The 144,179-nt window shown below is 45.2% G+C and overlaps 4 protein-coding genes and 2 pseudogenes across 13 annotated transcripts in view; 2 read left to right on the plus strand and 4 right to left on the minus strand.

Moving 5' to 3' along the window:
* Nucleotides 1–13,929: 13,929 nt before the first annotated feature.
* On the minus strand, nucleotides 13,930–16,720 carry LOC103652689 (disease resistance protein RGA4-like; annotated as a pseudogene).
* A 25-nt stretch (nucleotides 16,721–16,745) lies between these two features.
* On the plus strand, nucleotides 16,746–60,749 carry LOC103652691 (uncharacterized). Of its 7 annotated transcripts, none has more exons than XM_008679631.3 (9): nucleotides 16,781–16,878; nucleotides 16,976–17,833; nucleotides 27,888–30,205; nucleotides 55,857–56,631; nucleotides 56,721–58,741; nucleotides 58,838–59,048; nucleotides 59,224–59,417; nucleotides 59,519–59,686; nucleotides 59,784–60,749. In XM_008679631.3, the coding sequence occupies exons 2-9, from the start codon at nucleotides 17,001–17,003 to the stop codon at nucleotides 59,963–59,965; spliced, it is 6,702 nt and encodes a 2,233-aa protein (XP_008677853.2). In that variant the 5' UTR covers nucleotides 16,781–16,878; nucleotides 16,976–17,000; the 3' UTR covers nucleotides 59,966–60,749. The 7 variants fall into 7 exon arrangements, with proteins under 7 accessions (XP_008677851.2, XP_008677856.2, XP_008677858.2 ...); XM_008679632.3 differs by having other exon boundaries at nucleotides 56,721–58,645; nucleotides 58,742–59,048; XM_008679633.3 differs by having other exon boundaries at nucleotides 56,721–58,447; nucleotides 58,550–59,048; nucleotides 59,784–60,090.
* Nucleotides 60,750–95,798: 35,049 nt separating this feature from the next.
* LOC109945453 (lipase-like) lies at nucleotides 95,799–96,899 on the minus strand (annotated as a pseudogene).
* Nucleotides 96,900–102,712: 5,813 nt separating this feature from the next.
* LOC103652692 (serine/threonine-protein phosphatase BSL2 homolog) lies at nucleotides 102,713–107,070 on the minus strand. Of its 3 annotated transcripts, none has more exons than XR_002268947.1 (7): nucleotides 106,761–107,070; nucleotides 104,938–105,015; nucleotides 104,767–104,846; nucleotides 104,594–104,682; nucleotides 103,669–104,496; nucleotides 103,322–103,389; nucleotides 102,713–103,182 (listed from the first exon to the last, which is right to left on the minus strand). XR_002268947.1 is itself a non-coding variant. In XM_008679637.2 (7 exons), exons 2-6 carry the CDS (start codon nucleotides 104,950–104,952, stop codon nucleotides 103,377–103,379), a joined length of 297 nt encoding a protein of 98 aa, XP_008677859.1. In that variant the 5' UTR covers nucleotides 104,953–105,015; nucleotides 106,761–107,070; the 3' UTR covers nucleotides 102,713–103,182; nucleotides 103,322–103,376. The 3 variants fall into 3 exon arrangements, 2 of the variants coding, with proteins under 2 accessions (XP_008677859.1, XP_020407995.1); XM_008679637.2 differs by having other exon boundaries at nucleotides 104,397–104,496; XM_020552406.1 differs by lacking the exons at nucleotides 102,713–103,182; nucleotides 103,322–103,389 and having other exon boundaries at nucleotides 103,396–104,224; nucleotides 104,397–104,496.
* A 23,436-nt stretch (nucleotides 107,071–130,506) lies between these two features.
* LOC103652693 (Cyclopropane-fatty-acyl-phospholipid synthase) lies at nucleotides 130,507–137,747 on the plus strand. Of its 2 annotated transcripts, none has more exons than XM_008679638.2 (24): nucleotides 130,507–130,812; nucleotides 131,273–131,499; nucleotides 131,609–131,708; nucleotides 131,797–131,898; nucleotides 132,031–132,090; nucleotides 132,184–132,262; nucleotides 133,235–133,382; nucleotides 133,481–133,604; nucleotides 133,742–133,919; nucleotides 134,020–134,048; nucleotides 134,167–134,315; nucleotides 134,400–134,502; nucleotides 134,633–134,728; nucleotides 135,136–135,185; nucleotides 135,297–135,435; nucleotides 135,522–135,584; nucleotides 135,721–135,780; nucleotides 135,996–136,157; nucleotides 136,271–136,344; nucleotides 136,461–136,554; nucleotides 136,662–136,798; nucleotides 136,901–136,981; nucleotides 137,106–137,211; nucleotides 137,321–137,747. In XM_008679638.2, exons 1-24 carry the CDS (start codon nucleotides 130,567–130,569, stop codon nucleotides 137,375–137,377), a joined length of 2,664 nt encoding a protein of 887 aa, XP_008677860.1. In that variant the 5' UTR covers nucleotides 130,507–130,566; the 3' UTR covers nucleotides 137,378–137,747. The 2 variants fall into 2 exon arrangements, 1 of the variants encoding a protein (XP_008677860.1); XR_004857647.1 differs by having other exon boundaries at nucleotides 130,551–130,812; nucleotides 136,901–137,033.
* A 4,855-nt stretch (nucleotides 137,748–142,602) lies between these two features.
* Nucleotides 142,603–144,179, minus strand: part of LOC103652694 (NEP-interacting protein 1) — a 2,984-nt gene continuing 1,407 nt past the window's right edge. Inside the window, exons 5-6 of the mRNA XM_008679640.2 lie at nucleotides 144,068–144,179; nucleotides 142,603–143,274 (exon numbers count right to left, since the gene is read on the minus strand). The exon at nucleotides 144,068–144,179 is cut by the window's right edge and continues 44 nt beyond it. Of these exons, the coding sequence (XP_008677862.1) occupies nucleotides 142,903–143,274; nucleotides 144,068–144,179 (484 nt within the window). The 3' untranslated portion in view covers nucleotides 142,603–142,902. The remainder of the gene's footprint in view (nucleotides 143,275–144,067) is intronic.

The following is a 144,179-nucleotide window of genomic DNA, read 5'->3' on the forward strand; positions in this document are numbered from 1 at the left end:
GAGTGCAGGGTGAAGAAGGTGTTGGTGGACGGGGGAAGCAGCATCAACGTCACCTTCCCCCGGACACTCCTAGGCTTGGGAATCGCACTCAAGGAACTCCAAGAGTCGGACACTCCTTTCTTCGGCATTGTGCCGACCGAAGGAGAGTACCCAGTCGGACACATCTACATGCCAGTCACCTTCGGAACTCCGGATAATTACAGAACCGAGTACCTAAGGTTCGAGGTGGCGAGCTTCGACTGTGGGTACAATGCTATCATCGGCATGCCGGGATTGGCAAAATTCATGGCCATTCCGCACTACACGTACATGATATTGAAGATGCCGGGATCACAAGGAATCATCACTGTGCGCGCTGACTTCCAAGGCACCGCAGAGTGCTTCCGAGTGGCCATTCAGGCGACCCTCACCACCAAGCCATCGACAACCTCTTCCGCGCAGGCGAATTCAAAGCCTGAGGAGGACCTTGCGATACCTGCAAATGAAGCTCAAGCCATGACCTCTATGCGGCCGAATGAAGAAACAAAAAGAATCAACCTCGGGTTCGCTGACGAACGCAAGACTGCCATCATCAGCTCCAGCCTGGATGACAAATAGGAAGGCACGCTCATCCAGTTTCTGCAAGATAACCGAGATGTATTCGCATGGCAACCTGCAGATATGCCGGGAGTCCCGAGAGAGCTGGTCGAGCACAAACTGAAGGTCTATCCCCAGGCAAGGCCGATACGACAAAAGTTGCATCGTTTCACGCCTGATAAGAGAGAAGCCATTCGTGTCGAGCTAGCTCGCTTAGTCATAGCAGGGTTCATTAGAGAAGTACTGCATCCTGAGTGGTTAGCAAATCCTGTTCTTGTACTCAAAAAGAATAAAGTGGATTGGCGCATGTGCGTCGACTATACGGATCTCAACAAACACTATCCGAAGGATCCCTTCGGGCTCCCCAGGATAGACCAGGTGGTGGACTCGACCGCTAGATGTTCTGTGTTGTCTTTCTTGGATTGCTACTCCGGATACCATCAGATCAGCCTGGCAAAAGAAGACGAGAAAAAAACTGCATTCATCACCCCATTTGGAGCTTTCTGCTATACCACCATGCCATTTGGCCTCAAAAACGTTGGAGCGACTTACCAGAGAGCCATTCAGACATGCTTAGCCGATCACTAGGGCAAGCGTGTGGAAGCTTATGTGGATGATGTGGTAATCAAGACAGAAAATTCAGAAAACTTCATTGAAGATTTACAGCTGGTCTTCAACAGTCTGCGACGATATCGGTGGAAGCTTAATCCAGAAAAATGTGTCTTCGGAGTACCAGCGAGAAAGTTACTCGGATTCATTGTCAACCACCGAGGAATTGAAGCCAACCCGGAGAAAATTGAAGCTATCATGAGAATGGAAGCACCACGATCGTAGAAGAAAGTACAGAGGCTTACTAGATGCATGGCAGCTTTAAGCAGATTCATATCAAGGCTAGGAGAAAAAGGCCTACCATTCTACAAATTGCTCAAGAAGGTAGATAAGTTCCAGTGGACCCCAGAAGCTCAGGAAGCCCTTGATGCACTGAAGAAATTCCTGACAACACTGCCAGTGTTAAAGCCGCCACGCCGAGCCACGCTTAGTCAGCCGGCTGAAGATCTATTGATGTACATCTCTTGCACGACTCATGTGGTGAGCACCGCGTTGGTAGTCGAGCGAGCAGAGGAAGGACATGCATATCCAGTATAGCATCCCGTCTACTTCATCAGTGAAGTTCTGGGACCCTCAAAGAAGAAATATCCTCAAGTTCAAAAACTATTGTATGCAGTACTTCTAACTACACGCAAGCTCCGTCACTACTTCGACGACCACAAAGTCATAGTAGTCACTGGATTTCCAATAGGGGATATTCTCCACAACAAAGAAGCCATCGGAAGAATAGCCAAGTGGGCCTGCGAGCTGGGAGCTCATGATATTGAATTTCGGCCTCGTACCGCAAAAAAGACCCAAGCGCTAGTCGACTTCGTATCAGAGTGGACCGAGCAACAAGTGCTAGAAAACCTGGAGACTGCAAAAGTATGGAGAATGTATTTTGATGGCTCGCTGAAGCTGCAGGGAGCTGGCGCGGGGATACTCTTCATTGCCCCTAAAGGTGAACAACTCAAATATGCTCTTCAGTTGTTATTCTCAGCGTCCAATAATGCAGCAGAATATGAAGCTCTGATTCACGGGTTGAACATTGCCATATCACTGGGTATCAAGAGGTTGAAGGTATATGGAGATTCACTGGTGGTCATAAGTCAGATAAATAAAGAATGGGATTGCTCGAATGATTCCATGGGCAAGTATTGCATAGCCGTCCGAAAACTGGAAGACAAATTTGAAGGGCTGGAGTTTCATCATGTGGAAAGAGATCTCAATGCCGCAGCAGATGCATTGTCAAAGCTAGAATCCAGTCGGGCCCAGGTCCCACCTGGAGTTTTCATCCAAGAAGTACCACGCCCGAGCATTTCCTTAGATCGGGCAGAAGAATGCAATATTTTGAGCCAGCCACAGTCAGACTCTAATGACTGGAGGGAGCCTATTATTAAGTATATAAAGAACGAAGAGGATCCGGATGATAAAGCTACAGCAGAACGCATCGCAAGATAGTCAGCCCACTACACCCTCATTGGGGACACACTGTACAGAAGAGGCGCAGCAGGAATCCTCATGAAGTTCATACCTTCAACCACTGGGAAACAACTGTTAGATGAAATCCATGCCGGACAGTGTAGGATACATGCAGCGTCCAGAACACTGGTTGGGAAGGTCTTCAGGTCTGGTTTCTATTGGCTGACAGCAAAGAGTGATGCAGCTGAGTTAGTTCAGAGATGTGAAGCTTGCCAATTCCTATCAAAGCAGCAGCATTTACCAGCACAGCAACTGCAAACCATACCAGTGACATGGCCATTTGCGTGCTAGGGATTGGATATGATTGGACCCTTCAAGAAATCTGAGGGAGGTTATACTCACGTGTTGGTTGCCATCGACAAATTTACTAAATGGATAGAGTACAAACCCATTGCTTCTCTAACTTCAACCAAGGCAGTGGAATTCATACAAGATATAATATTCAGATTTGGGATACCAAATAGCATCATACCGACCTGGGGTACAATTTCACTAGCTCTGAATTCTTTGATTTCTGCGAACAACGGTGCATCCAGATCAAGTATGCGTCAGTGGCACATCCAAGAGCCAACGGTCAGGTAGAAAGGGCTAATGGAATGATATTGGAAGCACTCAGGAAGAAAGTCTTCGACAAGAATAAAAAGTTCGCAGGAAAGTGGACCAGAGAGTTACCGTATGTGGTTTGGAGCCTAAGAACTCAACCTAGCCGAGCCTTGCATGGAAATAGTCCCTTCTTCATGGTCTATGGTTTGGAGGCAGTGCTACCTGCCGACCTCAGGTTTGGGGCGCCAAGGCTGGTCTTCGAAAACATAGCTGAGGCAGAAGCTACCAGACTAGAGGACATTGATGTATTAGAAGAAGAGCGATTGAATACAGTAATTCAGTCAGCTAGATACCAGCAGACTCTGAGGCGCTATCATGATAAGGCTGTACGACATTGATCCTTTGCAGTGGGAGATTTGGTCCTTCGCCGAATTCTAACGGGGGAAGGACGGCACAAATTGTCGCCACTGTGGGAAGGGCCATTCATAGTAGCAGAAGTCACTCGGCCAGGATCATATCGGCTCACTCAAATGGATGGCACGGAAATAGGGAATTCATGGAATATAGAGCATCTCGAGAAGTTCTACCCCTAGCTAGATTTCAAAAGCTATCGGGGCAACATTGTATTCTGTAATCAGAAAATACATCATCAATAAGAAGATTTCATTCTCAAAGGCACTCAAACTATTTATTATCAATCTGCATGCTTACTCGACTTAGGGTGACCACTATACCCTACTAACGGAGCAATCGGCTTAAGTCGACAGTGACTTAAGATGGTGCAACATGCTCACGCTGACTCGACCCAGGGTGACCACTATACCCTACTAATGGAGCAATCGTCTTAAGTCGGCAGTGACTTAAGACGGTGCAACATGCTCACGCTGACTCGACTTAGGGTGACCACTATACCCTACTAACGGAGCAATCGGCTTAAGTCGGCAGTGACTTAATACGGAGCAACATGCTCACGCTTACTCGACTTAGGGTGACCACTATACCCTACTAACGGAGCAATCGACTTAACTCGATAGTGACTTAAGACGGTGCAACATGCTCACGCTTACTCGACTTAGGGGGACCACATACCCTACTAACTGAGTAATCGGCTTAAGTCGGCAGTGACTTAAGACGGTGCAACATGCTCACGCTTACTCGACTTAGGGTGACCACTATACCCTACTAACGGAGCAACCGGTTTAAGTCGGCAGTGACTTAAGACGGTGCAACATTCTCATGCCTACTCGACCCAGTATAACATGCTTACGATTATTCATCTTAGGGCGATCTATATGCCTCATCAGCTAATCAATTAGCATAAAATAGGAAAAAGCTTCAAAACCAGCACACTGCATTTACTTCTGCAATCATAACAACTGTTGAATTCCAACAACAGAATAAGAATACAGCATTCGGTTCTAACCGAGTATTCGGGCACATTGATCGCACACATATAGTTCATGAATGTATTCGATATTTCTACTTGGCAATGTTGTTCTCAGGAGCAACCGAAGAAGAAGGACGACCCGAGGAGTCAGGAGCAACTTTAACATCGACAACTATATCATCAGGAACGACTACGCCCGGCCTTCTCATCAGGATCCGCCCCGCACGAATGGCTTTATCCATAGCCTTGTCGCGCTGCGCCTTCAGAATGATGGAATTGTCTTCTGCGGCCTTGGTAGCCAGTCGAGTGGCTTCTAGTTCCTGGGCGACTGATTTCTTGGAGGCGCGCAAATCCTTGATGATGGAGTCTTTGCTCGACACCAACTACCTGAGACACAGGATCTCATCTTGGGATACTTGCAGCTCGTGACGGTGATGATCCAAATCTGCCATGGTAAAACGGTGGCTCCTCTCCAAGATGGTCAGAGAATTGCTGGCGTCACGGTACAACCTATCAAGGTTATCACGAGAAGCCACAAGTACCCGTTTCTCCTCCTACAAGCAAGAATCAGCTCTCAAGCATCCAGTAAGCAGTAAAGTCACAACAAAGAAAGCCAAGTTAGATTACCTTGCTAGCCGCCCTTTCAGAGTCAAGCTGAGCACTAAGAGAGGAATTCAAAGAGTTGGCATTGACTAAAGAAGCAGAAACCCGAGCCAGGTCAATCTGACCTTGGGAATACTTTCCCTCGAGTTCAGAGTACTGCCGGGCCATATCTAACAAAAAACAGTCGAAGAAGGTCACACAGTTAAAAACAGGCTAATCAATCAGCAAAGGAAGAAACAAAGACACTAACCAGCATTTGACACTTTCAAATCAGATATCTGCCTCTGAAGCAGCAACAGATTCCATTACGTCAGAGACATAGCTCTTTCTGGGACAGAGGCACCTTGTGATCTCAATTGACCAGCCATCTCGTCGACCAAGGCCTGCTATTAAAAACAAATGAGTACAAAGACAATGATTCGCCAGGAGTATTGCTAGAACAGAAAAAGCCAAGTTACCTGAAGATTAGAGAAGAACGAAGGAAATCCCAAGTCATGAGAAGCTAGGTGGTGGCTCGATGAAGGAATATCAACCGGGACAATCTGAAGATCATCGCCAGGGATTAACCCAACACCACTAGCAGGCATCAGAACTCTAGCATCCGGTGCGTCGACCTCTAAGGCAACTCCCTTATTTGAAGCATGCACTGCTATTATGCCACCAGAATGTGGTGGAGAAGACCCGACATGGACATCCATGGAGGTATGAGAAGGGGAGCTCGCTCGGACACCCTCGGGGGCTGGGTTGCAGCTCGCACTACCCACCTGAGCCGGATCATTACCGGCAACACCCTCGGGGGCTAGGCAACCGCCAGCACCACCCTTGAGGACTGAGTTCTCTGCAACAGCCACCTCTAAGGCTGAAAGATTTTCAGTCACCTCCATGGGAATTGAGCAATCTTGACCAACCTCTTGGCACCGAAGACCGCCTTCCAAAGTCGACGATGCACGAGATGCTGCCCGGGATACCTCTAATCCCACATCTGGAGTGTCAGAACAGACGTCCATCATATCACCGTCAGTTGGCTCTGACAGCATATCTTCAGGAACAACATTCTCGAGAGCCTGATCAAAATCTGTTATAGACAATTCCTGCAGGCTAACAAGAGCAGACAGAGCTGGAGAAGGAATGTCGCTATCCCCCCCACTGACTCTGTAGCGTCGACTGTTCTTCCGAATTAATGGGACTTCCTCTTCTTCTTCTTCGTCCTCGTCAACAATGCAAACAATAGACGGCGCAGGGTCACACCCATTGGGATCAGACTTGGCAGGGTCACACCCATTGTGATCAAACTTGGTAGTGTCACACCCATTGGGTTCAACTTTGGCAAGGTCACACCCATTAGGTTCAGCAGCAGCAGGGTCACACCCATTGGGGTCAGGTTCGGTAGGGTCACACCCATTGGGATCAACTCCAGTAAAGATTTACACCAGTACTTCTTCAGCAGCAGGAACAGAGGGGCCAGCATCCTGGTCCAAACATGACACTCGCCGAAGCCGTCTCTTTTTCTTCTTCTTCCCCTCGGCAGGAGCAGTTGGATGACTGACCTGGCGAAGACGCTTCGGGCGAATACCCTCAGGCTTTTGGGTGTCCACGGTTTTTTCAAGCTCAGGGATAGTTGCGACAGCCATTGTTTCAGCAGGGACTGAGTCAGAAGAATCCCCAGCCAACATATCCGGCATAGCACTTATTTCTACATCACTTGGATTCGTAGGCATCTCAAAGTGAACTTGCCTCTCATCATTGGAGAGGTCACCAAGTGAAGCAACCAGTACCTCAACATCTTCGGGAAAGGGTCACACTCTAAGACCCAAACCACTGTCACCAGCAGGAGGATTGGACACAAAACTGAAAAAGGGCTTAGAAGATGGCAAATTCCAAGCAGAATATGCGACAGGAGCACCAACATTCGATACTTTGCCCCTCAAGATTATTTCCAGTCGGCTCACTAAATCCACAGCAGGAATCCTCTTGTTGGTAACCCGAGTTGAGTCGGTGACACCACTGTATAAATAAGCCGGGTACGCTCTATCCTTCAGGGGCTGAATATTCTTAAAATAAAGTCTGCAACCATAGCTTCAGTGGTCAGACCTCTCTCCTTCAGCAAATGAATTTCAGCAAGCAGAACCTTGGCCTCTGTTATCTCCAAGGCTGTAGGAGACTCAATCCATCTGGGAGTGTGCACGTCCGGCTGTCTCCTTGACCGAGGGGGAGGGACTTGCCATGATTTTCAACAATGAACCACTCTAAGCGCCATCCTTTAATACTGTCCTTGAGCGGGATATCAAGGTACTCCGTCTTCCTCCCACGGCGCATCTCTAGACTTGCACCGCCCACAAGCTGATGCTGCCCCCCAGCCATCCTAGGACGACAGTGATACAAGTGCTTCCACAAACCGAAGTGAGGAAGAATTCCAAGGTAGGCCTCGCACAGATGGACAAAGATAGAAATTTGCAGAATAGAGTTGGGATTCAGATGAGTCAGATTCAGATTATAAAAGTCAAGGAGACCGCGAAAGAAGGGAGAAATTTGAAGAGCAAGGCCGCAGATAAGAAAAGGGATGTAAACGACAGACTCGTGAGTATCCTCCGTCGGGATAGTAACCCCACGACAAATCCGCTAGGAACAAAGCTCCTTCGGAGGAAGAACTCCGACATCGACAAGGTGGAGAAGATCCGACTCAGAAACAACAGACATATGATTACCTGCGAAAGGCAATTGGATGTTGGGATCGATGGGAGGAATGACCGCAGCAGCAGAACTCTGGTTCTTCCACTTGGGCGCCATCGGAATCTCGCCGGCGAATCGAGCGGAAGCGAAATCAAAGGGAAACAGAGGATATTTGGAGGCAAAACGCAAGGTTAGGGCTCAGAACGCAGAGACAAGCAGCGATGAGATATAAATGGGGTTTTCTCGGGTCAGTCACCGTTTCTAAAAAGTGCTTAGTCACCACTCGGCCGTTATTTCTAAAACGCTGACGTGACTCAACATGACTCGGTTGTTACCTCTAAAACGCTGACGTCGCCAAACACCACTCGGTCGTTATTTCTAAAACACTGACGTGGTTCAGCTTGACTCGGCTGTTACCTCTAAAAACGATGACGTCGCCAAATATCACTCGACTGCTATTTCTAAAACGTCAATGTGGCCCAACACAGCTCGGCTGTTGCCTCTAAAACGCTGATGCAATCTAGCATAATTCGGCTTTAACCTCTAAAGATACCAGCAATGACTCAGCCGTTTTTTCTCTACGTAAATGCAGGCAGAATTAAATATGATGCATCACATACAAGTTGTTACTCGAGCGTTATCTCTAAGAACAACGGCTGCGTAGGGCACAAACACAAGATGTCAATCAACTATAAAGAAATGACGCAAAGGCAAAAGATATGCACAAGAGCAAGCCAGATTTTCCTTCATTATATAAGAGGGGAAGTTCTTACACAAACTTAAAAACCGACTCATTATGAGCCGGCCTTCTTCCCATTTTTTCGATACATTACATTACTACATTACAGTACCATCTACACCACACTATACTACTAACTACTACTACATTATTCCACTAATACTACTTCTACTACTATTTATCTATACTAATATTTAAGCCATTGGTGCTTTGCCACTGGCCTTGCTGCTGCCACCGTTGCTCTTGCCGTCGCCACCGTCACCGTCGCCCTTGCCCCCGTCACCGTCACCATCACCATCACCGTCGCCTCCATCGTCGTCGTCGCCCTCGTCGTCGCCGTCACCACCGCTCTCCCCCTCGGACGATGAGGAGTTCTCGTTCGAGGAGACCTCCGACTCATCCGAGCCCTCGAGCCCGGAGCGCTCGACGACCCGGATGTATGTCCACACCTCGGCGGTGATCCCCTGGGAATCGTCCGAATCATCGGACGATGCCGGGGGAGAGGTGTAGACCGGCGACCCCTCGGACTCAGAGTAGAACTCCTCCTCCGAGTACTCAGAATCGCCGAAGTCCTCCGAGGGAGGGCTCGGCTCACGCTTTCGCTTGTCGCCGGAGTGGTGCGACGAACTTCCGCCCTTCTTGCTCTTGCCCATGGTTGAGTAGAAAATAGGAGAATAAGCAAGCAACGGCAGAGAGATGTGTGAAGACACAGTGAAGCAAGTGTTCTATTTATAGAGGAAGAAGGCAACCGCCCATCTCCTACCACGGTCACCAAACAGTCGCAAATATTCAAGAAGTCATTCAAATCGTCTGGAAACAAGTAAGGCGACAGACGCCGTTTCACGTAATACGACACCCATTGGGACTGAAGTCAACTGCTTGGACGATATGATTACACCCCACGGTCATGTCAAGTTACTACTCAGTGGAAGTTCGCTAAACGCTCAGCGCACCAAGCCGTCCCTTGCCTACACCCATTGGGGGGGACGTCCAGGAATTTTCAATAGATTTTCCCAATCAGTCACATTCATACAGTATACGCAATGAATGTATCAAGACAGAAGGAAGATATCGATAGAGATCAGAGGAAAGCCAAAAATAGATGCTAAAGTACAAGTCTAATCAACAGAAGCATTGAAGCACAAAGCGAAATAAAGACCAGCCAAGAGCCATCTACCAGACGTCCAATCTGTCGCCGATCAAATGAATTTCAAACCTAACATGGGCAGACCGTGTTGCTGATCTCAAAGACAAAAACCATATGCTGATCTCTAAAGCATAAACTGGTGATATAATGCTGAATTCTAAAGCATGAAACGAAGATGAGATAATGATTTGTAAGAGCATGAGATGAAGACCTTTGAGTGGATTATTTTTAGTAATCCACTCAAAGCTCGGGGGCTACACCCATTGGGTGCACCTCCGGTGCACCCAATGAATCCTGAGGCCCCGAGAACAGAATGCTGATCTCTAAGGCATGAACCAACGACAAAATGCTGATTTCTAAAGCATGAGTCTAGTCGGAAATGATGACTTCTAAAAAAGCATGGGATGAAGACCTTTGAGTGGACTATTTTCAATAATCCACTCAAAGCTCGGGGGCTACACCCAATGAATCCTGAAACCCCGAGAACCGAATGTTGATCTCTAAAGCATAAGCCAAAGGAAGAGCACTGATTTCTAAAGATTAAAGCAAAGACCATTGAATAATGTCAAGAGAAGATAACAGAAGACCGTTTTTCCGAGTCACTCAGAGTTAGAAGCAACAACCTGACAGACATATTTCAAAACCGCAAGCTAGACCTAGAATCTTTGGGCCGATTATTTCAAAATCAACACAAAGATTGGGGGCTTGTGGGGGACAGATATCCCCCGGGTCCACTAGAAGGCAAGAAGGCCTCGCGAAAGGCCTCGGGCCCATCATTTCGCAAGGCCATCCCTTCGTGGGCCAGGGGAGGAATTTCCAGCAGAATGGATCAACACAAGATCGGATCAACTCGAGCCCATGCGGTTCGCTGAATTCAAACGCTATCCGCAGCAGTGATCTGACTCTCCCGCGCGGCGTCCTCAGACGTCGGAACAGAAGGATAATAAGTCGGCAGAATTATAGGAAGATAAACTTAGTCGGTTCACTATTACTTAGGCACACGTTGTTATCATATCCGCATGTAACGTCCCACGGTCGAATATATAAGGCATAGGGGGCACCCCTTCAAGAACATCTCACTCATTAGCCATCCATTCAACTCTCTAGCATCCCTCACTAGAGAACTCCCTTGTAACCCACCACATAAAAGATCCACACCAGGACATAGGGTGTTATGCATCTCAAAGCGGCCTGAACCTATACAAGATTGTCCACTGTCTCTCGTGCATCTGGCACGAACCATCGAGCTACAGTCAGTAACACCGTCCTACTCCTAAAAAGCACCTTGAGGGGCAACCCCAGGTGTGCGGTCGGACCCAAAACACCGACAACGATAATCTTCTTTGCTAAGAGAATTACTTAAGATGTCATAAGCAAGGTAGTTTAAGCGTATGCATCTTTGATCCTCCTTGGAAGCATTTTTCCCATTATAACTATAGGGTATAATACTCTTGTCTAAAATTTGTTCTAATTGTGAGTCTATGGTTCTAAAAGCATTTATCACACTAGTAGACCATGAAACATAATTAGAACAATTGGAAAGTAATATGTCAAGAGTTACCTCATTGTTTTCCTTTGGAGATGTCTTCTTGTTCTTTTGGAATCTTCTTCGAGCCATCACTTCGAGTTGTTAGACTCAATATGAAGTGCCTAGCTCCGATACCAATTGAAAGTCGCCTAGAGGGGGGTGAATAGGCGAAACCTGAAAATTATAACTTTAAACCCAGACTTGATCCCTTGATTAGTGGTTAGAACAAGATTCACAATTATCGGAGTATAAAACTAAGTCCTTGGCTTGCAAAGAGTATTGCCTTCACAGAATGCGGAATTAATCAAAAGTAATACTACTAAGAATGTTAATAGAGAATATTGCAAGAGGGCTTAGTTGAAAGGAGAAATAACACAAGTTCTTCCTTGCACGATGTTGCTTCTCTAAATGGGATTTTAACTTGAAGCAACACAAAGCAATATCAATAAAGAATATAGCAAGAGAACTTAGAGAGGGAGAAGGCAAACAAATCACAAGCAATAAACACAAGTGACACGGATGATTTGTTTTACCGAGGTTCGGTTCACCAAGAACCTAATCCCCGTTGAGGAGTCCACTAAGGACGGGCCTTTTTCAACCCTTTCCCTCTCTCCACCGATCACCAAGACCGGTGGGTGCTTCTTCTTCTTTGTCAACAAAAGACTGAAGTCTCTGCAAGGCCAACCACAAAGATAAGGGGCTCTTGCTAGCTTTACAATGAATGGGAGTCAAAACTCCAAGCTCAAATGATCACAAGATGTAGCACACACTTTCTCTCAATGATTCTCACAAGGCACTATCGCTAAACTCACACGAGTAGCTCTCTTTTGCTAGATCTCTCTTTTGTAGCACTTGTGTTGATTGTGGTGGTCTAAATCTTGTGTATAAGATGGATCAATGAATGGAGGTGGTTGGGAGGGCTTGGATATGTCAACTATATGACTTGGAATGTTGTTTGGGCTCCCTCACCTTGAAATGGCCGGTTAGAGTGGTATTTATAGCCACCAAACAAATTATAGCCGTTGGGGAAGGCTGCTGGTGATGGGCGCACCGGACACTGTCCGGTGTGCCGCCACGTCAGCCGACCGTTAGGGTTAGGAGCTGGTCGACCGTTGGAGGCTTTGTCCTCATGTGGCACCGGACAGTCCGGTGTCGTACCGGACAGGTACTGTTCACTGTACGGTGCGCCTCTGACTTTGCGCACTGTTCACGCTATCAGCCCCTTTTGCAGTCGACCGTTGCGTGGAGGTAGTCGTTGCCCGCTGACTCACCGGACAGTCCGGTGAATTATAGCGGAGCGTCCTTGAAAAAACCCGAGAGTGGCTGGTTTTATCTGTTCGGTCCTGGCACACCGGACAGTCCGGTGCGCCGTTCCTCCGCACACTCAAGTTTATTTGGCTCCTTTGTATTTGAACCCTATCTTGAATGTTTATTGGTTTGTGTTTAACCTTTATGCACCTGTAGAACATATATTCTAGAGCAAACTAGTTAGTCCAATATTTGTGTTGGGCATTCAATCACCAAAATTAATTATGGGAAAAGGTTTGACCCTATTTCCCTTTCAGAGGGCAAGCCTCTTTCGACGCCCATGTCCACCTCGACGACACTTGACACTGATGAGGATGGCGAACCCATGGACCAGAAGGAGTACAGAAGCATGATTGGCTCTCTCTTGTATTTGACTACGACGAGGCCGGGCATACACTTCGCAGTGTGTTTGTGCGCTCGTTTCCAGGCTTCCCCACGCACATCTCACAGGAAGGCTGTGAAACGGATTATGAGGTACCTACGTTTCACTCCTGAGTTTGGTTTGTGGTACTCCTCATCGTCCGTTCTGTCCTTGTGCGGTTATTCTGATGCTGATTTTGCGGATTGTCTTTTAGAGCGCAAGTCTACTTCTGTGACTTGTCAGTTTTTTGGTACTTCGTTGGTTTCATGGTCTTCTCGAAAACAGTCTAGTGTTGCCCTGTCTACCACAGAGGCCGAGTATGTTGCTGCCGCTAGCTGTTGTTCGCAGTTACTTTGGATGATGGCTACCTTACGAGATTTTGACTTTTCATCATGTGCCTCTGCTTTGTGATAGCACGAGTGCCATAAGTGTTGCCAAGAATCCTGTGCTACATTCGAGGACCAAGCACATTGATGTTCACTTTCACTTTCTTCGTGATCATTATGAGAAAGGCGACATCGAATTGCGCTATATTGATACCACTCGCCAGCTTGCTGACATTTTGACCAAACCCCTTGATCAAAAAACTTTTGTTCATTTGTGAGGGGAATTGGGTGTTTGTTTCCCTTTTTGATTAGAGGTCTCCCTTTTGGTCTTTTCTTCTTATTTTTTTGCTTTCATTTTCTTTTGTATTATATCTGCATGAATGTGATTCTGCTTCTAGTAGTATGTTCTTTGTGTACATGATAATGCTATAGCATACTTAGGCTCTTTTTGCTCATATTGATACAATATTGTTGAGCTAAGTTGTTTTCATAATTGTGAACTTGACTATTACTTGCTTAATCTAAAATTGTTCACCATTAAGATTGGCACCTAGCATGTGTAGGATGTGTTGAAATCCTTTTTGCTATTACTCGTATGCTAGGTGGCTATGTCTCATGCCTTGAGTCATTCACTTGTCTTGATTTATTCATATCGTGCTAAAGATTCAAAATCAAGATAAGTGATAATCAGAAAGATCGAGATGTATTTGTATTTTTCACCACATCACTGTATCAAGACTGCTTCCATTTGCACTTTTGGATGAACTTGAGCAGTGTAGTGGACGATCGAAACCGGTGTTTTTAGCTTCTGATTGCTTGTCTACATAGGCTACACCCGGTTGAAAAGTCAGACCAAGACAATGCTTACAACCTCTCGCACTCACATGCTTTTCAATAAAATTTGGAATCCACTGCAAAATCCGATAAATCTTGTTCATGTCGTCGTCGTCGCTCCGCTTCGTTTAGGAAGTGGACCACCGACTGCTCGTCTTCAAGTGGCCACATCTTGTGACGATGACCCACACATCTATCTGCATCCCTGCCCACTGCGGTCCTCATACCCATGATAATTCTACTGCCCATACTATTATCCGGGAAGGCAGATGCTATGCCATCCACCAGTTCTTCAGACTCCACGCCATCCACCACCACAAAATACCTATATATATATAAAAACAGGAAACGAAGGAGAAAAAAAAAGGTCAATATATATAGAGAGGGAATAATTAATTAATCAGCAAATTGCACACAGAAAAGTGGAAAAGAAATCACCTTTTCCTTTGGAGATACTCGGGTAACCCATGAACTTGGTCAGTACGACGAGTCGACGAGCCCCAGGAAACGTTCGGGCGAATCTAATAAACGCGGTTTCAAAATACAAATTCAGAAGGTAGATTTTAGAACAAATATGCATGCGGCTGAAAATATGACGGATCACCTGTGAAAAAATCCACCACTGCTATCTTGTGGATCCTCTTGCAGTCTAAATTGCTCGATTATCTCTTCCAGAACGATGCTGCAGTCCTTCCCAGCAGCGCTGACAATGACATACGGATGCAGGGAGAACTTTCTGCTCTCCTGTACGTCCGTGTACACTGTGTGGCAAAGCTTGGTCTCCCCTATGCCACAGAAGCCGACAACGGAGATCACCATCACCTTATTGAGGACCATGTCCAGCTCATTGTCGGGTCTCCGGACGAGGAGGTCCAGAAGCTCATCGAGGTCCTCCTTGCCCACAAGATCAGCCAGCGGAAAGCCCCTTCCGGCCGTCTGCGGATTGGAATTAGGCACGACCAGCTGGGCGCTTGAAGTAGTGGAGGAAGAAGCAGCGCCTTGACTAGGAGCCTCATTCGTCGGAACCGCCATAAACTCCGGATAGGACTCTACACATCTGATTAAATCCTGGATGATAGTAATCTTGCCATTAAGCTTCGCACCTGTCATGGTTCCGGCACGGCGGCCTTCTATTAGGTCTTCGATGTCGTACGCCAAGCATCTGAGGTATCCAGCACAGGATTGAAGCCTGTCGGACGGGTCTTGGGAACTCCTGATAGTCTTCCGAGTATCACGGATGATGCCCTGGATGTAGGTAAGTTGGGATTTCAGGGTTTCAACATCACTGTCACGGACTTGCCGTTTCTTCAGTGCACCTTGTATCCCTTTAATGGCTATAGGCAGGACAGGGGCCGCCAACTTAGCGATTGCACCGATAATTGCTGGCTCCACACCTGTCATCTCTCCCCCCCCCCTCTCTGTTGCTTGGCTAGAGTTCGATCCATTCGATCCGCAGGTATGTTGGAAGCTATAGCAGTGTAGGACTTTGAGATCTCAGGAGGACATTCATATACTCGAATATCGAGCTGTGTCTGTGTGGGTTCTCTAGGCCGGGCTGGGTACGATGGGCTTAACACGGGTGATGGTTAGGTCGCAGCCCATCAGAGTACGAGTGACTCGAGGATTGACAAGTAGCCATAAAATTATATTATCTCAGCAAGAACCAAGAAGACAGAAAAAAGTCACTTCCCAAATAATATACATAGAGGAGCTGTCATGGTGCTAGAATATAATGCATCTCATCTCATCTCAGTCACTTCCGAACTCTAGGCCTTCCGCCTGCCATCGCCTGATCAGGGATCCCCTCTAGACATGTGCAAACACAAGGTTGATTTATCCCTTGTGGTTCGGATTGATGATGACTGATTATCAACGGGTAGCACTCTGGGGTAGTCAGTGGACTGACCAGAGTGTGAGATTATGCTTGTGCAACCATGTTGGTCGACTTGTGGTGTGCAGGTGTGGAGCACAGGAACGGTGGTCGATGGCTGAGGTTAAGGTCATGCGGGCTCGTGCTGATGGACCGGAAGCGGTGAAGGGCGAGTGCTGGGTCTTGACTGATGGATCAGAGCAGCCAGGTGACCAACCGCAGTGGCTGATGCGCCTGGGACACGCACTTGTGCAAGGATGTGGTGGAGTGGACCGTGTTGTCGGCGTGGTCGAGGACTGGCGGGACACACGTCTGATCGTGGAGGACGTGCACGAGGTGCGGTGCTCACGGCAGGTTTGGTAGTTTGGGCCTCAAAACCACCCAACACTACAGATGCCTGGTTTTGCTGAGTTTGGGCCTCAAAACTCGGCGGTGGCGGTGGCGATTCGATCCGCAGGTATGGCTGGTTGGGAAGATGTTGGAAGCTATAGCAGCGTAGGACTTTGAGATCTCAGGAGGACATTCATATAATACTCGAATCATCGAGCTGTCTCTGTGTGGGTTCTCTGGGCCGGGCCGGGTACGATGGGCTTAACACGGGTGATGGTTAGGTCGCAGCCCATCAGAGTACGAGTGACTTAAGGATTGACAAGTAGCCATAAAATTATAGTTTCTCAGCAAGAGCCAGAAGGACACAGCTGAGAGAAAAACACGACTAAGGATATAGGTGAACACACTGCACACCACCAAACTAAAAAAAAAAGTCACTTCCCTAATAATATACATAGAGGAGCTGTCATGGTGCTAGAAGATAATGCATCTCATCTCATCTCAGTCACTTCCCCACCCGGCGACCAGAAACTCCCGCACCGGCTGCTGATGGAGTCTTGACAAGTGATTCTTGTCGATCGGCCAGGCAAGTTCTCGTCGTCGATGTGGAGCGAAATATACTCCCTGCCTAGCTAATTAACTGATCATGCATACATACTCTTCCGTTCCATGTGTGTCCGCAGCTACGGCGGCGGTGGCCACGAAACGATGGAATTAGGTGCTTCTGTTTCCATGTCTATCCTGGAAAAGCTCGTCCAGAGCTGTTCCTTTCCAGATTCATGGCGGGGGCCGCCAGACGCTGAGGTCCAGGCTCTCATAGGATATCTCGAAGAGCTACGGTCCTCCGTCCTGGATCTTTCCAAGGAGGATGAGGACGAGGATGACTCTGCTACGTCGTCGTCCACGCTGAAGATGAGCCTGACGAGCCAGTTGCAGGAACTTTGTTATGATGCTGAGGACTATCTGGAGATGGCGCAGCACTCCCGTGGTGGCTGCTCCTGGCAGATCAGTTGGGTCCGGAGCAAGGCGACGAGGCAGCGCCCCGCTCTAATCAGCGCAAAAGATCTCTCCGGCCTCATCTCCCGTGTGAATCCGGCGAAAGAAATAGCCCAAGCGTACATCAAGTCTGCTAGTTCAAGAACCACCACCAAAGAGAATGGCCCTAGGCCACAAGAAGAGCCTGCAAAAAGCAGTAGTCGCCGTGCCGTCTATTCTGATGATACTCTACAGCCTGACAGCCATGACGAGCAGCTAGTCAGGTTGCTGGCTTTGGAAAGTGATCAGCAGCTCAAGACGGTGGCAATCCTTGGCCTGCCTGGCGTTGGGAAGACAACACTTGCCAGAAGACTGTACCACTGCTATGAAGGGAGGTTCCATTGCGGGGCTTTCCTTCGGGCGTCCCGTAACCTGCAGGATACCACCAGGCTTCTCGCCACCATGCTATCCAAGATTAAGGGCCAACAAGGGTGCCGCTACTGGGGGGGCTCCGGTGATGAGCAAGATCTAATCGACAGCATCAGGCAACATCTACAAGGAAAATCGTAAGTGCTACTGCATGCCTCAGTTAGTTCATAAGAAAAACGGCGCAGCTTTATTTCACGCTCTTTGATGCATGTGTGTGCCCGCCCACTAGTCTCTCTACTACTAAAAAGACCCTCTAAAATTTTCAAGAGATTATTAGAATATTCTGAGGTCAGGAATCCAAGAAAGAAATCCGATCCGATGTGCGCAAATTTGAGGTCAGGATCGTTTTCTTTGCAATGCAATTAAGCAGCTATTACACCTTGATCTGTGTTGTTGTCTCCATGCATATGCTAGAGAGTAGAGCAAGCAACTCAACAACAATAATTAAGAGTATCTCCAAGAACTCCCTAATATTTCTACTTCCAATATCTTTGTATTGGACTCCTCCCAAAAGTTTAAAAGCCCCCAAAAAAACATATTCAACTACAACAGTTCCTTAACAATTTCCCAATGCAGCAGATTCCTGGATGGCGCAACGCTTCTCGATACAGGAAACAAAAAAACAAAACACATATACAAACGGGGGCTCACCCCTAAATTTATATTGCGAGGCTCTAGTTTTGGGATGCTGTATAAATTGGGAACACAGATAAAGAGCTGTTAGATTAGGTTTTTTCACCTTTACCCCTAAACTATTGTTTTGGATATTAGAAGATATTGAAGATATTTAAGATGACCAAAAGGCTATGCCCAATCCTATTTTAGGGGAAAGAGGGCAACACAAACAGCTTCCCATAGCACCTCTCTATTCTCCGCACGCGCAAAACAGTCATCGCTGTGGATGTTTGTGCAGAATGGCTAGGCAGGATGGCTCAGTGGTAGGGATGGGCGGATGGCAGCACGTCGGATTTTGTTCGGGTATGATAATATCTGACCCGAAATTTTATCCGAAACTTGTACAAATATTCATACACACCAAACCAATCGGGCGAGAAACTGTACTCGTACCCGTGCCCATCGGTATACACCGGGTATCGGGTATCCAGTGGATATGTTATTGTAAACTAAATAACATCCAGTTAGTGTTATAATAAATACATAAAATATTTTAGTTTCCATCTAAGCACCAGTATAACTCGAGAATGACTATATTTGGCTACATGTCGATACAATATCTCAACTCATAATTATCACATCCAATAGATTTAAATTCGAGTACAGAGAATAAAAGCTTAATGAGTTTATGACTGTTGACAGGCATAACATGTCAATGTCTCATTGGTCTCTAGTACATTAAAGTAGACTGTTAGGACAAATTAATATTCATTAATCAACAACACATGCACCATGATAAATTGATAAATAAAAACAGCATGCAGCAACCAGCTCCAGCAGCCCGTGACATGGTGTATAGTAGCAGCAGCCTGCCGCCAGCAACAGCAGCCTGTGGTCGTGCCTGTGTCCATGGTGAAGTAGTAGCAACCAGCATGCAAAAAAAACCAATATTGCTGTGTATTTTTTTGGCTCCCATTTTATTATGGTCCTTCTTTTTTAGTGGATATAGCACATTTAAAGATGTATATTGATATCTCGGATATCCACTGGATACCCGCGGGTAAAGTATTTTACCCATACCCGACCCGATATATTTTGGGTATCCGACCCGATAGAACCCGCGGATGAGTTTTTCTACCCGTATCCATATCCATCGGGTACGAAACTCGTGGGTATCCATACCCAAGGGTCCCACTGCCATCCCTACTCAGTGGCGCACAAACCGAAAAAAGGCCCACACCAATGGACCCATGTGGACCAATTCAAAAGGTTTTACAAAAAATATTGAGTGGTTGGAGTTGTACCTTTTTGGATTTAATACTTTTAAAAGAATCTTAATTTTTCCATATTTTATAAGCTATATTTTTGGGATTTGTTAGAGTTGCTATCACAATTGTGGTCCAAAAGGGAGAGGCGTGAATCGTGTTAAAATTTTGAAACAGACCGCTCAATCCAAAGTCTATACTAGACAAACAAAAGAAACATCTAAGATAGGCACATATCCGTTTTTTTAGTTTCCCTTGCTGAGCTACACAAGAAAAAAATATACAACATATAGATTAGACTAAGGGTGGAAATAGATGTCTCACAATACTGAATTACCCCAATTCGTATTCCTTCAAGCTTCCGGTATGGATATTCGTATTATCTAAGATACTGTGTTATGTTATGCGTAAACAGAGGTGGGGTCGAGTTGGGATGGACGAAGGTGGGACAGCGTCGTGTTCGTTGGTCGGGTAGTTGGTTCCTAATCGTATTTATGCTAACATATTTAATGGTTCAGACTTGCATAACATGAGAGCGGCAACGAACCTTTCATTGGTTCGTTCATATGGGTCCACACACCACCGTGATTAGCGCCCACGAAGGTGGAAGTTACCGTATATATTGGAACAGAAGATACGAAGTTGATCGTGCATGTGAGCTAAGGCGGATTTCAACGTAAAACATTAACCAAAACAACGTAAATGTGTATGAATTTTAGTGTAAATTATCGATGTATTTCATAAGGAAAACATGTATGGAAACAAAAAAAATCTGATTTAAATGGTTTATTTCCTCCATAAATATAGGATCTCTCCAACATTCATGCATCAAGGCTCGTTAGAACCAGCTTATGATATATACTGATACTAATTATATTGCACAGTGAAGTTATTTATGCATTACGGTAGACTGCGTAAAAAATATGTTTTCTACTGCATGTGCACAAATTTAGGATGACAAGAATGTGAGTTGAAAAAGAAATGGATCAACATACGCGAGAATTATGGAATCGTGGCAAATGACTTCATTTCTTAGAGTGGTTACCTTTTTCTAAATTCCTATTTTGTTGCGTAAATGTGTGAGTCGTAAATATATCTTATACATATGGCATAAATGGTAGGAACCCAATACACACTGGATTAAGTAAACAAGATAATACATAAAATCAATAAATCGTTTGCGTAAAATGTGAATAGAAATATCATAAACAGACAAATAGATGGAAGCGGAGCCATGAACTGAAATATATGTCGTAAAAATCTATTGACATTGGCATAAATATGTATACAAAATAACATAAAAATAGGACCGCCGCCCTGCGGAACCGTCGCCTCGCATCTAGGATGTGCACTACCGGAATAAAACACTCGGCAAAGAAAACTCGGCAAAGATTTCATCGGCAAAGGGTTCTTTGCCGAGTGCTTTTTTCGGACACTCGGAAAAGACTTTGCCGAGTGTCAAAAAGCACTCGGCAAAGAAAAACACTCGGCAAATTAAGAATCGAAAAATAAAAAAAAAACAGCAAAACATTTTTTAAATTCTAGGAACAACTCTCCAACCCTACCCTATTACCTTACCCGTTGCCCTATCATTTTTCACTATTATTTTGAATCAAACTTATATGTTTTGTAAATGGTGAGATTCGAACTCGCAACCTCTCTCTCGCGCATACCCTTCTATACCACTACACTACTACACCAATTATGTTTATATTACGTTTCCATTCCCCATGTACTATAACAAATCGAGAGTAATTTGATTATTTAAGGCAATAAATGAGTTCATTTGAAAATGTGACCAACTATAAAGTTGCATAACTTTTTGAGATCTAAAAGTTTTATTTTAATAGTTTCTACATCCGAGACCGTTTATAAAATTTGAATTTTAAATTTAAAAACTTCACACGAAATTTTCAATGATAAGATGATTTCAAATCAAAAAATTGTTAACTACAAAGTTTCATTACATTTCAAGACCTACAACTTTTATTTTGGTGGTTTTTCCATCCGAGACAGTTTGAAAAATTCAAATTTCAAAATTCAAACATAGTTTTGCATAACAAGATGATTTCAAACTAAAACATTGTCAACTACAAAGTTTCATAACTCTTCAATACCTACAACTTTCATGTTGGTGGTTTTTCCTTTCGAAGTCGTTTTCAAAATTTAAATTTTAAATTTTTTAAATTCACACATAGTTTTCGTTGACAATATGACTTCAAATGAAAAAGTTGTCAACTATAAACTTCTATAACTTCTCAAGATCTACAAAGTTTATTTTGATTGTTTGGTAATTTGTTTATCTCAGATGATGGTTCTAACAATATGCACAAATTCTATACGTCTCTCTCGTAGTTTCATAAACTACGAGAGAGATATAGGTTTTATGAACAAATTTATTTTTATTTTGTCATATGAAGAAATGTTCAATATATAAATTGTACATCATGATGAGTTATACAAATTTGTAGTTGAAAACTTTTTCATTTGAATTAATTTACTACTTTAAAATGTGATTTTTAAATTGTCTTTGCCTAGTGTTGGAGAAAAAACACTCGGCAAAGAGCTCTTTGCCGAGTGTTGTATTTGTGACACTCGGCAAAGAGCCCTTTGCCGAGTGTCAAAAAAAGACACTCGGCAAAGAAACTCTTTGCCGAGTGTCAAAAATAAAACACTCGGCAAAGAGCTTCTTCGCCGAGTGTTTTCTTTTACCGAGGGTTTTTTGCGTGGCACTCGGCAAAGAGCTCTTTGCCGAGTGCCCGAAATAAAACACTCGGCAAAGAATATGGCACTCGGCAAAGAGCCAAATTCCGGTAGTGGTGCCACCACTTCGTGCCTAGGGGAGGCTGTCGTCGTCGCTCGTACCTAGGGAAGTCCGCCATCGCCGCTCCCACTTGGATGGCATCGTAGTCGTACGCAGTCAGGGGTCGACCCTCACGCGCGTGCATTTCGAGATCCACCGCACCAGCCGCTTCAACCTCGCCGTCATGCACGCCTTAGGGGTGCCGTCGTTGCTCATGTGCCCCCGAGATTCGCCGTCGCGCTACCGCAGCCGCTCCCACCTCACCGTCGTGCGCACCTCAAGGGGTCACTGCCGTGTGCACTTCAGGGAGACGCTGTTGCGATCGTGCCCCCCGGGATCCACCGCCACGGCCGCTGCCACCTCACCGTCGCGCGCACCTCATGGGGCCACCGCCGTGTGCGTGCCCTCGGGATCCGATGCCGCAACCGCTCCTACCTCGCCGTCGTGCGCGCCTCATGGGGGCCATCGCCGCGCGCTGGCCTCAGAGATCCGCCGCCGCGAGCGTGTCTCCTAGATCTGCCGTCGCGCGCTTGCTCCCAGGATCCGTCGCCGCGCGCGCCTCTTGGGGGTGGGGGCGTAACTGTCGGCGTTGCTAATACTGAACCCTAGCGATCTGGAGCTTCTTTTATAGACGCTTCGGACCTGGTGCGGCTGAACCGGTTGGCAACATCGGGTCAGGGCTTTCGTCCAGCTATTGGAAGCCAAGGCACCATATACATATACTATATATATAGACACACACAAAGAGAGAGAGAGAGCTAGATTCATGTACAACTTGGTAACCAACTTGAAATCGACTCGGTGCCTTTCATGGAACTGTTGTCTCTCCTTAGGATGTAAAAGGAGGGTTGAGAAACCCCTCAAGATCAAGATACAACAGATCCATTATATATAAGACATAAGGTATTATCTCACATTGATTTAAATCCTCAAGTATTATAAGTCCTAACCTTCATTTTTTGATCATGTGACCAACTCCATAAAATATCCATTGAACAATCTTCGACAGAAGATTAACCAGGAGTTGATGGCATCTATGAAGTTTGCACCAGGAGATGAATTTATGTTTGACAACTTAAACCTTAAGATTCAACACCGACATGGTCGACAACCTCACGATCTATCACATTGGAATCATACGTCCTAGACTCATCTATCATATCGGGATCATACGTCCTAAACCCCCTAGATATGTCGATACCCTACCATTAAGACCACTGTGATTCAACCACCATTATGGTGACACTGGATCATTCAGGTCCATCGACGCTGACTCATACTTGGATTCTACTCCATTCTCGATTTCTACTCTGACTCGAATCCAACTTGGATTGTTATCCCAACCCTAGTATCGACCTCAATTCAAATTAAGATTTGATCGATCTACTAGAGGACCAATTCACATTCATGGCTAACTCAGTCAATGGACATCGAAATGGTTGCCTCACCGAAAATGATGAAGATGGCAATGATGAGGTGGTGCCCAGAGACCAAAGAAATCTAAAAACCCCACCTCCCATAGACGGAATACTTGAGTGGAGGATGAAGCCAACAACCCACATATAATCTCCCTCCAAACCAGTCCAAAGCCTAACTTTTGAGAACCTCAATAAGGAAGGGCCAAGAGACCGAATCAAATGCCTTGGTAATGTCAAGTTTAAGTAGTAATCTAGCCTTTTTTGCTGATGGAAGGCTCTAGTTGTTTGCTGCACACGCATGAAATTTTCCTGGATAAAACAACCTCTAATGAAAGCACTTTGGTTTTGTGAGATCATATCATTTAATCTCTTGACCAACCCTGAAGCCAGCTGATCTCCCGGGTCCTCATTAACACTAAAACATATCACAGGCCGCCTAACGGGCTTCTTACTGAGTCACCCTATGGGATGGGCCAGCTGGACGTAGCCAACTCAGGCGAGCCCGATCCAAGCTGACGAAGACCAAAACCCGAGTTAGCACCACTAAAGCACGGATGTGTCAAGTGATGCAATTGCAAACACCTGAAGAGCTATGCCCTCGGCGATAGCTCGGGCGGTTAGGCGATCAAGACTTTGGATATGCAGGGATACAGTCTGCAACAAAGAAGAAGATAAGCAAGTAGATAATAATCACAACTTGTAATGGGTTAACTCTCTCTGGTCGTGTATATAAGGTCGAGGGGGGGCCTACGATTTCATCTCATCACTAATCACTCCAACTCATCTTCAACCACAAACCCCCAGCTTGTAATCCTTGTACTCCAAAGATCAATATCAAACCACAACATGAAGTAGCATATTACGCAATTCTAAGTGGCCCGATCTTGTATAATTCTATGAGTGATCCTAGCATGCCTCTACACGAACCATCGAGTTGCGATCAACAATGTCGTCCTACCCAAAAGCATCACGTGGGTAACCCCGTGTTGCGCAGTCGGGTCACAAACACCAAAACCAGCAGCTTGGTAAAGAGCTTAGCAAAGTTATGTACAAGACTAATTGGTCTCAAATCTTTAACTTTATTAGCCTCTTCTTTCTTTGGCAAAAGGATAATGTAAGTTGTGTTCAGTTTGCCAAGATTGCTAAACGTGCGACCCCATATGGTTGCAACAGCCGCCATAACATCACCCCTTGATGATACTCCAGCATGTTTTATAAAATCTCCCCATGAAACTGTCTGGACCAGGTGCTTAGGAAGCACTAGATCAACTATCCATGATTTTATTTAATCCAATATGAAGATCATTCTCCAACCATGGTTTATACTTTATACTATTGTTTTTTAGATAACGGAAACCAAGTTCTGGCTTTGTCCCCCAAAAGGAGGGTACAACCAGGCATACAACTGACAATAAACGACTCACACTCTCAACATAGAGTGCAGTCCCACACCACAAACCTAAAATGGACACCCAACAGAAAGGCTGGAAACCTAAAAACGTAATCCTTTTTGTAAAACTCCAACCAAAACAAGAGAAAATTTGCATAGATGTTGCTTCGATCCGTCGACACATCTCCATTATTATCTCCGTGTCCTCACCCCTCTGCAAAAGTCCCCAGAACCTAAGCCGATTGATCGCCCGAAACAAAAACTGCAAAAAAGTAACCATCAGGTAATTATTAAACACTAAGTCATTCCGACTTATTCAGATAGCCCAACATAACGTTGCAACACCTGCGATAATCAAATTTTTATCTTTGGGATGCACCCCAAGCAACCAAGATCCAAAAATATGTTTAACTGATCTCGAGGTATTGAAACCAAAACAACAATATAAAAGTCTCTAAAAGAATCTAGCATAATGACATTTAAAAAATTTGGTCTTGTATAGATTCATTCGAGTCACAAAACACACACTTTTGACTTCCCTGTCAACTACGCTTAGCTAGATTGTCTTTCGAGAACCACCCCTCTAATGAGATACCACATAAATATCTTAATTTTTAGAGGTAATTTTAGCTTCCATAGAGGTTTGAAATTAAAAAACTTTGGTATTATTAATAAGAGCATTGTACATCGATCGGACCGTGAAAAGCCTCAAGGCTGACAAACTCCATTTGAACTCATCTCTCGCACTAGATAGATGAGTATGAATAATACTCAAAACCAATCTATTCCAACTTAATAGATTATCACCCACAAGCGCTCTATGGAAATAAATGTTTAGAGAAATTCTATTAAAAACATTCGCCATCGTATCGCTTTTCTTACGAGCTAAATTATATAAGGATGGAAATTTTAGCATCAGAGGTTGTTTACCCATCCAAGAGTCCTCCCAAAATCTAATCTGCTTCCCATCTTTAAGAGTAAAGAAACCAAGGCTAAGGAATTGGTCTTTAACTTTCATTAGCACAAACCAAAAATAAGAGTAACCTGATTTTCTAATTACCTTTGACAAGGTACTAGATTTTAGGTATTTGTTCCTAAGTAGCTTCTACCATAGGTTGTCCTCATTAATCAATTTAAACAACCATTTACCAAGCAAACACTTATTTTGGACCTCTTGGTCTTTAGGTTGGCAAAGAATGTCCCATCATGCAAGCCTATACTTCTTTTTATGATGATCTCCTTTCCATAAGAATCTTGAACGAAAGTAGTCTATTTTTTCTAGTACACCCTTAGGCACTTCAAAAAAAAGACAACACAAACATATAACTTGTCAGGACAGGATTAATCAAGACTAACCGACCTCCTACCGAGAACTTGAAAGGGAAGCTTTATCTTTATGGTTTTCCAATCATTATTACTTAACTTTCAATAATGCATTGGGATGCCCAAGTACTTTAATGTGAAGATAGTGTTTCTTTATGTTTTTCCAATCATTATGATAATTAATTTCTAAGGGAAGCTTTATCTTTATGGTTTTCCAATCTTTATCTTTATGGTTTTCCAATCATTATTACTTGACACCTAAACAGAGAAAGATAGTATTTCTTCCTCCTCAGATAGACCAAAACAAAAAGCTCACTTTTATGATAATTAATTTTTAACCCTAAAACATGTTCGAAGGTTAACAATAAGGGCTTTAAATTTGCCGCTTTCGCTAAGTCGTGGTCCAAAAAAAGAACTGTGTCATTCGCATATTGCAGAATGGATAGACCCCCATCCACTAAATGCGGGATGAGACCTTCGAATTGATCCTCCTCTTTTGCACTACTCACCAAAATAGCAAGCATGTCTACAACTATATTGAATAATAAAGGAGAAAGAGGGTCCCCTGATGTACACCTTTAGAAGTCTAGAAATTGGCACCAATTTGGTCATTCACTTTTATGCCAACATGACCACCCGTTGTGACTGAATTAATCCAGGAACACCACTTTTCAGAAAAATCTTTCATATGTAATGTTTGTTGTACAAAAAGTCCATTTGATTTTATCATAAGCTTTCTCAAAATCAAGCTTCAAAATCACCCCCACAATCCTTTTTCTATGTAGCTCATGAATAGTCTCGTGTAAAACCACTGCACCTTCAATGATATTTCTACCTGTTACAAAAGCTGTTTGGTAGGGGCCTATTACCTTACTTGCTACCCCCGAGACTCGATTTGTAAATACTTTGGTAAAGATTTTAAAACTTACGTTTAGTAAACAAATCGGTCTGTACTGTTGTATAGACATAGCATCTTTACATTTAGGCAGGAGTATAATGGTGCCAAAATTAAGGCTAAAAAGAGGTAGCTCTCCCTTATTGAAAGCATCAAACGAAGACACAAATCATCTTCCATAACATTCCAAAACACCTGATAAAATTCCGCCAGAAAGTCATTTGGCCCCGGGGCTTTATTGTGTTCTATCTGGAAAATTGCTTTCCTGATTTCGTTTTCAATAAACACCGACATCAGATACAAATTCTCATCCTCTTAATAAACACCGTCTTAAGAGGGATTTTTTTGCACTCGTCCCTGACTTTCCATTTTTTGTCCACCCTCTTAAGTGCTGCCTAAGCTCTTGCCACTAGGTTTCTATGTTTATACATTTATAATCTTAGCCTTACAGTTTTTTTTTGCAAAAAAAAATCATCCTGCAGATATTTCATTGTGATCGATGATTTATGGGCTACATCAGTGTGGGATTTCTTGAGCCGTGCTTTTCCCAAGGATAACTGTGGCAGCCGAATAGTAATAACTACTCAAGTTACAGAAGTTGCATTTGCTTGCTGTAACAACCACACAGTTGATATATTCAATATGAAACCTCTGGACGACGATCAGTCACTGCAATTGTTTTACAGTCGAGTAAAGCATATAAATGGTTATAATGCTGAAGAATGCAAGGCCATATCACATGGAATCGTCAGCAATTGTGGTAATCTTTCACCGCTAGCTATCATAAATATAGCTGGCATGTTAGCAGGCTGGGCGGATTTCAATATGAATGACTGGGAGTACGTAAGCAAGTGTTGTACATCAACAGCAAATCTTACTACCGAGGAGGCGACGGAGAGATTTCTGAACCTTATGTACAACAAGCTTCCAGCCAAATTGAAGACGTGCCTGCTCTATCTCAGTATGTATCCAGAGGGCTGTGTCATCGGAAAGGATGATTTGGTGAGACAATGGGCAGCTGAAGGTATTTTCAGTCAAGTGGTGGAACCAAAAGGTAGAGAACATGAAGTGGGTTTTATTTATTTTGATGAGCTCCTGAAAAGAGGATTGATCCAGCCTGTAGATACAGACTACAATGATCAAGTGTTGTCATGTATAGTTCATCAAGTGGTACTGGAATTTATTACAAAGAAATCAATGCAGGAAAACTTCATCACTGTCGTGGATTATCGTGAAACAGGGACAGTGCTTGATGATAATAAGGTTCATCGACTGTCTGCCAGGTTTGAAGGTGCCAAAAGTGCACAGATACCGCGGAGCTTCAGAGTACGCCAAGTTCGGTCCTTTATGTTTTCTGGATTCATTAAATCTTTACCTTCCCTTCTCAAGTATTGCCTTGTCCGAGTTCTGATTCTTCATGTTTGGAGTGATGATCAAGGCAAGACTGTGGTTCTAGACCTTTCTCCAGTTGGTAATATGCTTCATGTAAGGTACCTGAAGGTGGTAAGCAACATGATAGTCAAACTCCCACTCATTATTCGAGGCCTGCGACACTTAGAGACACTCGAGGTGGATGCAGAAGAAGTCGCTGTTCCACTGGATGTTTTCATCTTGAAGAGCCTGTTGCATCTCCGACTTCCGAGCAAGGCTTATCAGCCTGATTCAGATATTCAAAGGATTGATTTAACAAATACATTTCCTTTAAGATTTCTGCCCTTCGTCAGAGCGTTGTCAATGCTAGGGCGGTTTCTCCTCTCCCATGGCCATCGGATTCGCCATTTGACATCACTTCAAAGTCTTGGCTACTTTGACCTAAGCACTTGCTCCAGATATACTGTGTGGCAACTTGGCAAGCTGACCAATTTGAGGGATCTTCATCTAACCTGCTCTGCAGTTCGTTCCAGGCATCGAATTAGCAACATCCAATGCCTTGCCTCTGTTCTGGGGAAATGCACCAGCCTCGAATCTCTAACTATCCGTGGCGAAGCATCTTCAAACCAGAGCATTTCTTTTGATGGCTTAAGCAGCTTGTCTTCTCCACCGTACAACCTCGTGAGCTTTGTGCTGTCCCCGAGGATTTTCAAAATGGCGAAGCTCCCAAAGTGGATTGGGCAACTCAGCAGGCTCAGTACGCTAAAGATTGCTGTTGGCGAGCTGTCAAGTGAAGATGTTGACATCCTCAAAGGACTCTCTGCCCTCACTGCTCTTTCTCTCTACGTTCGGAGAAACCCTAAGAAAGGAAGCTGGATCCTATTCAGTAAGGGCTTCGCAGTGCTCAAGTATTTTAAGTTCACTTGCACTGCACTGTGCGTGAAATTTAGTGAACAAGCTATGCCTGCTGTCCAAAGGCTGATTGTGTGCTTCAATGCTAACACAATGCAGCAGTACAGGCCGGAAGATGCAGGAATTTGGTACCTGTCAGGCCTTCAAGTTATCTCTGCCAGAATAGGAGCTGCCGGTATTGATCAAGCCAGCAGAGAAGCCGCGAAATCTAGGTTGCTGGACGCCATTCTTAGCAACCATCCAAAGCCTCCTCCTATCAGAAACGTGCAAATGGTGGACTGGGTTATTCATGGCGACACAGAGGAGTGTTCAACCGGTGTGATGATACGTAAAGATGAAAGCAGCCGTGAGCATACTAGGTCATTTTTAAGTCAGTTCCCGTTCAGAAGACGACCCCTGCTTCCCTCCATATTCACAAGGCGTGGCCAGGATGATGAGCAACATAAAATCGAAGAAAATGATGTGCTACAAGATAGTATTATCTTAAGGAAATCCTCTTCGCTAATGCAAAAACCAGGTACTCTCCATTCTTATATATGCTTATTAATAATTATTTTACACCATATATATAGTGTTTTAGTATAAGCTTTGTTATCTCTACAAACATAATAGTTTACTTTATCTGAAAACTTAACCACACGATTGGGAAAATAGTTTTTTGTTCCCCATGCTAGCTAGCTACTGAATCGACATAAATGTCAAGGAACTTGGATTATGTGATGCAACCCATGCCCTTAGACTCTCTTCAACGGTGGACGCTAGCGCCCCCTCCCGTCTTTGTGACGGCTACAGGACTCCCCTACCGCTACAACGGTGCTCCCTACCGCTGCTACAGTGGTAGCGGCCGATGGGTGTGCACGCTACATCAAGGGGCACCCCAAGGGCTCTCCTTGCCTCGGTTTGTGTGTACAGAAATATTTATTAGTTGGGAAAAAAATGATAATAGATGGTGAATAGGTATGGAAAATTGTATTTTATGATTATAGTGGGGTATAGGGGAAGGATTTAGGGGGAACCGTTGTACAGGGTGGAGATATAGGGGGGAAGAGAACACTGACGTGACACGTGAATGAGATATAGAGGGAGAAATTTAGGGGTAACCGCTGAACACAGTCTTACACGAGCTAAAATCTTACAAGTCATCAGCATTAATTAGTTACTATTAATATGTCTATCTAATAAAAAAATTGCATTTAACAACGCTTTTCACTTTTACCATTTTATTTCACGATAGACATACCGCTGAAACCGACTGAACTGCAGATAGAGAGGCACATGAGAGTATTTCTAGCTTTGGAGTTTAGGTTTACTGTTGGTCTCATATTGATCAATCTGGTCCTGACCAATTGGAGTGTCTTAAACCACATGGTCCTGATCTAAGTAAACATCAAAAACTAAAAAATTGAGACTTTACAAATAAGCGGACATACAACTCCGTCTATGTTGAACTTGGTCTGAAGCCCCGGTAAAGGAGGGGGTGTTAGGCTTAGCGAGCCACCTCTACTTAGTCATTTATGGAAATGAAACCCATGATAAGTTTGTTGGAGTGTAACCCTCTTAACATCGTGCCACATCAGAATCCGGGTACGGTGTTAAATGGGCAAGGGCCAGATCGTCGCCCTCTTGGGGACACGCTGTGTTGTGGTCTAGCAAGGTGTTAAGTGAACAAGGACATGGTCATCATTTCCTTAGTGATGTGCTACATCCGCGCCCGGGTGTAGTGAAAAGTGGGCAAGGGTCTTCACATCTCTCTCGACGGGTGTGAAGGATAAGGAAGCTAGTCGAACCAACTACGTTTCGTGTAGGCAGTTAGAACATACATAGGTCCCCTATAGGTAAGTTAGGAGTGCTAACTGATGTAGCAATTAAGAGGCATGTAATATAATATCCTATGCGTTCAAGGGACTAAATGGAAGGGCCAAAATACGAAGGAGGTGGAGGATATTGGCTCCATGCTTTGCAACATAGGAGCAACTTCGAGTAGGAATGGTGTTGGTACCTTGATTGGCAAGAGCCTTAAGGATGGAGTCGCTGATGTTAAGAATCAAGGTGACTCGATTACCCTAGTCCGGTTGGTAGTTGGAGATTCGACTATGAATGCGATCAGTGCTTATGCCCCTCAGGTAGGTCTTAGTAGAGCACCAAGTTGCAGTTTTGGGAAGATCTGGATAGCATGGTTAGTACCATGCCTACCAGTGAGAGACTCTTCGTAGGAGAGACCTCAACAGCCATATGTGTGTGACTAATGTAGGTTGCAAACGAGTGCATAGGGGTTCAGGTATGATAGTAGGACATAGCAGGGGGAGGATGGTTTGGCCTTCGCGTTAGCCTACGACCTATTGATAGTGAATACCGTTTTTAGGAAGAGGGGGTCTCATCTAATGACCTTTCACAATGGACAACACTTGAGTCAGATTGACTTTATCCTTAGAAGAAGGGAGGATAGACATGCTTGCTTAGATTGTAAGGTAATGCCTAGGTAATGCGTTGTCCCTCTACATAAGCTTGTGGCAGTGAACATTCGTTTTCAGGTATGTGTCCACTGGGACAAATGTCCCAAGATCGCGAGAACGGAGTGGTGGAAGCTTAGAGGGGAACCGACACAAATGTTTAAGGATAGGATGCTAGGTGAGGAGCCTTGGGAAGAAGGAGAAGATGCAAACATGTGGCTAAAGATGGCAACATGTTTTCAAAAGGTGGCTTTGGAAGTGTGGTGTGAGTAGGGAAGGCAAACAGGAGGCGAAAGACACCTGGTGGTGGAATGACGAAGTGCAAAGGGCTATTAAGGATACGAAGGTTTGTTTCAAGTGCCTCCTCCTTGACAAAGGTGCAGCCAACATCAAGGGATTTAAAATAGAGAAGAGGGTTGCAAAGCGAGCTATGAGTGTGGCAAAGGGACCGACGTATGATGATCTTTATCAGCGACTAGGCACAAAGGAGGAAGAGAATGACATTTATAGGATGGCTAGGATACATGAGAGGAAGACAAGGGACATCAAACAAATCAAATGCGTTAAGGATGAGACAGATGGACTTCTAGTGAAGGATAAGGAGATCAAGGACAAATGGTGAGAGTACTTCGACAAGTTGTTTAATGGGGAGAATGATGGTCCTACCCTCGAGTTGGATGACTCATTTGATGATACGAACAAACGCTTTGTAAGGATAAATCAGGAGGCGAAGATCATGGAGGCTTTGAAAAGCATGAAGTGGGGTAAAGCGATGGCCCTGATGGCATCCCTATTGAGGTGTGGAGATGCCTAGGTACCAGAGTGATAATATGGTTATCTAAGCTTTTTAACCTCATCTTTCAGTCAAACAAGATGCCTAAAGAATGGATGTAGCATATGAAGCTTCCACTAGAGAAACTCAAATGGTAATGGACACAACAAGTTAGTGAATGTTAAAGCTCTGGGACCAGTGTTCTACGGAGAGAGCACACAGCAGCATAGTAAGCATCGATCAGAGGCAAGGCGTGCGTCTCGTCCAGTCCTTAGTGTGTACCCGCTGCTGGAGTTTCACGTGAGGGACCAACCAACGGCAGGGGCAGCAGGACCATATGGTATTATTATGGCTCTTGTTGCTCATGCTTAATTAATCGCACAATGGCCTGCTCTTCGCCAACAACTCCTCAGCTTCAACTCGGAAGTCAGCTGTTCTAAAGTATACATCACGATGGCGGAGCGGCGCTCCGGCTAGGTTGCCCTTGCTGTCCGGCGTTGTGCCCCCCAACTCTTGGCCATGGGGGGCCTCCCGGTTGGCTCTGGTCCACCTGTTCTAGATTTCTCCGTCGACCTTCACTTTCAAGATTGGATCATTCGCAAGTTTAATCGCCTGATCAATATTCTCCCGGGTAAATTTGACTGTCATGAGTTCTTTTTAGTAATCTCTTTCGGCAGGTGTTCCTTGCGCCTGTGTGAAGAGTCAGTGGGCTTTCTTCTTCAATCCTTCATCGGTGGTTCAGCGGAGCTTTTCAGAATTTCTCCTCTGTCAGACCGGGTTTTTCGATTCTCGCTTTTTTGTAAGGATGTTGGTTTCGCAGTCTATAGACGTCACTCATTTATTTGTTCATCATTCAAAGCGTATCTTCATCTTTGGAACTCTGGTGGCCCTAATTGGATCAAAGAATGGCACCTTTACTCTGACGAAGAATCAAGTTCTTGGACTCTGGTTTCCCGCCGCCGTAATTCGCAGGCCTCATTTGGTGATGTCGTTCGAAAGCCAGCTTTGTCTGGCGCAAATTTGGTCCCTCTGGGCGATCCGGTCAGGGTCGGGCTTTTGCCCTCAGGTATGCAGCAAAGATCTTCGGTGTTTAATCGGATTTCTTATCCTATTCATCACCCCGTCGATCAGTTGGCCTCTCGTTCAAATTCCCCTGCGAAGTTTGCAAGGCATGCTCAATTTCAAAATTATTCAAAATTCAGCAACGGCCGCCTTAAGGGGCTCCCGTGTTTGGCCTTGGGCTTCGCGGAATTTAATTTGGTGGCCCAAGAAGATACTGAAGCAACACCAGGAGATTTCTGAGTATAAGTCTGTACTCAACATTAATGGCACTCCCGACCATGTGTCGACTGACTCTCGTTTCTCCAGGGGAAATTCTATTTCATGCAATAATTGTCAAATATTCGGAATTTCTGGTCAGAATTGTAAGAGGGATTTTCTTTCCTTCCCTAGTAAGTTTGAGAATGTCTCCTGGGAATACTCTCTGCGACTATGGTTCAAGGCTGCTCGTCTCTTGTCTGCTAGTGGGCCTTCTCCCCTCCCTTTTTTAATAATTTTGGCGAGTTCGCACAGGCGGTTCTTCCGAGAAGTGGCTCTTCGCCTTCCACGGAACTTGCACTGTTTACAAAACCCTCTTTCTCTTCGCTGTCGCGGGTGATCCCGCCGCTTTCAAGCCCTCATCTGCGCGGTGAGTGTTCTTCGCGCCCGCGACCCCATCCTTCTAAAGTCTCGGAAGGAATGGCGTTCCACAGAGTCGACCCCGCTCCTTTCCTCCCTCACGGTTTTGTGGCGCAACAAGTTGATCACCGGGAAATCATGGTACGCACTATCACCCGTCCTTAACCCTCCGCACATGAAGATTGGGGCATCGTTCTTGTGCAACCGCTACCAGAGCACGAGGTTAATTTTCACTTTTTTGATGACATTATCCGTGAGTACCTCATGGGGGTTAGACACGTTCAGGTTAGGAGCATTTAGCGCTCCCATTTGGGTCAGGCTCTGGTGAGATTCAGGTTTGCTTTTGACAGATACAATCTTGTGGCTTTGGGCCCGCAGCAAGCCCTGGGTTTTTCTTTCACTATTATTAGGCACAATGAGGCTTGGAACCAGCATGTGCTGTACTTTAACCATGAGTGTTGGCTTCTTCTACTCGGTTTCCCTTTGGATTTCTGGACACATGAGCATATCCAGAATGCAATCGGGTCTTTTGGTAGGGTGCTCATGTGGGACCTTGACCCGTCTAATGTGACTAGATTGCTTGTTAGGGCCAGAGTGACGTCCCTTCAAGAAGTTCCCCCAATTTATTATCTTTTCGGTTGCTGAAGGGTTTCAAGGAGTCTCCTGGACAGTTCAGTGTGACATCGTCCAGCAATTTATGCTTGGTGCTCAGCCACAAGATGAAGACCATGTGCCCTCTTATCCCCATTATGGTCACCAGCTTCCGGTGGAATACTTTGGGATGGGGTAGCCTGTGGCCAACTTTCAATTTGATCTTAACATCACCCCATGGGAGGAATAGAAGAGGATGTAGTCAATGATGTCGGCGTTTCGAGACCGGGGGGTCCCTAAGCCGACGAGTGAGTGTGCTGCGTGCCCCAGCCCAGATGGGTCGAGCGCGTGGGCGAGCGCGAAGGGGGAGTGGCGAGGTGGCCGGTGACGGGCGTGAGAGAGGTGGAAATCCCGCGGCCTTCGTGTTCGTCCCGCGCCCAGGTCGGGTGCGCTTGCAGTAGGGGGGTTACAAGCGTCCACGCGGGTGAGGGAAGCGAGCGGCCCCAAGAGAGCGCATGTCCCGTCCTCGGTCCCGCGCGGCCAACCTTCTCTGAGAAGGCCCTGGTCCTTCCTTTTATAGGCGTAAGGAGAGGATCCAGGTGTACAATGGGGGTGTAGCAGAGTGCTACGTGTCTAGCGGAGGGAGAGCTAGCGCCCTAGGTACATGCCAATGTGGCAGCCGGAGAGATCTTGGCACCCTGCTGGCGTGATGTCGTGGCTGTCGGAGGAGCAACGAAGCTTGGCGGAGGGACAGCTGTCGGAGCGGTCGAGTCCTTGCTGACGTCCCCCTTCTTCCGTAAGAGAGCTGAGAGCCGTCGTCGTCACAGAGCTTGTGGGGCGCCATCATTGCCCACCTGGCGGAGCTAGCCAGATGAGACGCCGGTCTTGTTCTTCGTGACCCGAGTCGGCTCGGTGTAGGATAATGATGGCGCCTCCCGTTGACGTGGCGGACCTGCGCCCTAGGTCGGGCGACGTAGGGGCTCCTCCGAAGCCGAGGTCGAGTCTGTCTTCCGTGGCCGAGGCCGAGCCCGAGCCCCCGGGTCGGGCGAGGCGGAGATCGTTCGGCAGAGGCCAGGGCGGAGTCCGAGCCCTGGGGTCGGGCGGAGTCCGAGCCCTGGGGTCGGGCGGAGCGGAGTTCGCCGTCTTCTGGGGCTGAGCCCGAGTCCGAGCCCTGGGTCGGGCGGAGCGGAGTTCGCCGTCTTCTGGGGCTTAGCTCGAGTCCGAGCCCTGGGTCGGGCGGAGCAGAGTTCGCCGTCTTCCGGGGCTTAGCCCGAGTCCGAGCCCTGGGTCGGGCGGAGCGGAGTTCGCCGTCTTCCGGGGCTTAGCCCGAGTCCGAGCCCTGGGTCGGGCGGAGCGGAGTTCGCCGTCTTCCGGGGCTGAGCCCGAGTCCGAGCCCTGGGTCGGGCGGAGCGGAGTTCGCCGTCTTCCGGGGCTTAGCCCGAGTCCGAGCCCTGGGTCGGGCGGAGTGGAGTTTCCTATGGCGCCTTTGGCAAGGCCTGACTGCCTATCAGACTCACTCTGTCGAGTGGTACTGTAGTCGGAGTGGCGCAGGCGGCGCTGTCCTTTCGTCAGACCGGTCAGTGGAGTGGCGGAGTGACGGCGGTCACTTCGGCTCTGCCGGGGGGCGCGCGTCAGGATAGATGTGTCAGGCCACCTTCGCGTTAAATGCTCCTGCAACTTGGTCAGTCGGTGCGGCGATTTAGTCAGGGTTGCTTCTTAGCGAAGCCAAGGCCTCGGGCGAGCCGGAAATGTGTCCGCCGTAAAAAGGGGGGCCTCGGGCGAGACGGAAGTCCCTCGAGGTCGGCTGCCCTTGGCCGAGGCTAGGCTCGGGCGAAGCGTGATCGAGTCACTCGTGTGGACAGATCCCTGACTTAATCGTACCCATCAGGCCTTTGCAACTTTATGCTGATGGGGGTTACCAGCTGAGAATTAGGCGCCTTGAGGGTCCCCCTAATTATGGTCCCCGACAGTAGCCCCCGAGCCTCGAAGGGAGTGTTAGCACTCGCTTGGAGGCTTTCGTCGCACTTTTTTGCAAGGGGACCAGCCTTTCTCGGTTGCATTTTGTTCCGGTGGGTGCGCGCGAGCGCACCCGCCGGGTGTAGCCCCCGAGGCCTCGGAGGAGTGGTTTCACTCCTTCGAGGTCTTAATGCCTTGCGTGATGCTTCGGCTGGTCTGGTTGTTCCCTCATGCGAAATGGCCGTAGCCCGGGTGCACGGTCGGGGCCCAAGCTCTCGGGATGGTATGTTGACGCTGTCAACGGTTTGGCCGGAGCCGGATTTGCGAGAGCAGCCCCCGAGCCTCCGCACAGGGTGAGAGGACGATCAGGAACAGACTCGGCTTTTTATATACGCCCCTACGTCGCCATTCCGCAAGGAGGAGGGGGGAGAGCGCCATGTTACCCTCGATGGGCACCGAACATGGTGTCTCCGGTGAGCTGCAAGCGGGTAATCCGAGTGGACGTCCGTGCCCCGTTCGTTGGGGGTCGGCTAGGGGCCCAGAGGCACGCCCAAAAGTACATGCGGGTGATCTACCGGACCCGGTCCCCTGGCGACGGGGTCCGAGGGCTCGATGCCTCCCTCCGATGGGATTCCGTTACAAGATCGTTCCCGCTGGTCTCGGAAATGTCCTAGGGTACCTCGGGAGCGCAGCCCGAGCCTCGGTTATGTATCGAACGTACCCCTGGTCATCCCTCGCTCGGCGTCTGAGGCGACTGTGAACCCTTCGGGGGCCAGCCTTCGAACCCCTGATCAGTAATGGGCGCGGAGCCCGAGTAGCCTGAGGCGGCCATGGAGCCCTTCGGGGGGCTGGCCTTCGAACCCCTGACCAGTAGTGGGTGTCGGGCCCACGCGATCTGAGGCGACTGTTGAACCCTTCGGAGGGCCAGCCTTCGAACCTCTGATCAGTAGGGGGGGCTCGGAGCCCGGTTCCTTCGCAGAGAAGGATCCTTTTCGGGGTATCCCCCTTTCCCGGTCCCTGTTGCAAGAGATAGAGAAAGAGGAAAAAGGAAAAGGATACGAAATCGAACGACGTAGCGTACCTTTTTTGGCGCGGTTATTACGGCGAAGGCGAAGCGTCGCCCGCTTCTCCTGCCAGAGGCGTCGCCTGACCCGCCGCGGAGTTAATGCGACGGGGCGAGTGGTTGGCGGGGCGGCCGTTGCGCGTGCGCGAGCCGTTCGAGGAACGGGTCACGGGCGCACCGTCTTCACGCCGTGGGGGGAGGCTCTCTTGTTGTCCCTGGATGGGACGTGAGCCTGGCTGACGACGTGACTGCTGCTCCCGCCCGCCTGCCACCGTCATTACTGCCGGCCCACTTTCGGCCGCATTGACCGTCGCGCCAGGCTGGCGCTGCTGGGTCGTGCGCTGGGTCGCCTCGAGTCGCGGCATAGGTTCCGCAACCGAAGAGGTGCAACGGTGGCGCAAGCGGCGGTGCGGTTGCTTGCATGCAGCAACTGGCGCGCTGGTTGCGTGACGCGTGGGCCTGGGCCTCCAAGCTGGCGTGTCAGAAGTCGGAGAAGCGCGTCCACCTGGCGCGGTTGCATGCCGCCTGCATGGCTGCCCGCCCCTTCCGCCCGTTGGTCTAGGCAAAAGTGGGGAGTCGCCTGTAACCGCTGGGCGGTTGTGTGCACCACGCGCGGCGGTTTGGCTTCTTTTGCTTTGAGCCGGTTTGCATGACATGCGGGACCCAGCCCCCGCGCCGCAGGGGAGGGCCTTGGAGCGTGTCGGAGAAGACTCAGCCCGTGGCGTTTGGGGCGCACGTAGGGAGAGTCGCCTTTAAAAGGAGGGCGACCCCTTTCGGAAGGCAACCATGTCTTCTTCCTCCCTTATGCGCCGTGTCTTTCCATCTTCCAAGCCCCCGGATGGGGGGTATCCGCCGTCTTTCTGCCTCCTCGCTGGAGGGACGCAACTCCGTGGGAGTTGGTACCTTTTAGCCATCGTTCGGCTTCAAGGATTTTCATCATGCAGCCCGGCCGCACCCCTCCACCGGCGGTCACCCAGGATGGTGACCTCCGGCTTGATGGTGGGGGAAAGCGAGCCGGGCTGCGGCCTCTCCCCCTCCCTCAGCCTCAAGGATTTTCATCACCAAGGCTGGGGGGAGGGAGTGCGCCGAGTTGGGGTCGGCCCCTGCGCGGGCGGCGGCCCGCTCCTTCACTCAGTGATGGGGGGAGGAGCGGTTGTTGTCCGTGGCGCTGGCAGCTGCAGCGTGCCCGGTCTTTAGACGCGAGTGGCTTCGGAGCCGCTCGCGGCGCCGGCGTCTGCCACGGCAGCTGGAAGAGGTTCTTCCGCCGGCGCGATAGCCGGGGCCGGCCACGGGCTGACCTCCAACTCTACGGCCTTCTGCCCGTCCTTGCCTCACGAGTTTTGGCATGGGTGGGGGCCTCCTGGCAGCAGCACCTGCCCTGAGGTTAGTGCTGCCGCTGTTCGACCCCCCCGGAGCAGAAGTCGTCGTCGTCGCCGCTGCTGGAGCAGGTGACGGCGCGCCGTTCGTCGGCCTTCCGTCGCTCCGCAGGCCTTCCCCCTCGGAGTGGGGTTGTTCGTACCTGCGGAGGGGGAACCGGAGTTCCGTTTGTAATGGCACTTCGAATGCCAGTGTTTTTGTTCATTGTGGCTGTCGAGGCCTGAACATGTATGTAATTTCGGCACGGAGCCGTGTTTTTTTTCCTCATTTTCGAGCACTAAGTCTCGCCTGTTGATTATCTGAACCGCTTCACCAAGCATGAGTCGCCCCGTGTCAAGGTGACGAGTGAGGTATCCGTATCCCAGAGGCGTAGGAGTCCCTCGGCTCGATCGGCCTTGTTGTCTGAGGCTCCTCTAGCTTAGTTAAAGGGACCCCTTGGCCGCTCTTCGATGAGCCAAGGCCAGGGGTAGCGATATCAGTACGAACAGAGGCGGAGTTGGCTCGAAAATGGGAACCTGGTTGGCCGGAGCCTAGCCGGGTTGCCCGTCAGCGGGGCTGACGCTGGAGTCGATCAGCCGAGGCCTCGGGTCAGGCTGGCGCCCTTGGAAGATGGTTGGCCGAGGCCCCAGGGGTAACCGGCTGAGCCGCCTGCTCGGGCCGGATTCCCGGAGAAGTCCCTGGACCGCGTCGCCGTCCGAGGCTGGGTCGGATCTCGCTGAAGGCGTCGTCGATGCCGAGGGTGCTACAGCCTCCTTCCAGCGTGAAGACCCGAGCCTGCAGGATCAGATGGTCTTGTAGCGTGTGCCTTCTGCGGCCGCCGAGGCCAGAAAACACACCCTCGCTGCGTTGTAAAGCCGCGTCACTTTTCCTCTTATTCCGAGCATCTGGACTTTCCGTCGGTAACAGGGATGTTTGTGTGGGCGAGAGTTGCTTCTCGCGGAAGGTGATGAGTGAGGTATCTGTATCCCAGAGGCGTGGGAGTCCCTCGGCTCGGTCGACCTTGCAGCTTACGCGTACTTTCGCCCGTCCATGAGGCCCTGTCACCGATTCAGTCGAGGAGGCTCGAAGGACCGCCTCGGCAGAAGAGCTCCTGAACGTGAAGACTTGTTCGGTCCACGGAATCACTTTATCCGAACGCGAGTTACTTATCACAGAAGGTGATGAGTGAGGTATCCGTATCCCGGAGGCGTAGGAGTCCCTCGGCTCGGTCAGCCTTGGCTGCTTACGTGTACTCTGTCGTTTCCAGGATCCGCTTTTCGAAGTAGTCAAAAAGCACGAAAGAAATTCTGCTAGAAAGAGATCCTTTTTCGAGGAAAATTTCGACGCAGAGGGGGTCTCCCCCCTTTTAGCCCCCGAGGGAGGGTCGGGCTTTGCTTACGCGAGGCCGACCCTTCCTTGATGACTAAACTTTGCGTGGGTGCGAGGTATGTGAATAACTTGAAAACATCTTAAGGGTAGAAGCGACGTAGCTGTTTGATGTTCCAAGCGTTGCTGTAGATCTCGCCTTGATTGTTGGCCAGCTTGTATGTTCCGGGCTTCAGGACTTTGGCGATGACGAATGGCCCTTCCCAGGGGGGCGTGAGCTTGTGCCTCCCTCGGGCGTCTTACCGCAGCCGAAGCACCAGATCGCCCACCTGGAGGTCTCGGGACCGGACCCCTCGGGCGTGGTAGCGTCGCAAGGACTGCTGGTACCGCGCCGAGTGTAGTAAGGCCTTGTCCCGAGCCTCTTCCAGCTGGTCCAGTGAGTCTTCTCAGCTAGCTTGGTTGCTTTGGTCGTTGTAGGCCCTCGTCCTCGGGGAGCCGTATTCCAGGTCAGTGGGCAAGATGGCCTCGGCCCCGTAGACCAGGAAGAACGGCGTGAAACCCGTGGCTCGGCTCGGCGTCGTTCTCAGGCTCCAGACCACCGAGGGGAGCTCCTTCATCCATCGCTTGCCGAACTTGTTGAGGCCGTTGTAGATCCGGGGTTTGAGCCCTTGTAGAATCATGCCGTTGGCACGTTCCACTTGCCCATTCGACATGGGATGAGCCACGGCAGCCCAGTCTACCCGGATGTGGTGACCCTCGCAAAAATCCAGGAATTTTTTGCCGGTGAACTGGGTACCGTTGTCGGTGATGATGGAGTTTGGGACCCCGAAGCGATGGATGATGTTGGTGAAGAACGCCACCGCCTGCTCGGACCTGATGCTGTTCAGGGGTCGGACCTCGATCCACTTGGAGAATTTGTCGATGGCGACCAGCAGGTGCGTGTAGCCCCCGGGCGCCTTCTGCAAGGGACCGACGAGGTCCAGACCCCATACAGCAAAGGGCCAGGTGATGGGTATCGTCTGCAGAGCCTGAGCGGGCATGTGGGTCTGCTTCGCATAGAATTGGCACCCTTCGCAGGTGCGGACAATTCTAGTGGCGTCAGCCACCGCTGTTGGCCAGTAGAAGCCTTGCCGGAAGGCATTCCCGACAAGGGCTCGAGGCGCTGCATGATGGCCGCAAGCCCCCGAGTGTATTTCTTGCAGGAGTTCCTGACCTTCGGCGATGGAGATGCTTCGCTGGAGGATGCCCGAGGGGCTCCGGTGGTAGAGCTCCTCCTCATCGCCCAGCAAGACGAACGACTTGGCGTGTCGTGCTACCCGCCGAGCCTCGGCTTGGTCGAGGGGTAGCTCTCCTCGGTGGAGATATCGCAGGTACGGGGCCTGCCAATCTCGATCAGGCGTGGCCCCGCTCTGCCCCTCCTCGACGTCCAGTGCCTCGCCCTCGGGGGCCGAGGTACCTCGGGCTGAACCGCGGACGCCTCGGGCTGAGCCGAGGGTGCCTTGGGCTGAGCCGAGGGTGCCTCGGGCTGTGCCGAGGGTGCCTCGGGCTGTGCCGAGGGCTCCTCGGGCTCCGGAGCGTCGTCGATCTTGACGGAGGGTTGATGTAGATCCCGGGAGAAGACGTCCGGGGGAACCGTGGTTCGCCCCGAGGCTATTTTAGTCAGCTCGTCCGCAGTCTCGTCGTAGCGCCGAGCGATGTGGTTGAGCTCGAGCCCGAAGAACTTGTCTTCCAAGCGCCGAACCTCATCGCAGTAGGCCTCCATCTTCGGGTCGCGGCAGTGGGAGTTCTTCATGACTTGGTCGATGACGAGCTGCGAGTCACCGCGGGCGTCGAGGCGTCTGACCTCTAGCTCGATGGCGATCCGCAGCCCGTTGACCAAAGCCTCGTACTCAGCCACATTGTTGGACGCCCGGAAGTGGAGGCGTAGCACGTAGCGCAGGTGCTTCCCGAGGGGCGAGATGAAGAGCAGGCCCGCGCTGGCTCCCATCTTCATCAGCGACCCGTCGAAAAACATGGTCCAGAGCTCCGGTTGGATCGGAGCCGTCGGCAGCTGGGTGTCGACCCATTCGGCCACGAAGTCCGCCAACACCTGGGACTTGATGGCCTTCCGAGGGGCGAACGAGATTGTTTCGCCCATGATTTCCACCACCCACTTTGCGATCCTGCCCGAGGCCTCTCGGCATTGGATGATCTCCCCCAGGGGGAAGGATGACACCACAGTCACCGGATGAGATTCGAAGTAGTGTCGTAACTTCCGCCTCGTCAGGATCACAGCATACAACAACTTCTGAACTTGTGGGTAGCGGATCTTGGTCTCGGACAGTACCTCGCTGACGAAGTAGACTGGCCTCTGAACGGGCAATGCATGCCCTTCCTCTTGCCTCTCAACCACAATCGCGGCGCTAACCACCTGAGTGGTAGCGGCGACGTATACCAAGAGGGCTTCTCCATCAGCAGGGGGCACCAAGACAGGCGCCTTTGTAAGGAGCGCCTTCAGGTTCCCGAGGGCTTCCTCGGCCTCAGGGGTCCAAGCGAAACACTCGGTCTTCCTTAAGAGGCGGTACAGAGGTAGACCTCTTTCGCCGAGGCGTGAGATGAAGCGGCTCAGGGCCGCGAGGCATCCCATGACCCTCTGTACGCCTTTTAAGTCTTTGATGGGTCCCATGCTGGTGATAGCTGCGATCTCGGGTTGGCTTCGATGCCTCGCTCGGAGACAATGAACCCCAGGAGCATGCCCCGGGGCACCCCGAAGACACACTTCTCAGGATTGAGCTTGACTCCTTTCGCCTTGAGACATCGGAATGTCACTTCAAGGTCGAAGAGGAGGTCGGAGGCCTTTCTTGTCTTGACTACGATGTCATCGACGTAGGCCTCGACTGTGCGACCGATGTGTTGGCCGAACACATGGTTCATGCACCGCTGGTACGTCGCACCCGCATTCCTCAAACCGAACGGCATGGTGACATAGCAGTACATGCCGAACGGCGTGATGAAAGAAGTCGCGAGCTGGTCGGACTCTTTCATCCGGATCTGGTGATACCCTGAGTAGGCATCGAGGAAGGACAGGGTTTCGCACCCAGCAGTGGAATCCACGATTTGATCGATGCGAGGCAGAGGGTAGGGAACCTTCAGACATGCTTTGTTGAGACCTGTGTAGTCTACACACATCCGCCATTTCCCCCCTTTCTTCCTCACAAGCACAGGGTTGGCAAGCCATTCGGGATGGAATACCTCTTTGATGAACCCTGCCGCCATTAGCTTGTGGATCTCCTCGCCTATCACTCTGCGCTTCTCCTCGTCGAATCGGCACAGAGGCTGCCTGACGGGTCGGGCTCCGGCCCGAATATCCAGCGAGTGCTCGACGACCTCCCTCGGTATGCCAGGCATGTCCGAGGGACTCCACGCAAAGACGTCGGCGTTTGCGTGGAGAAAGTCGACGAGCACTGCTTCCTATTTGGGGTCGAGCCCGGAACCGATCCAGATCTGCTTGGAGGTGTCGCCACTGGGGTCGAGAGGGACGGCCTTAACCGTCTCCGCTGGCTCGAAGTTGCTGGCATGGCGCTTCACGTCTGGCACCTCTTTGGAGAGGTTCTCCAGGTCGGCGATGAGGGCCTCGGACTCGGCGAGGGCCTCGGCGTACTCCACGCACTCCACGTCGCATTCGAACGCGTGTTTGTACGTGGGGCCGACGGTGATGACCCCGTTGGGGCCCGACATCTTGAGCTTCAGGTAGGTGTAGTTGGGGACGGCCATGAACTTCGCGTAGCATGGCCTTCCCAGTACCGCGTGGTAGGTTCCTCGGAACCCGACCACCTCGAACGTCAAGGTCTCCCTTCGGAAGTTGGAGGGCATTCCGAAGCAGACGGGAAGGTCGAGCCGCCCGAGGGGCTGGACGCGCTTCCCAGGGATGATCCCGTGGAAGGGCGCAGCGCCTGCCCGGACGGAGGACAGATCGACGCGCAGGAGCTTGAGGGTCTCGGCGTAGATGATGTTGAGGCAGCTGCCCCCATCCATCAGGACCTTGGTGAGCCTGACGTTGCCGACGATGGGGTCGACGACGAGCGGGTATTTCCCCGGGCTCGGCACATGGTCGGGGCGGTCAGCCTGGTCGAATGTGACGGGCTTGTCGGACCAGTCTAGGTAGACTGGCGCCGCCACCTTCACCGAGCAGACCTCCCGGCGCTCTTGCTTGCGATGCCGAGCCGAGGCATTCGCCGCATGCCCACCGTAGATCATGAAGCAGTCGTGGACCTCGGGGAACTCTCCTGCTTGGTGATCTTCGTTCTTGTCGTCGTCGCGGGCCCTGCCACCCTCTGCGGGTGGCCCGGCCCTGTGGAAGTGGCGCCGAAGCATGACGCACTCCTCGAGGGTGTGCTTGACGGGCCCCTGATGGTAGGGGCACGGCTCCTTGAGCATCTTGTCGAAGAGGTTAGCACCTCCGGGGGGCTTTCGAGGGTTCTTGTACTCGGCGGCGGCGACAAGGTCCGCGTCAGCAGCGTCGCGTTTCGATTGCGACTTCTTCTTGCCCTTCTTCTTGGCGCCGTGCGGAGTAGACGCCTCGGGAGCCTCTTCCGATGGGCGGCCCTGAGGCTGCTTGTCCTTTCGGAAGATAGCTTCAACCGCCTCCTGGCTAGAGGCGAACTTGGTGGCGATGTCCATCAGCTCGCTCGCCCTGGTGGGGGTCTTGCGATCCAACTTGCTCACCAGGTCACGGCAGGTGGTGCCGGCAAGGAACGCGCCGATGACATCCGAGTCGGTGATGTTGGGCAGCTCGGTGCGCTGCTTCGAGAATCGCCGGATGTAGTCCCGGAGAGACTCTCCCGGCTGTTGCCGGCAGCTCCGGAGGTCCCAGGAATTTCCGGGGCGCACGTACGTGCCCTGGAAATTGCCGGCGAAGGCTTGGACCAAGTCGTCCCAGTTGGAGATCTGCCCCGGAGGCAGGTGCTCCAACCAGGCACGAGCAGTGTCGGAGAGGAACAGGGGGAGGTTACGGATGATGAGGTTGTCGTCGTCCGTCCCTCCCAGTTGGCAGGCCAGGCGGTAGTCCGCGAGCCACAGTTCCGGTCTCGTTTCCCCCGAGTACTTTGTGATAGTAGTCGGGGGTCGGAACCGGGTCGGGAACGGCGCCCGTCGGATGGCCCGACTGAAGGCCTGCGGACCGGGTGGTTCGGGCGAGGGACTCCGATCCTCCCCGCTGTCGTAGCGCCCCCCACGCCTGGGGTGGTAGCCTCGGCTCACCCTTTCGTCGAGGTGAGCCCGACGGTCGCGACGGTGGTGCTCGTTGCCGAGGTGGCCCGGGGCCGCAGGCGCGGTGTTGCGCGTGCGCCCGATGTAGACCGAGGCTTCCCGCATGAATCGGGAAGTCGCGGCGTGAGGTTCCGAGGGGTATCCCTGCCTCCGGGAGGCAGTGCTCTCGGCCCGTCGGGCCGCAGCGCCTTCCAGGAGATTCTTGAGCTCTCCCTGGATTCGCCGACCCTCGATGGTTGATGGCTCCGGCATCGCGCGGAGGAGCATCGCGGCGGCTGCCAGGTTCTGACCAACCCCGCTGGATGCGGGCGGCGGCCTGACCCTGACATCGTTGGCGACGCGGTGCTGGAGACCCTGGGGCAGGTGACGTATTTCTCCGGCCGGGGGTTGGCCCGCCCATACCTGCCCGACGTCCCGGCGGATCGTCTCAAGTGCTCCTGTTCCCTCGTCGAGCCTGGCCTGCGCCCCGCGGACTTGCTCGAGCTGTGGGTCGCGACCCCCCGCCAGAACGGGGACCACAGCTAGCTCCCGCGAGATGTCGGCGCGAGGCACCGGCCTAGGAAGATCACCATCCTCCGGCATGCCAAGATGGTTGCCTTCGGAGGGATCCCCTAGCTCGACGTGGAAACATTCGCGGCTTGGGCCGCAGTCCTCGTCGTCAAGGCTGCGGCTTCCGTCGGAACAGTCGGAGAGGCAGTAGTCACATGCGGTCATGAAGTCCCGCATGGCACTGGGGTTGCCAAATCCAGAGAAATCCCAACAGATGCTGGGATCGTCATCTTCCTCGGACCCAGAGGGCCCGTAGGTCGAGACGTCCGTCAATCGGTCCCAAGGCGACCGCATACGAAACCCCAGTGGGGTTGCACTCGCCTCAATGAGAGTGCCCGCCAAAGCGAGGTCGCTTGGCGGGTTGAGGCCGAGTCGAAAAGACATAGGATTGGAATTAGTCCGTACCTTTTGGTCGACGAGGAGCGACGTAGCCACATCGGAGACTGGTTGCACCGTTGTCTCAGGTACGAGGGAGACGTCCTGCAAGCTTTCCGCGAGTGCGCCGGCGTCGTCCACTTGCTCGGGATTGGCGTGTCGCGGGGGGACGGCGCTTGCCTTCGTCTTGAGCGCGAGGTCGACGCCCGGCGAGCCTCCCGTCGGGGCGCTAGGGACGTCGATTCGCTCGACAGCCGACGAAGCGCGGCCTCCCGCTTGGCCTTGGTCACCTTGCCTCCTCCTCCGTTGGCGGGGGAGAGGACGGGGCGAGATCGAATGTCGTTCTTCCATCGCGCGGGGAAGATGTCGTCGGTTCCGCCGCCGGCGGGCGGGATGTCGGCCGCCATTGTCGTTGTCGCGCGGCGGTGGAAGGAGTATCATGTCGTAGCTGCCGTCGAAGGACATGAACTCAAGACTCCCGAAACGGAGCACCGTCCCGGGCCGGAGCGGTTGCTGGAGACTGCCCATCTGGAGCTTGATGGGAAGCTGTTCGTCAGCACGCAGCAGGCCCCTACCTGGCGCGCCAACTGTCGGCGTTTCGAGACCGGGGGGTCCCTAAGCCGACGAGTGAGTGTGCTGCGTGCCCCAGCCCAGATGGGTCGAGCGCGTGGGCGAGCGCGAAGGGGGGAGTGGCGAGGTGGCCGGTGACGGGCGTGAGAGAGGTGGAAATCCCGCGGCCTTCGTGTTCGTCCCGCGCCCAGGTCGGGTGCGCTTGCAGTAGGGGGGTTACAAGCGTCCACGCGGGTGAGGGAAGCGAGCGGCCCCAAGAGAGCGCCTGTCCCGTCCTCGGTCCCGCGCGGCCAACCTTCTCTGAGAAGGCCCTGGTCCTTCCTTTTATAGGCGTAAGGAGAGGATCCAGGTGTACAATGGGGGGTGTAGCAGAGTGCTACGTGTCTAGCGGAGGGAGAGCTAGCGCCCTAGGTACATGCCAATGTGGCAGCCGGAGAGATCTTGGCACCCTGCTGGCGTGATGTCGTGGCTGTCGGAGGAGCAACGGAGCTTGGCGGAGGGACAGCTGTCGGAGCGGTCGAGTCCTTGCTGACGTCCCCCTGCTTCCGTAAGAGAGCTGAGAGCCGCCGTCGTCACAGAGCTTGTGGGGCGCCATCATTGCCCACCTGGCGGAGCTAGCCAGATGAGACGCCGGTCTTGTTCTTCGTGACCCGAGTCGGCTCGGGGTAGGATAATGATGGCGCCTCCCGTTGACGTGGCGGACCTGCGCCCTAGGTCGGGCGACGTAGGGGCTCCTCCGAAGCCGAGGTCGAGTCTGTCTTCCGTGGCCGAGGCCGAGCCCGAGCCCCCGGGTCGGGCGAGGCGGAGATCGTTCGGCAGAGGCCAGGGCGGAGTCCGAGCCCTGGGGTCGGGCGGAGCAGAGTTCGCCGTCTTCTGGGGCTGAGCCCGAGTCCGAGCCCTGGGTCGGGCGGAGCGGAGTTCGCCGTCTTCCGGGGCTTAGCCCGAGTCCGAGCCCTGGGTCGGGCGGAGCAGAGTTCGCCGTCTTCCGGGGCTTAGCCCGAGTCCGAGCCCTGGGTCGGGCGGAGCGGAGTTCGCCGTCTTCCGGGGCTTAGCCCGAGTCCAAGCCCTGGGTTGGGCGGAGCGGAGTTCGCCGTCTTCCGGGGCTGAGCCCGAGTCCGAGCCCTGGGTCGGGCGGAGCGGAGTTCGCCGTCTTCCGGGGCTGAGCCCGAGTCCGAGCCCTGGGTCGGGCGGAGCGGAGTTCGCCGTCTTCCGGGGCTTAGCCCGAGTCCGAGCCCTGTGTCGGGCGGAGTGGAGTTTCCTATGGCGCCTTTGGCAAGGCCTGACTGCCTGTCAGACTCACTCTGTCGAGTGGTACTGTAGTCGGAGTGGCGCAGGCGGCGCTGTCCTTTCGTCAGACCGTTCAGTGGAGCGGCGGAGTGACGGCGGTCACTTCGGCTCTGCCGGGGGGCGCGCGTCAGGATAGAGGTGTCAGGCCACCTTCGCGTTAAATGCTCCTGCAACTTGGTCAGTCGGTGCGGCGATTTAGTCAGGGTTGCTTCTTAGCGAAGCCAAGGCCTCGGGCGAGCCGGAAATGTGTCCGCCGTAAAAAGGGGGGCCTCGGGCGAGACGGAAGTCCCTCGAGGTCGGCTGCCCTTGGCCGAGGCTAGGCTTGGGCGAAGCGTGATCGAGTCACTCGTGTGGACTGATCCCTGACTTAATCGTACCCATCAGGCCTTTGCAGCTTTATGCTGATGGGGGTTACCAGCTGAGAATTAGGCACCTTGAGGGTACCCCTAATTATGGTCCCCGACAAATGACAACAACGCTGATGATGGTTGGGATGCCTAGCCGGTTCAACAGGCACAACAAGCCCAACCCCCTGCGCTAGTGCCAAATGATAACAATGAGGAGGAACAATTCAGTTATCAACTATCTGGCCTCGAAGACCTGCCCTCTAATGAATCTGTGGGTCTTTTCAATGACATCATTATCCCACAAGAGGTACACTTCCCTCAGGAGGAAGCCCCAGAACCTGAAGACGCAGTTCTTGCTTTGCCATCCTTTCCCCCAGCGGGTTTGATTTTGGAGGGAAACAACGACTAGGGGGAGGAGAACATGCATGTGGAAGAAAACATCAATGTGGGCTTCATGCAACACTTGGAGCAGCCCAACCATGATCCTACATATGAAGATTACCTGGCTAGAAAATGCCTTTCTTCTTGGGCTGAAATGTTCCCCACCAACTCAGAATTTATTCATGTTCCAAAAATGCGGGTTGCTTTCTTTATGGGCCTGCTATTGAGGCTGGATTCTTTTGAATGGGCCAAGAAATTTCTGCTGTCTGGTGCTATCTCTGCTTTCGTTGAGCCCAACATGGAAACTGTCTCCATCAAGATTCCCTCCAAGTGCCTGGCCCCTCCTAGTCAGGAATCCCATGTGGAACCTCAGTCTCCCTTGCCTGTTGATGCCGTCAATAGGAAGAAACAATCAATCTTGGTCAACATTGAAGTCAGAAGGAGTGCCAGGCTTCAGGGGAAGGCTAGAGGTTTTAAAAGTTGCTCTGGAATGAGGAAAAAATGTTCCTGCTATGCTCGGATTTCTCCACCCCTATCTCTCACAAGATTATTAAGAAGTTGGGAGTTGAATTCTGCAAAGTTGATCCTTCCAAGTTATGCACTGATGCCCTGAACACCTCCAGGACCTCCAGCTCTGCCATTCAGAGGCCACATGCTTCTTCTAGTAGCAGGTCTGATCTACAAACGATGCTTGAAGTTCAGAGGGACGAATAATATGATGAAGATGATGCGGGGTCACGCGCCTCGGCTGGGAAGTAAGGCTTTGCCTTCTCCCTTGGGTCAGACAAGTTTAACTGTGCCTGTGTTGGTGAAAACTTTTGGTGCAATTTATGTATAACAACAAAACAACTCTTTCTGGTGATGGGCTTGTCGTGCCCTTTTTGTCTGCCACAACGAACTCTGTTCGAGCTTATGGCTCTTGGGTTGTCGGCATGAATATTTATAATATGTGGGATTTATGTAGTTTGTTCTTATGGTCTTTATGGGAAGCTTCATGTTTGATTCTCTTGGGGAGATTTCTCATGCAACCTTTGAATCTCAACTGGTCTCCTGGATTTATCTGCCCTCGATCAAATTTTTCTTGGGCCTCTGCCGGAGTATGCTATGCGTACTTGTGGCTTCTAATGAAATGATTACGGTTCTCTATGGCTAATCCCCCACAGAATATGCATCGGTCCCTGAAAATTTTGTCTCACAACATCAGAGGCATTAACTCTGACACCAAGTGGAACTCGCTGTGGAATAATATTTTGGAATCTAATTGTGACATTATTTGTATTTAGGAGACAAAAAGGAGTCCTTCGATGACTCGTATATTCGGTATTTTTGCAACAGATCTTTAGATAAGTTTGCTTATGGTCCCTCTATTGGAGCTTCTGGAGGTTTTATCACAATTTGGAAAGGAGCTCACTTTGATGCTGAGGTAGTCGAGCAGAATTTGTTTGGGCATACAATTATTTTTTGGTCTAAATTAACAAGTCAGGTTTGGTGGTGAACCAACATTTATGCCCCATGCTCTCCTCAAGGGCGAGAGGCCTTTTTTCCTGGTTTTCTAACCTTGAAATTGATGACGACAAGCTCTGGATTTTTCTTGGTGATTTCAACATGATTAGATTTCCCGAAAACCGCAACAAACCGAGAGGAGACCCCACTAGAATGCTCAATTTTAATTTGGCAATTAGCCAGCTGGGATTACAAGAAATTCCTCTCAAGGGGCAAGCCTTCACTTGGTCAAATATGCAACGTCACCCTTTACTCGAAAAGCTGGATTGGTGTTTTGTTTCACAGGCTTGGTCTTCCAACTTTCCCGCCACTTCTGCTCATTCTCTGGCTAGGGGTGCCTCGGATCACGTTCCTTGGGTGGTCAACGTCCAAATTAACGTTCCTAAGCCGCCCATTTTCAGGTTTGAAAATTATTGGCTACAACTTGAAGACTTTCACTCAATTTTTCAAGGCTCTTGGACTCAAACGTTGTTTCAGCCGGATCCAGCGAAACGGCTTATGGCTAAATTCAAACGGGCAAGAAAAGTGATCCAAGGTTGGCATAAATCCCTTCCCAATCTAGCTAAGTTGATTGTTAAGGTTGAAATGATCATTCAGCTTATGGACTTCATTGAGGAAAGCAGAGACTTAACGATTCAAGAATGGAATCTTAAAGATGTTCTTGTTCATCATTTGCATGACCTACTTTCCAAGCAACGAACATACTGGAAACAAAGAGGCAAAATCAAATGGGCTACTTTGGGGGATGCTGGCACGAAATTTTTCCATGCGAATGCCAGTATCAAGCATCGTCATAACCTTATTTCGTCTCTCGAAGACGACAATGGCATTGTTGCTACCTCTCATGTGGACAAAGAAGTTGTGCTCTTCCAAACCTTCAAAGATAGATTGGGGACCTCTCAACAAACGTCTATGGTATTCAACTTATCTTCACTGATCCAGCCAATTAGCAACCTGTCAGAATTGGAGACGCCCTTCTCACACAATGAGATAGACCAGATCATCAAAAACTTGCCTACAAATAAGTCGCCAGGCCCTGATGGTTTCAACATGGATTTTGTGCGTAAATGTTGGCCACTGATTGCTTCAGATTTCTATGAGCTTTGTGACAAATTTTATGAAGGTTCAATTTGCATGGATAGCATCAATGGCTCCTATGTGACTCTCATCCCCAAGTACAACTCTCCTGCCTCGGTGGGTGATTACAGGTCGATCTCCCTCCTCAACACAAGTGTGAAAGTGCTGACAAAACTTCTTGCTAACCATCTTCAATTGGTGATCACCAAATTAGTCCACCAGAATCAATACGACTTTCTGAAGGCAAGGACAATTCAGGATTGCTTAGCATGGGCTTTTGAATACATATTTATCTGTCACAAGTCGGGCAAAGAAATGGTAATTCTAAAGCTGGATTTTGAAAAAGCTTTTGATAAATTAGAACATGCAACTATCATTGACATATTGAGGCATAAGGGGTTTGGGACCAAATGGATCCACTGGATATCACTGATTTTAGGATCTGGTACATCCCAAGTGCTTTTAAATGGTGTCCCTAGAAGACGTTTTCACTACAGGCGCGGCGTCAGACAGGGGGACCCCCTGTCCCCTCTTCTCTTTGTCCTGGCAGCAGATCTCCTTCAGTCAATTGTTAACAAGGCTAAAGACTGTGGCATCCTCAAGCTCCCAATCCCGCATGCATGTGGGGCTGACTTTTCGGTTATTCAATATGCAGACGACACTATTTTGATCTTGGAAGCTTGCCCTAAACAACTATTCTTCCTCAAAGCGATGCTTAATTCATTTGCAGATTCTACAGGCCTCCATGTGAACTATCACAAATCTAATATTTATCCCATCAATGTCTCAGACCAGAAATTGGCAATCTTAGCAAATACGTTTCACTGCAAGGTTGGAGCTATGCCTTTCACGTATCTCAGGCTTCCCTTGGGCCTTAAAAACCCAACTTGGGAGCGTTTCTCCCCCTCATTCAGAAGATCGAAGAAGACTTGCGTCAACTTCTATCTTTTTATCTCAAGCTGGCAGACAACAAATGGTTAATGCGGTATTCTCCTCTCTTCCAACCTATTTCATGTGCACCCTGAAACTCCCAAAAACAGTGATCAAGCAGATTGATAAATTCAGACGACACTGCCTTTGGAGAGGAGCAGACATAAATGCAAAAAACCACCTCAAGTTGCTTGGAAAGCAGTCTGCAAACCAAAAGCTCAGGGGGCTAGGTGTCATAAACCTTGAGTTGCAAAATAAAGCTCTTCTTATGAAATGCCTCCATAAATTTTTAATAGAGCCAACATTCCGTGGGTTAACATTATTTGGGCTAACCATTACAACAATTCTCTACCTTTAGTTAAACCCATCGGTTCATTCTGGTGGAAAGATATCCTCAAAATTCAAGACATATTTAAGGAGTTAGCCCGGGTGGAGATTGGAGATGGAAAAACTACACTATTGTGGCACGATAATTGGGATGGTTTGCGCAAAACTGTAAGATTCTCTGAACTCTGGTCTTTTGCCTCTTTCAAAGACATCATCATCCATCAAGCAAGGCTGGCTTCGCCGAATGAGATGTTTCACACTCCCCTGTCTGCTGAAGCGTTTGAGCAGCTTCTTGCTTTACAAGACATTCTGACAAATCTCCAGTTACATGATCACAATGATAAATGGCTCTACAATGCCTCTTCCAGTTTGTTTTCTTCTTAGAAGGCCTACTCTCACATGATCGGTAACCAACCGACCCACCCTTTTTTCCTGGTTGTGGAAATCCAAATGTCAACCCAAGCACAAGGTGTTTTTCTGGCTGCTGCTTAAAAATAGATTGAATACCCGCTCTTTCCTCAAGCAGCGTTCAATGCCATTGGACTCTTTCACTTGCGATAACTGTATTCTTTAGATGGAAGAGACGGTTATCCATCTTTTCTCAGATGCAACTTTGCTCGGAGATGTTGGTTACTATTGGACATCCGTCCGCCTCGAACAACGGACCTAATTCATACCCTGCTGAGGATTAGAAAGAGATGGAAAGTCCCATGGAGTTTGGAAAGCATATCATTATGACTTGGTGCATTTGGAAAAGCAGAAACAATTGGATTTTCAATGAGACTCCACCCACAATTAATGAGTGTAAGGAAATGTTTAAAAAGAAATGATTCTGGTGTGTCATCGAGTCAAGCCTTCTCTGAAAGAGGAAATTAGTAATTGGTTGCAGAATTCTGTATTGTAATCCTTTCTTCCTTTCTTTTCCATGTAAATTGCACTCTTTGACTTAGTTTTTGAGTTAATAAATTACTGTAGGCCCTCCCTACAGTACCTTCACTTCAAAAAATGTTAAAGCTCTGTTGTACCACTACAGAAATTTGATGCACCTTAGCGACTCTCTTCTATCTTGGCCTTGCTCACTAATAGCTCTGGTTCAAGATTCTGGTGCACCAACAACTAAACCAAGTGCACCTCAACCAAACTCCTTACTCACCTAAAGCCCCGGTGCAAGCATTCAAAGCAACTCCAGATAAATCTGTAGCACCTCAGTCAAACCCATTACTCTCTCGTCCTTACACTCCTAAAGCTCTGTAGCAATTTTCTTGTGTACCACCAGAAGATCCCGTCCTTAGACTATCTCTAGAAGCTTACATATCTCTATCTCCATATTCAAACTCTACTCTACAAACAATGTCATCTATAATGCAAAACAACATTTTTGTGATCATATGGATCATGGATGAACTGTTGGACACAATCTTACGCCACAGGTGCAACACAAAAGCTATAGGTTTGCACATGTAGCTCAACTAGGCTTATGGAATACACTTGTCATTATTTACCAAAACTTTAATGGGATTTGTAGCAAGCCCCAAGAGTAAAAAGTGAAACACCTAACAAATGATACAACAAGTGACGATACTTGGAAAACATATCATATCCACGTGTTATCCATGCGTGTACATATGCACATATTAAATCTAGACCCTTCGCCTAATAATCACGGAGATTTTTTTGCAAATATGCACATGTACACGGAGGAGAGGAGCATCGAAAGGTTTTATTGTAAAATATGTCAGCCATTGATTGTTGGACGAAGGGTCTAGATTTAGGGGTGTTCGATTTCTAGTGACTATTTTTTAGTCTCTTCATTTTAGTCTGTAAATTGCTAAACACATGAACTAAAATAGAAATAATCTTTATTTTGGTCCATGTGTTTAGCAATTTAGGGACTGAAAAATGCTAAACTAGAGTGACAAAAAATTAGTCCCTTTAAAGCAAACATCATCTTAATATGTGCATCAAACGGACCATGTGTGTTTGATATTGTTAGCAGAAATGAGAGAAAAAACGAAGTAGATCAACCAACAAATCACAGAGCACGATATACAGATTTACGTGAAAAATCGTGAAGGGAAAAACCACGGACAAGAATTAAGCGAAACCTTCACTATGTGTGGAGTGTTTAAAGAACGCCGTCTGTAGACGACGGCTTACAAGAGGAGTAAATGACGACGCACAACAAATTGTAATTAGGGTCACTAATATATACCGCGGGGGGCTCCGCCCCCACACCCCCCGCGTGCAGGGCTGCCAACGTGATCTCTATACGCAGAATTTAGATCACAGACTCAACAGATATGTTCCCTAGATTAGAAAATAATTGGTCCAAAATTTCAGTCTAGTATGATCTTTTAATAATTTTTAAAACAATGGAACTGCAGGTTGGGTCACCCGCAGATCAAGGAGTACTGGTGTTGGCCTTCTGATGGCCGTGCGAGGGTCCACATACATGATCAGGCAATATATAAAGGAGCCAGGATTCAATGTAGCGAATGAGATGGCATCCATCAACCAGGAGATAAGACAGATTGGTAGAATGATGGTCATATCAGGCAATATATTGGAGCCGCCGGAATGGATTCTGCAAGCCCAAGACCTGGCCTGTGATGTGCAGGATTTCACGGATATCTACACATGGCTGCAAAGCAAATCGCGGAGGCGTGCCCTTGCACATATAGGCTACATAGCGCAGCTGAAGGATCGGATCAGCAGCCTTCGAGAGTGGCAACAGAGAGGAGGCAGCAGCAGCAGCAGCAGCCAGCAGGAGCGTGCTGCTGCCTTGTCCTTCTCGCGGCGATCATGCGGGCCTTGCGCCCCTGAGGATGTGCTAGTTGGCATTGATCAGCCCAGAAAAGAACTTTCGGACCTCATTTTCGAAAGGGAGGATGTTGTGCATATCGTGCAACAGAAGCCCAGGGTGGTCTCTGTCGTTGGGTATAGTGGCATTGGCAAGACAGCCCTGGCAAGAGCAGTCTACTACGACCGTAGTGTCCGTTCTGCCTTTGACGACGTTGCTTGGGTTGTGGCATCTGAGTGCAGCCATGGGTGCGACCTTGTAAGTAAGATCTGCCAGCAGGTCAAGGACGAACAAGCAGGGAACGGTGCTGTCGTCGTCCCTGATTGTTATAGGTTAAAAGAGATTATGCGGGATAAAAGGTATATATATATTATGTATAGCTTATTTTCTTTCTCTGCTCCCCCGGCCAAAAAAAAAAAGTTTTGTTTCTCTTTTCTTCTTCTGCTAGGTTTCTTATCGTTATTGACGACCTTCACGGAGCTGGCATGTGGAACGATATAAAAGGTGTCTTCAGTGAAACTCACAGTGGCAGTCGAATAATCGTTACCACGAGTATTCAGTCGGTCGCCGCTGCCTGCACTCCTGAGCCGCGATACATTTACAGGATGCCAAGTCTTGGTAATTTGGACTCTGAAAAGCTACTGTGGATGAGGGTCGGCAGGCATGCAAGCCGTACGCCTGCTCTGGAGCATGCTTTAGGCAACGACACCTTGAAAAAATGCGGCGGTCTACCTCTGGCACTGATCAGTGTTGCCAATCATTTGTGTCTTGGGAAAGCATTATTTGAGGAGATGGACAGGGTTCTTGCCAAATGCTATGACAGCTTGCCTGACAATGCTCACAGGATGTGCTTGCTGTCCCTGAGCACATTCCCTCAGGGTCATGTGATGAAGAGGAAGAGGCTAATTAGAAGATGGATAGCTGAAGGATTGGCTGTCGTCGGAGACTGTGAGCTCAGTGCTGAACAAGTTGCCGGTAACATATTTGATGTGTTGATTGACAGGAACGTTACTGAGCCTGTGCTGACTGCTGGCCACGGTTCTCGTAGTAAGGTCAAGGCATGCTTAGTTCTTGGTGTGATCAAGGACTTCATCAACAAAACGGCAGTCTCAAATGAGACTGTAGCTATAATCCAGAACGATGAGCTTCTCCTTCCCAACAGGATGCTGGTCGCCCATCGCCCTGTTCGTCGACTGCTTGTTCATGGAGGCACAACAAAGAAAAGTGAAGCTGTTGCAAAGGCGATCGGACTGGATCAGGTCAGGTCGCTGACAATCTGCAATGCTGTGCCCTTTGACTTCCAGGGCTGCTGGTTGCTGCGGGTCTTGGACCTGGAGGCTTGCCAGGGGATCGACAAGAGCATCCTTGGCAGCATATGCAAGCTGGTGTTTCTCAAGTACCTGAGCCTTAGGGGCACCGATGTTTACGGAATACCCAAGAAAGTAAAAAAGCTCCAGTGTTTGGAGACGCTGGACCTCAGGGACACACGGGTTGAAGAACTGCCCATCCAAGTCTTGATGCTCCCACGGTTGGCCCATCTGTTTGGCAAGTTTGAGCTACCTCCACAGCTCAAGCATGGTCATCGAACCGCAAGGAGGAGGAGGAGTAGGCTGCAGGCATTTTTCTCCCAGAGAAGCAGGCTGCAGACTCTTTCAGGATTCGTCATGGTGGATGATAGCAACAGCTTCGAGCACATGATGATAACCATAAAGTCACTGAGGAAGGTTAAGGTATGGTGCAAGAATTCAATCTCCTCCCACCAAGAACGCCATCTCGCTTCTTCCCTTCAGCAACGGCTAGTAGCAGGAAACAGTAATCCCCTAGAATCTCTGTCAATTGATTTTGGCAATGAATCCATCAATTTCCTCAATGATGTTGGAGCTATCAGTGCACTTATTGGCTCTATGAAGCTACAGGGAAGGCTAACCTCGCTCCCTAGCTTCATGACTTCGTACGATACTACACTCTCCCAGCTGCAGCTGTCCTCAACTGGTTTGGGCATAGAAGCCTTGTCCCTGCTGCAGATCTTACGTCGGCTGGTTTCTCTGAAGCTCGCTCAGGATGGTGATGGATTTTGGGGTGACTGCTTCGCTGTTAAGAAGGATGGATTTCCAAGCCTTTTACGCCTGTGCATTCAGGCCAGGGAGCTTCCCCAGTTGCACATCCATGAAGGAGGCATGAGCTCTCTCACCTCCCTCGAACTACTCTGTCCCATGTTCGCTAGTCGCGGTCAATCTGACTCTGACTCTGACTCTGACTCTGACAATCTGTCCCCAGTTGCATTTCGGTACGCGTACGCGGAAACCTATTCAGAGAAGAGATCCAAACAAGTTCTTTCGGTAGAGAAGCCCAAAGCAGTTGATCCCGGGATCAGCTTCAAGGAACCAAGTTCTGAGACAAGATCAGAAGGAACTGAAATTCAGGAGATTGATTCCCCTAAAACGTCCAAGGAGGCTGGTCCCAGCATAGGCTTCAAGGAACCAAGTTCTGAGACAAGATCAGAAGGAACTGAAATTCAGGAGATTGATTCCCCTAAAACGTCCAAGGAGGCTGGTCCCAGCATAGGCTTCAAGGATATTATTCTTCCGGAGAACACATTCAGAAGAAACTTTTCGAAGCAAGTCAAAAGTAGATTTGATCTGAAACAACACTTCAAGGGAATGGAGTACCTCCAATGTCTCAATGAGCTGGTACTACATCGTTCTGTTAGCGACGAGGTATTGGATGCCTGGACAAAACGAGCAAGCAGTCACATCAATAGGCCAAAGGTGACAAGGTAAGCAGGCCCCTTCTTACTGTGTGTTACTAACTACTCACTCCTCCGTTCTTTTTTTATTATTTGTCGCGTTTTAGTTAAAAATGAACTAAATATTCGAGAGAACTTATGTAGTGGTTCACAAATAGTTTTGAAGTTTACCTTCTCTACTTTTACTAATCACTCAATTCGACAGGCAATGCACAAGAGCAGCGCTGTCGATTGGTAGAGGCCCGGGAACAGCGAAGCACGAGAAAGAAGGGCAGCACAGAAGCCAGCTCATGAAAAATAGAGGTTCAGAAACAGCAATCCATGAGGAGGTAGCAGAGCAACACAGCTCAGTAGAAACGAGCCGTGAGGAAGCAGGATTATTCCAAGAACAGACCTCAGGTAAACAACTAGCTAGAAGCATGCCAAAGACCTATATGTACATTTTTGGTGGTTCCATATATTTGTAGTCTGACTAGTTCCTATCTTTGTTTAATCGGAAGATACAAGTCACAAAGAAGAAGAAGAAGAAGAAGGAGAAGGAGAAGAAGAAGAAGAAGAAGAAGAAGAAGAAGAAGAAGAAGAATGTACTAGTGAAGTAGGAGCGGGTAAACACAGCTCAGTAGGAACGAGCCGTGAGGAAGCAGGATTATTCCAAGAACAGACCTCAGGTAAACAACTAGAAGCATGCCAAAGACCTATATGTACATTTTTTGTGGTTCCATATATTTGTAGTCTGACTAATTCCTATCTTTGTTTAATCGGAAGATACAGGTCACAAAGAAGAAGAAGAAGAATATATGAGTGAAGACTGGGCATTAAGTCAACCATGCGACATGCTCATTGGCAACAGGATGACCGTACGATGTCTAGGATGGCCAGATTCTTGGCGACTACGAAGTGGCATGATATCTTCCCCCATGCTGATCTGCAGGCCATTGGGTCCGTGACCTCAGATCATTGTCCCTTACTTATGCAAGGTTTATCTACCTTTAGTTTCTATAGGGGGTTTAGATTTGAAGTTTTTTGGACAAAAATTGATGGGTTCAATGAGGTGGTTCAGCAAGCTTGGACATCTAGTGTTCGTTCTTCCGATGCCATTCTTAGGCTGCATGTGAAGATGATCCGCACGGCTAAAGCTCTATTGATCTGGAGACGAAAGACAGTAGGCAATTTTAAAGATCAATTAGCAATCATTCAGACCGTCCTTACTCTTCTTGAGAAAGCACAGGAATCCAGGCAACTTTCCGGGGACGAGCTAGAGTTCAGAAGAAGTCTAAAAATGAAAATCCTTGGGCTAGTGACAGTCCAAAAGGCAAGAGCTAGACAACATTCCAGACTTGTCTGGATGCGTCTGAGAGATGCAAACACAAAAAAAATTCATCTGATGGCAAATAATAGAAGAAGGAAAATTTTCATCAGATCGCTGGTTCGTGATGACAGGTTGCTCACCAGTCAGGAAGACAAACTGCATGAGGCCCACCATCATTTCACTGAAGCTATTGGTAGAAGGGGTGAGAGACAGAGGGCCGTTCGGTGGGGTAACCTAGGCTATAGTCCATTTGACTTATCAGATCTGGATTTCTTGTTCAACGAGGATGAGATTAAAAATGTGGTTATAGGGATGCACTCTGAAAAGGCGCCGGGTCGAGATGGTTTTATAGGGATCTTCTATAAGAGTTGTTTTGAGCTGATTAAGGATGATCTATCAAGTGCAATTCATGATTTCTATCACCATAGATGCAAAAACCTAAACCTCGTTAATGAGGCAAATATCGCGCTTTTACAAAAAAAGGGAGGGTGCTGACAGGATTGACATGTTTAGGCCGATCAGTCTCATCAATAGCTTCATAAAAATATTGACCAAGATTTTAGCAAACAGACTTGCGCCAAGAATGAATGAGATTGTCTCCACTGCCCAAAACGCGTTCATTCAAAAACGTTCAATTCATGATAATTTTCTCTATGTCCAAAAAGTTATTCAGAAACTTCATAGGAACAATCAGCCAACCCTTTTTGTCAAACTTGACATATCAAAAGCTTTCGATTCCATCAACTGGGCATATCTGTTAGAGGTACTGAGAGCTCTAGGTTTTTCCCAGAAATGGAGAAATTGGATCGCAACAATATTAGGGTCTTCCTCTTCAAAAATCATCATCAACGGTCAACAAACAAATGCAATTAAGCACATGCGTGGCGTTCGTCAGGGTGACCCGCTATCCTCGTTCCTGTTTATTCTAGCAATGGACCCTCTGCAGAGGATGATTGAGATGGCGGCAGATGCTGGGCTTCTGGGGCGGGTTCTGCCAAATAAGGCTAAACTGCGTTGTTCTCTTTATGCAAATGATGCAGGTGTGTTTGTTAGAGCAGATAAAGAGGATCTGAAGGTTTTGAAAAGGATTCTGGAAGTTTTTGAAGGGTGTTCAGGGCTGAAGATCAATTTCGATAAAACCAAAATTTTCCCGATTCGTTACCCCCAAACTCTTTGGCCAGATCTGATGGAGGTGTTCCCTGGCAAATACTCTAAATTTCGAGGGAAGTATGTAACACCCCACTGGTCCCACACAATGGATGATACCAAAAAAACCTTTCTACAAAACTTATGCAACACATAGAGAAAGAAAGTATTGCAAAATCCGGCAGCACCTCCCTTGAAAGTAGCATAACAAGGGAAGCATATAGTTTATACAGGATATAAAAGAAAGATAATTGACATAGTATAATCAAAATGCAACGGTAGAAAAGAACATTCATGACCAGACAAAAGATAGACATCTCAGCCCACCAAACTAAACAGTTCAACTACCATGAAAGATTAGAATGTAATAATTCCCTAGACTTGACTCTTCCTGTTTAACATCATTATTAATCATTTATTCCTTTATTTAAAAGTGTGGTGGCCGTGCTGCTACATCCCTTCCTTCCCAATGCAAAGATCAGGTGCCTGCATCAGACAATGCAAGAGTGAGATGACACATCTCAGCAAGTAAAAAAAACAAACAACAGTTGGACAATGCAAGCCAACCGTGCATAAGCAACCACATGGTTCCCAACTTCTTCCTTAAATATTAATTTGCAGCAAGTAAGCAAGTAATCAATTACTCAATGCCAAGATGAATTACAAAGTAAAGATCCACCTTATCCACATCACCAAAATAGGTTCCACACTTCACCCATGAATGCACATGGCTACAGATGCAACATGACTTCTGCCTTCATACCTCTAAGGATATGAAGCTGCATCATACCCCTTCTCGGGAAACATATGATGCTCATTGTACCGGTACGGTCGGACCATAAGATCGCGACGAAACTTCAATGCAATGGATGATGAATGCATTATGCATGTCAACAACATGAGTTCTTCCCAAATAAGATGTGCTAGACATATACTTCCACCCATTTCACATCAATAACCACATGGGTAACATGATCAAACCACACCCTCCACATGTATAATCAATAAAGCATGAATAATTTCAAACGATGGTACCCAATTAGGAATATGGATACGAACACAAATAGCACAAACATAATCAAGTATAAGACTCTTCAATCAAAAGACGAAATAACCATCACTGTTTTACTTGCCTTTACCGAAGTTTGGGCAAAATCCCTAAGAACGATCCGGAAGTCCACCACCTGTTTTTGACACCCAACTTAGTGCACCAAATTCTCATGAAAAAAAACTCAAAGACAACACCGCACCTACGCGCAATCTCAAACCCCGCCGCGGTAACAATTCTCCCCTCACTAACCAAACTGCAGCGGCGCTGCTTTACAATTCCATAACTTAAAATTTAGGACAGCAGTGATGATAAACAAAAACTTCAGAGACAACTACATAAAATTCCCCACAAGTTTTGTATACAACTCATGATTGAATTCTAACATCTACTTACCTCTAAACGGTCCTCAAAATAAACCCTGCAATCTGTTTTTTTCTGATTTGAGCAGCGACATACGCGGATTCAAACAGCGATAACTTTTAAAATATAATTCCGAATTGAGCGCATAAGTACTTGTTGGAAAGATAAGAAAAAGCCCTACATGATTCTCATACTGATTAACACTAATTACTCCCGAAACATCCCCAGAAACTGCTAACACTGCTGCTGTTCATCACTCTGAAAAATCTGTTTTCTGGACAGCCACATACCCGGATTCAAACGATGATAACTTTTAATTTATAACTCCAAATTGAGCGCATAAATACTCGTTGGAAAGATAAAACAAAGTTCTACAAGATTCTCATACTGATTAACACTAATTGCTCCCGAAAAATCCCCAGAAACTGCTAACACTGCTGCTGTTCATCACTCTAAAAAATCTGTTTTCTGGACAGCCACATACCCGGATTCAAACGATGATAACTTTTAATTTATAACTCCAAATTGAGCGCATAAATACTCGTTGGAAAGATAAAACAAAGTTCTACAAGATTCCCAAATTGATCCCCATTAAATCTTCACGAAAAAAAACCTAAAAACTGCAGGAACTACCGCTGTTCATCCACCACGCCAAAATTCTGGACAGCCCCCCTCTATCTAATCGCAAACGCAACATCTAATCAATTGAATCACAGCGCAAATGAACAAGGGATGAACACAAAAGAAAAATCACCTTGGGTTCTCCCCTTTTCCTTCCTCCCTTCTTCCTTCCACCAAAACGATTGGAGATTCGCACCAAAAGACGATGATCCGAGCGACACGGAGTAGCACCTAGGAAGGAGGGGATTGGGGGGGGGGGGGGGCGGCTAGGGTTTTGGTGGCTGCAACAATGGAGGGAGGAGGAGGTGGGCAGGGGGGGCGGCGGCCAAGGGGAAAGGAGGAGTGGGGGCGGCTGCACATGGGGGGGGTAGTTAGGAGGGTGGCGGCTAGGGTTTGGGAGGGCTAATGGGTCGAAACACCAATTGCGGCCCAACTAACCCACGCGACAGCTCCCGACTGCAACGCAAACGTCAAACCAAATAAATTCTACTGCCCTAGTTGTGAATGTTTTCCACAAAATCTCAAATCCCCAAAACAACAACCGGATGAGGAAAAAAACAAAAAGAACAACCCCCAACTTCTCTTCTTTGCAAACCGGGTATCACACTCTACCCCTCTTAAAAAGAATTCGACCTCGAATTCTGACGCTTCTATCGGAACAACAAAAGAAAGGTTAATGAATCAACAAAACTCACACATAAAGAAAAGTTCGAGTACTTCTGCCGTATCGGCTCCTCAAGCTCCTAGGATTCTAAGATACGCAGCAGACGACACTCTAGAGTCTGCTCTTGCTACACAGGAATCGGCTCTAGCTCGATTTGATGGTCTGGATTCCACAAATACTTCCTCAACAAAAAGACATGGAATACTTGGTGTACTCTGATCACAGATTCCGACAATTACATGTGCTAAGCCCAGCTGCCAACTCGGCCAAGATAGCAGACGGTCCTATATACCTCGGACCAAGCTTTCCTGACACCAAATCAATCATTGACATATGCAAGTACTTCAAGGAATGTATATATGAATGCAAGGCATATAATGTTCCTATAGGCTAAACCAAACTTAGCCACACAAGAGCAACTTCAAGAGAGCAACTTAATGCTTGCATATTTCTAGATAGCAGCACAGCGGTTAATTGTTTTGCTCCTAACTCACAAAAATATGCATCGAAAATTAGTAAACTAGGACTTTATGGAAAACTTATAAAGTCCACTATACCCTTGGTATTATCGTTACAACAAGATTTGACACTTAGAAAGGTCAAACAGTGCTAAACGTAAATTCTGTCCAGACTTGGACATAATTCAACTACTCAATTCAAAAATCCATAATTGGAGTCTCAATCATCCAATTCAGGTGCTCCCAGACTTTTTAGAAAGCTAGTAGAATTGTCTATAATTCATTTATAAACATATCAAGTTAATTCAATGCATATTAAGGTCAAAAGACACGAGAAAGGCTCTGCTGTCCAAATTTGGACAGATTCAGAGATCACACTTAAAACAGCTGGAACTTAACTTATAGATCTCCAAAAAAATTAATCCAAAATTTGTTGTAACGATTAAGAAAAGTACCACAACTTATTTATAATTTATAATAAGTTATTAGAAGTTTAAATTGGGCAAACAAGGTCAGCTTCAAAATCTGTATAGAATCTGCACAGATTTCAAGACTGGACTTGAGAAAATCATAACTCCCAAACTACTAGACCTATGGTCATGAAATTTTTACACAAGTAAGATAAATAAGTTGGCTACAACGTTTATATATAACATATCTACAGAAAAGATGGTTTACTTCACTGAACTAGCTGCATAACTAAAACTGGTCATGCAGTCCCAATAGCAAGCAATAAATTTTATCAGGTTCATTACTCTTCTAAGATTAAGCGTTCATTGTAAGACTAATAACTTTAGGTTCTTCATTACGAGACACCTAGAACAAATATAAGTATAGAAGCAATATGATAACTTTTTAAATCATTTAAGCCTAATCTCACATCATGCAAACAAGAATCAATTTAAGCATGTTATGTCTGCCCACATATTCATCCAAGCACATTCTATACATGATATCATAACTCCCTGCAGCTAACAAAATTTTGCAAATATAAACTCACTGAAAAGATTATAACATTCCCTAGAACTTTTATTATAATGAGTGTCTCGGAATTGGTTTCCAAACCGATAAAACAATGCAACTCTTTTGTTTCAAAACTGATAAGATTGAAACAATGGACAACTAAAATTCAAAAACCTATAACTCCTGCTATACTCAACTTAAACTACAACGAACACGCGTTGGAAAAGTTTTGAAAAATTGTCCACGACTTTTGCAATAAAGTTGCACCCAAATTTATCCTTATAGCCCACAACTCTGCATGACCTACAGTTAAACTCAGCCTGAGATACTGCACATTAGAGATTCGACTTATATCCGGGAAACCACCTATCCAATTCTATTTAACAGACAGTTACAAGTAAATACCCATTAAAAGGTACTGAAAATACCTACAAGTTTTGCTTAAAGAGAATTCGCAAATTTGTGCTCTGCAACTATCAAAACGCGGTCGATTTATTGGTGATTATAACGACGCCTAAAGTTTAGACACAACAGTGCAACAACTTCAGAGCAACCTAACTCCAATTATATGCAATGAGAATTAGAAACCCATACTCTTTGAAAAGATCATGAAATTACTAAAACTTTCATAATCCACAAAGACTAAATTATACCGTCTTCAATGTCTACTCTTCCGTACAAAATTAAAGACTCACTCTGCTACAGACACCAACAAAGATGTTTTAAGAAACCCATCTCTCTCAAATGTTTAGACCAAACATGGTGATTAAGCATCCTATGGAAAGATGCAGAAACATACTACAAAACATTCTAGATAAGTGAGCCTGATTCAGCCTCCAACTAATTTAAAATGCCTCCCGAAACCAAACAACACATTATCAACAAAAAAAACAATATAAAATGAAACCCAAGTCATTGGCAGGTGCCATCAACACTAGGATTTTCCACTACCAAACTGGGATGCAACTCCACAAAGTCTTTAAATAACACTCTACCAAATAGGTTAGAACACTAAGCACAACAATCAATGAATTCAACAACCTCGTTTGTTAATGCCACTAAGGTCAAACATCCATGTACCGACAATGTATGAAACACCTAACATACCCGTCTCCAGCTCTATAAAACATGGTTGTTATTACACTAGAATCCAACTACTAGAAATCTCCAAAACTATTCTGTTGACGTGAAGCAAATGGTGCTCATGTCATATAACATTTTTCCCTCTCAAAAGAGATAAAATTTGCAATACTCATAAAGCAATGGAGGGATAACAACAAGAAAAAACTAATGTACTTCTTGACACAGACTCATGCAAAAGCTTCATAAATATTACTTTCAACACTAAAATAATAACACGATACTATGCTCAACAGGAGTAATTGGACTTCAATAAGATAATCCACCTAACCCAACTACTTTGATTAACCTCACATACAACAATACCTCCTATTATTGCACTTGAACAATTTGTACCTAGTGATGTCATAAGATGAATTCAAAGTAGTAGACATACATGATCTATCAAACCATCATTCATATAATAAAAATCTCCATCTAATGCAACAACCACATCATTATAGAGATAGATGACTAACAAACATAAGCAACTTCCAGTTAAACATTGACTTTGTTTAAGATAAAGCGGTCCAAATAATAATTCCACAAGCATGCATAGAGAACTGATCATATAAAAAAAACTATCATGTATCATCGGCGATTAAAAACAATATAAAACGGGTTGTCCATATCGTCCGCATGACTAGCCTCCAACAAATAGTAATTATGCATAACCTTTTTGGCTATAGAAACAAACCATAGAAGGAATACATGCATGCCTCTTCAACTATAGTATAGACATAAAATCCACTTGAAATCACCCTATTTATTATTAAAGATAAGGTTGCACACAATAAGAAAACCTATCATGTAAACATGGTTGGACTTATCTACCCACGTCATCTTGCAAATTCACTTGAGTTCTTCTAGTCTCAAGATTTCATAGACAGTACAACATTGCCTTTGCTCTATGGAGACAAACCTATTGTACTCTAAGATCAAGTTGGCAAGTAGCCACACTAGCCAAAAAAAAAGGTGAGGTGTAAAGCACTACACCCATGGAAATATTACATTGATAAGTTGGGTTGTAACCCAACAGTCAATCCAACTCAACAACACCATAAAACTTCATTGTATAGTGTTTTCACACTACACCAAGTCGGATTAGATCCTCTATACACAAGCTCAATAAACAATCGGTCCTACAAGTACTATAACCCAAGAATCCTTTTGGGAAAAAAACATCCACAGTCAAGCATATAGAAATATATGATGGTAATAGCTCAGAGATTAGTAAACATTGCATCCCAAAAAACATCATGACGATATGTATATAAAACAAGTACATTAGTAGCTTCACTCGCATAATAATTTCAATATCAACCACATCAAGAAACCAATATTAAATAGAAGTAACATTTCATATCAAGCATTACGTCGTTAACGACATACCTCATCAAACCATAAAGGGGTTTGGAGTAAGGAAATTCTAGTCATCTATACAATAAAATACTAATATGAAAGATATATGAACCCATACCCTTCCTATATGTGCAAGTGTGTCAAATTTATCTTCAAATTGCGTAGAATCTAAAGCCTATCCTCTGATACCAACTGTAACACCCCACTGGTCCCACACAATGGATGATACCAAAAAAACCTTTCTACAAAACTTATGCAACACATAGAGAAAGAAAGTATTGCAAAATCCGGCAGCACCTCCCTTGAAAGTAGCATAACAAGGGAAGCATATAGTTTATACAGGATATAAAAGAAAGATAATTGACATAGTATAATCAAAATGCAACGGTAGAAAAGAACATTCATGACCAGACAAAAGATAGACATCTCAGCCCACCAAACTAAACAGTTCAACTACCATGAAAGATTAGAATGTAATAATTCCCTAGACTTGACTCTTCCTGTTTAACATCATTATTAATCATTTATTCCTTTATTTAAAAGTGTGGTGGCCGTGCTGCTACATCCCTTCCTTCCCAATGCAAAGATCAGGTGCCTGCATCAGACAATGCAAGAGTGAGATGACACATCTCAGCAAGTAAAAAAAAACAAACAACAGTTGGACAATGCAAGCCAACCGTGCATAAGCAACCACATGGTTCCCAACTTCTTCCTTAAATATTAATTTGCAGCAAGTAAGCAAGTAATCAATTACTCAATGCCAAGATGAATTACAAAGTAAAGATCCACCTTATCCACATCACCAAAATAGGTTCCACACTTCACCCATGAATGCACATGGCTACAGATGCAACATGACTTCTGCCTTCATACCTCTAAGGATATGAAGCTGCATCATACCCCTTCTCGGGAAACATATGATGCTCATTGTACCGGTACGGTCGGACCATAAGATCGCGACGAAACTTCAATGCAATGGATGATGAATGCATTATGCATGTCAACAACATGAGTTCTTCCCAAATAAGATGTGCTAGACATATACTTCCACCCATTTCACATCAATAACCACATGGGTAACATGATCAAACCACACCCTCCACATGTATAATCAATAAAGCATGAATAATTTCAAACGATGGTACCCAATTAGGAATATGGATACGAACACAAATAGCACAAACATAATCAAGTATAAGACTCTTCAATCAAAAGACGAAATAACCATCACTGTTTTACTTGCCTTTACCGAAGTTCGGGCAAAATCCCTAAGAACGATCCGGAAGTCCACCACCTGTTTTTGACACCCAACTTAGTGCACCAAATTCTCATGAAAAAAAACTCAAAGACAACACCGCACCTACGCGCAATCTCAAACCCCGCCGCGGTAACAATTCTCCCCTCACTAACCAAACTGCAGCGGCGCTGCTTTACAATTCCATAACTTAAAATTTAGGACAGCAGTGATGATAAACAAAAACTTCAGAGACAACTACATAAAATTCCCCACAAGTTTTGTATACAACTCATGATTGAATTCTAAAATCTACTTACCTCTAAACGGTCCTCAAAATAAACCCTGCAATCTGTTTTTTCTGATTTGAGCAGCGACATACGCGGATTCAAACAGCGATAACTTTTAAAATATAATTCCGATTTGAGCGCATAAGTACTTGTTGGAAAGATAAGAAAAAGCCCTACATGATTCTCATACTGATTAACACTAATTACTCCCGAAACATCCCCAGAAACTGCTAACACTGCTGCTGTTCATCACTCTGAAAAATCTGTTTTCTGGACAGCCACATACCCGGATTCAAACGATGATAACTTTTAATTTATAACTCCAAATTGAGCGCATAAATACTCGTTGGAAAGATAAAACAAAGTTCTACAAGATTCTCATACTGATTAACACTAATTGCTCCCGAAAAATCCCCAGAAACTGCTAACACTGCTGCTGTTCATCACTCTAAAAAATCTGTTTTCTGGACAGCCACATACCCGGATTCAAACGATGATAACTTTTAATTTATAACTCCAAATTGAGCGCATAAATACTCGTTGGAAAGATAAAACAAAGTTCTACAAGATTCCCAAATTGATCCCCATTAAATCTTCACGAAAAAAAACCTAAAAACTGCAGGAACTACCGCTGTTCATCCACCACGCCAAAATTCTGGACAGCCCCCCTCTATCTAATCGCAAACGCAACATCTAATCAATTGAATCGCAGCGCAAATGAACAAGGGATGAACACAAAAGAAAAATCACCTTGGGTTCTCCCCTTTTCCTTCCTCCCTTCTTCCTTCCACCAAAACGATTGGAGATTCGCACCAAAAGACGATGATCCGAGCGACACGGAGTAGCACCTAGGGAGGAGGGGATTGGGGGGGGGGGGGCGGCTAGGGTTTTGGTGGCTGCAACAATGGAGGGAGGAGGAGGTGGGCAGGGGGGGCGGCGGCCAAGGGGAAAGGAGGAGTGGGGGGGGCTGCACATGGGGGGGGTAGTTAGGAGGGTGGCGGCTAGGGTTTGGGAGGGCTAATGGGCCGAAACACCAATTGCGGCCCAACTAACCCACGCGACAGCTCCCGACTGCAACGCAAACGTCAAACCAAATAAATTCTACTGCCCTAGTTGTGAATGTTTTCCACAAAATCTCAAATCCCCAAAACAACAACCGGATGAGGAAAAAACAAAAAGAACAACCCCCAACTTCTCTTCTTTGCAAACCGGGTATCACAAAGTATCTTGGTCTACCTCTACATTTCAGGAACGTTAGGAGAATTGATGTCCAACCACTAATTGATAAAATTAATAAAAGGCTAGCAGGATGGAAAGGCAGGCTACTCTGAAAGGCAGGTAGGGAAACCTTGGTTAAAGCGGTGTTGTCTGCTCAGCCTATCTATCATCTGACGGTCTTTCCGGCGCAGAAATGGTTACTTAAAAGAATTGACAAGTTAAGAAGAAGCTTTCTTTGGAAATGGAATAGTCCAGAATTTTGCAATGGGGGTCATTGCTTGATTAACTGGTCCACAACTTGCCTACCAAAGAATAGGGGGTCTGGGAGTTCTAGACCTGGAGCGTTTTGCAAGAGCGCTAAGGCTAAGATGGTTGTGGCTAAGGTGGAAGGTTAAAGAAAAATCATGGGTTGGCATGCATTTACCATGTGACAAGGCGGATGTAGATCTCTTTAACACATCAACAATTGTGACTATTGGTAACGGGAAGATGGCGGATTTCTGGGGATCTAGTTGTATTGAAGGGCAGGCACCAAAGAATATTGCACCTAAGCTATACAAGAAAGCAAGAAGAAAGAACATCTCGGTTTTGAAGGCTCTTCGAAACAATTACTGGATGCAGTTCTGTGCGCCTTTCACTCGGGAGGAGGAAGTTAGAGAATTCGTCTTACTTTGGTTATCAATCAGCAGCACACAAGGCCTCAATGATCTTGAAGACACGATTTCTTGGAGATGGTCGGCAGATGGGGAATACAGTTCAAGTAGCGCATACAAAATTTAGTTCACAACGAACTTCTGTAAAATTCACATCAACCCCATTTGGAAAGCAAAAACTGAACCAAAATGTCGTTTCTTTGCTTGGACATTGTTGCACAACAAAATATTAACTTCAGACAATCTGCAAAAATGGGGATGGCCTTGCAATCAAAATTGTTCTTTTTGTAATGTATCTCCGGAGACAGCGGCACACCTATGTAAGGATTGTCCCTTCGCCGAGGAAGTGTGGAGCATGATCCTAATTTGGGCTGATTTGCGAATCCTGGACGGTATTTCTAAGACTGGATCTCTGCACACGTGGTGGTTTAGATTGAGGATGCTCTGTAGTAAGCAATCAAGAAAAAGTTTCGATGGCCTCCTAATTTATTTCTGGTGGAGCTTATGGTTGGAAAGAAACAACAGAATCTTTAAGGGCCAGCAGAGAACGACAGAGCAAGTGGCGCAGGTGGTGAAAGAGCTCGTTGGTGGAGTTTTAGCTTGTCTGTAGCGGTTGGGGGCCTGGTCAGGGGAGTTTGGGTCTTTATCTCTAAACGTCAGTGTTCTAACTAGGTCAAGTTTGTAAAGTTGTTTGGGTTGTGTCAGTTTGTAAAGTTTTTTATGTCTTCTAATATATTGGAATGGCAAATCTTTGCCTTTCCCTTTCAAAAAAAGACATGCTCATTGGCATGGATGTGGCAATACGTGAACTTTTGGAGCTAGTGAACCTGAAAGAGTTTGGTGTAAATGACAAAGTGATCTCCATCGTGGGATGTCCAGGTCTAGGGAAGACCACGCTCGCAAAAGCATTCTCTGACCTGGAAATGATACGGGAAAGGTTCAACCCGCCTGTTTGGGTTTCGGCATCAAAATGCCGCAGCGCACAGGACCTTCTTAGGGATGAAAACGGTCGGAAACAATCGGTAAACACTAAAACCATTACCGTTTTCATATTTTTTATCGGAAACAAAATCGAAAACGGTAACTCCGGAAACGGAAACGATATCGGTATTTCGGAAACATCGGAAACGAAAGTTTGGTGCGGAAAATACATAGGTAACGGTCGGAATCTAAAATACAATCGGTAAATATATCAAACTTCATAATACAACAAAGTTGACAAAAGATCACAAAGACCACAAGTTCACAATTCATGATATAACAAGTTCACAATATAAAAAGTTCACAAGGATCACAAATTTATAATATAAAAAGTGTACAAAGATCATGTCGGAGAGGAAATCTCCGGCCGGGTGGCGGAGTGCACCCGCCCTAAATCCTAAGATGAGGAGGGGCCTAAGCGTTTTGCTTGTTAGTTGGAAGATGGGAAGGAACACAAGAACACACAAGGATTTAGAGTGGTTCGGGCCGCCGGGGCGTAACACCCTACTCCACTGTGTGATGTATTGCTTGAGAGCTTGTATGAACTTGTGAGTGTCTGAGTGAGCCTAAGATTGGATGTGACCTCCCTTTCCCTCCTCCTTGTAACGTCGCATGCCTCCCCTTTTATAGCTAAAGGGGGGCATGCACAAAGGTATCGAGCCCCGACATGTGGGCCCAGGGGCATAATGAATATACCACTTGGAGCTACAAATGTTCGCTGCTAGAGCAATCTTCTTGTGCCCTGACATCCGAGATCTGCATATCCTCGGCGTGCAGGGGAAGCTTCTTGTATAAGGGACAACGAGCACAGTGCGCCACACGACACGGGCATACTGTTTGTCAACAGACTAGACAGGCGCGCCGTCTGCTGGATGACCCTGACATCGTCTGCTAGCGGAGTGGATAGGACGCATTAAATGCTGAGAGGGCACGTCGCTCGTCAGCGTGGTGGCAGCAGCGGGTCTCCGCCTAAGCGGGGAGCGTAGGGCAAGGCCTGGACACGTGCCAGCATCGGACCCCTACTCATGCCGGGGTCCTCCTCGTCCGGGACCTTGCTAAGGCCCGGACCTTAATCGGAGGGACCTAGGGCCCACCCGAGGGACCCGACATGCCTTCTTGGGGGAGCTCCGGACTTGTACGTACATGGATCCGGTGTCCCTCTGTGGAGGTTCGGACCCAACGATGCATCCTGGGATGTATTATCCTTCCTTGCCACGTGGTGCTCTTAGACCTGCCCATGTGGTAGGGTCGGGTTCCATTCTCCGTGTGGCCTGGAGGCGTTGTATGGGTGCAGCGTCTTCATACTGTAGAAGTACCCCTGATTGAGGGTACCGACAGATCACAAGTTCACAATATAACAAGTTTGCAGTATAACAAGTTCATAAAGACCACAAGTTCATAGACTCAAAGTTCACAATTCACAATATCCACTCGATCTAGCTCACATGGCATGCTTACTTATGAAATATTTTTTCCTCACATAAAAAGTTTTTCACAACCTCACAGGAAAACCCTAAAACCTAGTGTGTGAAAAAGACCAAATCGTTAATCTCAACTGCCTTCCAACACCATCTATCCAAAAAAACTAAAGGTGTCCAAAAAATACAAAAATAAGTAATCCTTATCTAGAGACGTACAGGCGATGCGAAAAATCACATGCTGGAAAATTCCGAAAAATTCCGAGACACAATTCTGGAAAATTCCGAGACACAAATCCGGTAATTTCCGACAAAAACCAGTAACCGAAGGAAACGGTCGGCAAAACACCACGCCAATTTCGATACCGATTCCGATAGAAAATTCCGAAAACCGATTTCGTTTTCGAAAAACACCGTTACCGATGAATCTGACCAAAAAAATTCGAAATCAATTTCCGGAATACCGTAAAATTCTGAAACCGTTTTCATCTCTAGACCTTCTCATCAAGGTTATACGACAAGCTTCTCATGTTCATCCAGCAGAAATGATAAGTGCTACCCCCAATATAGATCTACTGCAAACTATCCTAGCACAGGAAAGGTACTCGCTCCACACCACCACCCATGCTTATTACCTCTATATCCACCCTGCCTGGGTTTACTTCTCTCTCTCTCTCAGTCATGCACACAAAAAAATTTAACAAAAAGAATAAGTAGAGCAATTTCAGCTTTACAAAAGGAAATGTTTGAAAATATGCATCAAGTTTTTTTAAGTACAGGTTATATAGAATTTTAATATTTAGAAAAGGCACAATTTTTATTGTTACGAATAGAACTTGTATTCGATATAAGGCCCTAAGGCCATCATATATACACTGGTACAATATAGAGTCCTACCTATATATAGTTGGGAATCAGCAAAAAGCATAGATTCCTATCTATATACATCTTGTTAAAAAAATATGACTTATATATTGTGAGCGCTCCAGACCCAAATATATAAAAGTACATGAGATTACAAATATGGAAGACGAAATACAAATATAGACATGTATCTACAAATATGGACATATATCACGAACACCCTCAAGGTGGATCCAGAACACTAAGTTTGGAAAGGTAAAAATGACGCTGAGCCTGGGTCTCTGCCTTGGTGAAGAAATCTGTCGGCTGAAGCTCTGACGACGCATACCGAAGAGAAACAACACCATCATGTATTTGTGCTCGTGTATAATGAGCGTCAACACCAATATGTTTGGTAACCTCATGCTTTACCGGGTCACGAGCAATACTAATAGCACATGTACTGTCAGACAAAAGAGGAGTCGACATACAAATAGAAACACCAAAATCCTCAAGCAACCAGCAAACCAAGTAACCTCCGCAGTCACAAGAGCCATTTCACGTAACTCAGCCTCTACACTCGAACGAGAAACCGCTACCTCTTTCTTAGTCTTCCAAGCAGTGAGGGAACCACCAAAAAAACACAATAGGAAGAAAGGGAACAACGATCAAAGGAATCACTATCCCAAGTAGCATCACAATATGCCTAGAGCTAAAAAGAGTTCGATCATGGAAAGAATAAACAATGAGAGACAATTCCATCAAGATAACATAGAACCCAGAGCAAGTGACTATAGTGAAGCTAAGCGAGGGCGGAAACAAACTTACTGAGAGTGTGCACAGAGTAGGAGATATTAGGACGAGTAACACCAAGGTAAACAAGACTCTCAACAATGTGACGATAACGTGGATCCTCAAGAGGTTCACCATCCGTGGCATGAAGATGAACATTGAGTTCCATAGGATTGTCAACTGTTCATTGTTCAGTAAGAGAGACCCGATCAACAAGATCCAAAATGTACTTCTCATAAGACAGATAAAAACCCTCAGATGAAGAGGAAAACTCTATCCCAAGAAAATAACGAAGAGGACCAAGATCAGACATGAGAAACTGCTCACTAAGACGTGCCTTTACGAAGGCAATATACTCAAGATCATCTCCAGTGATGATCATATCATCAACATAAAGAAGGAGAAGAATCCAACCACGAGATAAAGTATGTACAAATAGCGCAGGATCATGAGCGCTGGTAGAAAACCCAGCTACAGTGACCACAGACGCAAACCGCTGAAACCAAGCTTGTGGAGCTTGATTGAGACCATAAAGAGAGCATCGAAGATGACAAACCATATCCTCAGGAATAGAATATCTAGGCAGTGGCTGCATGTATACCTCTTCACGCAGCTCACCATTAAGAAAGGCATTCTTGACATCAAGCTGAGAGATGGACCACCCACAAACAAAGGCCACAAAGAGTGTGAACAGTCGTCATGTGAACAATTGGAGTAAAAGTCTCATCATAATCGTGGCCTTGTACCTACTGGAAACCATGAACAACCAAGCGATCCTTTAGTGCTCAAGAGAACCATCCGAGCGGGTCTTAACCTTATAAACCCAGTTACACGTGATAGGACGAACATGTGGTGGACAAGGTATGAGTTCCCATGTGCCAGTGCGATCTAGAGCAACGATCTCATCAGCCATCGCATGCTACCATTCTTGAAGAATGACATCACGATAAGAAGCTGGCTCAGGAAGAGCAATAGTCACAAAAGCAGAAAGAGATTACCGATCAGTAGGTAGACGAAGACAGCGACTACGTCTAAGAAATGGTTGTCTAAGGAATGGCTCTGGTGTAGAAGCAGCAAGGAAAATGGCTCAGTGAAAGAGGACAAGTCAAAAGGAACAGATGACTCACAAGGAGATGTCGATACATCAAGAGAAGATGAAGCAGCAGGAGATGGCTCATCAGAAGAAGATGGTGCATCAGAAGGGATAGTGGTGCAGCGAGTGTAAACCTATGTCACTGGAGGCTTCATGGAATAATCAGAAAGCAAAGAAGACTCCAAAGAAGGCACATAACAAGATTGTGTTGGATGTGAAGCAAATATAGTAGAAGTAGGGGTATCGGGAAAGAACAAAAAGGAGATGGGGTCAACTAATGACACGGAAGAAGCATCAGACGAGGGACGAGGATAGAAAGGATGGGCCTCATCAAAAAACACATCCTGAGATGTCCTCATCTGACGAGCGACCATATCCCAATAATGATACCCCTTATGCTTAGCATTGTACCCAATGAAAACACACTCAGCAGACTGAGCCGTCAGCTTGGTTCGCTCACATGGTGAAAGCAACACGTAGCACACACAACCAAAAAGATGAAGACTAGAATAGTCATGCATATTACCACAAAGACCCTCAAAAGGAATCCCATCCTAAAGAGCAGAAAAAGGTTGAATATTATTCAAATAATTTGCTGTAGAATTAGCTTCGGTCCAAAAACGAGGGGGACAGAGGAAACAAGCATAAGAGCACGAGCAGTCTCAAAAATATGACGATGCTTACGCTTAGCAACACTATTCTGAGCATGAGCGCTAGGACAAGAAAACTAGGCAAGAGTACCTTGCGTAGAAAGAAATTGGCGAAGAGCATCAGAAAGGTATGCTCCTGCAGAATTAGCATGAAAAACATGAATAGAAGTGCCAAACTGAGTGCGAACCATAGAATAGAACCCCTAATAGATAGCTAAAACCTCACTACGATGTTTCATGAAGTATATCCATGTGTGATGAGTAAAATCATCTATAAAAATGATGAAGTATTTATGACCTCCTTTGGAAACAAAAGGAGCAGGACCCCATACATCTAAATGAACAAGATCAAAAGGACTATGGGACACTAACTCATTAGAATGATAAGGAAGTTGAACCTGCTTGCCTAGACGACAACCCTGACACTGATGCAAGGACTCATGACATGAAACTGAACCTAAAAAACCTCGATGAATTAGCGTAGACAGACAGGAGACACAAAGATGACCGAGCAATGATGCCACTGAACAAACGATGAGGTAGAAGCAGCAGAAGCGGATCTAGCAAGATTGGAGGGCATATAAGAAGGAATATAAAGCCAGACAAGCTCCCAAAGACGCTGAGAAACTAATAGTAGTGACCACTAAAAGCGAACCGCTAAAACCAAGCCGAGTAGCCTGCTTGAGGCCATAAAGAGAACGACGAAGGCGACAAACCATAGCCTCGGGAACAGAATACCTAGGTGGTGGCTGCATATAAACCACCTCACGCAACTCACCATTAAGAAAGGCATTATTGACATCAGCTACTGAGAGATGGACCATTCATGAACAAAAGCCATATCAAGGAGGTTGCGAATAGTGGTCATGTGAGCAATAGGAGCAAAAATGTCATCATAACCACGGCCATGTTCCTACTAGAAACCACGAGCAACAAGACAAGCCTTATAACACTCAAGAGAATCATTAGAGTGGGTCTTAACCCTATAGACCCACTTACATGTGGTGGACAAGGTACAAGTTCCCACGTGCTAGCGCGCTCTAGAGCAGCAAACTCCTTAGCCATCACATGTTGCCATTTCTAACAAAGAGTAGCATCACGAGTTCAGAAAGAATAGTATTCACAAAAGCAGAAGGAGAGTAATTAACGACCAGTAGGATGACAAAGTCAATGACTATGTCGATTAAGCTACCAAGTTCAGTCTGGGAAGACTTCATCATGGACTTTGTATTCCCTCGCATCAACGTTAAGTCGGTGGTCGACCATTTCTCCAAGTACACACACTTTCTACCCCCTAGGTCATCCATACACCGCGCCATCTTCATCGTCAAAGCATTCTTCGACAGCATTGTCAAGCTTCATGGTGTCTCATGCTCCATCTCGGCGATTTTCATCCGCTCTACATAACTTTTTATATGTATGTACGTACTATCTATATATCTAAAAAAACAATGATCTATATATAATAATTTGTGTACATATAGCTAGTTCTATTAAAGATGGAATATATTTGTTTGGTTGGTTGACTTATTAAAAGTGTACGTGGTCTAAATATCCTATTTGGCTTCTTGCTTGCTAGGTTATTGATCATCATCGATGACGTACGTGAAACTACAGCTTGGGACTCGATAGAGAGAGCCTTGGGTTCAACAACCTCTACGCATCCTGGTAGCCTAATAATCGTGACAACGAGGATCCAATCCATTGCTGGCAAGTGCAGCCCACACAGATACATCTACAGAATGTCAGGCCTTGGCCATCCGGAGTCCAAAGAACTATTCTTGAGGACGGCCTACGGTGATGCACATCCGACACCGGGCGTGGCGGACGCTTTTGAAGAAATCTCAGGGGCATGTGATGGTCTGCCACTGGCGTTGGTTAGCGCAGCTCATGTTTGGCGTGAGCGGCAGGGGAAGGGCTGGGAAGGAAAATATGCCTTTGAAGAAGTGAACAGAGCATTTAGCTGGTGGTACGAGAGTTTGGCGGACGCAGCTCACATGCTGTCTCTAGGCATATTCCCCTATGGCCATTCCATCAATCGGAAGAGCCTAATTAGAAGATGGATAGCTGAAAGATTGGTCAGTGCGGAAAAAGATGGTGATAAGCGATTCCATGAGTTGGTCGACCAGAGCATCGTGGAGCCTGTGCTAATTACTGGCAGTAGTGATTTCAAGGTCAAGAGGTTTCGTCTTCGGCGTCCGGTGCTGGAGTTCATCGTCAGGGAATCAGTCTCTAAGAACATGGTCAAACTGCTCGAAGGCGATGAGCCCCTTCCAAGAGAAGGAGGAGGTCCTGTGCTGTCGATTTATCAAACTACGGACACGGAAACATCAAGAGGAAACATCATGTCCTTTTCCATATTCAACAAAGGCGTGGCTTTCGACGACCTCCAACAATGCACCTATCTCCGGGTGCTGGACCTAGAACGCTGCAGGGGGGTCGACCACAGTGTTGTTGCTGGTATATGTAAACTGTCGCTTCTCAGGTACCTGAGCTTGAGGGGCAGCGATGTGCGCCAGATCCCCAGGGAAACAGAAAGGCTGAGGTATCTAGAGACCCTGGACATCCGGGAGACAGTGGTGAACAATCTGCCTGTGGAAGCCCTCATGCTCCCACGGCTAGTCCACCTGTTCGGCAAGTTTGAGTTGCCTCAAGAACTCGAGGACGGGAGGATACGGGGTAAGCTCGAGAGATTCTTCCGAGAGGAAAGCAGACTACAGACTCTGGCTGGATTGATCGTTGCTAAGTACAATGGTTATGAGCACATTGTGAGTCACATAAGGCTACTAAGGAAGATTAAGATATGGTACCAGAACCACCTGCTGCATTATTCCACCTTATTGAACGAGCTTTTGATAAGAAACACTGCACTCGACTCTTTGTCCGTCGATTTCGGGGGCAGCTTGATGTTCCCACACATCTCTGACATCTTTGGACCCTGCGTGCTCCGCTCCATCAAACTGCGAGGTCGGCATTGGCCGCTGCCTGCAATTATCGCATCATCAGCCAATTATCTCTCCGATGTGCAGCTGTCCTCTACTGTTCTGCCGCTCACGTACTTGTCTACTCTGCAGAGCTTAGGCCGGCTGCTTTATCTGAAGCTGGTTGCGTATGAATTTGTGGGTGACGACACCGACACCTTCACTGTGAAGAAGGATGGATTCCCAAGCCTTGAGAGGCTCTGCATTGAGGCCCCGAAGCTTCCACATCTGCGCATTGTTGAAGGAGCCATGCCAGCTCTCACGTCTCTTCACCTGCTCTGTCCGACGACGATGCCTAAACACCCGGGTCAAATGGGCGAAATCGATGAGCCGGAGGCGACATCAGAAACCAAACTGGGCAAGGAGTGGGGAATCGAGTATCTCAGAAACCTCAATGACCTGGTGTTGCCCTACACTGTTGGTGATGAACAACTCGATTTCTGGAAGGAGAAAGCAAGGAGCAACATGAACAGGCCAAAGGTAACCAGGCAGCCGAAGCCGTTGCCGTAATCTGCTGTCATTTCCCCCGCGCATGCACATGAATTTTTGTATGACATTTTATTTGTTCCTGGTGTATCGTCGTTTGTGTATATATGGCTTCCTAATCTGCTGTCATTCACGTTTCGCATGCGCATCAATTTTTAAGACATTCATTCCTGCAGGTGTCTGTATTATGTATATAATCATAATACTGTCATTAATTGTGGATCCAACTTTATATAATCATGGATGTGGATCCAACTTTATACTGTCAGTAATCTTGGTCACATCCTGCTTGTGCTTGGCCGCCTTTGCTAGCTTGGCACTCACGCTCCCATCTCGTCACATTATTCACCATTTTTCACCGGGTCGCATAGGGTCTCAACTGCATGCATGTGGATATGCAGTATAATAATTCACAGGATTTTCACTTGGATATATTGGATGTAAACCATATATATACGCATGCATGCACATGGTAGTTCAATCACAGTTAGATAGGTACGTACTTTCTTGAATATCTAGCTGAGACAGTATGTACATGACATGATCACAAGCACGACGCAATGTGTCGCGCTGTTGCCTTTTGGTCTTGACGAGTGACAAGATCACATGCTATTGTTGTTTCTATTGCTTCTTCCTTTCTGTCCTCGGCGGAGCGGTAAAAGCGACGCTAGTGAATCCGCAGTTACGGACGATTCCTTATCCACTTGGCTCAAAGATCAAGTTGTGTCTTGATAGAGGAGCAAGTGAGAGCTTCGAGTCCATCTCAACGTGGATTAGGGGTGATCGGCAAAACATCAATACTACGAGAAAAAAAATCTGGTGTCTTTTTTCCCTCTTGTTAATTTCATTGCTAATAGCTAGTGATTATTGAATTGTCATTCACTTCTAGCTTTGTTATTGTTGTTTCCCATTAGTTTCTTATTTGTATTAGCTAGAGAATTAATATCTCTTGTCGTATTGATTAAATTTCTCTAGTGTTGTTGATTTTAGTCAAAATCGTCTATTCACCCCCTCTAGCAGGTGTCCTAGATCCTACAGATGTTCTGCCCAAACCAGTACAAACCTCGCGTCCACTGAGCATACCATCTAGAACCCAGAATGCGCACATACAAATTTACTTGTCGAAGTTAGGTTCGAAACACCGACAATATGAGAGTCTTGAAAATTTCAAAAATTGGGAGTCTTGAAATATGTGAATTAAAAATAAATATTCATGACTCTAAACTAACAGCTTCAAAGAAAAAAAACTTGTAAACAACAAACTTGTAGGTCAGCCACTACAATTAGCACCGGTATTTTGATTGTGTGATCACTCAAGGTTGTTTTCGAACTGTTGATTCAAATAATATTGTTTATTGAATTTGAGTAAGGTGGAGAGGGGATTATATATAAAGTGTTCTGAACCATTGATTTTGATAGTATGTTAAGTCTAGATGCAACTTGTTTGGTGGATTTAGTGGAGATTATGAGTGTGGTGGTGATTTAGTTGGGTGTGTTTAGCAAAGTTTAAATTGATGGATTATATAGTGTTATAGATATAGATATAGAAATATATGATTAGAGAGGGTATGTCAAAATTTCTTTTGGGCGAAACACTAGCAGGCGAGCACAAGGACCAAAAAAAACACATTTATTTGCAATTGTGGATCCAACTTAATCATGGATGGTTTGATACAAGAGCTCTTTAGGATCTAAAGCATTCATGAAGTGAATCCATCCAGCTAGCAGTGTTAGTTAATTTAAACACGGCTCTCAATGAATAAGTCCGCCATTATCTTCCACCGCAACCATACCAACATCGCTGGCGACTCTAGCCACAAACTACAGGGTTAACATGCCTAAGTTGCGGCTGTGTTATCCTTACTAATGACAATCTATCTAAGCGCGGGTGGAAAGGTAGTTGGCATTACGGTTTATCTAACCAGAACGAGACTATTCAACATATTTCTTTCATTGCTACATTACTAGAAATACTTGGAGAATTTTTTACTTGGCTTTTCATATAGAGAGACTCGACAATATCAACCATATAACTACAACTTTAGGATGCCCACAATATTTTGATCTATTTGGCTTCGTTGCAACGATGTGTTTTAAATCATGGATGCTTAACTTATATGCAAAGTGCATTTTATTTAGGATTTAAAAACTGCTCAACCAAGAGGTGTGTGCCATGCATTATATCGTCTTCCACCACGACTGCTGCACCAACACCGCTGGTGACGACGACGCCCGGAGGAGGAGTCAGAAATAGAGATGTCAATGGGACAGCGCTGGTGGCAGCGGCTGATCCCTTGGATCACCAAGGTGAAGCGACAGGAGACACGTGTGCAACGATGATTTCTTAGTGACGTGGATGCTGCGAATGGCCGTCGAGCTGCATCCGTTTAATACACAAAGCGAGAGGCCGATAGCCTTCTAGGTGCTGCCGTTTTCTTTCTATTTTACTTTTCTTTTTTAATTAGCTGGGTAGGTGCAATCTTACAGACAGATAGAGCGTCAGGGTGCAAAGCGGGAGGTATGACAGCGGCTGATCCCTTGGATCGCCAAGGTGAAGCGACAGGAGACACGTGTGCAACGGTGATTTTTTAGGTGACGTGGATGCTGCGAATGGCCACCGAGCTGCATCCGTTTAATACTCAAAGCGAGAGGCCGAGGGCCTTCTTGGCGTTACCGTTTTTTTCTATTTTACTTTTCTTTTTTAATTAGCTGGGAAGGTACGGTCTTGCAGATAGATGGAGCGTCAGGGTGCAAAACGGGAGGTATGGCAGCGGCTGATCCCTTGGATCGCCAAGGTGAAGCGACAGGAGACGTGTGCATCGGTGATTTTTTAGGTGACGTGGATGCTGCGAATGGCCGCCGAGCTGCATCCGTTTAATACTCAAAGCGAGAGGCCGAGAGCCTTCTTGGCGCTGCCGTTTTTTCCTATTTTACTTTTCTTTTTTAATTAGCTGGGAAGGTGCGGTCTTGCAGACAGATGGAGCGTCAGGGTGCAAAACGGGAGGTATGGCAGCGGCTGATCCCTTGGATCGCCAAGGTGAAGCGACAGGAGACACGTGTGCAGCGGTGATTTTTAGGTGACGTGGATGCTGCGAATGGTCGTCGAGCTGCATCCGTTTAATACTCAAAGCGAGAGGCCGAGAGCCTTCTTGGCGCTGCCGTTTTTTTCTATTTTACTTTTCTTTTTTAGTTAGCTGGGAAGGTGCGGTCTTGCAGACAGATGGAGCGTCAGGGTACAAAGCGGGAGGTATGGCAGCGACTGATCCCTTGGATCGCCAAGGTGAAGCGACAGGAGACACGTGTGCAGCGGTGATTTTTTAGTGACGTGGATGCTGCGAATGGCCACCGAGCTGCATCCGTTTAATACTCAAAGCGAGAGGCCGAGAGCCTTCTAGGCGCTGTCGTTTTCTTTCTATTTTACTTTTCTTTTTTATTAGCTGGGAAGGTGCAGCTGCAGTCTTGCAGACAGATGGAGCGTCAGGGTGCGAAGTGGGAGGTATGACATCGGCTGATCCCTTGGATCGCCAAGGTGAAGCGACAGGAGACACGTGTGCAGTGGTGATTTTTTAGGTGACGTGGATGCTGCGAATGGCCGTCGAGCTGCATCCGTTTAATACTCAAAGCGAGAGGCCGAGAGCCTTCTAGGTGCTGCCGTTTTTTTTCTATTTTACTCTTCTTTTTTAATTAGCTAGGAAGGTGCAGTCTTGCAGACAGATGGAGCGTCAGGGTGCAAAGCGGGAGGTATGGCAGCGGCTGATCCTTGGATCGCCAAGGTGAAGCGACAGGAGACACATGTGCAGCGGTGATTTTTTAGGTGACGTGGATGCTGCGAATGGCCACCGAGCTGCATCCATTTAATACTCAAAGCGAGAGACCGAGAGCCTTCTTGGCGCTGCCGTTTTCTTTCTATTTTATTTTTCTTTTTTAATTAGCTGGGAAGGTGCGGTCTTGCAGACAGATGGAGCGTTAAGGTGCAAAGCGGGAGGTATGGCAGCGGCTGATCCCTTGGATTGCCAAGGTGAAGCGACAGGAGGCACGTGTGCAGCGGTAATTTTTTAGGTGATGTAGATGCTGCGAATGGCCGCCGAGCTGTATCCGTTTAATAGAAAGAAATGTCCGATAAGACACTATTATTGGAGAATGGAGAGAGAGACGACCGACCAACCATCACCGCCGGTTGTACATTTCCGGAGGACACATTGACAGGTCCTCCTTTTTTTTAATTTGCCAATACTTCAAACAAGAAGCAGCAGCTCAATCTCAATCCATCATAAATTTACTGGTATCATTCACCTTTGGAATCGAGGTCATCAAAACAAAGTTGAGCCTCTTCAATCTAAATTTCGTATATATACGGCCGTTTGGATTCATTTTAGCTTACAATTTGACATTCCACAAATTTCCAAAGTTAGATAAAAGTTTATCTCAAATTCATACAGTAGAGGATTAAAATTATTTTCATGTACACCAGACTATATTTCGACTGTGCAACTTATAACATGTTCTTCGGCTCGCTATCTTATAGCAGAAATGTAGCACATAAATACCCCTATACGGACAACAATAATATACAAATATAATCCGTATAAAACCATATTAATCTAATTAATGTGTCTAAATTACGGTTATTAGAAAAGGATTCAATTCAAAAGATCCAAACAGAACCTTGTAGAAATCCTCAAACACTACACCACGAGCCCTAAATCCATCTACTATGTTTTGACTTCATCTACTGCTGGTCACCAGTGCTGACCACGTGTGAGATCGATGGTAGGAGGAAGCCGACGACGATGCTGGTGGGACGTGGTGGTTGTGCCGGCCAACTCGATCATATTACTGTGATTCAGTTGTGCATGACAACACAAGGCTTGCTATGCTAAGCTCAGCGGCGAAACGGCACGAGAAAGAAACAAAAAATGCACGAGCCTGCCTGCCTTCCTGACTTCCTGTATATAACCCAGGGAGAGGGAGCATCCACCAACGTTTTAGAACTCAGCATTACAGGGATTCTAGACTAGACTTGCTCACAGGTCACAGCCCTTGCAATGATGTCAGTGATCGAACTTGACTTTCTCTCAAGACTGGCACAAAACTGAAACAGCAATGTCCTTCTAGGAGACTGGGACTGCACTACAGTAAACAGAACAACGTCCGACGGCCGAAGCCGTCGGACATAAGGCTAAAATCGTCGGAAATAGCTAATGTCCGACGACTTTACCTTATCTCCGACGGCTTTAAGTCGTCGAAGATAATTCGTCGAAAATAACGTAATGTCCGACGGCTGCCGTCGGATATAAGCTATGTCCGACGGCCGCCTCTGCCCGTCGGACATAATACACAGCAACCGTTTTACCGGTCAGCTTGTGGGGCCCACAGGCTTATGTCCGACGGCCCCGTGCTAGGCCGTCGGACATAATGAAGCCTTATATCCGACGGTTCAGCCCGGGCCGTCGGACATAATGAAGTCTTATGTCCGACGGCTACCACTAGGCCGTCGGACATAATAAATTACAGAATTTACACAAAATTCTGTTTTTTAAAAAATCTGACATTTACAAAACAAAAACAGATTTCATGCACATATACACATTCACATTCACAATCACAAATATACACATTCGAATAAGTGTTCACAATCACGAATATTCTCACATAAATATTAACATTCACAAATTTAACATCAACATATAGGTCCGACGGTTGTTGCAAACTGACATTGTGTCTCACAAACAAGTGTTGCAAAGTGTTTCATAAATTAACATCACGACACATCAATCATATCCATAGCCACCTCCTCCGGCTGGACTCTGCGTGTTGAAAAGGTTGTTCACCCACGAATGTGTTGTGTCGTCTTGACCAGACCCATCACCAGGTGCGGCAACTGAAGCGGGTGGTGTCTGAAATCCCTATAACACAAGCACATGAAATAGTAACCACTCAGTTGTTCATTTAAACATATAAGACATCTATGAACATGTCACACACACATATGTGTACATACCATAGGGAATTGTGACGGAGGCAGAGGCGGAGGTGGAGGCGCCAACATTGGCATTGGCAGTGCAAAGTCCGGAGGCGGCATCCCATATGTCGGCATCGGGACGCCCGCTTGTTGGGCTAGTTGCTACAAATTATATACAAGTCATTGTTGAGCTAATAAGATACACATCAAGTGTTTTGCAAAATAAGCTACAAAATGTTACTTCAGCTTACCGAGAGAAGAGCTTGATTTTGGGCCTTGAGGTTTGCATAATACTCGTCCCTCTTCTTCTGGTACTCGGCTTGTTGCCTCTGGTACTCAGATTGTTGCCTCTGGTACTCCAATTGTTCCCTCAAGACTGATTGATGGTACTCTGCCTGTTGACGCAACACTGCAAGCTCTACCTCATGGGCGGATGATCGTGAACGGGACGACTGTGAAGACGACGATGTGGACTGTCGTCCACGGCGTCTCAGCTCTCTGGAATCAATCGTAGAATCAAAAATACCCAACCTACAAGAGTGAACCATGCACTTAGTATAGTAACTCATGCCTCAGTTGAATCGCAAGCATATGATGACAATTTTGTAATCCAAATCAAATAATCTCACCGTCCGTGGGCTTGTCCTCCTCTGCTAGCATATGCTGCCTGAGGGTCAATTGGCTGGCTCCTCCAATCGTACTCCTGCCCATGGCGTTGAACCATCTCCTGCCCATACGAAGCCTAGAGGCAAACAATATCAAATATAAGTGCATAACCCCTATGCCCTTGCAAACAATATCAAACACATAATAGAGTATCAAAAACTCACTAGACGGTCGGTGGCCGTCTGAGTGCATAACACATCAGGATTCTGAGGATCAGAACCCCTATGCCCTTGCATATACACCTCCACATCCGTGGGCGTACGGCCGGATTTGACTTCCTGTACATAAAAGTTACAATGACACATTTCTATGTAATTCAAAAGTTACAACAAACTGTGACTTACCATTCGCTTAGCCAAGCGCACATGACCATCACCACCGTAGTTGTGGAACGACTCGGTCCCACGGTTTCCCCTGTTCCTTTCGGAAATGGCACGAAACTCAGGGGAAGCCCACCATCTACACAATGCCCGATAACCCTCTGATCGGGTGGCCATCCACGGCACCGACACCTACATGAAATTTTTTAAATAAAGCAAGCAAATACATGGCTTCGTGCGATATGAGAGGCAAGAACCTGTTTACCTCTAGGTATTGCTCCTCCGTCAAGTAAATTGATGACCACTCGGCCTTGGTATTTGGCATCGGTCGATCATCAACATTTGCTCTGTACCATGCCTTTATAGCATGAATTCGTGCATAGTACATTGCATCTGCAACGACATCGTTCGCGTTATACTCAAACACGTAACGAGCGTTCATATCATATGATCCATCGTCCGGCAACTTGTACCGTTTCTGCAAAAAAAATTAGTGTTATCATAAAAGCAAACATGTATGGAATAACTAAAATAGTATAAATAATTCATACCCAGAATGCATCCCAAACTAGTGCCTGTGTGTTGCCAAACGTTCTACAGACACCATAGCGATAATGCTCCCAAGTGGTGGCGGGGACAGACTCGCCAGTAGGCAAAGTCACAACACCAGGCCAGTGCAGACGAACAAGATTACCAAGGACCATGTTCACCTGCCTGTAGTGTCCTATGCCTGTGAACGAGTCGTCGATCCAAGACCTGCAAATAGTATAAACAATGTGGAAATTAAAACATAACTTTCAATAACATTTAAGCAAAGACATGTCACTCACTTTCCACTAGGCTTTATCAAAACCCGAGATTCGGGTGGAAGCTCTGGAGGTGGTCCAACAAAATGCAGCTTCCTCATTCTCCTAACTCGAGAAGTTCCAGACCCAACTGTGGAATCTCCACCAGCCCCAGAATCCCCAGCATCGTCTCCAGCATCGTCTCCCACATTATCTCCACCATCATCTTCAACATCATCTCTTGCATGATCCTCTACCACTGGTTCCTCAATTTCAGCATCCTATGAAACAAATACCTTACATCATACAATATTAAGTAACTCAAATAATGTAATTTAACAACTAACTTACATCTTATGGAGGCAAATGTTCTGCCAGCGCTCTCCGTCTGCTCATGGTAGAACCTGTGCCCTGAAAAACTGAATCCTCACCCCTCGAGCTGCTCCTCGAGCTACTCCTCGTCCCAAGCAAACTACGAGCAAAAGACTTCATTTTCTTTGACATCCTATTTTAACGACAACAAGTTAGTACATAAATCGACAATAAAATATGCAACAAAATCATAAAATATGCAATAAAATAATAAAATATGCAATAAAATCATGTTCCATACTCGTCAATCGTAATCGTAATCGTAATCAAAATCAGGATCTAGTTGCTTTCGTCGATTTAATGGACGCCAAGTAGCTTTCTTCTTTCTCGTCACTCGTTTTCGTTTTGGAGGAACCTCTACATCATTTTGATCACCTAATAAAGATTCTTCCAACATTTCAGTTTGTACATTAAACGTGCTTGTAAGTTCTTCGTCTTGGAAAATCTCAGCAGCCCCCACTTCGTGCTCGATTTGACTTTCAACATAACCAGCATCACCAGGAGCATATAGTCGTTCACGAGGATTAACTTTGTACACTACCCTCCAATCAACCAAACCCTTTTTCTTAGATGGATATGTCATATAATACACCTGCTCGCATTGGTGGGCAAGGATTATAGTGTCGTGGCCTTTTAATCTATCGTTGTGTTTGACTTCCACCATGCCATATTGATTTTCTCGCGTTGAGTTTGGAGAAAACCAATCACAATCGAAGAACACCACTTTGAGTTGTTTATCTCCAAAAAACTTGTACTCGATTATATCATTAATGACTCCATAATAATTAGTCACCTTCCCTTCATCATCGACAGCTCTAGTTACAACTCCGGAATTTGTCGTGGCTGCTAGAGGATGATCATCTTCGAACCTTGTGGAACGGAATCTAAAACCATTGACATCATACCGACCATAACGTCTGCCAGTTACTGCTCCTAGGGATAATTGTCGAAGGTCCGGGTGTATATTGTCATTTTTATCTACATAATCTCGAAACCAACACAAGAAATTAAGTCCCCCATCTTTTCCCTCTCGCCGAATCTGGTCACGTTCACAGCTAGAGATCCAATTTTGAGAATCAAATTCCCTGTTAGTACAAGGAAACAAACCTTTTAGTCTCACAACAAAAATTCTAGCGGCAATGACTAAAATAAAGTTTACACTTACAGGAGAAACTGACTCATCTCTTCCATGTTGTTATACATGTAGAGTAAAGCAGTCTTCCATTCGTCGTTGGTGAAACAGTATGTTGTGCTGGGTCCTACAGTTTTGCCCCTCCATTGAAAATTTTCAATATCACTGATAGGGGGCTAGTCGACATGATACCGCAACGTATGGGCATTGACATTGTGTTCCTCTGCAAAGTACAGGCCCGTGAACGATGCTATCTCTTTATATTTGAATTCTTCAGCGATGCACCCTTCAACTCGTCTCTTATTACCAACCATTGCACATAGCTTCTTTAGTGTCCTTTCGATGTGATACATCCATCTATATTGCACAGGACCTCCTACCTTAGCTTCGTATGGTAGGTGAACAAGTAGATGTTGCATCGGATTGAAGAAACCTGGTGGAAATATTTTTTCAAGTTTGCATACCAAAATCGGTATTTGTTGCTCAAGCTTCTCCATCATCTCTTTCTTTATTTCTTTGGCACAAAGATGTCTATAAAAGTAGCTTAGCTCCGCTAATGCTTTCCAGACATCATTTGTTACAAAACCACGAAACATAACAGGAAGGAGTCTTTCCATTATTATGTGGTAGTCATGACTCTTCAACCCAGAAAACTTGCCCGTCTTCAAATTCACAGACCTTCTAAAGCCCGCGGCGTAACCATCTGGGAACTTTAAGTTTTTCAACCATTTCATCAATTGTTTCTTCCTTTTAGGTTTAATACTGAAAGGAGCACGTGGCTTCTTCTGATTCTCTCCTATCTCCATAGTTGGTCTTCTACAGATTAAGGCCAAGTCTTTCCTTGCCTTAGGGTTGTCTTTTGTTTTGTCAGTGATATTCATACAAGTGCTGATAATGCTTTCACCCATATTTCGTTCCTGGTGCATGACATCAATGTTATGCATTAGAATCAAGGCTTTCATATAAGGGAGTTCCCATAGACCACATTTGTGAGTCCAATTATGCTCGGTTCCATAACCTTCAAAACGATTTCCATGTTCGTTTAGTTTCAAATCATTAAGTTTCGCGAGAATCTCTGGACCACTTAGACGCTTGGGTGGTCCCCTCGTCATAATCGTGTCCTTTTTAAAAGCGTTCCTATCGAACCTGAACGGGTGATCCTCTGGCAAAAAACATCTATGGCAATCGAAGTAACATATCTTTCCACCAAACTTTAGTCGAAAGCATGAAGTGTCTTCAACGCATATCGGACATGTCAAAATCCCATGACAACTCCATCCAGCAAAGATACCATAAGCCATAAAGTCATGAATAGACCATAAAAACGCGGCTCTCAGGTTGAACTTCTGTTTCTTGTAACAATCGTACGCCTTGACTCCTTCCCACAAAATTTTCAATTCTTCAATCAGGGGCCTCATCATCACATCGATCTTTGTTCCAGGATGATCCGGACCAGGTATTACAAGACACAAGAAAATAAATTCATATTTCATGCAAAGAGCTGGTGGAAGGTTGTATGGAACAGCAAAGACGGGCCAACATGAGTAGGACGTTGCAGTTAGATTGAATGGCGAGAAACCATCTGTTGCCAAACCGAAGCGAACATTCCGCACTTCATCAGCAAAGCTGGAATCAAAAGCATCTAGTGCCTTCCATGCATCTGTATCAGCTGGGTGCACCATGACATTTGGATTCTCACGTACCCCTTCTTTGTGCCACCTCATGTGTCTGGCTGTATTCTTGGAGATGAACAAACGTTTCAACCGAGGTATAAGAGGCATGTAACGAAGCTGCTTACGTGCAATCTTCGTAGTCACGGTCAAACCATCGTCGTTTTCAACCTCAACGAATCTACGCTCACCACATGCAGTACACTCCTTCTCACCCGCGGTCTCCTTCCAGAAATGCATACAATTATTTTCACAGACATCGATTTTTTCGTAGTCCATACCGAGCCCAGATAACAACTTTTTAGACTGGTACATGTCCTTTGGCATCTTGTGATTCTCCGGAAGTACATCACTGATCAAGTTCAAAAGTTCTTTGAAACAGTTGTTTGAGAATGCAAACTTAGACTTAATAGCCATAAGTCGAGTCACAAATACAAGGACGGTCACTTTTGTGTGCTCATGTAACGGCTCTTCGGCAGCTTTAAGGAGCTCGAAGAATTTCTGAACCTCAGGTGTAGCTGGATCCTCAAACTCGGTGGGTTGACCGGGGTTCTCCGAATCGACAGTTAGAAGCTCATGGCGTACATCGTCAAGCATCTCTTCCATCCTATCGTAGTCCTCCTCTTCATGTGACTGAACTTCCGATACAATACGAGGAGGTGGGTCCTCACCATGGTGCACCCACACCTCATAGCCTGGCATATAACCGTTCTTGCAAATATGTATCGACATAGTCCTCCTGTCAAAGAAATTAATTTTCCGACACTTTCTACAAGGGCACCTAACATCGGTTCCAGTCTCTGACCGAGCAAAAGCATGGTCGAGAAAAGCATCAGTCTTGGCAACCCACTCACTTGATAGAGCACCTCTTTTCTTCCAACCTTCATACATCCATCGACGATTCTCCTCCATACTAGATACGAGACGTTAACTTAATTAGATAAGTAATGCACGGACCATTCGTTTTTACGAAGAAATCATGCCCCTACATCTGTAGGAAAGGATAGGTCCTAAACCCACCTAGGAGTGACCGACGAGCCCGTGTTTATGACAAGACATGTGGTCGTGCGAAATTTCGGCAGCATAACCCCGCTGTTCTCCAATCGCACGCCTAAAAATGGTGCAATTGGAGAACAGAGGGGTTATGCTGCCGAAACTAAGCAGGAGCACATGCTTTTGTCATAAACACGGACTCTGTCGGTCACCCCGAGGCTGTCCAATAAAGGGACAATTCCGGCCCAACATACCTCACATGCGTCGCTTGTAAGGTGTGTTGGGCCGAAACGGGTGACGCCTAAGTTTTGTTTGTTCACACTACGATACACTATGATTAACTATAATCATCGTGCATTATTAAATAATGTAACTAAAAAACCACAATACAATATTACATACGAAATAACATTGTTATGGATGACAAATCATATAAAATGACCTTATTTCCGAGGGCATAATAATTACCCTCGGAAATTAAAAATTTAAATTATCTAAAGCACCACTAAATAAACTAAAACAAGCTAATTTAATTACGTAATCAAATTTTGGTCGTCGGACATAACAAACTAAACAATCAAATGCATTCATACATACAATTCTAATCAAATACATTAATACATGCATACAATTCTAATAAACAATATTGTTAAGGATACTCACTTAGCGGCGTGGGGAGCCGGACGGCGACGGGCGCACGGGGCGGCGGCGGGCGCACGGGGCCAGCGGCCGGAGCACGGGGCGGCGGCCGGCGCACGGGGCGGCGGTGACCGACGAACGGGGCGGGGGCGGCCGGTGAACGGGGCGCACCGGTGTGTGCGACGGGGCGACCGGCGGCAGCCGTCGACGGCGGGCGGGGCGGCGACGGGGCTGTGGGCGGCGGCGGGGCAATGGCGGCAGGACGACCGGCGGCGGCGGCGACGCACGGCAGAGAGAAACGGACGGCGCACGCGGGTGAAAATGAAACGGCGCGCGGGCGGATCCGCGTTAAAACGCCTTATGTCCGACGGCTGTGTACGAAGCCGTCGGACGTAAGCTTATCTCCGACGGCTGTGTACAAGGCCGTCGGAGATAATCACTATTTTCGAGCACCCCTTGTGGCCGTCGGACATAACCTTATCTCCGACGGCCTCGTACACAGCCGTCGGAGATAAGGCGGCCGTCGGATGTTTGTTAGTTTACTGTAGTGCTGGGGAGGTCCTGCATTGCCTAGTCAGTTGATGTCGTGGTTGCAGATCCACCCGCCGTGCCGCCAAAGCGGCATGCAGGAAGCTTAGGCTATCTCTAACAAATTTCCTATTTCATTCTATATTTCAAATTTCTCGCTAAATAGTGTCATTTACAGTTGTCTGTTCTGCTCGAGACAGTCTTATGTAATGGACTAGGTCAGTGCCCGTGTGTTGCAATGGGATCATATAATAGCTCGATAACTTATATATATACAAATGTGTGTTATACTGTTATGACATGGAGGACGACATCCACGAGCCGTCCGGAATGACGTTGAAGAGAAACTCGGGCCTGTGACGCACGAGCACTCACCTAGTAGTGTAGTATACAAGATTTAACAAGACAATTTAAAGGCAAAAATTTAAGAATGATCTTTCATAGAACATCATAGTTTAGATATTCAAATCAATAAATATAAAATACACATAAGCATAACTGTTTATTTAATCTATTTTTTTCTATAATAGGTTGAGGTACTTTTGTATATTTCCATAAATGTTAAATCACGAGGGGAATGGAATGAGAATGGCGAATGCACGAACGTGGAGAGGGCGACACACGAAACCGCTGCCAGAGATCGACATCATCAGTTGGGAGAAGACTCTGAGCGTCCCTAGCGATGCGGGTGGGCCGCGGGCAGAGGTGGTTGCGGTTAGCGGAGTAAGGATTGCGCGTGATTAATTCAAAGCTCGAAGGTTACTGGGTGGCGGTCAGCTGTGGGCCCATGTGATCGAACGGTCCAGATTGACCGAAGGCAAAACGACAGAACCAGCGAGGCATGCTACCCTTGCAGCCTTAATAAGTAGTAGAGAAAAACAGGTGCAGTCTTAGTGATATCCAGAGCAACTCCATTCTTTAATCATATATCCATCAGAGAAATTATACAATGAGTCAGTGACATCATTTCTGCAGGAGTAATGTTGCAAGATGCAAGAGTTTAAAACGAACACCACTACCTCGTATTAATATGATAAGAGCATGCTGGAAAAATATATAAAGATACATGAGAAGGAAGCTCGTTTCAATGAAGGATTTCCAATATTCTGTATAACATCCCATTTGAAATTGCTAGAAGATATGTAAGTAATCTGAGCATAATATGAGAGGTAACAAATTTAATTTAATAATCAATGTGTTAATATATGAGGCTCGTGCGTTGCAATAAGAACATATAATATCACAATAACTTATATACAAATGAGTGTTATACTACTATGAGATGGAGGATGACATCTGCTAGCCGTCCGGGATAGCATCGAAGCGAAACTCGGGTCGCGGTCGAGTGCGCTGGCCCTATGGCATGAGGTCACTCGTCTAGGTGCCGCGTGAGGTAGAGGGGACAGTCTCGAGGAGGGAGCAATCTCTGAGGGCCAGTGGTGGAGTGGCGGCGCACGGTCACCGAGCCGCTCGCCTTGCGGCAGCGGAGGGATCAGATATACACACGACGCAAAATTTAAATTTAAATGAGTATAGTTGAATGTTGTCCATGTATGTAAATTGAGAGTTGAGACCTTTGACTCTGATTGTAAATACACGAGTCCATACAGAAAGCAAAAGTGTCGACAACAACACAACATCACTTCGTCGCATGACACTATGACAGTAGGATCTGATTCCTCCGGCTAAGAGCAGGCACTCTGTATTGGAGGGATCAGGCTCTGTTGAATCATGATCTTCAGGTTCAGAATAGCATGAATGAAGGTTTGCAAGGGGCTTCATTCTTTGATATGAAAAAGCAAACGCATACATCAAATGAAGGTAAAGCTAAGGTGAAATTCTGTAAAAAAATCTTGAAATGCCTCATGTAGCAACAAAATGATGGAATGGCCAAACAAGGAGTACCACCTAATACTTGCATAACTTGGTAATACACAGTGTTATTGATATACACAAATTGAATTATGCGGCAATCTTATGGAGTTTCATGTATCGAATGTCACTTGGTCAAAGGAGTACATTTAAAAAGGTGAGTCTCTCCTTAGTCCTTACCCTCTGGAGAGCCCAGTATTTCATGAGCTGTACACAACAGTATTTCATGAGCTGTACACAAATTGAAAATAAAAATATTGTACAAGGGTGCATTTCGTGGCATATAAAGTCACATTGATTCTAGAGCTCGTGGTTCTTGCATATATATCTTAACAAGATGATGGATCCATCAACTTCACGAATGTAGTTGTATACTTGGTTGGCTGTACCAATCACGAACTGACAGGTTCCCCTTGAATCAGCATGTAGTGTGACACTGTAGTACTCAAGATGATCTGCTACGCTCATCCCATAGACCCACTTTTTCAAGAAAACACAAATAATATGAAACACACATAGGAAATAAATGTCCAAAATAGATAGACTGATATGTACCTGCTATAGGTCGGGTCCTCACCAGAATCATCACATACAATCTCATTTCTGGCAACTACATTTCCATCTATGCTCTCATGAAGTCAAACCTAAAGATAAATAAATACAGAAGAAATGGATGGACGCTAATCTAGGAAAAGTACGCATCTCTATAAATTCTTTTCGACTATAATCAAATACATAGCTCTCTAGCGAAGTGTTGGTATGTCCATTCACTTAGGTAATAATAATACGGTGGTAATTGCAGCACAATATCGTTCTGATGGGTCACATGGATTGTTCTTGGGACTTGTTCGACAAGGCATACAACAAAAGCAGGATTGCCTATCCGAGGCTGTCCAAAAGTCATGTGCTCAACGTCCTATGATCCAAATTTAACATGTAAAAAATGTAGAGATATCAATGAAGCCAACCATCTGATATATTAACAATACATGCGATGGTATCACAAAACAAGTATAGGTTATTTGTAGAGCATATATTGAAATTTGGTATAATAAATCAAGTACATTAAAAATACTTACAAATAGACCAAGGGCACAAAATGAAGCTAGATCCCCTCCAATGGAGTGTCCCACAACATTTATAGGTAGATTTCCATATGTTTTTCTTGCCCATTTAATAGACTTCAGGATCTCATATAGCAGAGTTGTATTATCATATGCAGAATAAAACCTATGATGGACCTGCAACATTAGACAGACAAGCAACAGGCAAACACAAGTCTGGCACAGGAAAAATGATAGTAAAGAGTAACATATTCAAAGATGCGTATATGCTATCCCAAACCATTCGGTTTTTCCAAGGGACTCCATGTCTGGCACAGAAAAAACTCCACAAGTGTTAATCTTTTGCCATCACTTAGAGCAACTATACATGTGAGAACGACTCTGTTTACATGCTTAGCACATATCACCACCGTGAAATCTGCACATCACATCGTCTATTACCAGGAGTTGGCATCAGGACTAAAGAGTGAAATACTTGACAAATTGTTAGGCCTAAATGTGTTAAATTTTGTTATGAGTCCAGTCAAGGGTTAGTAGCCACTCATGCACATAGACAGAAACATGATCCCCATTCACCTCTACTGGGCAAAATGGTTATACTGACTCTGTCAAAAATTAAAATTTGTTTTACCTTTAAATGAATTAATACAATAATTAATGTATGTGTTTCATATATGTGTCTAGATTCATCATCGTCCTTTTGAATATAGACATAAAAAACAAGAGCTACAACGACTAATATTTTGGGACAGAGAGAGTATTTGTGTTGGTTTAGAAGAACTACGGATGGCAGACTCAAACTCTGAAGCAGTGAAGCCTCGAGGAGGGTGTTTATTGCTCTGTTATCTGGACCATTTTGAATGATACTACGATAGAATTGAGCCTTCCAATGTTCGGGGTTTCCTAACCACAATCGTGTACTGCCTTACAATCCTCTCTAGAGCAAGGAGGGCCTCTCAGTACCAAAACATCCCATATAACTTTAGCTTTCAAGGCAAAAAATATATTTTCCTTCATAAGATAAAATGATAGTAACATTACACAAAGAACTCACAAAGGCAGAAGGAGCAACGATAATAGCATACGTGGCCCAATTTATTGTCTTATTTTGCTTTTATATTACTTTGTGTTGATCTTCTACAACTACTTTTGTGTGATATATCATGGCTTATCAACTCAACGCAAGAAGCAAGGCAGAAGGAAATCAGTGCAGCCTAGCAGTAGCAGCTCTAATGTTTTAAAATATCATAAGTTAATGTCAAGGATATTAGCTTTGACATGCTTGAAGTTTTATAGACCAATATAACATTATCAATCGTGAGCTTGTGATGAAGTTAGAAACTAATTTCACCTGATGCATTTGATTGTTGTCCTCAGCAGCAGGCTCACTACTTCCATCACCCATATCAAAAAGCCCAACCCTCTTATTGTTGTTACCAAGGCTACTTTGGTATCTACAAAAAAACTTTTAAATTAGCCTTAAAATTTACAATAGGTACCAAGTGGAACAAATGTGGAGGTATAACAATTTAAATTAGAAGTTTCTTAATTTTAGTAGTATGCATCTTTGTAATTAAGATTAAAAAATCATAGAACTTTCTGTTTCAAGAACTGTTTTCTGTACAGTGCACTTGCGTTTTCCTCAAGGCGACATAGGAATTCAACTCTTTGATCTGTACAGTGCACAAGAAACATTACAAAAATGTGTAGGGTGAAATACAATCAAGCTACTGGAGTTAACAATCATGAACTGTTTTCTGTCATTTAGCTGCTTGTTGATCACAGGTGGATTATTTGACTCCTCGTCTTTAAGAATGCGATCCTTTTAGCCATGCAGCAATGCAATGGAAATGGGATGTCAAGCGAAAGTGGAAACTCGAATAATCCTTTTAAGGGTAGTACGTGTAACTTATGATAGTGAAATAAAATTAACATATAGGATGACTAAAGACACCACACCTGAATAATTTGAAGGAAGAAAATAAGAACAAATCAAACACTTTTGTTACTCGTGTCCTTAGGTTGCTCAGGTCGACCAGAAACATACATGCCATTGCTCAAATGATGCGAAATCTTGAACTCATACTCTGAACCAGGATATCAACTGTATCTCAAGTTTTGACCCCCGTGCTATGTAATCAACAGGCTATATTTGGGTCTTAACATGCACACCTTCTCTTCTTACAGTAAGACTTACACCTTCCATGAGCTCCTGAAAGCATACATTGAATTAAACAATTGAAGTCAGATGAACTCCTGGTACTACAAGATCAAATTGCTATCATGGCAAGTTGCTCCTGTGAAAAATATGCCATCTAATGTTGACACAACTGGATTACGAGCAAATTAAGGTTCCACAGAATTAACGTATTTCTCAACCATTCATGCTAGGTGCAGAAGAACCATCCAAATAGCATCAGACCATTATATTGTTAGAAAATGGAAGATGACTCACAAACTTCTAAGAAAATACTGAAACCAATGTTTTAAAAACAAAATACAAGGAAAAAACCTAGGAGGAACAAGGTACCATGGACAAAAAATTCATTTTAGAGGCCATCTACAATCAAAAAAATACAAACGAAAAAATACACGAGTTTCAATTTTTCCATATCAATTCAAGCAAGAAACACTTATTATTTATGATGCTAGTTGGCCAATGTCATAAAAACATACCTCATTAGCCTATCCAAATAATACATGGTATGCTGCTCTATCTTTAAGCAACTTGACCCTCAGAGAGAGAAAACCTCCGTACATGTTCAAAGTTGTGTTCTCCACGACAAATGTTTCTGAGACACCAGGTATAGCATGAGGAAACAATATTAACAGCTCTGTAACTATATAAAAATTTCTAACAAACTAAAATACAATAAGTTTAAGACAACTTTGGTTGCATAAACATATAAAATCAAATTAGAAAGGAACATTTGGATAGAATACAAAGAAAAGATCCATGAAGACGCATAACCAAAGAATAGATGAACCAAACTACTGCAAATTCATGACTAAAAGCTCACTGTAATTGACTTGCTTGAAGAACACAATAATACTACTGTGAATATGTGATACAACTTAATCACAGTAGTAAAATTACATCTGATGTTGTATTTGGTAAAAAAAAAATATTTTTTCAGAGTTCAGAGCCAACAACTAAACTCAGGTGTTACAAGGTACAATGAACCTTACTATTTAGATTATTAATATAAAAACTCAAGACAGGTGTAATCCTCAAACAATCATAAGCAATATGTATAGGAATTTTAGACATAATGGTGCCTACCACATGCTTTAGTATTCAGATTATTAACACAAACTCATGACATAATGACCAAAAAATATTAACACACAAACATGGACATAATGTTGTTTAGGAATTTCAGACGTATATAGAGGTCAAATAGAGGAATTTCAGACAATGAACAATTATCATCATCAATAGGCTAGAGTTCAAATTCTTAATATATGAACTTGACATATAATAGTGCCTCTAGCAGTGTCGCCTTAGTTTAAAGGCAGTAATATGGCATAGAGAGGAGAGGAGAGAAGAGAAGAGAGGAAATAAACAATATCTATTGCTTTCCATATAAACTCACAAAGTTATATATATTCCAATCCCATGGAGAGATGAGGGGAGGAGAGCTACAAAAACCAATCCTGTTCTGTTTCTCCTTTCAGGCCTAACCCTATGCAGCATCATATTCATCCAAGAAACCAACAACCTGTAACATATCCCTTATTATCCTACCCATTACAAACTTGCCATTAAAATTAAATTCAGTACTGACTAATATTATCTCGATCAATCTTCAAGGACATCGAGCTCGATTTTGCTATGCCACAGAGAATGGTGCATGTGGACCCTTGTTCCTTATATGCATCAGGTGGTCTAAAGTTGGCTTTAACCTTTAGCCCACCTTACATTAGAGATTTGGACATCAAAAGAAAGCTAAAACATTCTAAAGCTTTTAGATCTCTAAGTTTAGAAGAGGGAGGCAAACATGCCCTAGAATATTGGAGATCGCAGATGCTGCTATCACCAAGTAACACACTAATTAAGATATCGAAGACCGCAACTGCTGCTATCACCATTTAAAGTACAGGATTCAGTGGTGGTGCTTTTGCTTCTACCGTAACAACTAAGATCTCAATCCATCTTAATTTGTCCAACCGAACTCTGAATGAAAAAAAAGAATCGCATTTCAGGAATGATTGACGAGTTAGCACAATGCAGGTTCAGAACCTTTGGTTATTTCCAAAATAAAGACTTGCATGTATGGCTATAACAATTTATACTTTTAAAAATGGATGCTTATTGAGACCTGATAACACATTTAGCTAGCTCAGCAGGAGGGAGCATGCTAACTCATAATGCCTTGTAATTACTGAATACTGATGAACCAGCGGAGCCATACCTCATTGATATCCTCAAGTAGCTCTGACAAACAAATTAGGGGACATGACAAACAAATTAGGGGACACTACCTCTGCGTATCTGATAACACATTTATATAACTTAATATTTTCTATTGCTTAGTTTGATACAAGTAGAAGATTTAGTAACAAACCGTAGATTCCTAAATTCCATTACTTTACGTTGTTTCCAGCCATCTATATAACACACATCTATACATATTTTTTTGTGGTATTATATGTTTCCGTTGCAACGCACGGACACTCACCTAGTATAAAATTAATTATATTAATGCTGAAGGAAAATGATAGCTCCAAGAATTTCTTTCCTGCTCCATCCTTCAACCCCGAAATTCGAACAACGGGTGACAGCAGAGAGGAGGTTGGGTGGGCTATGGACTATGGTTGAGGCAGCTAGTAGACCGGCATCTGTGGGAGAGGAAGGGAGTGAATGAGCTGGCCACCCTGGCCTATTAGGAGAAGGGAGGTGGACTGAACTGTGCCCATGGTAAACCGAAGCATTAAAAAAATGTTTATCTAAACAAAAACAAACCAAATAATTAAATTTGTACGCACACTGTAGAACGCCTAGAGTAAGGAGGCCATATAAAGACCGTCCGTCAAATCATTCCAAGGGTAGCCAGTGTTTGTTTCAAAGCACAGAACATTATACTATTGCCAAAGGTAGAGGGGCCTTTAATCACTACAACATTTTCCATCCGATTCCAACCCTACAATCGGCATTTTTAAAATTATATTGTACGACCACGGGGCTTTTATTACATGATGATCTGTTTATTTCGAGATGACTGTTCGTGAGAATCAGTCGCAGAACTGGCAGTGACAGACGCCTCTCCTGGAGCCTTCGCACCAGCTGTTCTTGTACTTGGTATGGTACTGCTTGGCGTCGATCAGGCAGCCGAACTTGCACGCCCAGTTCACGCACCAGGTCGCCACCCGGTCAGTGGTGTTAAAGCAGTTTTGGTTGTCTACCATCACAACAAAATAAGACGTGGTGTGGTGGATATGTTGTCTCTAATCTAGCAGCAGGTCTTGAGTTCGATTCATAATTATTACAGAGCTATCCTTACAGCCTTAATAAGTAGTAGAGAAATATGGGATCTAGGAAGGAGTAAGGATGAGTGTGCATGATGGGCCGGTTGGTGGGTGTTAGTGAGCTCCTTCATTCAGCCAATCACGCATGCATGTGTGAAAGGCCCATAAAGCCCGGAACTGCTACTGTTCCGTGTGCTCTGCAAATCCATGCATCTTCATCTATCCATCTATAGTGCATGCATGCAAATGTGTATTTTAGAGAATAGAGGAGTGGAGTGGTCGAGTGGAGAGCATGTTTCGACCACTACTCATCAACAGCAAAAAGGTCGTGCGCATCTAATATAAAAAGCCGTGGAGTATTGGTCTTGCACCTAACCATGGATTCTCGACGGCACAAGGTCAATCGAGTATCAACAATTAGGTCTCATACTAAGCACTTAAGCAGTGCCTAATTCAGAATGCAGTGATTAATTAGGTCAAGAATGAGCTTTTTGAAGATTGAGTGCCTAATTCAGAATGCAGTCCTTAATTCTCTACTAGGTGAGTGCCCGTGCGTTGCGACGGTGTATAAATTATTCGATAAATATTAGTGCACAACAATTACATGGAAATGAACAACATATATATCAACCCAATATCTCACATATGAATGGACATGTCAGTCGGTAATACCAAGTGATTGTTCCCCAGAAGCCGTAAAAGGTGATATTAGGAAGAAAGGATATTGGGGAAGTAATCTTCTATTTCTTAATTGCCAAATGTTCGAATACAAGAGATAAATAGGCATTATACCTTCTAACAAACATAGATGGAAAATCTCCTCAAATTGAGACAGTGGTTTCTGACTGTAGTGACTTGGTCTCCATTGATGATTTGTTGCAACTCAATGTTCATCACCTTGAGACAGTGGTTTCTAGCTGCGGTGACTCAGTCTCCATCGATAATTTGTTGCAACTCAATGTTCAGCACCAGATTAAATTGACTTTCACTAACATCGTTCCTATAAATTAGACACAAATCAGCTTGGTGCTATAACAAAACAGAGAAAATAGAAGATAGGCAACCAATTTTCTCAACCAAACAATTACTTCAACACAAAAAGTTAACTAACGATGATTTGCATCTAAACAATAACAAACCTGGAGATGATGACTTGGTGAGGCTTTCTCTTCCAAGAACTGGTGTAGAATTCAATCAGACACATGTTCTGAAATTTAGTATCTGTTAGAAGGCATAATGTTCTAATTTGTTATAAAGAGAGCATTGTTCAATCAGACACACTATAAAGAGAGCATTGTTCAATTCAACATATGTATCATTAGCCTGAACATAACATCATGTTCTGAAGAAAAAGATTAGTGCGAAAATTTAGAGAAAGGAACATGTGTTCAACCAAATGGAATATACATACGGGAAACATCGCCCTTTCAAACGACTTTGTGGTGCAAGAGAAGGCAGATCATCAGCATGGATAACTGCTGCCTACCTATGGTGAAGGTGGACTCCAGGTGTATCATACAATTTCTATGTGCAAGGATATGTTAGTAGACTTCAAATTGAGACGGCCTCCTGCTTCTTGAGCTTCTGCTTGCCCCTCCACTTCTGCCACTTCTTGCTGAACATTGAGGCGGCAAGCCAGAAGCTCCCGGCGATCTCCTTGAGGTCCTTGGCGGCAGCTTCCTGGGCTACTGCGACTGCGAGGCCTCGAGATCTATGTGATCCTTCATGGCCATAACGTCCCGCGCCGCACTCACCTCCGTCTCCATCTCCCCAGAGGTTTATTACAAATTATGAAGCACTGGGAGCTTTATTAGAAATTATGAAGCAATTTAATGTGAATCAAAAGCAGCTCATTAATGTATGCAGCATCATCAAGCCACGAAACTGAAGGCATCTCCAAGAGTCTTCTTTAAACTCACTCTCTAAATCATCATTTGGAGAAAAAAATCCCTCTCTATATATTTTCATCTTCCAACAGTTTTTCTATATCTTGTGCACACTCTAGAGTCAATATAGCTCTGCATCTTTGCCTAGCCAGAAATCTAAAATAGAGGATAGCAATATTTGGACATCTAGTTAAAGAAGCTGTTGGAGGACCAAAATCTCTATTTCTATCAATAAGGATATAGAAACTCTTGGAGTTACTCTTAAGCTCAATGATTTAAGTAGAATCTAAAAGGAGTAAAGTTTCCTCAGTATTACTGGGGCACTTACATGCATGGTGGTGGCCCTTCACCTTCCGGTTCAAGTTTTCTCCATTCATATGGCTTGGCCGCAGTATCAAGGGCCCATACATCTGCCGGGGGTCGTTTTCCTGAAACATTGATGCAGTCTTACTATCAACATCGATCAGCTGGAATGATCTGTATGTAGCAATAATCTAGACATGACAGACACGAGCAATTTCCTACCATCATTGCCACCAATTGTCAATAAGAATCGTTGACCAACCAAGGCCATCACATATCCATACCATGGACCAGGACCTTGAACCACCACTCTGTGCAAAAGAAATAGAATCCTCAGCAAACAGTCAAACTAAAAGTCCCAATTTAAACCACAGTAGAGTAGCAAGAGAATCCACCTATGCCATCGCGGTCGTTGTTGTTTAAGATCAAGAACATGAAGGTCCTCAGCGGATAAGCCAGCTGGACCAATTCCACCCTAAAAGAAACAAAATGCGAAGGGATTGGTGATATTCGCTATTGCATCAGCACCGACCTGACAACAAAATTGACACAGCTAAGCTAGGTACCTGAATGACCACCATGGTTCAACAGCAGTTGCTACATGTGCAGCTCTTGGTGAAGGAGGTTCGCCAAGAGGAGTAAGCCTGGCAACATTAATGTTGTGGTCAATAAGTGGTACATGATTTGACTGATTTATAGGGTAGTCGGTACAATAAAAAGTGTAACACTCTAATGTTAAGCACTTAAGCCTCCGAGAACTTGGAAGACATCTGACTTCAGTTTAGGTTTAGCTTTTGAAGCAGTACAATTCAAGCTAGTTTGTAACTGCCTCAAGACACCCTAGAGTGTTCAATGGAGAATGGACCTCCATAATGTCTGCCTACAGTGAAATTCCATAGAAACATTCCAATATGGAGCCGTTGAATATTTCTTTTACCACACAATCATAATGCAAAAGCAAAAGGATGGCAGAAAAAATAGGCATAAAACAGACCCATAATGTCATAATTGTTCTCTACAAGAATATCCCACAGCTGTAATAAGAATCCCACTTTGATAAGTAACTGGCTAACTACAATTAAAAAGTAAAAGAATATTATTGTTCATGGTTCATTAACTAAGCTTGGCAACTCAAACCATATAAAAGCACTATACTTGACCCCTAATAGCATATAGTTACAAAACGACAATGTGCCTTGGCATCTCACTAATAATTACTGTCCAAATCAGACAGTGGTTCAAATTCCCAGCCATTAGAAATACTTTCTACTGACCAACCTTTTTGCCACGAATGACATTATAAGAGAAATTAGCAGTCAAAGAGTAATCTCGAAGACCACACCAAATCAAACTGTGTCTTATATTTGGGCATGTTTGCTTCTGATTTAAGCGGGTGTTTGGGGCTTTGGGCTGCGGCTGATTGAATAGCCCAGCCGGTCAGCTGCATGCCTGCAGCCTATCCTGCTTAGTGCAGCCTCTTCTCTCTGGCTGTATCTGCTGCTGACTTGGTGCAGCTGCTACGATGTTGGTGGGATGGCTACTGCAGCTGGAACCAGCTCGACCGAACAGGATACACTGTTTCTAGCAATGCTAATAGTCATAACCAGCAGTCCAGCACAATGTGTCACCAGGTAGCAATGATAATAGTCATAACCAGCAGTCCAGCACAATGTGTCACCAGGTCGATGTCTAGTTTGCTCTACTAAGAATTATTAAGTAGTACATTCTGCCTAGGCCCAAGATTAACTTTTTTCATCATAACTTAATATTAAGTAGCATTGGAGCAAAACAGCTGAATTCAACATTCATAATTCTTGCTTGTAATGTGTAGATAGATCGGCACTCAGTTCAGAGATAAAACAGTTCAGTATGTCCACTCCATTATTTCAAGTAATCAAGGGAGGAAGATGTTTGTGAAATTAACTGTGAAAATGGATGAAAGCATGGAGCTGATTGGAATATTTCCAGGGTTACAAGTAAATTCTTACAGAAAATCTAATGCATCCTGATAGTTCAAATTGCACAATGAGGGTAAAAGAAAGAATATTGAAGATAATTTGATTTGATCCAAATAAAAAGTTTCAGTCTAGAGGGCATAATTTTTTCATGCTTCATGAGGCTAAACAATTTGAATTATGATACAATTTATGAATGGGTATTCAATTTGGTGCCAAGGCTTTGTCAAGCTTCAAGCATCTTATCCAACATTCAAAAAAATGAAACTAATTCATTTGATACCATAAGAAGATTAAAGTTCAGTCAACTGTATGTAGCTGGTTGTATTTGAGAGTGATGATGAAGTGCTTGTTTGATCGGAGATGGAATAACAGCAGATTTATAGGTAGGAAGATTGTAATGAGAAGCAGTGCAAGTCTGCAAGACGACGTACATGCAGTCTTGTTTGACTCTGTTGGCAGAAGGCGTCGAATTTGACAAGGACCACTGTGGCGTGCTTTCTGTTCCGGCGTGCTGAACTGAACATGTTTGAGATCATAGTGGGGGTATCTACTTATCATCAAAGTTTTAGCATGCATCACATGGTAATGGCTAATGATCTAGTATGTAATTGTAAACACCATGCAAACTACTTCAGCATGCTTTAGCCCATCCAAATGTTCTTTTCATAGAAGCATTCAGTCAAATTAAATGCATAAATGCATAAGAGAGATCACATAGTCACTACATACTCACCGTGGAAAAGGTAAACAAGGGGCTTTCACTGCTGTGCCTCGTAATGCTGATCTATCGAAGTTCCTTTTGCAGCTTCAATTAGCAAAGTTCAACTGCTAGAAGAACTGAAATAGAGAAGAAAAATGTGATGAAGTGATGAGTCAAATACTGGCTTCCAATCTACTTCTTTGACAACTTTCTTATCTGAGAAAGTGTTACAATTAGAATAGTTTTGGTATTGGTGGACCAACAAATCATTGTTTAGAGAAAGGTGGAGAAATAGCTATAAGTAGGGATCAATACAATTAACTAAATTTCATGTACCTGACTGATAGAGGATGAGATGAATAACACGGCTAGAGATAGCTTAACCAATTAAACAGACTATATTTTAACTTCATGAATTTTTATTATTGGGCGGTTGGTGTTTTTTGTTGGCAACATATTGGGACGATTATCGCCACGGGAGAGATTTTCTGCATCAGTAGATCTGGCAGCACTAAAGAAACTTTTTAATTAAGTTTTAGTTCATACAAGTACTTTACATCCATTTAGTACTTCAAAGGTATATCTACCTGATCAGGACTGGAGTCGAGCTGAAGGGTTGGTCGAAAGCTGGGAGCCTGGAATCCCAAGTAGAATGGAACCAGATATCAGTTATGTCTACTTGATCATCGATGGTTCTCTATCAAGTTCACTTGCTCCAGACAGTAAAAGTTCACCTGTTCGGAAGAGGAATAGGGGTATAGAGCATATGGCCTTGTTACAAGCTGTTGTGTTGTGCACTTTTTTGTTGTCCTATGTCCAGACGCAATCTACAGAACAATTCCAGTTAAGGGTCGTTCTGTTATCATGGAATGGTGGCCTGAATTAATTTTTAGATGGATTTCTTCTCTAATTTATATAAGCTTTAACCTATTAAAACGGTTCCTGGGGCAATGCTGGACAAGCGAACAAACGAACAAGGCCAGTATTGGAATGCACCTAGAATCGTTCTAGCTCATCAAAACTTATATAAATTAGACAAGGAATTTTGCTAGTTCCAGGCCACAGATCCATGGAAACCGAACGCTGCCTAAAGGCTACTTCGATTCCATGTCATTACCCAAGCAGCTTACAAAACATAGTCGGGACCTGGTTCTGATGTGGAAGCAGACCTTGGTACATTCCAACCGCCTGACTTGGGAAAGGTTGGCAACGTAAGCTTCCAGACAAAGAAATACAGCAGAGGCGACAAGAGGATGGAGCTACAAAACAAGCAAACAAGTACCAGGGCTGGCCCTTTTCATTTCTTCAACCTATATCTAAAAAGGTTATCACTATTGCATAGGTAGTTCTCCTACGTATTCAAGGGAGAAAAAACTAATACTACTAAAAAGGGCTAGCAGATTGAATTCTACATAGAACATCCTACTTCTGTCAAGAGTCATAGACCAGATTATGGGTAGCAAGAATGGAAACATAAAAGTGATGTCAGCTTGACAGTATCTTTAACACTGTCGAAAGGAGTATCTTGCTGAATTGTGACAGGCATATATGATGCTTGCCACGACGAAGAAAAAGTATCTCTTATATGTTATGAAAAATGTATGCATCTAATAACAAATGAGACTGAATGTTTTATATGAATATATCACTTCAAAACACTTTGAAATAAATGCAATATCAATTCAAAACATACTCTTTCAAGATCCTGAGCACGAATAAATAAACTAACACGACTTAACATAGAGCTTGTTGATTAGAAAATCAACAAGAAAATGCAGGCAATTCACACCCACAGTCCACCTAGAAAATAAAAGGATACTTGCATTTATTAGCACCTATTATCAAGGATATAGAATTATCCTTGATTTTTGTCTGATGCAAGAGAAACTTGTATGAACAAGACCACAATAGCAAATGATGATTCATGCAGTGAATTGTCAATCTCTACCACAAATTAGGCATGAAAGGGGATTGCATCTACCAACACACTATCCCTTTTGTGTCAGTAACATTGCTATGACAAATCAGCTATATTTTTAAAGACCATGTCAGTTGTTTCTAGTTTTGATGCCATTGCTATAAACAAACATATAATAGTAGGCAGGTAGCAGTCACTACGTCACTTTAAAGTGATAGAAATAGAAATATCCAAAACAAAACATAATGTTAAACCATGCAAACACCAATCATTACACTGTTGTACTAATAATGGAGTAAATATCAATATGATTTACCTTTGGATGAGATTTCATCATCGTCCATTGGAAGAACTGGAAGACGGTATGGAGGAGCATTAGGCCTACCACTACCAGTCATATGGACAGGTGGTTTCGATGAAGAATTTGAAACCTTCTCCTACGTCAATGGGTAGCTGTCAGTGCAAATCTCTTATTTAAGGACTATTTTAATAGAATAACACATAAATCGTGACACTATCCAACCAGATATCTTTTATGTGTGGAAATTACTGTAACAATTGATATTCTAGGATGCATTGTAGCATTTATTTAAATGGAATACCATCAGAAAAATAATTGGAAAACAATTGATACTGAATATGCGAAACAGGCGACGTCGTGGCTGGCAGGCCACGGGAATGGGGTCTGGTAGCCAACCAGCGCGGGCACCAGGCACTGCAGCCGCTCCCGCTCCCGCTCCGACGCCGTGCAGTGCCGCTCACGGTACACCAGGTGGTCCTGTGGGAACCGCAGCGACCGCTCGACGTCCTCGCACGGCGTGTACTCAAATTACTTAGCAGGGCACGTCGAGTGCCTCCGTGGCGCGGCCAAGGAGGAGGTGGGGCTTGGGAGGTGGAGGTGGATTTCAGGATGGGGTAGAGGATGCAGTGGGCCAGTGGGTTAGGGTTCAGCAGCCGACCGATGAAGAGCGGGGGCATTTCGCGGCGGGGGTTTCGCGGCGAGCGTATGGACGGCGCGCGGGCGTTTCGCGGCGGGCGTGCGGGTCGCGGCGGGCTGTGCTGGCGGTTCCTGCGGGCGTAGTGAGGCGGATTCGGCGCGGGCGTTGCGGGCTGCTCGAGGCGGAGGCGGGGGCGTGCGGCGCGGCGCGGCGGCGATGAAAACGGAGGTCGGGCAGTTGCGTGGTTATCGGGAGCGGGGGCGGTCTACACACCGCTCTTAATGTAGTACAGATATGTCGCTCTGCTCATCATCATCCATATATGCGTTCCCTGCGGCTCCGTATAGACTTCGTTGCCATACTCCTTAATTAGTAATAGGATCTGAGCTGTTATAATTATATTATTGTATAACATCAAAAGATTGTTATGTTGACTCTGCATTGGAGGAACATTATTTGTCAATGCAAACAAGTCCTTGAATTGTGTTTACGGTGGTTCAGAGCGTGGCTTCGTACTAGAAAAATAAAGATTGTTATGCCTTGATCTTTGTGAAAAGGATTAGGGTGCTAACATCAAAAGACCGATCGCTAATAAGAAGTAACTCTCTTCGTCGTGTGATTAAGGAATTAGTAATCAGATCAAATTGGATATACGTACGTACTGCATGTATATACGGCGTTTGGGCGACGTGCAGAGCACACGCATTAATTGATCAGTAGTGATGAGGGCAGCGAGCTGTGTGATGCATGAGATCGAGGGTCAGTTGTTGCTCTACATATCAAAAGCTTGTCGTCATTGACCCTGTAGATCATTCATCCTTCTGCTCCTCTCTCTCTCTCTCTCTCTCTCTCTCTCTCTCTCTCTCTCTCTCTCTCTCTCTCTCTCTCTCTCTCTCTCTCTCTCTCTTGCTAGGTTTGGGAAATATTTTATTTACTAACCGTGAGCTCCACACTAAATTAAATAGTAACTAATGTTGACTTTGTCCGTCTATATATGTTGAGAAGTTGAGGAAGGTTTAAAACGTACGCGCGCGCCGGCTCACGACGATATGGGGTGCACTGAAGTCTCGAAGAAAGTTTTTGTTGAGAACTACGTCACCACAGATCACCAGATCCGCTCCCTTTCCTCCCGTCAGCAGTAGAGGCGCGAGAAGCTGTAGAGAACCCGTCTCCCTTCCCAGAAGCACGACAGAGTAACACACGAGACACAATGTATAGGGTTGGGCCTCTGGCCTCTTTCTCTTCTCTATCTTATGATGGGGTGTACAGGTTCCTTATATAGAGATGTGAGACCCATCAGGGGCAAAGCCGGTATTTGCCCATTTAACCCTAACTAGGGTTACTTAACACTCCCCCTTGGGCGAATACCGCGACCAACACATGCCTCTTTAAAACTCCCAAAAACCCAGTGGGAAAAATATGGAGAAAGAGTACATGGTGACGCAAATTGCATTTGCACTTTGTTGCCTCGTTAAAAACCTCATGTGAGAAACTTCAAGAAAACTCACCAAGGGAAAAAGAGTACAATAGCTGTCATCGGGACAGATTTCGATCCTCTGGGATCTAGACTCTATCGAATCTTTTACAAGGGCTAACTTTAGAAATGTGCTCCCCCTGATCCTTGCAAAACCGTATCAATAAGGCAAAACATCTTCTTCTGAAAGTATATGCACATAAAGATTTAGCAAACGGATTGCATATCCTTGCAAGGACTATTTCAGGAACTTTACCTCAACTCACTTCTAGGATATATGAGGTAAGTGCACGTATCAATATAAATAAACCACTTTGACTGATGGTGTTCGATCGACTGGATTTATATATTTGATAGAAAGTTCCATAAAGGTTCACATATTGATCATCAAACTCACGCCTTCAGGACATAGAATATGACATTTATTGTCTCACGATTGTGATCAATATAAGCATTCGCACCCCTGACGATGACATCTGTCAAAGTCGTTATCCCTCATAACTCAAGCATATTCTTCAAGATATATGTCTCATTGTTCATCTAGAATAACGAGAATGGATGAGGTTGGGATGCTATCATTTTCTATCTTACACCACAATTTTATACATAGTTGTGCAAAGCAAATAACATGTCCTTCAATAGGACTTAGGGGATAATGTAGTTGCAATAGTACATATTCTAAATATGACACATCGCTCCAGGCGTTCATCCTTTGGAACATCTATGATGGTATAACAAAAGTCCATCAAAGATTATAATCCATCAGGGATTTTTCATCGATTAGATATATCGTTATAGTCTGTCATTCTGGCATAATGGGGATATTTTGCCAGTAACACCTAAACCTTATAGGTTTATGCCAACGTGGCTTTAGAGGATACCGTAATTCCACATCTAGTGGAAAATACCATGAGTAAAGATCATGGAATGCACATGTGCTTATTCAGTGAACTTCAAGTCCTTTGGTACCTCATCTTATTCCTTTTCGGGTCTGTATGGGTCTTTATCCCTTTATAGGGATTATCAAACTTTGGTGTTTAACACAGACTTTATTTCTTCTGCAAAGGTTCCATCAAGGAACTATAATCTCATCTAGGAGATATTCTCTCTATATATGAGAGTGCTCATTCGTCACGAATGTATTATTCAGTACGAGATTTATATGTTGCATATTTACAATTCAAAGATACGAGTCCTCCTAGGATCTCATGACGGATCTTCAGAATCCTATTAACTGCATATTTTAATTCATGCCATTTGCCAGATATATTACATAGCGGAACTGTGTTTATTCAACACATATGTGGGATGGATCTCTCACAAGACCACTTGAACCATCGCATTCACCACACATTATTTCAGTAGTGCCCATAAATGTCCGAACTTCAAGCTCATGACTTTCATTTTGCGATTATTGGTTCAGCCTCGATTGCATTTATCAATGACCCGATAAGAGAGCTTCAAACACTCATGCCTAGGACTTTGTTTTGGATCCTTTTGCAATCTAGAGAGGCAAGATAGATGTCGACATATTTGTCTCCCACATTTAATAATGATCTTCGCCATTTCCCAAAACGAAAGATTCATTGTTCCGTATTCCCAGCACAATGATATTGCGCGCATTGCTAGGAACTTCATCATCAAGATGAACCTCTTCGTGAGGCAAATCACCAGCAGGGTGAATTAATCGGAGGAGAGTTATCACAGACCACGTGTATCTGCAATCAGAACATATGCTTTGACTAAGGCTGATGAATCATATTCGCAGGCGTCCCCGAGAATAGATCAAATGCCAATAAGTCAAATGTGGATATTATATTAATTCCGGGTATATCCACATCTACATCAGGTAGAAGCATTCAGACCAATATGGTTACTCCTCAACGATTTCTGACAAACTCCATATACACAGGAGTACATACTGAACGACATGTTCAGTTTGGCTTTTGTGCGTTTAATAGAATATTGAGGCATTACACTATATGGGCATTCCTCCCCCTAATGCCGAGATGTTCTAAAAGCATACAAATAAAATCCCCAACCACAATCATCCAGTTGTGGGCAATGTATGCTATTATGGTGATTTATTTGGGAAATCTTACGCACATTACAGATAGGGGTTTTATGCAGTGAGCTTTGGACTTAGATTAATGTAGTGGCATGAATACTACATAGTTGTCCTTCAACATGAAGGGTTAGCCTCAACATCCAGCGAGACACGCAACAACAAGTTGCTTCATGGTTACAATTCTGCAAAATTATTGTTATTACTACCAAATGCATAGTCAATCATTAAGATTTAGACTGATATGCGCAACACTATTTTATCCATAAGGGTCCTTTAGGGGCTCATGAATACCATTCGTCATTTGGAGCCATTAGTTGACTTCAGATCAACAAGTAAAATGACCATCACGGTCTAACGCTCACAAAGACATTCACTGGTTGCATTGTGCTTTGAGGCACATAGGAAAATGTGTGTTTATATTGGTAGTAAAGTGCACGACATCATGCCAATGCTGCCAAGCAGAGACTTATATGCAGAGATGTAAAGTCCAGCTCGTTTTATTATTGCCCATGGTTTACCCAATTACTCATACCGTTCTGAAATTGGGTATCGATTTATGCAACATTTTTAGGTATTATAATTTTGAGAGAGAATTTATAACAATAGTTATTAATTTGTGGTGTTGCCAGCAGGGCAAACATTTCTCCTCATATTATATACCAAATTATTCTATATAGCATTATTTCGATCTCTTCATTGTTCAGCAAAAAGAGAAGCTTTGGAATAGAACAGATAAGGCCAAGAATTCGTTCTATCTAGGAAAAATCACCATATAACTAGCTTTTGATGAAGCAAAATGATGATAACTGCTTGGCAAGAACGAAACAATACTGGTATCCGCCTAGGATCCATCTTTAACAAGAGATAGTACTACTTTCATATGAAGAAATCATCAGGAGTAGAGAGGATACAACAGGTCTCTACAGGATCTTCATATTTTCTATCACAAATTATCATCACTAACAGTATTGCGGTCAAGAATTGTGGCTCTTCCAACGCCAAGAACCAATGACAAATTAATGCCTAATGTAGCTTCAAGCTCTGTGGTGATGTAGGATTCCATGGCTATTTTTGTACTCTTATTACTTCTGGTAGATCAGATATAGATTATGGTAAGCATGTCAAAAGGTGGAATCCAATGTAGTTCTGCTACATAAACTCCAAGTATATGTCCATTCAGGACTGACCTTTACCATTTGGCTTAAAAGTATATCATAGCAGTCAAAGGACTATCTCGAGTCAATTCAGCGACTATAAATATTTACAATTCTGAGAGATATATGCAACATAAGCATGATATCCTGTATAGGACGATTAAAGTGGTTCGACGGAAACACACAATGGTTTTTCACACCAACATAGTGAATGTTATCTCAGAATAACCTATACTCGCAACTCCGGGTTGCTAGGGGTTACATGTCCTTTTATCTCAGAATTTGCTTCATGTCGTTCAGCGACAAAGAGAGCAATGTGTCAACAACTGGTTGAGCAATATATGACTGAAATTTCTAGCCTTTATTCATTTGGCAAGGTCATATTGCTTACTAATAGAATCCCAATTTGTGATGTCTTCTGTGCCAAAAAGGCTTTCATGCATCATATTATATACCTTCGGGTTACTTCGAGTAAAACTTTATGCATGAGGAGAGAGCAGAGAATTAACTTATCTGTGTTTTATTGTATTTTGACTTAATTTCCCAGATTTGGTATAGTTGTTATGGCCACTTGACGATATATATAAATATACGATGCCACACAACACAATCAAACAAAATATAAAGTGAAAACAAAATTGTTTACGAAGGTTGCGTATAATGCGACTTTAGGGGCTTGAACAACCCACCACAATCCACGCGAGTACAAGCTCTAGCGTATGTGGCGTCAACGCATGTGCGACCATCAGGGCTACGACAGCATAACAAGCCTTTGTAATAAGCGCAACAGGCACAATATTGGCTCAATAGTCGGGGTACACAATAAGTCCACACAACGTGCGCAACAGGCGCATTTGTGGTTCGATGATCATGACAGACGAATAGTGCCTACAGGGCATACGAAAAAATACGCAACTCGATGGTGGCAGTCCGACTCAACGGGAGTGGTCCGATTAAGCGAGAGTGCGACATAGCAATCACCTGACGCAGCCAAGTTCGTACGACACAAATACTGCGTCGTGTTGCCAGGGCGCAACCAATGCTTAGCTAATGTCAAAACTCAGCCGATTAATAACGCAGCCTGATCGGCGTGTCCGAGTTCCCACTATACAATTTAATCGCTCATCGTGAGTTTAAAAGCTCAACGCAATATAAATATTTAGAGCGATTTAAATATGGACAATATAGACTTTACATGTATTTTAATAATTTTCTGCTAAATATCTGCTACGAGAAATAAAAGCAGAAAAAATAGACACCAAAATTATTGCATGAGCATAACACATCAGGTGTAAAAAGTATTTTCCATATTTAAACATGTATTTTTCTAATAATTATTTACTGCAGGAAATAATTAATTAAGATGAAAATGTAACATAAACCATGATTTATTCTATTTGTTACTCGTAACAGAAATAAATAGAATAAAATATTTGATGTTTTTTTTCAGTTTCGTAGAAAACTGATCACCGGTGCATGCGGCAGCATTAAATAGCTAGCAATATAGTAACCAAATAATGGTTATTCCTTTTTTTTATCCCAGCCACCATGTTTGGATCGGATCTTTTTCAGGTCAAGCATGCAGCCATGCATGTGGCCAATTACATGCATGCTTTGACCGAGCAACTTGTGGACGAAAGAGCTCGGTGCCCCACTCACACAGGCACAACCTCTGCAATAGGTGCGCACACGCGGCGTTGGACGGTTCGGCTAGGACATCATCCATTGTTTACATGTGAACAGTTCCGCGAACATCATCCAATTTACTAACAAAAAAAATTATACCTTTCGATTGTTTAGAGAAAGGATCGAAGCCTGTCGCGTAGGACAGTTCGGCTAGGTCGGAGGACCTGCCGGCTTGATGGAGAGTTGATGCCGATCGGATCCGCAGCAACGTCGAGGTAGAGCGTGCTGATAACGTGTTGAGAACTACGTCACCACAGATCACCAGATCCGCTCCCTTCCCTCCCGTCAGCAGTAGAGGCGCGAGAAGCTGTAGAGAACCCGTCTCCCTTCCCAGAAGCACGACAGAGTAACACACGAGACACAATGTATAGGGTTGGGCCTCTGGCCTCTTTCTCTTCTCTATCTTATGATGGGGTGTACAGATTCCTTATATAGAGACGTGAGACCCATCAGGGGCAAAGCCGGTATTTGCCCATATAACCCTAACTAGGGTTACTTAACAGTTTCAACTTTCCAATGACACGAGTTAAACACATGGTATATATGTAGTGACGATACGACTGCTCGATTGACCGAATTTCTTGTCTGGCAGCAACCTTAATTGGTGGTGATCGATCGGCTTCATGCTCATCTTCCTAGCGGTCGTCAAGACCGGCACACTGCATCTTCTTTGCAAGACATCAAATGGGCGTGCTTACGAAGGGGTGTTTGGTTTCTAGTGACTAAAGAGGTGTTTGAATGCACTAGAGCTGATAGTTAGTTGGCTAAAAAATAGCTAGTAAAATTAGCTGGCTAACAAATAGCTAGCCAACTATTAGCTAATTTACTAAAATTAGTTAATAGTTAAATTATTAGCTAGAGTGTTTCAATATCTTCAACTAATTTTAGCAGATAACTATTATCTCTAGTGCATTTAAACACCCCCTAATTTTTAATCCCTCCATTTTTATTCCATTTTAATCCCTAAATTGGTAAATCCAGAAAATATCCGTATTTGGTAATTTAAGTACTAAAATAGAATAAATTGGAGGGACTCAAAATTAGTCCCTAAAAACCAAACACACCCTAAAGCATTCTAACAACTAGTCCACAAGCTTTTAGATCACATCGTTCTAAAGGCCCGTTTGGTTTGAGGGACTAAAGATTAGTCCCATTATTTTAGTCCTAGGCCCTGTTTGGTTTCAATTAGTCTTAGGACTAAACTTTAGTCCCTACATGTTTGGTTGTAGGGACTAAACAGATTCTAAAGTCATAATAGTAGCTGTCCAAAGACTCAAATGCCCTTGGAACACTAGAAGACTACGTGCAACTGTGCGAGAGAGACTAGGGATAGGTTTGGGCAACGGGATAATTATGGGCCTTTAGTCTCTTTTAGCACCTAGGTGAAAGACTAGAGACTAAATCATTTTAGTCCTAGTGTTTGGCAAAAAAGACTAAATGGGACTAAAATCTAGAGACTAATCTTTAGTCCCTCTAACCAAACACCGCCTTATTTATTTACTAAATTGCCAAACGGTGGGACTAAAATAAGAACTAAATTGTTTTAGTCTCTAGTCCTTCAAAGGGTGACTAAAAGGAGATTAAACCACTACCGGAATCGCAGGCTTTGCCGAGTGTTGTATTCTTTGCCGAGTGCCTTTTGTCGGGCACTCGGCAAAGAAGGCTTTGCCGAGTGCCGCACTCGGTAAAGTTAGGCTCTCGGCAAAGAGCCCCTTTACCGAGTGCTGAACACTCGGCACAGGGGGCTCTCGGCAAAGACAAGTTTGCCGAGTGTCAAACACTCGGCAAAGGGGGCTCTCGGCAAAGGGCCGTCAGCGGCCGTCCCAAAGCTGACGACCGTCAGTCTTTGCCGAGAGCCAACTGCTGGCACTCGGCAAAGAGGCTTCTTTGCCGAGTGCCACATATTGGGCACTCGGCAAAAGACTCTTTGCCGAGTGTCTTCTCTAGACACTCGGCAAAGTATATTTGTATTTTTTTGATTTTGTCTCCCAAACTTTTTGTGGTATGTTCCTACACTATGTAGACCTACATGTATCATTTGTGGACAATTATAACAGAGTTTTCAATCGTTAGTAGATTTAGTTCGTTTATTTGAATTTCTTCGCAAAATTCAGATTTGAACTGCAGGTCACTCGAAACTTGGAAAACCGTGCATGCAAAAATGATATTCATGTTACTTACCATAAGTTACGACCGATTCCAGGAGCGTACCGGAAACTTCGAGCAACATGCTCACTAAACATGGTCGTGAACTTGCTATCCACATGTTTAAAAATTGTATAAAACATAAACAAATTCAGAAAATCATGAAACTTGTCCACGTGTCATGATATCATATGTACAGGCTGTGATAAAAATTGTAGACTGTTTGGAGAAAGTTGTGAGACACAATGTGTAGAAACCTAAGAGTTTCTATGTAGTTCTCTTAGGTTTCTACACATTGTGTCTCACAACTTTCTCCAAACATTCTACAATTTTTATCACAGCCTGTAGTTCTCTTAGGTTTCTACACATTGTGTCTCACAACTTTCTCCAAACATTCTACAATTTTTATCACAGCCTGTACATATGATATCATGACACGTGGACAAGTTTCATGATTTTCTGAATTTGTTTGTGTTTTATACAATTTTTAAACATGTGAATGGCAAGTTCACGACCATGTTTAGTGAGCATGTTGCTCGAAGTTTCCGGTACGCTCCTAGAATCGGTCGTAACTTATGGTAAGTAACATGAATATCATTTTTGCATGCACGGTTTTCCAAGTTTCGAGTGACCTACAGTTCAAATCTGAATTTTGCGAAGAAATTCAAATAAATGAATTAAATCTACTAGATATTACAAACACAGTTATAATTGTCCTCAAATGGTACATGTAGGTCTACATAGTGTAGGAACAAACCACAAAAAGTTTGGTGGCCAAAACCAAAAAAAATACAAATGTACTTTGTCGAGTGTCAGATGGTGACACTCGGCAAAATATGCTTTGCCGAGTGCCACCCAGGTAGGCACTCGGCAAAGAAGTGTGAATTAATCTTTGTCGAGTGTCCCCTGGCCGACACTCGGCAAAGGATCCTTTGCCGAGTGTCGCTGATCTGGCAATCGGCAAAGCTTATTTTAAAAATAAAAAGAAATCTTTGTCGAGTGCCAGATCGCGGGCACTCGGCAAAGAAGGAAAAATATACTTCACGCCCGGCTCCTTTCTTCTTCTTTCTCTCCTCACTCTCTCTGTCTAAGCGCAGTTCACCGCCGCCGCCCTAAACCGCCGCCGTGCCCACGCGCCGCCTCACCGCCGCCTCACTGCCGCCCGCCCACGCGCCGCCTCACCGCCGCCGTGCCCACTCGCCGTGCCCACGTGCCGCCTCACCGCCGCTCGCCCACGCGCCGCCTCACCGCCTCACCGCCGCCCGCGCCCCACCGTCCGCCCACCCACGCGCCGCCGTCCGCCCGCTCGCCGCCGTCCGCCAGCCGTCCGCCCGCTCGCCGCCGTCCGCGCCTCCAGCTGCGCCTCCGGTACGTAATTGAAGAATGGATTAATTGTGTATATGGATATGGATATGGATATGGTTCTTCTAGTTTCCCCTACAAATAAACAGTAAACATAAATGTGTGGATATGGATACAGATATGGTTCGTCTGTTAATTAGTTGTAGAAATTAATATTAGTTGGTGATGGTGGATATGGATGTCGATTAAATGTGATTGTCAGCCATCGTGCCGTTGATATATGTGTGGATGTCAGCCATTGTGTTGTCAGTTTTATTTGCAGGTTTTGGAAACCTCCCTGTGCAGGGGAGGTGCTGCCGAAATTTTGTATTGACAGACTTGTTTATTTTTTTGCAGAGGTCTTCCTAGCCGTTGCGGGTCTGCCTGCACCGCGTCGAGTCGCCACTGCACCGACCCGCCACAGCCCCACTAGACTGCCTCCACCGCCACCCTAGGTATAACCTCTATTTCTGCATCATGGTCGTAGATCACGTAACCCAGTTAGGTGTCTCCCGTTCGAAAGAGATACGGTGTCAGATCTTTGCATATCTACAAATGTATCAGTTTCGAATTGTCCACGTTTTTTGGACAGCCCGCGGTTGCGTAGATGGTGTTAGTTTCCATGCTCTACTCCGGTCCGAGAAAGAGTTTCGGCGTCACCTCCCTGTTGTTCTTCGGACAGTACACTCTCCCTGCCAGGACGTGTATCCGGAGAACAGCGGGGAGGTGCTGCCAAAATTCTATCTCGGATCGGAGTAGAGCATGGAAACTAACTCCATCTACGCAACCGCGGGTGGGATTAGGACCTATCCTCACCTATTAGAAGGTAGGAACGTAGTGTACATGCATTACATGTCTATATTAAACTATACTCGGTTATATATGTTAGAGGATGGAGGACCGTGAGTGGATGTACACGGGCCGCGTTCGACGTAATGATGTCACCCCAGAATGGATTAGGAAGACCGATGCTTTCGTGGAACGGGCATATGGCGAAGCTGCTAAAGGAGCTAGCCTAGTCCCTTGTCCGTGCAACAAATGTGACAACCAGAAAAGAAAACCAAAGAAGGCCATGGTAGAACATATTTGGAAGAATGGATTTACGCCGGACTATACTCGGTGGATCTTCCATGGTGAAGCGCATCGCACGAGAGAGGAGGTGGTGAGACAACGCATCGAGGATTACGATGCTGATGCCGGGGTAGCAGACATGTTGAACGACTATCACGAGGCACAGTTCGCCGAAGGACGTACGGAGGACGAGCCAGAGGCGACCGCAAAGGCATTCTACGACATGTTTGACGCAACACAGAAACCCCTTCACGGCAAGACAAAGGTTTCTCAACTGGATGTCATTGGGCGTATAATGGCGTTCAAGTCGCAGTATAGCATGAGTCGAGACGCCTTCGATGGTTTGTTGACAGTTATTGGAAGCCTGCTTCCGGAGGATCACGTTCTGCCAAAGAGCATGTACGAGGCACAGAAACTCCTTCGTGCACTCAAGATGACGTATGAGCAGATACATGCTTGTCTGAAGGGCTGCGTCCTATTTAGGAAAGAACACACTGAGGCAAAGTACTGTCCAAAGTGTAAATCGTCTAGGTTCATGGAGGTAGACTCTGGTGATGGATAGAAGAGGCAGCTCGACATCCCCGTGACAATCCTACGCCACCTTCCATTCATACCGAGGATCCAGCATCTATACATGACAGAGGAATCCGCGAAACAGATGACATGGCACAAAAAAGGCAAACGATACAATCCTAACAAGATGGTTCACGCATCCGATGGTGAAGCATGGACCCACTTTGATGCTATTCACCATGAGAAAGCCAAAGAGGCTCGTAATGTTCGTGTTGCGCTGGCCACAGATGGGTTCAATCCCTATGGAATGACCGCTGCCCCATACACATGTTGGCCCGTGTTCGTTATCCCCATCAATCTCCCCCCTGGCGTATGCTTTCAAAGACAGAACATATTCGTGTCGTTGATAATTCCTGGACACCCGGGGAATAAAATGGGCGTGTACATGGAGCCTTTGATTGATGAATTGGTCCGTGCTTGGGAGGAAGGGGTATGGACGTACGACCGAGCTACGAAGACAAACTTCAAAATGCATGTTTGGTACCAGTACTCCATGCATGACTTTCTGGCGTATGGGCTATTTTGCGCCTGGTGTGTTCACGATAAGTTCCCATGCCCAGTTTGCAAGGAAGCTCTTAGGTTCATTTGGTTGAAGAAGGGTGGCAAATATTCGTCATTCGATAAACATCGACAATTTCTCCCTCCTGACCATGCATTCCGACTAGACATCAAGAACTTTACGAAAGGTGTCGTGGTGACAGACCGCCCACCTGCAATGATGACTGGTGCCGAAGTTCGCGAACAGATAGATGGTCTCGTGGCCAACCCAGAAGGTGGTTTTGTGGGATATGGTGAGCAACATATGTGGACACATAAGTCGGGCTTGACTCGGCTCCCCTATTATGATGACCTGCTCCTTCCACACAACATTGATGTGATGCACACTGAAAAGAATGTCGTCGAGGCACTTTGGGCAACAATTATGGAGATTCCTGATAAGTCAAAGGATAACGTAAAGGCAAGAGTGGATCTGGCAGAGTTATGTGATAGACCAAACCAAGAGATGAAGTCGCCTAGTGGTGGTAAGACATGGAGAAGGCCTAAGGCCGATTTCGTCCTGAGCAGGGCCCAGAGGAAGGAAGTACTATAGTGGATCAAGATGTTAATGTTCCCTGATGGGTATGCAGCTAACCTTAGTAGGGGGTGAACTTATCTACTCTGCGAGTCTTAGGGATGAAGAGTCATGACTTCCACATATGGATTGAACGAATTCTTCCGGCGATGGTTCGAGGCTATGTCCCTGAGCATGTCTGGCTAGCGCTTGCAGGGTTGAGCTATTTCTTCCGCCATCTTTGTGCAAAAGAGTTAGCTCGGACCATGATTGCAGACTTAGAAAGGATGGCACCCGTGTTACTGTGTAAGCTGGAGAAAATCTTTCCACCCGGCTTCTTCAATCCGATGCAGCATTTGATTCTTCATCTCCCGTATGAGGCATGAATGGGGGGGCCCGTGCAGGGACGTTGGTGCTATCCAATCGAGAGATGTCTAAAGACTATCCGAAAGAAATGTAGAAATAAATGCAAAATCGAGGCTTCAATTGCAGAGGCATACATACTGGAGGAGGTGTCAAACTTCACAACAACTTACTATGGTGACAAACTGCCGAGCGTGCATAATCCACCCCCTCGTTATAATGATGGCGACAATGAATCGAACCTCAGCATTTTTCGAGGGCAACTGGGAAGCGCAAGTGGTTCGACCACCAAGACCCTGACACATGAAGAGTGGCGGCATATCATGCTATATGTATTGACCAACCTTGAAGAGGTGACGCCATACATGGAGCAATTTCTTCATGAATTCTGGCGTCGATCAAGGGACCCAACTCCACAGGAATATGATACCCTTCTTGGAAAGGGTGCGGGAAATGGATTGCCCGATTTCATTTCCTGGTTTAAACGTAAGGTACGTGCTTAGTTTGTCATTTGAAGTTGCTCTTACGTGCGAATAATATAACAATCTAGCGTGTTTGAACTTGCAGGGCCAAAGAGAGCCGTCTATGAGTACCGAGTTGAGACAAGTAGCCAATGACTTTGCCTATAGGATCAGGAAATTTTCTGGGTATGACGTCAATGGATACCGTTTTCGCACAACAAGCTACGACCAAAGTCGGCCCAATCAAAAAACCACGTGTTCTGGAGTCTTTACGCCCGGGCTTGACGAGGTATTATGGAAGAATTGAAGAAATATATGAACTCAATTTTTATGGTTCCAAACCTCTTACTCCAGTGATATTCAAATGTCATTGGTTTGACCCTGAAGTTACGAGACGGACACATTCTAATCTTGGGCTAGTCGAAATTCAATAGGATTCCACCTTACCAGGAGACGATGTCTATATTGTGGCCCAACAGGCCACACAAGTGTATTATCTTCCATATGCGTGCCAAACGAAACAACATCTTAAGGGTTGGGATGTTGTGTATAAGGTATCACCGCACGCTAAATTACCTGTTCCAAACGATGAAGATTATAACTTAGACCCGGACACATATGACGGGGAGTTCTTCCAAGAAGATGGGCTCGAAGGGCGATTTGAGATAGACTTAACCGAAGCGATCGGAATGGAAGTAGATATTGAAATGGTTGTTGATGACGAGGATGATGAGGTGCAAAATGAGAATGACTTAGAAATACTTGAAGGCAATGCCAATGACGAAATTGCGCCTTCAGATGGTATTGACTATGAAATGGTTGATAGTGATGATGACACTTATGATCCGGCTAACCCGGACACATATGAAGATTATTTTTAATCGATGTAATGCTATATTTCATTTATTTTGCATATGTTTCTAAATACATATTTTTTTTATCTGTGCTTAATTGTTTACTCTTAATTGCAGGTTGTTGGACAAAGATGGTGGGCGGTGGGACGAGGACGAGGAGGGGGAGGGGGAGGGGAGGAGGAGCACCCGTAGGACGGAGGAGGCGTAGCAGGACGACGCCGTACAGCAGCAGGTGGAGCAGCAAGCCGCTGTCGATGCGGCACAGCAGGACGACGACGATGCGGCACAGCAGGACAACGACGATGCGGCTCAGCAGGACGTCTCAGGTTCTGGCTCCTCAGGTTCGAGGAGTATCTACCTGCGAGGTCCCGCGAGTCTCCCTAAGCGACCCATACTTCGTGACAGACGTCCACTGATACGACCCGATGGAGAGAGGTAGGTAACTTTAGATGTTGTTGCTGCTTTTTCATATTATATGTTCAAATTAATAATAGAAACTAATACTTCATCTTAATCACTTGGACAGGTCTTGGATGGTTTTGGAGACTGCAGGGGGTCACGGCCGCAACCCCAATGGCATCCTCGGCCTTCTATGCAGGGAACACTTCCCTGGACTTGTCGAGTACGCCGGAGTGACGAGCCCAGCATACACCTTCGACCACTACGCCGTCGCCCCCGATGCAGTAGATCGGGACGGCAGACAATTCAACAACAAGGCGGAGTGAGTGAAGCAAGAGCTGTGTGTAAGTCTTCCTCGCACTATATTGTTTAATAAGTCGCATTTGTTGCATATTCTTAAAATAATGTATGGATACATTGTCTTTGTATGTAGGATTTCTTCAGATGCGATGTTGGATACGAGGCCAGGGCGGATGTGGTGTCTACTACGTGATGTAAGAAGCTCATCGTGGACATGCACTACGAGGCGCGCATCCAGGCCATCGTCACTTACCACGGCTCCATCCTTGGGGAGAAGGTGAACAAGAAGGACACCCGAACCATGTCGTTGACTCCGGACCAGTACTTGCAGGTACATACAAAACTTTATTATTGGTACTAAATATGCTTATTTTTATCTTCTGATATGCGGTGTACTTATATTTTTTTAGATGATTCCTCATTGGTGCGCCGCGCATCCTGAGTGCTGGGAGCAGATGGTGCAGAGGTGGTGCTCGGCTTAGTGGGATGAGGCGCACAACGCTAGCCGGGAACGGCGTTTGCTGATGCAAGGTCCCTCCCACCATGCATCAAGGCAGCCGCAGCCTGGGCAAATACGCGGAAGCATGGGTACGCGCTCTTTTTTATTTAGGTATATAACTTTCGATTAGACATGATTTCTAACCATCTCGTTGGTTTTCTCGCAGTCGGCGGCACATGGTGGCGTGTCTTGCTCCATGTTCTTGGCATATGCTATGGCCCACAAGGGGAAGGCGACGTCCGACGTCACCTACAACCCGGATGACGGGCCCGAGGCGTACACCAACCCCGCCATCCACAGCCGCCTCAGTGAGTACACCGCCATGGCCAAGGAGGTGCATGGGCCAGATTACGATCCGAGGACCGAGGATATCGACGGAGATGTCCTCATGAGGGTCGGAGGAGGCAAGAGGCATGGGCGGTACTGGATTGCCGACGGGGCAATCGACTCGTCCTCCACTCCCACTCTCTCTCAGGTGCGAGCAAGGAGCACGAGCGCGAGCCCAGCCATACGACCTCGGCAGGACAGCTCACAGCATCGTATCCAGCAACTCCAGGTTATTCCTTATCTATTCATCGTTCATTGATTATTATATATCTTCTCTTTGCATTATCGTAACATTAGGGCGAAATATTACAGACTCAGCTAGATGATGAGAGGAGACAACGTGAGGAGCTGGAGAAGAGGATGGCGGAGATGTTCGCGTACATGCAGAGCCTTGGCGCCGCACAGGGTCATGCTCCACCACCTCCGTTGTTCCCTGCAGCTGACCCTACAGAGTTCACTACTCCTGTGAGTTTCAAAATTTTAGTACTGCATGATATATATTCATATGTTCTCACACATACAATCTCTTCTCTGTGCAGGGTCAATCGGCGGCGTCGAACAACCCTCATGCTTCGTCCAGCCCTTCGCCGAAACAGTCCAGATGCCCACCTCATTGATGATCTGTTTTGTGATGATCCAGACTTACCTTTGTGAGTGTTGGTGATGTTAGTTAGACTTTGTCTTGTGAGATACTTGGTGATGTTAGTGATGATCCAGACTTATATCTATTTTGTGATGATCCTGACTTATATTTGTGAGACTTTAGTGAGACTTTGTGATATATATGGTGTTGATGATAAATGTGTTCATTCTGTGATGCGATTGATATATAATGTGATGTGAATGATATATATCTTTTGTTTGTTTGGATAGAACAGCAAAAACAAATAAAAAAGGGACATCCTGGTCACTTTGCAAAGGGTCGCTTTGCCGAGTGCTATGACCATGGCACTCGGCAAAGAAGGAAACCTGGGAACCGGTAAAGCCATCTTTGCCGAGTGCTGACCATGGCACTCGGCAAAGAAGGAAACCTGGGCACCGGCAAAGCCATCTTTGCCGAGTGCTGTTGCCAAGGCACTCGGCAAAGGGACTGGCAAAGGGGCCCACTGGAGGACTCTTTGTTGAGTGCCGGTCCACTAGACACTCGGCAAAGAGTCCTCCTTTGCCGAGTGCCTACGAGAGCTCTCGGCACAGGGACTGGCGGTGGGGCCCACTGGACCCGTCTTTGCCGAGGGCCATGGTAGCAGGCACTCGGCAAAATTGCCTCTTTGCCGAGTGCCAGAGAAGGCACTCGGCAAAGGATCCGTCACCGTCACTTGGCGCCGTGACGGTGACTTTTTTTTGCCGAGTGTCCGACAAAAAGTACTCGGCAAAGAGACCGCTGCCGATGTACAGTTCGTCGAGCGTTCTTTGCCGAGTGTTACACTCGGCAAAGCCTTTGCCGAGTGTAAAATAGCCTTTGTCGTGTGTTTGAGACACACGGCAAAGTAGCTGATTCCGGTAGTGAACCATATAAATTCCATATTTCGCCTCTCCTTTATTTTAGTTGCACTAATGACGGAAGAATGCTAGGGTTATTTTAGTCCTCTTATGATTCATTTAATGCATTTTGAATACTTTTAGTCTCTAAAACCAAACAGCGTAGGAACTAAACATTAGTCTCCTAACTAAACTTTAGTCCTTGCACTAAAGTAACCAAACATGCCCTAAATTTTGATGAACTCCTAAACAAGTGAAATATTCCTGTTGGGCATTGGGTATAACTGCTTCCACTTTTAGTTTAATCATTGTTTTAGTCCTACCATTTAACAATTTAGAGACTAAATAAGACTAAAATAGAGGGTCCCTCAGACCAAATGGGCCTTAATTGGTGGCCAACCAAAACTCGATATTCTCTTGGGGTGACAAATGTACACTACAAGTATATAAATGGGTTTTTTACCCCTAGTTGGAAATCTGACTATAGTAGATTTTCAATCGATGCTGTACAATCAAGACCTTGATAGATGCTATAAATGGCACTAGATAAGGAACGTAGCTAGGAGGTCAACTGCATGCATTTCTATTTTCGGGCGGTCGGTGATAGAGACCGATGCTTTTTTTTGTACTGGGTTTGGTGTGCGTACGAACTTTGCCATAAATGGATGATGCGCCCTTGATACGAGACCTCATTACTCGGTTTGGTGTGTACTAATTTTTGACATGAATGGCTCTGCCCGCCCGTGTCACGCACATGCTCGCTACAGTACTTGTGCGCAGATTAGTTTATAGTTTCCCCATACACGCCTCGTATTCACTGCTATCTTGTCTGAGGTTCAAAATATATGCACGGCGATATTGACATCAGAAACAGATTAATTCATCAAAATAGATGGCATATATACTACAAAATATAATTCATGAAAAATCTACTGGTATAGCAGTCATCTACAATAATTTTACACATAAACAATTAATAATAGATGGCATCATACAGTTGTCGTCTACTCCCTCCATTCCTCATCTTAAGGCAATAGAGTGTTTAGGATATTATCGACTTTGGTGTATACCGAGGGACTGTCGTAGCGCTACTTGTCGCGTCGCGGAGCTTCGGTCAGGCTGCACTCTTTGGGATATTGTGGAGCCCCCTCGTCTTTATTAGACGATGGGCTCATGGATATCGTAGAGGGCTATGATGAAGCGGCCAGCTGCGTCGTGGACCGGTTGTCCGCAGAAGGGGGGATCGGGGGGTCCTCCATCTAGGTAGTCTGGCTCTCTACCATCAACGGGACTGTCGGTGGAAGATCTCTAGAGGGATTTGCGCACAGCTCGTGCCGCCGTGGGGGTAGCTAATGTCGAAATCCGGCGTGTGTAGGCTTGTCTGTTGGCTCTCAACAACTCTGGGGCAGGTAAGCTCTAGGTGGCCTGATCTCTTGTAACCCTTACGAGTTACTAAGTCCTCTATATTTTTGGAGTTGGAACTCCACACCCTGAGCCTCATCCTGACCTTTCGAGCTGCATCACCTCTCGGCCTTCATCACTTGCCCCACGATAAGATGGGAATCTCCCCGATCGTTGAGACGTCAAATGCCCAAATCTATGGCGATACACAGGCCATTTACGAGGGCCTCGTATTCCAACACATTGTTGGAGGCTTGGAAGTCGAGTCAAACAACATACCTAGAGGCCTGGGTCTTGGCGCGACCCATCGTATTGCAGGGCCTTTAGGTGGCCAGTGAACTCAGGCCTAGGGTCGATAGGTCATGAGTGGGCCGCATGCCTAGGGGGCCATCTATCGTGAGTGGAAGGTGGACTGACTCTCCCTTTGTGGCTCGGTGCCAGGTGCAGTTAATGCGACCGGTAGCTTAAGACGGGCCACTCCTGAGTCAGGCGTGGAATCCACTCGAGTGGCTTCTTCTCGATCCGTCTGGCACCCCTTTCAGGTCTACCTTGCCCGACCCCGGGCTCGGTGCCTCGGGGCTAACCGGGGACGAGTCCTTCTAGGGCAAACCTTTCCCCTGGCCTTCTACTGACTGGCGGGCCCCAGGGGCCTGTGGATCATTTCCCCGACAGCAGGCATGCACAAATTTTACACACATATCATCACATGACATTATGGCCATAGCATTCATATCACATCTTACAAAAACAAGTTAGGCGGACAATGTTTTCTACATGTACGCCACTATATAAGATAACAATGGTGGTCCGCACTTACGAGAAGGGACGTAAACGATGAATCTACTTCAACCCTTAAGATCAATTGATCTAATCAATTCATGCATCAAGAGATCCATCTCATGAACCTAGATCCAGACTAAAAACTACGTAAAATGGCTCTGGTACCGCTGTAAGGGATGAACATGCTAGACACATCTCTACCACGTCACCTAGGAAACTTGTAAGTAAAAGATCATGGATTGTTACCACTAGATGTGAAGCGCAACAGTAGAAGAGTTGGAGTAGCGATTCCATGTAGGCGCGCGTCGATGGAGAGGAAGTAGTTGATCACGATCGTCTCCTCCTCCATAGTCGATCAGCGCAACAATAGTAGTTGCGCCTCCACGTAGTCCACACGTACGGACAGGAGCGTCGTACGCTGATGTGCTAGCACCGCGCGCGCAACGAGGGTCACGTAGCCAGGTCCAAAGCAAGCGGCGACTAGGGTTTGCACGTGTGGTGGAATGACGTAACTCTAGCCCCTTCCTATATATTTATAGAGCGTGTTAATGGGCCATGGTCCCTAAACCTCTAATCTCAATACGGGTTGGACTTTAATCAAGATTGTTTATGATTGTCTATTGGACATATCTCCAAAAGGCACGCCCCATAACACTCTTGCGCGTACTATTACTCTTAGAGCAGGCCTTGAAAACGAGTGTCTTCCAAGAGTTTACCTGTTCGAGTGAAGGACGGTAATCACATTTTAAGCAGTGTTCATAAGTGATATGATTGCTTGCTTTGTCCTCTACTTTCTCTTGTTGATCGATGCTTTGTCCTCTCTCCTTCCAGGTACACAGCTATATACGTGCACTGCACCGAGTGAGACGATTACACCAACTAGGCACCATGTCTGCCACTGGGCCAACGTTCGTGCCATGTATGTTGTCATTTGTCAATCACCTAGAATAAAAACCAACTGAACTAGTATATATACGATATAACAATATATATCGCAATTTCAAGATTTTTTTGGTGGGTGGTGGGGGTGGGTGGGGGTGGGGTAATTGCAGTTGTTCTTTGGATCTGCAGAGGCACTGTACCGATCGATCTTCACTGTTGAGCAGGTATTCAGTGCCCATACCTCCTAGCTAGTAATTGCTGGCCAGCCATTGCAGGCCGGAGTTATATGCCTTGTATGGCTACTCCTACCCCCAAGCCAAGTACTAATAGAACACGACGATTTCTCTCTATATAAACGGATCGGAGAAGCGTCATGCATGTCACCGTGACTTGCAAAGCAGCTAGCATAGGGAACATCGAGAGAGAGATGAGGGTAGCGATGGTGGGTTCCGGCCTAAGCGGGCTAGTGGCGGCGCATGAGCTAGCGAGAAGTGGCGGCGTGCGTGTCACCGTGTACGAGAAGGAGGACCATCTCGGCGGCGCCAAGACCGTTGCCGTGGACGGCGGAGCAGAAGAAGGCCGTGTCCTCGTCGACCTCGGCCCCGTGGTCTTCAACCCGGTGCGGAACATGCATGCATGTACATATATATGCACGCAAACCGTTGGCCACCATGCATATAATGCTCTCGTTTGGGTTAATTAGCTAGTATTTGTTATAAACAGAATTGCTACCTGCTAGAAAGTTCATAGTAAGAAATAATTAAACGGAAAACTATCAGACAAATTCCAAAATCTATTAATGAGCCACTTGGTGGAGATCGACAGAGACAGAGACAGTGATCAGTGCTGGGTGTTCCTTCGAATTCATTGAGAGAGAGGTCTCCTTTTCAGTGGCAGACGACTTTAATCCCTCCAATCCATTTAATGGATTTTCAGAGGCACGCATTGCTGCTTATTACACTAACATCTTTTCTAATGTATTGAAAGAATTAAATTTCTCGTATGCGTAGGTTTTACATGCATGGCGTTGCTACTCTCGTCTGTTGTAAGTAAGTTGTAACTCACGATCTAAATTGCAGGTGACAAGCCCAAACTTGATGGAATGGTTTGAAAGGCTAGGGGTGGAGATGTGCACATCAGACATGTCATTCTCAGCAAGTATGCGGCTAAACAAAAGTAGTGAAAGCTTCGAATGGGGTAGCCGCAGTGGTATGTCTGGTGTTCTGGCGCAGAAGAGCAATTTGCTTAGCCCCAGATTCTGGCTCGTGGTCCATGAGATATTCAAGTTCAAGAATCACGCCCTCAAGTGAGTTCGATGATGGGGAATTATTTGTGCATTCTGCCATAGGCCGGCCGGCCATATAAATTCATGCTGAATTATTGATAAAAAATTGATTCTTTATTTTGATTTGCAGGTACCTGGAGGACCACAGAAGTGGTCCTAACCGCAATGAAACTTTGGGGCAATTCATTCTATCACATAGATATTCGCAGCTCTTCCAGGATGCCTACCTTGTATGCTACTAATTATAATTCACTTGCATGCACTCATCCCCAGCTTCTCACACATATCATTTCAAGGATGTTGGAAATTTTTCTGCAGATTCCAATGTGTGCATGCATTTGGCCCAGTCCGTCACACGAAATCCTGGGCTTCCCTGCTCTCTTTGTTCTTTCATTTTTCCGCGACAATCAGCTACTTGAGGTAAATATACATCTAATACAGTTCAGATAGATGTTTATTTGCTCTCCACTCTAATTCACCTTACGTGTCATGTGAATCTGACTTGTGCTATACGATTCTAATTAATCCAGTGGAATTTTTGCATGTATCCAGATTTTGAGTGGCTCAAAATGGCTTACGGTCAAAGGTGGCTCGGGGTCCTACGTGAACAAGGTTCCACATGCAACTTTTCTTCTGTAAAATATATGTAGGATACTAGCTAGGATCGTCTTGTATCATATGAACACAGTTTGTGTCTATGAACAGATAAGGGAAGAATTGGAGAGTAATGGTTGTCAGATCAAGATTGGCTGTGAAGTCAACTCTATTTCAAAGTCGAACGATGGTAAATTCATTGTTCCATATATTTAAAATAATATTCAGTCAAACCAATAAACCATGTTCTAACATGGGCTACAATTTTTGGAGACAATGGCTAATAAAAGTGGTTGTATTAAATATTTTTTCTCTACCATAATTGTCTTAAGTAATAGCCTTGGTAGATATACACAATAGTGTCTATTTAGGTGTAGTAAATAAAACTATCTATTATTGATATATATCTATTTTAATCTATATATATATCCATAATGCTCTCCTTTGGCTATAGAGATAACGGATATTAATATAAATGATGTTTATAGTCCACGGTTTGATGGCCATTTTTTCTAATCTTTATAAGAATGTATATGATTTATCGTTTTTTAGTTGGTCTCATGTGTAATCACATGGAGGGTCCATTAGGGCATCTAATTAAAACTTCTAGGATTTATTCTTTTCTAGTGTGTGATATATGTGCTGAAATCTAAGCATAAGTTATACAAGCTCTTATTGCACCCATTTTTTGTAATATCCTTGATTTATATTTTAGCTTTCAACATTTGATTAAGTTGCTGCTATTTTTTATGCATGTTAACTATTAAAATTCTAGTACTTATTGCATCATTTATCCAAATTTTTCATATTTTATTTTATTAAAAGAACATTCTACATCCTAGGCTACATTCATAAACCTTACAATGGTACAAATAATCATTCATCTTACACCATAGCACTTAAGACATTGAACTTGTTATATCAAACAATTATACGAGTAACAATATTGTTTTATAAAACATATATTCCTTAAAATTGAATTACTAATATTTATACGATACAATGTTTTGATCAAAACATCCACAAATTTTAAGACAACAACTTTATTAGGCTGATGAAAGAAATTTTGAACTATCTGGTACCCACTCCTGTTAATCAGTTGCTTATAGAAAATTACCCTACTTATTAACTGATGAGAAAAATGTTACGATACTGGAAGCAGGATACCAAATTTTAGAGGTTGATGGTTCGGTGGAGACGTACGATAGGATCATAATAGGTATTAATGCACATGATGCACTAAAAGTATTAGGAGCTGAAGCAACAAATGAGGAACTGAAGAATCTAGGAGCTTTCCATTTTATCCGGAGGTAACACATGCACTAGCACTATAAATAAATCCCGGTGTTCCTGGTTGATATGATCTGATACAATAACTTTTTAATTCTTGTATTTTTCGTCTTCGCAGTATCGCGTACCTCCACTCTGATGAAAGTCTGATGCCGCGTAATTCCTCTGCATGGAGCGCTAGGAACTTCTTGGGGACAACAAGCAGTGGTGTCTGTGTTACCTCCTGGCTAAATATACTTGAGGTGACTAAGTAACATGCATGGTAGCTTCGTTCATAATGTGGCTTTAGTTTTTTTTTTGCATGATGGTTGATGAAAGAATATATTTATGATATACTTTACACAATATGTGACTCTCTGTCCTACATTTGAATTGCTAGAACATTGAATCTGCCGGGCCTCTACTTGTGACACTTAACCCTCCTCGTGTTCCCAATCATGTATTGCTTAAATGTCATATTAGCCATCCAATTCCTTCCATTGCTGCTGCAAAGGCTAATCTTCAGCTCAACAGCATTCAAGGAAAGAGGGGCATCTGGTTCTGTGGCTCATATCAAGGTGACCACTTTTGCTTCACTTCAACCCTGCTGCATGCCATTATTTAACCAATTACAATATACTAAGTATGAAGTATTATGGCATTCTTTTTGAATAACAGGCTATGGATACCATGAGGACAGTGTTAAGGTATTCCATGCGCACCTGATCACCTTCTTAGGTTCCATGACAAATTAAAGGTGCTGAATATTATTATGCGGATATTTAACTGAGTGCATTCTATTTGTCGCAAACTGAATTAATTCAGGCTGGGAAAGCAGCAGCTTTAGGATTGCTTGGAAGGAAATGTGACCTTTTGTCTAACCCAAAACCGATGGTCTCATCGTGGACAGAGGCGGGCGCACGTCTTCTTGTAGCAAGAAGCCTAGACCAATACATAACCATTGGTAACTTCTGGTGAGACTAGAACAAACAAACCCTTGTACATCACAATCTCTCTGCTACCCAATTAAGATCCTCATAGCAGTTCTGTGCACACAGTATACTCGAAGAAGGAGGCACTACATTCAGTTTTGGTAAAGCATGCGAAAAATGTCATGTAAAATCTGCGATACGCGTTCACGATCCCCAGTTCTATTGGAAGGTGTCCTTCTCTCTTTTATTTTTGTCTTATTCCAAGTTTCTTTTGGCCTTTCAAACTACATTCTGCTTTGTTCATCACATTGATGATCTCATGTGAGATACATCTTCGCTGTGCCTCATCTTTTCATTAGGCTGCAACAGAAGGAGACCTTGGCTTTGCATCTGCCTACATCAATGGCCAAATCTCATTTGTTGATCACCGAAAAGGCCTTGTGAACCTTGTACGGGTAAGAAGTGTCTGGTCTAATTGTTTTTTTTTTTTTACATATTTATAAAATCCAGTGAACTTAGAACAACGCTATAGGAAAGCAACTTCGAGATAACTATTCTTATACCGCAATTAATGTGATTTCTGTTTGACCTTTCCAATATGTTAAAAACGGCGGCCGGGTGTGCCCCCAAATACGCTTAACTTGGATGCTGAAAACTGTGTTTTACTCTCAGAATAATAACAGTGTGCAAACCTACTTTTCTAAAAAAAACATGTTAAATGATTAAAAGCATGTTTGAGATCTCAGTTCTATAGAGACGTACTATGTTATACTGATGGAATATGTTAGTTTAGTGACATGGGTTCACACAGGTATACTATGTCTCTATTTTCTGACTAAATCTATGAGCCATATTGGTACAGATCATACTGGCTAATAGAGGTGAGTTCAAGAGGTTGAGCAGCACTGCTAGGTATATGTAACTCATCATAATTCTTAGAGAAACATCTGGATTGTTTCATCAATGTGAATGACCTTACATGAATGTGTGCTATTGCTGAACTTGTTCAAATGTGCCCTGCAGTGGCAATACAAGGAAAGCCTGGTGGTCGCCGTTGCTTGGAATTACTGGAGTCTCATTTGCAAAATACTTTTTGCGTCATGCCTTGCGGAAGAATAGTGTATCCAAAGCTCGTAAAAATATATCTGAACACTACGATCTGGTTAGTGAACTTTGTTCGTATTTATAAAAATATTTTACTTAAGTAAAAAAAGATTTATTTCATTATTGTCACATATTTTTATGCAGAGTAATGATTTCTTCGCTCTTTATCTGGATCCATCAATGACGTACTCTTCTGGCATTTTTAAGGTTTGCGAATCTCGTGATTCCATCTCCAACCTGTAAATTTATGTAGCTTTTTTCCCCTCTTTCTCTGGAACTAGATAGAAAATTATCTAGTATAGTATTGTGAGTGTATATATATTGGTTCTATATATAATGGCAGGTGGCGGAGGAGAGCTTAGAAACAGCCCAACTACGCAAACTTGACAGTCTCATTAACAAGGTAAGACCGAGGATCATAAAATCCATTTGTTGTAATTTGCTCAAATACTATTGCATAATAAATAACCTTACCTAGCTAATCTCGAGACAAACCTCACTATGCATTACCTGATTAATTACTAAAAGCTTAATTGCATATAGAAATCAAGCTAGATGACCTTTCTTTTTTATACGATGTTGCAATGCAATGAATCATGCATATCGATTGAACTGAAGGCTAAGGTGGAGCCAGGGCACCATGTTCTTGACATTGGTTGTGGTTGGGGCACTTTAGCAATACGGTTGGTGAAGCAAACCGGTTGCAAGTACACAGGAATCACATTATCTGAGGAGCAACTGAAATACGCGAAGAGAAAGGTGAAAGAATCTGGGTTAGAGGTCAGTGGTGTACCTTTTTTCTTCGTTGTTGTAGTGTGAAAACCAAGATACAACCACCACTTGTGTGCTGTATTTCACACACAAAAAAAAACTGTATATATTGTTTTATGTAGGACCGCATAACTTTGCTCCTTTGCGATTACCGTCAACTACCGGCAGGCGATAAGTTTGACAGGATTATAAGCTGGTGAGTACTATACTACTGTGCCCACATATTGAAGAGGACTGATCATATACACAAGATATAGATGAATTGTTGATCTGACAAATAATTTTTTCTTCGTGCATATGGTCATTTATTAGTGAAATGATTGAACATGTTGGGCATGAGTACATGGATGATTTCTTCGGGTGCTGCGAGTATCATTTGGCAGAGCATGGCCTACTTGTCCTCCAGGTGCAGCATTTTTTTATTGTATGATTACGATTGTAACAGTCTGTCACAAGAATTAACTATTTCCCATCATGTTCGACACAAATTTAATTATATGCATGCATGGACAGTCCATCGCGCTCCCAGAAGAATTGTATGACAAAATGAGGATGCGGCCCGAGTTTCTCAAGACATATATCTTCCCCGGTGGCTGCCTACCTTCTCTAGGCCGGATTGTGTCTGCCATGTCTAATGCATCAAGGCTCAAGTATGTGCTTTTCAATTTGATGATATGATGAACAAAAGCCATCCATGCATGCATTCATTCAGCACCTTCTGTATTGATGTGAGTACTCTCACTCCTGTGCAGCATTCAGCACCTTGAGAATATTGGGGACCACTACTACACTACCCTAATGAACTGGAGGGACAACTTCGTGGCCAACAGAGAGTAAATACAATATATACCACCACAAACTCAAGCTAACGCCTCATCTATATATGTACCAACATGCATTACTCAGCACTAGACGATTCTCATGGTTTCCTTTTGATAATATATATATTCCGCGCAGAAAAGCTTCTGCGCTTGGATTTGACGACAAATTCATCCGTACCTGGGAGTATTATTTAAGTTACGCTGCGGCTTTGTTCAAATCACGCACAGCTATAGATTACCAGGTACGCGCTTAATTACTATATATCCACACAAACATATAAATAAGTTAGTAGTTTGGTAACTTAATTTGGACGTACGGCTGACTGCTGTTTGTATACGATATATATGCAGATAGTGTTTGCTCGGCCAGGCGATTCAAAGCTACCAAGCTATGTTGCCATTGCATAAAATAAATGGATAGGATCGAGATGATGCTGTGTTATGCGTGTGTGTGTGTGAGAGAGAGAAATTTATTCAGTCATGTACGTGCATGTGTGTTGGAGAGCAGCAGCAGGCCAGCTGCTGCATGCTGTGTGGCTTGGATAGATGCATGCGTGTGGTATATAGTACTACTAGAAGTCTGCATGCATATGTCTGCTAGCGGTGCTTTCATTTGCACTCGAGTCGCTCCACGTAAGAGGTGAAATAATAGTGGTTAAGGCATCTGATCGAGTGCTTGGCAAAAACATGATGTTAAGTTGACAACTTGTAATAATATTACTTAAATATGTAGAGAATTGTTCTTTTAAATAAAAAAGAAGAGGCGCTAATGTGAAGAGTGATGTTGAGCACCAAATTTATTGGCACCTGAAAACGGTCGGACGGTCCGCGTCCTGGATGGTCCGCGAGTGTAGTCTGGATGCTCCATGATTATATTAACTCGGACGAAAGACCCTTTCATGTGCGTGCTTGTTCGGTTAATCACACGGGAATCTGTTGGGAAACAACTAGAAACAGGTTTGGACCCCATATAAATATAAAGGGGTACCGTCAATTTAGAGGGACACAATCGATCCGAATCAATCTATTATCATTAGATTTACATTTCTTGTCCTAGGAGTCACATTATTTAGTTAAGATTAGTATTTCTCGTCCCGAATCTTCATCTCTCCTCGACTCTATGTCATTTAGATGTGTCTTGGATGGAAAGTCGATCCCAAAACAACCGTAGGATCTTTCCTTCTTACGGGTCCCTCTTGAGGGCGAGATCCAAGTAGTGAAGAAGATCCTGAAACACTCTACACACACGCACACGGTTCGCCGCCTTATCAAAGACGGTCTGCGCGCCCACATAGAAGACAAGAGCCCCTCTGCGCAGTCGTGGATTATCCGACCGCCTATCGCAGACGGTCCGCGCTCCCGCTGAGAATTGGTCGATAGATAGGATTTTTTGCGTTCAATTATTCTCATTACTGGTACCACGTTTGCATGGTTCATGACCCTGCCACCTAACTCTATTACCTATTGGGGGAATTAGAATGAAAATTTCATAACCACCTTTTCTCAGGAGATTATGAGTTAGAATTAGTTGACTTAGCCTCATTACGACAAGGACATGAGGATTCGGTTAATGATTACATTCGGAGATTCCGAGATACTAGAAACTTGTGCTTCTAGATCTAGGTTGCTGATAAGCAACTAGCAGGGTTAGCATTTAATGGGTTACGATCATATCTAAAAGAAAAATTATATGATACCTAATTTTTTTACACTAACCCAATTACACCAAGGAGCTTTGGCTTGTGAAATATAAAGCAAAGATGCACCAAAAGTGGCTCATCACAACGTCCATATAGTCGATTGTGACCAAGGTAGCTCAGATGACGAGCCACATGAAGTGTATGCTGCCGATTTAGTTTGGCCAGCCAAGGTCAAATCTTCATTTTGTTCCTCTCTATAGCCGGTTCAAAAGAATCAACAAGAAGAGGTTAAATTTTTTTAATGTTGCTAAATGTGATAAAATATTTGATGAATTACTAAAAAGCAGCAACAATAAAATGACTCATACTTTTCCACTTATCGATAAATTTAAAAGTCGGGCTTATTGTAAGTGGCATAATTCTTTTTCTCATACCAGTAATGATTGTAATGTGTTCCGTTGATAGGTACAATCAGCCATAAATGAGCCCCCACCGTAACTGCTAATAAAACTTGACCAACTTTAAATGCAATGCTCAGCTTTAACTATTCCTCTCTGTAAGCCTTACACTTCACATGAGCCCCCACCGTAAGTGACCTCATGCACATTATTCTCCACAACTTGTTGAGCGATGAACGTGTCGGTGTTTTGGGTCCGACCGCACACCCGGGGTTGCCCCTCAAAGTGTTTTTAGGAGTAGGACGGTGTCAACGACTGTAGCAAAATGGTTCGTGCCGATTGCACGAGGGACAATGGACAAGATTTGCAGGTTCGGGCCGCTTAGAAGTGCGTAACACCCTACGTCCTGGTGAGTATATGAGCGTGGTTACACGAGGGTTCTCTGATAGAGGGCGCAGAGAGTTTTACGTGGGTGGCTATGTCCAACAGGGTCGATCGTTCTGAAGGGGTGCCCCCTAGGCCTTATATACTCGACCGTGGGGCAGTACATGTGGATATGATAGCTACAAGTAGCTGAAAGATAGTAAACCTCTCGAGTTTATCCCTACGTAACCCTTGCCGACTTATCCTCGCATGGCTCTGTTGCATGGGGGCTTCAGCGCGGGAAAGTCGGGTCTATGTTGCGATTTACTCGCTCGACGTTGTGGGCCGTCTGGGTTTGCTCCAATCTAGTCTTACGTCTTCTCCGCTTCGTTGATTGTCTTTCCCCAGGCCCACGAAAGAACGACCTTACGATTTATTGGGCCTTTGGGCCTTTCGTGAGGTATTTTATCTCTTTAGTGGACCCGGGGGATATCTATCTCCCACAGAACGTATGTGAGCTCACCCTTGTTGTACTCACACCGTAGGTCAAGGACAGGTACTGCAAGATGTGGAGCATGAAGGATGTTGTGATGAGTTCATGAGAGTTCTAGGTCGTCGTCTCCCAGTCAACTATACTTGCGGAGGATCATTATCATCGTATGATGTAAATATTTAACTATTTTGTACATAATCCCTATTATGAAATAAAGATGTAACATTCGTTTCTGTACCATGAGTCATCATATGTGTGAGACTTGATCTTAGCACATATTTGATTCGCACCCGGGTTTGCTCTTAAATCCGGGTGTGACAATCTTGGTACGTATAATCACAAGTACCTTTAATTACAAGTAATACTGTACTGAAATGGGTAAATGGCATTAGCTTTGCAAAGGACCTAACTATATACGAATTGGGAACATATTATCGCAATAGAAAATAGAGTAAAAAACCATAAGATAACAATGGAATCCATATTATAATTTAAAACTTATTTTCACCACAGATCCATTCCCATTTAACCATTTTAATGAAGAAAGGAACAAAACCACTTAGGGAGGAGGTGAATTCATAGATATATATGTTCAATTATGTTTTGCCTTGTACTATCCCATCAACTCCTACTGACCTCATCAAAATTGTTCTTAAAACGCATATTCCATCCAACCCGAAGTGGTTGAAGACGTCTCACCCAGCTAGTAGTTCCTAGACGAATTCAAGCATTAGTCAATGATTTTCTAGGTTGTTACAAGAAGACAAAAAAGACAATAGAAGATATTTTCAATGGTCCAATAAATAAGGTAAAGCGTATTGAAAAACTTAAGAGGTTGGTTTCAAAGGCAAGTTACTTCATCATTGTCTCATATTATTTAAAGAAGATTGGAAACATCGTCTGATTTCATTACGCTAGAAGATTCTAAAGTAAAAGAATATCTCTTAGATGTCATTGACGCTTCTTAATAGCTAGATGATGTTGTGTGGGTATTGGATGTTGTGAACTCTATATTGATTGTGAACTCTGTATTGGTTTTATGTTGTATGTATATAGGCTAGATGTTATAAACTCTGTATTGGTTTCATGCCATATGTATATATGCCGGATGTTGTGAACTCTATAATGGTTTTATGCTTTATGTATATATGATGGATGTTATGGACTCTATATTTGTCGGGTATGATAATTAGGGGTACCAAGATTACACCCCTAATACACGCTTAAAACTTAAGGACATCATCAAAGTATGTTCCCCGAGGTCAAAAGATCAAGTGCTCCGCCTCGCCTGAGGTCCCCCTTAGGGGTCCTCCCAAAACTCCGCCTCGCTCAAGGTCCCCCTTAGTGGTCCTCCCAAAACTCCGCCTCGCCCGATCTCGGGCGGGGTGTGTGCTCGGAAGAATCTCCGACCCGACCGAGGTCCCCTCATCCCAGGACAGCACGGTCTGCCTCGCTCGAGCCCGTCTCGGATGAAAAGGTCAAAACCTAGAGCGAGACTCGCTAGAAGGCCGCCAGGGGACAGCGACATTCAATGCGCGTAGGCCTACGGGTGTACAGGGACAACAAGACTATGGTCTTGTTGAAGATTCACCAACTATGATTACGCGTGCAACCATTGTACACGCACGCCATCTGACAACCCCTGACGGGACAAGTCATATGACAGGGGCGTAGACCAGCCCTCGGGCGCAAACTCCATCTCGCCCTCAGGCGCAAACTCCGCCTCGCCCGAGTCCGGCCTCGGCTACATGCTCCCCTGCGAATCCCACAGGTGGCCATACCTTCAAACTGTGGCGCACGTCTCCGAATCTCAGGACGGTTTAGGACGCGACCTTGGGCGGACTTCCGCCTCGCCCGAGCCCGGCTCTGACCTCGATATCAGTGACGGGGGACGCCCCAGTGTCACCAGTTACAGTGGAGCTTATGCACCCCTTAAGAAGCTTTTCCCATGCTTAGCACTATTTCAACCACTACGGTATGGGCAACCCCTCGCCAGGGGAGCTCGGGCACGTGACCGAGCCCTTGGCCTTGGCCTTGGCTCTCAGCAGGAACCAAGCTGACACAAGTCAACAACAAAGTACAAGACCAAACCACCGGGCATACCCTCTACAGGATACGAAGACATCTCTTCAAAGTATGCAGCCAACTCCCGTCCCCCAGGGAGCTCCCTTGAGCCTATAAATAAGGGTAGTCTATGACTTCTGCAGGACAGGGGGGAGCGAACATTTCACAACATTTTTTCCTACATTCGGTATTGGCACTTGCCTCAATCATCCCCAAGGAATTGGGATCCTTCCCGCTCCCGCTCTGCTTGTAAGCCCTACTGCAAGCATTTAGGTGCGACTAATATAAGTCCCATCTCCCCTCTGCTGGAAGTAGTGCCTCTTCTAGCTCGAACCAGGATAAACGACTTGAGTCAACTCGCATCACTATCTAGGTCTAGGACACGCGACGTTATTTCACTAGTTGGTTAGGTCCACGGATCCAAACACCGACAATATTAGTACACATCTACATATCAAATTGTAAACATATAGATAAAAGGATCTGCACTTTAGTACTGGTTTTAGCCAAGAATAGGTACTAATTAACAATCAATTTTTAGTACCGGTTAATGCCTAGAACCGATACTAAGGTGAGACCTTTTAATACCGGTTTGAGCCAAGAACCGGTACCAAAGGTCACTCCTTTGTACTAGGCAATGCAAATGGGATTAAAGATTGACACCTTTAGTTCCGGTTGCCTAGCAACGTTTGGAATCCGATACTGTAATCGGTTCCAGATGGTATTGATGTCCCATTCTCTGGTGGTGGTTATATCCTTCAAACATCCATTTTTGTTTACAGCTACAATGTAGACGTATATGTATCAATTTACCTTTGCAACACGAGTGAAAATGCATACTATACTACGACATCCATTGACATGATCCTAATTATAATTATTCGGCACCGACTAGGACATAATGCATTTCACAAGTACGTAGATCTATTCCTGTATCAATGAGACGTTTGGGCGCGGCAACCAGTTGAATTTTTACTATGGGCAGTTAGGGTTCTTCCCGGGTCCTCCATAGAAGATGTAAGTGCCCCAATCAGCACTAGTACCGTTTTGAACATTGTAGCACATGGGCCACTTAGCTGTCAACTTCACACCACTAGCCGATTTGAGACTGTTGGTCGAATCTACCAATTGGATGTTCTTGATGTAGCTGGCCTTGCTGAAACCTTCATCAGGGAAGTGTCCGCTACCCATCTGTGTGGATGTTTGGCCGGCATCCGGCGACGATGCCACTTCACCTCCCCAGTCGACAGAGGCTGCGCTGCCTGACAACTTAGAGAAGATCGATGATGGCCAGTAGCCCAAATCCTGGCCTCCTACTTGCAACCACCAATTGCCTTGCTTTGGGTCCTGAAATTCAAATAAAAAATATTGGAGAATTCAGTAGAGAGATCATGATTATATATGGAATATTGTACAGCTCTAGAGATAGGACGACTATTGTGCTGAATCAAAGATCTGTTCTTTACTAATTAATATGTTATAGACCGATTGCTTAACTAAGTAAAAGCTATTGTATGTGTTGCTTCTTTTTCACTGTGGAATGATTTATGTATTTCCCTTTGATGGTAATATAATGGAGGTGCAATAGTTGTTCCTTATTTTTTTCATACTTGATAGGTTTGGAATCTACTATTGGGTGTGTAGGAATTTGACATGCACTATTTGTGTGACATGACGTGCGCATGGTTACCATTGGGAGTGTTGGAATTTGATATGCATTATTTGTGACATGACGTGTTGACTAAGAATAAATGAAAGACAATACATAACTTAAAAATAGTTGATGGCAGGACTAAGTCATGATATATATATACCTCCTAAGTCTTATCCCTGTTATAAGTTGATATTAGCTTGCCAATGTATTAATTATTAATGTTTGGATGACTCTACCTCCCTTATAAATCAGTGGCAGTATAGGAAATCCGGTAAATGAGCGCTACTAGTTAAAAAGTCCAATGCAAGTAGCGTTACATTACATTTGTAGACAAATTAAACATGAAAAAAATATAAGTATATATATGCAAGGTGACAACTAAACCCATATAGTGAGTACGTACCAAAGTTCGTTGACTATATATATATGAACTTAAAAAAAAGCAGGCGTCATCGACTGTGAAAGCCTTTCGTACGTGTTTATTACCTTCCAAACTAAAATAGTGATGTCATACTGTGAGCCACCATAGATGGAGACAGGGGAAAAATAGGAGTTGCTAGCGCCGATGGCGATCTGGTTGCTTGTCTGTACAAACCCT

This window comes from Zea mays, chromosome 4 (genome assembly GCF_902167145.1).
Source record: "Zea mays cultivar B73 chromosome 4, Zm-B73-REFERENCE-NAM-5.0, whole genome shotgun sequence".
Classification (NCBI taxonomy): Eukaryota; Viridiplantae; Streptophyta; class Magnoliopsida; order Poales; family Poaceae; genus Zea; species Zea mays.

Bases quoted from the DNA above. Each gene is read 5' to 3' on its own strand.
- LOC103652692 (XM_020552406.1), bottom strand. The intron at 104,497-104,593 runs GTAGGAAATTGC...TCAATGTTTCAG, and splicing joins GACAATTGGTGGCAATGATG to GAAAACGACCCCCGGCAGAT. The intron at 104,225-104,396 runs GTAAGTGCCCCA...CCTCTATTTTAG, and splicing joins GAAGGGCCACCACCATGCAT to ATTTCTGGCTAGGCAAAGAT.
- LOC103652691 (XM_008679629.3), top strand. From the start codon at position 17,001: ATGGAATTAGGTGCTTCTGTTTCCATGTCTATCCTGGAAAAGCTCGTC. The intron at 30,206-55,856 runs GTACTCTCCATT...ATGGAACTGCAG, and splicing joins TTCGCTAATGCAAAAACCAG to GTTGGGTCACCCGCAGATCA. The intron at 59,049-59,223 runs GTAAGCAGGCCC...TCAATTCGACAG, and splicing joins AATAGGCCAAAGGTGACAAG to GCAATGCACAAGAGCAGCGC.
- LOC103652693 (XM_008679638.2), top strand. From the start codon at position 130,567: ATGCATGTCACCGTGACTTGCAAAGCAGCTAGCATAGGGAACATCGAG. The intron at 133,383-133,480 runs GTAACACATGCA...TCGTCTTCGCAG, and splicing joins GCTTTCCATTTTATCCGGAG to TATCGCGTACCTCCACTCTG. The intron at 135,585-135,720 runs GTTTGCGAATCT...ATATAATGGCAG, and splicing joins ACTCTTCTGGCATTTTTAAG to GTGGCGGAGGAGAGCTTAGA.